This window comes from Mytilus californianus, unplaced genomic scaffold (genome assembly GCF_021869535.1).
Source record: "Mytilus californianus isolate M0D057914Y unplaced genomic scaffold, xbMytCali1.0.p SCAF_3, whole genome shotgun sequence".
In the NCBI taxonomy this organism is placed as follows: domain Eukaryota; kingdom Metazoa; phylum Mollusca; class Bivalvia; order Mytilida; family Mytilidae; genus Mytilus; species Mytilus californianus.
The window spans coordinates 20,966,456-21,110,634 of record NW_026262679.1 but is presented as its reverse complement, the minus strand read 5'-3'; the positions used below and the strand labels follow the sequence as shown (position 1 = coordinate 21,110,634).

The 144,179-nt window shown below is 32.3% G+C and overlaps 7 protein-coding genes and 1 pseudogene across 15 annotated transcripts in view; 6 read left to right on the top strand and 2 right to left on the bottom strand.

Annotated features, from left to right (window-relative positions):
* The window catches only part of LOC127734111 (uncharacterized), an 18,531-nt gene extending 1,675 nt beyond the window's left edge, over positions 1–16,856 (top strand). For 2 of the 5 annotated variants that reach the window (XM_052243764.1, XM_052243760.1), the window contains exons 2-5: positions 683–897; positions 4,172–4,189; positions 6,438–6,647; positions 7,896–9,942. In XM_052243764.1, the coding sequence (XP_052099724.1) occupies positions 825–897; positions 4,172–4,189; positions 6,438–6,647; positions 7,896–8,656 (1,062 nt within the window). In that variant the 5' untranslated portion in view covers positions 683–824 and the 3' untranslated portion in view covers positions 8,657–9,942. Of the gene's footprint in view, positions 1–682; positions 898–4,171; positions 4,190–6,437; positions 6,648–7,895; positions 9,943–13,349; positions 13,560–14,809 lie in introns of those variants that run through there. The other 3 variants (XM_052243765.1, XM_052243761.1, XM_052243763.1) reach the window with 3 other exon arrangements.
* Positions 16,857–24,963: 8,107 nt separating this feature from the next.
* Positions 24,964–47,670, bottom strand: LOC127734109 (mucosa-associated lymphoid tissue lymphoma translocation protein 1 homolog). 3 transcript variants are annotated; one of them, XM_052243757.1, is made up of 13 exons: positions 47,365–47,667; positions 41,921–42,349; positions 40,436–40,587; positions 36,788–36,971; positions 35,622–35,728; positions 33,785–33,898; positions 32,748–33,144; positions 32,277–32,378; positions 29,342–29,457; positions 28,804–28,947; positions 28,013–28,185; positions 27,111–27,185; positions 24,964–25,606 (listed from the first exon to the last, which is right to left on the bottom strand). In XM_052243757.1, the coding sequence occupies exons 2-13, from the start codon at positions 42,094–42,096 to the stop codon at positions 25,487–25,489; spliced, it is 1,860 nt and encodes a 619-aa protein (XP_052099717.1). In that variant the 5' UTR covers positions 42,097–42,349; positions 47,365–47,667; the 3' UTR covers positions 24,964–25,486. The 3 variants fall into 3 exon arrangements, with proteins under 3 accessions (XP_052099717.1, XP_052099718.1, XP_052099719.1); XM_052243758.1 differs by having other exon boundaries at positions 41,921–42,218; XM_052243759.1 differs by lacking the exon at positions 24,964–25,606 and adding an exon at positions 25,613–25,892 and having other exon boundaries at positions 47,365–47,670.
* Positions 47,671–51,229: 3,559 nt separating this feature from the next.
* Positions 51,230–85,117, bottom strand: LOC127734108 (mucosa-associated lymphoid tissue lymphoma translocation protein 1-like). Its single transcript, XM_052243756.1, has 18 exons — positions 84,944–85,117; positions 81,019–81,204; positions 79,392–79,555; positions 78,650–78,833; positions 77,338–77,453; positions 76,580–76,615; positions 75,907–76,064; positions 74,618–74,726; positions 74,141–74,185; positions 73,219–73,347; positions 72,539–72,694; positions 71,229–71,619; positions 70,751–70,846; positions 67,100–67,215; positions 65,266–65,418; positions 64,375–64,541; positions 58,699–58,785; positions 51,230–57,630 (listed from the first exon to the last, which is right to left on the bottom strand). Exons 2-18 carry the CDS (start codon positions 81,186–81,188, stop codon positions 57,481–57,483), a joined length of 2,427 nt encoding a protein of 808 aa, XP_052099716.1. The 5' UTR covers positions 81,189–81,204; positions 84,944–85,117; the 3' UTR covers positions 51,230–57,480.
* A 6,444-nt stretch (positions 85,118–91,561) lies between these two features.
* Positions 91,562–111,046, top strand: LOC127734106 (uncharacterized). Of its 3 annotated transcripts, none has more exons than XM_052243753.1 (6): positions 91,562–92,706; positions 101,049–101,078; positions 101,787–101,816; positions 105,239–105,472; positions 106,835–107,020; positions 108,741–111,046. In XM_052243753.1, exons 1-6 carry the CDS (start codon positions 91,734–91,736, stop codon positions 108,965–108,967), a joined length of 1,680 nt encoding a protein of 559 aa, XP_052099713.1. In that variant the 5' UTR covers positions 91,562–91,733; the 3' UTR covers positions 108,968–111,046. The 3 variants fall into 3 exon arrangements, with proteins under 3 accessions (XP_052099713.1, XP_052099712.1, XP_052099714.1); XM_052243752.1 differs by having other exon boundaries at positions 105,236–105,472; XM_052243754.1 differs by lacking the exon at positions 108,741–111,046 and adding an exon at positions 107,709–108,255 and having other exon boundaries at positions 105,236–105,472.
* Positions 94,378–97,437, top strand: LOC127734107 (uncharacterized). The gene is made up of 2 exons (XM_052243755.1): positions 94,378–95,328; positions 97,305–97,437. The coding sequence occupies exon 1, from the start codon at positions 94,557–94,559 to the stop codon at positions 95,304–95,306; it is 750 nt and encodes a 249-aa protein (XP_052099715.1). The 5' UTR covers positions 94,378–94,556; the 3' UTR covers positions 95,307–95,328; positions 97,305–97,437.
* A 3,856-nt stretch (positions 111,047–114,902) lies between the features above and the next one.
* On the top strand, positions 114,903–116,545 carry LOC127733472 (uncharacterized). Its single transcript, XM_052242827.1, has one exon. The coding sequence runs from the start codon at positions 115,075–115,077 to the stop codon at positions 116,446–116,448; it is 1,374 nt and encodes a 457-aa protein (XP_052098787.1). The 5' UTR covers positions 114,903–115,074; the 3' UTR covers positions 116,449–116,545.
* Positions 116,546–118,509: 1,964 nt separating this feature from the next.
* On the top strand, positions 118,510–133,630 carry LOC127733416 (aquaporin-10-like; annotated as a pseudogene).
* A 1,884-nt stretch (positions 133,631–135,514) lies between these two features.
* Positions 135,515–143,882, top strand: LOC127734105 (aquaporin-10-like). Its single transcript, XM_052243751.1, has 7 exons — positions 135,515–135,629; positions 138,453–138,579; positions 139,190–139,327; positions 140,423–140,541; positions 140,834–141,051; positions 142,845–143,008; positions 143,669–143,882. Exons 1-7 carry the CDS (start codon positions 135,543–135,545, stop codon positions 143,716–143,718), a joined length of 903 nt encoding a protein of 300 aa, XP_052099711.1. The 5' UTR covers positions 135,515–135,542; the 3' UTR covers positions 143,719–143,882.
* The last annotated feature ends 297 nt before the right edge of the window (positions 143,883–144,179 follow it).

Genomic DNA, 144,179 nt, shown 5'->3' with positions numbered 1-144,179 from the left:
AGACCCGGGTGTTTATAACCCATATACCTTGGCGTTGCTACCCATTACCCCGTAGAACTTCATGCGTAGTTTCCTTAGTTCCGTGGTTGTTTCCAGTGAAAAATTGAATTCTGCAGATTAGCCATGATGTCTGTAATTAAATATGTAATCCACTAACAATTCCAACCTATTATACCGATCATTTTAGTAAATGCATCACTTTGCTACCATGTCGCCAATTAGACTACGTCGCCAATGAACGCGACTACTAACCTAGTTATGCACATGACCCACAGATTTATTCTAGTTTTTCTGTCTCTGGATTAAAAAGTCTTTCCTTTGACTACCTTTAGGGTTCAACCGAAGCTAACACCCTACATCCCGTAGAAAATATGTCAAATTTCCAAATTTCAATAACACTTTTTTAAATAATGAAAAAAGACTTGCTTTTACGTTACACTTTGTACCCGAATTTCCCATAAAATCGCCCGATTCGGACTAAGAGCGGGAATAAATTCGTTATCTACGTTAACATCCGTAGATATGAACGTAGATTACTTATAATGTGTAGCTGTTACAAATACATTTATAAAGACATATCAGGTAAGTTGGCACTCTGTACTGTTAGTGTATAATTTTAATACTATGGAAAACAAAACAAATTGGTATATTTAGTTTTTCATTGCTTATAAATCTATTTTAGAACATTTGAGAAACCAGTTGATGTAAAGAAAGATTAATAAAACATAAATAAGAATGTGGTGACGTTGATGTCAATAAAGCTTCTAAAGACGCTGAATGTTCTACAGCACAATAATGTAACACACTTGGGGCTGTCTTAGAAAATGAATTGGAGATGTATTGGTATTGTTTTAACGATTATTCTATCTTTAACGACACTTTTCGTTACCTTAATTGGTAAGTCATTGTTGTATTTAGTTTAATTTCGTTTGTGTTTTCAGTGTAGTACATAAATGTATTTTGACTGTGACTTTGAGAGGAAGAACAGCATTAAGAGTTTATAAATTATCAAGAGCGTGTAAGGATTGTTCATCCTAAATAAATCACCATAGTCCTACTTTTATTGTATCTCTTGTTTCAGGTTTTCAGATACCTGGTGAAATTGATTAAGAAAGGTAACTGAACAAAGTTGTAAGAATAATCCTTGACTAAATACGCTGAAAAAATCATGAAAGCATTTACTACAAACACATAGAGCAAAATATTCACAACAACCAATGTCTAGACATTTTGCCCCAAGGATTGGTTAGTATATAGAAGTATGTGGTAGACATGACTACTCTTGTTAATGGTTTGAGCCTTGATGACAGATGACCGTTGTGCTATATGGAATAAATCCGGGCAATATTTCTGATGAGTCAAAACGCAACTCTATTTCAAGGCCATACCGGACTATTGCTTGTTTATATAGATAAAGTCTAACTTTCCCCCTTGCCGTCCCAATCAATCAATCTAAACGATTGTAATTGTAAATAGTTGGTTAACATCGATTAAGGACATGAAACCCACGATTAATTCTTCCAAAGATTTATTTAAGGAAAGATATTCAGCAAACTGTATATTTAGGGCACTCAATACAGAAGAGATGAAACATTGATTTGCGTTGAAAGCTTGACTACTCTGCTTTCAATAATATTTTAGGTTTATTTTACTTTAGATACGTTATTATTCTTCGACTATTTCATACAATTTTTATGTCTTACCTATTAGGCATACACTGTCCACAAGTGTATGTAGGTTACAATCTAGCATGTAAACATTCCCGTTGTTGGCTTCAAGCTTTAAAAATGTACGTGATAAATTACAAATTCATTAAAAAAGCGATATTCTTCCTTTCTTATATCTCAAGCATTATTATTACAACGACATTATGTTCCAAAAACTTATTTCAACTAAACCAAAGGTCAATGTAGTTCATAGAAAGCGAGCACTTAGGCTGGGTTTTGAAGTTTCATTTTTAATTTTTTTATTAATTTTTTGGGGGACTTTGCTAGGTATCATAACTTATTATTACCCAACTCCTTTGACTTATGTACTATATTTAAATAGTTTACACATGTTCAGTAGTTATTGTCTTTAGAGGGTAGATCGTATAGTTGACTTATGGGTTTTTTTATTCCAGTTACTATAAAAACAGAAAGGAGATGTAGTATGATTGCTAATGAGACAAATATTTTCAACTACCTACAAAAACGTGTTGCAAAATCTCAATATTAACGACTTCAAGTCTTATCTTCCTGATGGACATGTACTAGTTCCCCATTCATATAATCTTCCTGGTCACGTCATTACTGGTTACCTGAAGACGTAGATACTCTTTCCAAGAAAAGGCCCAAACAACTTTGTTCTTGTTTGAAACTATCATTACATGATTTGCTTGATATAGGAATTTGGAATTGATTATTTACCAGGAAACTCAACATTTACTCCTAAGACACTGAACTAATTAGAAATACTGCTCAATTTTAGGTCTGTTCTATATAGATATGGAATTTCAAGAATATTAAAGAAGTTGGTATTCCTTGACTGCACTGAATACCAAAATTACCTAAGTGTCCTTACAATCAATGTAACATATTGCTGGGTTTGACAAACGTTCCATGAAAACCTCTTTCCAAATTATTAATATCTATCTTATGAGCAAGCAAAGTCGTACATCAGAGTTTTTTTCAAACTACCTGCATGCTAGGGACGCGTGAATCAGATGTGGCTACTTACGATCTTTAGGGTACATACAATCTAAGTTTCTTTTCTCTTGTAATAGTGTAAAAGCATTAGACAAAAAACATTCATAGCGATTTTCGAAAAATTCACACCATAAAAAGGGCCAAAAAACATCGCTGTCCACAAGATTAAAGTTAAAAAAAGGGATCAACAAATCGTCTCTTTGTCGTAAATTTTATTAACGAGAGTCTATGTGAATCTAAAATAGGGCTCATTCATAAGAACTCTTTTTTTTAACATGATGTTCACGAGCCAACAAGTCAGAGAATATAGAAGACCGGTTGTCGCGCATGATTACAGAAATCAAGAAAGATCGAGTAAAGTCAGATGTTGTAGCTACAACATCTGAGCTTGAAAAACTAAGGGATGACCATAATGAGTAAAGAATGAGTGAGCTAGAAATTATTGGCTAGAACATAAGAAGTTGAAGTTGTTCTAACAGTCTAGACAAAAGAATTGCATTTTGCATCATAACCAAACCTTACTGGCAAATACACGAAAGAAAATAAAATACTCATAGTTATGGAATATCTAAAAGAAATCATAAGAATATGCATGAGGTGCCAGTTAGTTTTATCAAAAACGACATCACAATTGAAAAGACAGTCACATATATAAACTAAAAGGCTCGTTCCATTAATATTCAGTTTGATTAACAACGCATACAAACAGTACGCTTTGTCTAAAGGTTAAAATCTGTTTGAAAAAATGCGTTTTGTTCCAATTTTACCGAAAAGTATGAAAGCATTCAGGCAAGAACTGGCAAGTATTCCTTATAACTTTCAACCTTTCCAATTGTCGACCTCTCATTTCTCAGCAGTACCATACCTCTGCTCCATTGTGTGGCGTTTGAACATCTCAATTTATACGTTACGCTCGTGCATTTTCACACTCCACGGACCTCATTAGCAGGGGTATGCTTCTTATAAAAAAACCCTGCTCCAACAGAGTTATTGGGGAGAATGAATAAAATCGACACTAAATTAGTTTTACAGTAACCATCACGTATTGGTTGACTGATATTATGTGTCTGTGTCTCAACGCACCACCGTTAGTTTTATATCATTAGATACTACAATATCAGTATAATCTGTAATTTGACCGATATTGTTCTATAACCGGTTCTAACATTCTGACTGAGTAGATTTGCATGGTGGGTGATGCATACATAGCAGGAAACGCTATCTATGTCGACGCACCTGGTCTCGCTTCTTTTGGTGTTCATTTTTTGTTAGCTACCTTGATTTGTCTTCTGAATCGATTTATGAGATTTAAATATCGGTAAACTACTTTTGGCTAATTTAATGAAGTAAGACAGGAGTAACATTTTCAAATGCAAATCAAAATTATCAGAACCCGTTATCTTTTAGCAACACCAACAATATCAAGAAACAAATTGATTCATTTGCATGTTTCTAACATAACATACTCATTCTATATATTTCAGGTTTCAAATATGTATATAGTAAGTACAAATGCGTTTGAGAATATGTTAATTTTATTTGTGTTTGCTGTTGCTGTGTAGTTTTAGATGTTTGCCTTTTAGTACAATGTATCAGCTTATTTTGATTAGTACATTTCTTGATTTTATTTATGCAGTGAAACCTGTTTTAAGAGACCAATTAAGGGCGAGCAAAAAATTGGTCTCACAAGACAGGTGGTCTTTTAATACAGGTTTAATCTATATGAAATGCACTACAGAGGGACCTAAAATTAATGGTCTTAAAACATAGGTTTTTGATTAAAACAGGTGGTCTCTTAAGCAGGTTTGACTGTATTTGACTCATTTCTATCAAATTTATATTTATCTACTTGTAGTTTCCATTTCAATTTTGTTTAACCGTTCTGCGTATGTACAAATGTTCTTCTTATATTCCATGGTAGTTACATCAATACAATTATTAGGGTTCGTGTTGCTTAATCTTTGGTTTGCTGTGTAATGTTTTTGGGACTTGTTCGTCTTTTTGTCGCTCTTAATTTTTTGCCATGGCGTTGGCAGTATTTCGTCTGCTTACAAATAAACTCATTACAGATACCAGGCTTATAATTGTTACGCCAGACTTGCGTTTCGTCAAGAAACCACAAAATACTCATTGTCACGCTGGAGTAAAAAAAGTTTTGAAAAAAGGCCACATAAAGTAGGAAATGGTACAGTGTTTCATATTATCATTTCCTTGATATTGGATTTCTGCTTTACATGAAAGCTATCAGACCAAGGGATACAGTTGAAGTCATCCCTTTAAAAGTTTAAAAGCCATCATGAGTTAGTTGACCGTTACGAAATATCTGCGTCACACAGTACCACGTTCCGTTTGTCTTCACTACAATCCCGTTCTCCGTTCCTAGATTGAGACATCACCTAGTGAAAATAATCACCGATTTATATTTGCAATGCCTATACGACGGGTACCATATGTTGAGCAGGAATTGCTGAGCACTTGAGTTTACCCTAGATTTTTTATGAGGTTTGTGTTCAATCCTTAGTTTTCTATGTAGTGTTTTGAATGTCCTCTTTGTTCCCTCCACCTCTTTTAATCGATGAAACTGTTGTACGTTTTGTCCCCGAGGGTAACACCATTCTAGTAGTAATCACTTTTAGGTTGACATGAAATATTATTGATAGGTTCATTTTCTGCAAATTTACTGTTTATTAAATTTCAATGTTTTCGAAATATTAAAGTTTTCTACGCCAAGCCGTAGATAGCCTAAGCAGTATTTGGCATAACTTTTCGATGAAATTTTGATGTACAATACTCTTTAACTTCGTTTTTGATTTTGCCTTTCAATTGTTTTGATGCAAGCGCTACTAATATACGATAGACGAAATGCGCATCTACCGTACCACATTATAAGCTTGGTTTCTTTAATGAGTTTTTAACAACTTGGTCGATGCTAAGCTGGTGGATGATTCGTACCCAAGGGTATCATCAACCCAGAATCATTGATACGTTCATTATCTTTAAATTTAGTGTTCATCAAATATTGAATTACTCGAAATTTTTTCTAACCAATGCACAGAAAACCGTATTCTGGCACTATCTTTTTGATTTCTTTGTTTAAATGCTCTCTAGTCTCGTTTTTAATTTTGACTTGAAACAGTTGTGTTTCGAGCGCCAGTGATGACACTCATGCTGATAAATCGAGAGTTTTTGTTATAAATCATAAGCATAAAATTGTTAACGGGATTGTTCTTACTCAGTTTCTTGATCAGTTATTTTCTTTTATTTTGGATGGTTTTCCTGACAAAATTAAAAGTCAAACAATGTCTCAAATATTTGAATCTGTTGAATTTTACAAGTTGAATACCGGTTAAAGGAATAAAATGAACATTGAGAAGAATGATTATTTTTGACAAAATGATAATAATTGTAAGTTACTGATTTTTCAGAAAAAAGAACATTGAATTAAATGATCTGATTTGTGTAGGTCTAATTGCTAAACACATGCTTCAGTAAACACATCTTTTTGAAAAAAAAATAACTTCTTGTTATGTGCTTTTTCAGATTTAATTTACTGTAAAAGGGAAAACAATTATTGCCAGAAATTCCTTTTCTATTTTAGATTATTATATACGAGTTAAAATTTATATTGATACCTTGAAATCAAATATGTCATCCCCAATGCTTACTTGTATTTTAGCTCAAGCCTTAGTTCTGATTGATGTGACCACTTCATTGAGTTATATTTTAATTTTCTATGGCATATGTTTTCAGAGGACCAAAAGAATGATTTTCAACTAACAGAAGATATGTTAAGAATATTTTTTCAGTTAGAAAGTTTATCAACGGAAATGAGAACTTATTGCTCACAAACAGATGGACCACAAAAAACAGAAAAGTGCAACAATGATTATCTTTACTATATTCTTCAATATGAAAATAGAAGACTTAAAACCGAACTTCAGCAAGTAACATTCGAACAAGGTAAACAGATATGCTGACTTATTCTATTTGTATAAAGAAATATTTGTTTAAACAAAGTAATAAAGATATAAACCTTAGATATAAGGTTGTTCAGTGTTGATTGTCGAAATTGTCCAAGATAGTGTTGATATATTTATATATTAAAATGAGATACGAAGTAAACGTGGGTGCTCTTACAAGTCATGATGGATAGACATACCCTCAGTATTTATGTGTATTCTGCTCTTCGTTGTGCGTCTATTCTGAAGACAATTCCATCAACAATATACATTTTCTGTAATATGATGAGAATAAAGGAAAACCTCAATATGCAATACAGCATTCGACAACGAGAGATATTTGAGTTAATATTTTAGAAAAGAAGAAACTCTTTGTATAATGGCATCCCCTGTCATCATGTTTATGTTTAGCTAGCTATAGAACCAGGTTTAACCCAACATTTTCTTCGGAAAATGCCTGTACCAAGTTGGGAATATGACGGTCGTATCTTCAAGAGAAAAAAAAATAACTAAGAGTTCTCCCGAGTTTCCGAAATTGGAAAGGTAGCATACTTAGTACTCATATAGAACATCATTGTCAAAACAAACATAGGTGCATATAAAAACAATTCATACTTCCACAACAGTCATTACAAAGTAAATACATCATATTAGTCATTACAATCAGATAATCAAATATTGCATATATTGATACACCTTGAACAAATCCCATTTTAAAGTATTCTGATTTAAACAGCTCTTAAAAGACTGAACAATACATTATTAAATTGTGTTAGGTCTTTCAGTTAAATTTCAGACTTGTCCACTGCAGCAAATTCTTGACCGACCGTGCGATGGCTGTATAGCCAGTAAAGGTCCTTAAAAACTCCCATCATCAGCAGTAAATTCAGTACTGCTCAGACAATTCGCTTGTAATCATTTAAAATATGTCCTATGTTACGTTTATCAGTAGCAGTCATTTTTCTGCACGAAACAACATCATACTGGTACTTAATTGTCTGAAAAGATACTGAAAAGTACTGGATTGACTACAAAAAAGTATCTGAAAAATAACTTAAACTCTCAAACCACATTTTATGTGTTCAGTTTTATACTTTTCCTATGATGTTAAGATCAAAATTACCGTTTCAAACTAATATTCATTTACTAGTGTATAACAGTTTAGCAAATAGGTCTTTAAATATTGACCGATACATGTGTGTCATTTCATTTCGTTTTATCGAAGGCTGTTATCTTACCTCTTTTACAGATACCATTACATGTACAAAGGCCAATAATAAAAGGAACAAGAAAGAAGACAACAACGAACTCCTGCGATTTCTTTGTCTCTCTGCTGCTAGTTCAAACACCCACATGTATGGATGGATTTTCGGAAATAGAAGTCTAACTTTTGGTAGTTCAGATCAGTTTGATATTATTATAAAGTTTCAACTATTATATCCGGAAATAGCTGATGATGGTGAAATACTATTTGAATTTGGTTTTACTACGTTAAAAGTTCTTTTACTTTCTGATTGTCCAATTATTGTTGTCAGAGGTCAAAGATGTGATGAGGGACTAGGAATATGTCTGTATGTACTAGAAAATGTATTTAAGAGACTGGAAAGCGATATATTTGAACATGATTCAGAATATGTACGAGGGCAGCTGACACTGGAACTTCATAAATCACATTTTGTTCTTATGTCAAACCATAAAATTATCCATATATCAGAGATGCTCAATATTTCTAATAATGTAAAACTTTGGCCAGTTTTTACATTCTACAATACACACCTTATTAATATATCACAAACAATTTTTTCTGAAGATAAGATGAGCTTCGACAGAACAACAGTTGATCCGCATTATTTTATTTCTGAGGACAATAACACTATTTCAAATTGTAAATTGCGACCCAACAAGATATGTCGTTCGTATTCTGATTTTGGCCTAATTTGTTTTCAATTTGCATTCTACCTTTCTTGTGCAGTTCTTACCTGTTTTTTCATTTTCACGAGAGTCGTTTAATCTGTTCATTAACCGATTGCACTATATTTCTTATCGAGACCATGTTACTAAGTTTGGATTATTAAGGCAAGTATTTCATGTCAGGCAGAACATGCCGCGCCTGCCGACGGACTCTGTCTCGTTTTGTTGGTTCTGACAATTTTCTCACTCTGTTAATCTTGGTTTGTTAATTGAAAATTAATTGAGGATATTCAATCATCGATCCTGATACAATAGTTCCCTTAAATGATACACGTTATGGTCTTCTATGAAGAAATCAGACTTCCTATTACCATTTATTTAAAGATCTAATCAAAATATACATTCCTCATGTATTAGTTACCTCAACATTTGCACAGTTACATTTTTTGGGAGCTGTACATTTATAGATGAAATGTATTTTTTGATTTAAGCTAGTTCGCAGATGACATCCTCCGTTACTAATAGTCTTCCAAGCAGAGGTACCGACCCAGGTATAATTTAGATAAAATGAAATTAATTCCTCACGCCTAAAGGCCGCTACTGGAATACTTCTTTTATAATCTTACATTATACACATGTTATTTTATTTTGAGAATTTAATATTGATGAATACCAGTTGCAAAAAAACTACATTTACATCATTGTACTTTGGTCAATGGATAGATGTATCATCGGTAATCATAACACAACTCCTTGTTTTCATACAAAAAGAAACAAACATGGGAAGTCTAAATAGTTTGGTAAGCATCCATTTTTGGGGTAATCTCTTTATTTTTACATAGATAATTTGGTAAGCATGTCCACTAACCTATATGTGTTGCGAATCTATAATCTTTAGCATAAATGATGATTTTATAGTGGATTTGTATGGTTTATCTTTTTTTTTTTAAATAAGAGGCGGCATATACCAATTGGAGGAATCAAAACTCGTCAATTAGAAAGACTGATAAAATCATGACAAAAAAGACAAACAACTCTGTACAAAACACTAAAACATACGAACCACATCTTAGTGCAAGTTATTTAAAATACTTATGATACCTAGCTTATAGTTTCGTTGTGTTTACATATACTTATAGAAGAAATTTCATATGAAACTGAAAAGGGTTTAATGCTTAATGCTTTAATTACCTAAGTAAGATAATGTATTTATGATAGATTCTTACCTTACATTTGTGTAGAAAATATTTTTTCTTTATTTACATTACTTGTATGATGAATACTATCAAAATAGAAAGAAAATATAGGAATTTTAGATTTGAATGTTGTTGTGTGTATCTATGTGTGATTTCTTTTACATTGATTAAAGGGATTTAATGTGTTTACTTTCAGTGCACATTTTGAAAACAAAGTTTGTGCTTTTTGTATAAAGATAGGAGATGTGGTATGATTACCAATGAGACGACTATCCACTAAAGTTCAAATGAAGTGAATGTAAGCAATAATAAGCAAACGTACGACCTTCAACAATGAGAAAAACCCATATCATACAGTCAGCTATAAAAGGCACCGACATGAAAAATAATTCAATTGAGAAATTCTAATGGCCCAATTTATTACAAAACAATTTGCGAAAAACAAATATGACAGACATGAACCAACGACAACCACTGAACAACAGGCTCGTGACTAGGGACAGACAAATACAGAATGTGGCGGGATCAAACTAGTTTGCTGACGCCACACCCTCCCCCTTACCATGTACAGTGTTGTAACAGTACAACATAAGAATAAACTATAAAAATCAGTTGAAAAGGGCTTAACTTATCAGATCGATACAAAGCAGAAACATCTAACGAAAGTACATACTAGACGTGGCAGCGTATCCATACATCCCACAACAAAAAAGACACTAAGTAAAAATCTGAGAGTACACTCAGATACTGACAGCTAGTTCAAAGCCAATAACAACTAATAAAAAGTCATGTACATATGTCTAAAATATCAACCAAGAAATATCCAATTTCCAAAAGTGTAGAGACGTCATTAACAGTCAGCGAAAAATATAACGTTGTGCAATGCCAAAATATAGGTATCAACAGATTGTTTAGTATCGTGAATGTGTATATGTATATAACAATAATATTTAGTATGGATTTGATTTACTGATAACAAAATCAATATCTATACCAATAAAAACAATATTCAAAGATATAATTACAGTGCTGAATAGGTACGCTTCTAGAATAATTTTGTTTAAAGGATTGATAAAACGAATTATTCAACGAAAACATATCATCAAGGTAACGGTAAGTGTTGTTGAATTTATGAATTAATTCGAATTTAGACGGGTCTTTACTGTGTTTGGCCATAAATTGTGATTCATAACAGTACAGGAACAAGTTTGCTATAAAAGGAGGTCAATTGGTGCCCATAGGAATACCTACAACCTGTCGATAAACTATATTGCCGAAACGTACATAAGGGTTATCAAGGAGAAAATTTACAGCTTTAATTACACCTCCAGTAGGTACATCTAGAATATTTACCTTTTACATTACAGAGAATTTTTCATATGAGTTGCAGAAAATACATCAACAATCAGATTAATCAAACGACTATTTACTTAAATAGGAAAACTGAGATTGTGTGGAAGTGTAGTATAAATTGTTGAAAAGTCAAAACTGTCAACCAAATCAAAAGGACCATCATGGACCCTCCCACGTTCGGTCTGTGTTTTGTTAGATATTTTTCTGCTATGTATCTATCTACAAAAGTTAATTATAAGCTCTTTGAAAGTAGTTAAGCACCTCATTAAAGAGAGGCGAAAGGTACCAAAAGGAAATTCAAACTCACAAGTCGAAAACAAACCGACAACGCCATGGCAAAATCAGAAAAAGGCACACAGACAAACAACATCACACAAAACACAACACACAAAGCAAAAGACTGATTAACACAAACTTTAAATACTGGGGGTGATCTCAGGTGCTCCAATAGGTAAGCAGATCCTGCTCCACATATGACACCCGTCGTGTTACTCTTATAAAATTCGTTGATGTAAAAGCACTGAGGGATTAGTAGTAGAATACTTACTAGGGGCCGAGATGAAACGATATTTTTGTGTAGTTTGGGTAACCAATACATGAACTGAGCTGTGGTACTGACATGCTAATTTAATATTTGACTCTCTTTGGTGCGAACGGCCTTGCATGTAGTTGAATCTATCATTTCATTCTTAAGGATTTCCGCGTAGTACCACCACATTGTTTGCTGCTTTGTCAGAAGGTCCGAATGCAAAACGCTTTTATTTGAATCCTAGAAATTGGCGTATTATTTACGCTTTTATTTATTTCTAAGTTATTTTCGAAATGTGATATGCAAATATCAAAAATATCGAGACCGTTCCTAGATTGAGACATCACCTAGTGAAAATAATCACCGATTTATATTTGCAATGCCTATACGACGGGTACCATATGTTGAGCAGGAATTGCTGACCCTTCAGGAGCACTTGAGTTTACCCCAGATTTTTTATGAGGTTTGTGTTCAATCCTTAGTTTTCTATGTAGTGTTTTGAATGTCCTCTTTGTTCACTCCACCTCTTTTAATCGATGAAACTGCTGTTGTACGTTTTGTACCCGAGGGTAACACCATTCTAGTAGTAATCACTTTTAGGTTGACATGAAATATTATTGATAGGTTCATTTTCTGCAAATTTACTGTTTATTAAATTTCAATGTTTTCGAAATATTAAAGTTTTCTACGCCAAGCCGTAGATAGCCTAAGCAGTATTTGGCATAACTTTTCGATGAAATTTTGATGTACAATACTCTTTAACTTCGTTTTTGATTTTGCCTTTCAATTGTTTTGATGCGAGCGCTACTAATATACGATAGACGAAATGCGTATCTACCGTACCACATTATAAGCTTGGTTTCTTTAATGAGTTTTTAACAACTTGGTCGATGCTAAGCTGGTGGATGATTCGTACCCAAGGGTATCATCAACCCAGAATCATTGATACGTTCATTATCTTTAAATTTAGTGTTCATCAAATATTGAATTACTCGAAATTTTTTCTACCCAATGCACAGAAAACCGTATTCTGGCACTATCTTTTTGATTTCTTTGTTTAAATGCTCTCTAGTCTCGTTTTTAATTTTGACTTGAAACAGTTGTGTTTCGAGCGCCAGTGATGACACTCATGCTGATAAATCGAGAGTTTTTGTTATAAATCATAAGCATAAAATTGTTAATGGGATTGTTCTTACTCAGTTTCTTGATCAGTTATTTTCTTTTATTTTGGATGGTTTTCCTGACAAAATTAAAAGTCGAACAATGTCTCAAATATTTGAATCTGTTGAATTTTACAAGTTGAATACCGGTTAAAGGAATAAAATGAACATTGAGAAGAATGATTATTTTTGACAAAATGATAATAATTGTAAGTTACTGATTTTTCAGAAAAAAGAACATTGAATTAAATGATCTGATTTGTGTAGGTCTAATTGCTAAACACATGCTTCAGTAAACACATCTTTTTGAAAAAAAAATAACTTCTTGTTATGTGCTTTTTCAGATTTAATTTACTGTAAAAGGGAAAACAATTATTGCCAGAAATTCCTTTTCTATTTTAGATTATTATATACGAATTAAAATTTATATTGATACCTTGAAATCAAATATGTCATCCCCAATGCTTACTTGTATTTTAGCTCAAGCCTTAGTTCTGATTGATGTGACCACTTCATTGAGTTATATTTTAATTTTCTATGGCATATGTTTTCAGAGGACCAAAAGAATGATTTTCAACTAACAGAAGATATGTTAAGAATATTTTTTCAGTTAGAAAGTTTATCAACGGAAATGAGAACTTATTGCTCACAAACAGATGGACCACAAAAAACAGAAAAGTGCAACAATGATTATCTTTACTATATTCTTCAATATGAAAATAGAAGACTTAAAACCGAACTTCAGCAAGTAACATTCGAACAAGGTAAACAGATATACTGACTTATTCTATTTGTATAAAGAAATATTTGTTTAAACAAAGTAATAAAGATATAAACCTTAGATATAAGGTTGTTCAGTGTTGATTGTCGAAATTGTCCAAGATAGTGTTGATATATTTATATATTAAAATGAGATACGAAGTAAACGTGGGTGCTCTTACAAGTCATGATGGATAGACATACCCTCAGTATTTATGTGTATTCTGCTCTTCGTTGTGCGTCTATTCTGAAGACAATTCCATCAACAATATACATTTTCTGTAATATGATGAAAATAAAGGAAAACCTCAATATGCAATACAGCATTCGACAACGAGAGATATTTGAGTTAATATTTTAGAAAAGAAGAAACTCTTTGTATAATGGCATCCACTGTCATCATGTTTATGTTTAGCTAGCTATAGAACCAGGTTTAACCCAACATTTTTTTTCGGAAAATGCCTGTACCAAGTTAGGAATATGACGGTCGTATCTTCAAGAGAAAAAAAAAATAACTAAGAGTTCTCCCGAGTTTCCGAAATTGGAAAGGTAGCATACTTAGTACTCATATAGAACATCATTGTCAAAACAAACATAGGTGCATATAAAAACAATTCATACTTCCACAACAGTCATTACAAAGTAAATACATCATATTAGTCAATATAATCAGATAATCAAATATTGCATATATTGATACACCTTGAACAAATCCCATTTTAAAGTATTCTGATTTAAACAGCTCTTAAAAGACTGAACAATACATTATTAAATTGTGTTAGGTCTTTCAGTTAAATTTCAGACTTATCCACTGCAGCAAATTCTTGACCGACCGTGCGATGGCTGTATAGCCAGTAAAGGTCCTTAAAAACTCCCATCATCAGCAGTAAATTCAGTACTGCACAGACAATTCGCTTGTAATCATTTAAAATATGTTCTATGTTACGTTTATCAGTAGCAGTCATTTTCCTGCACGAAACAACATCATACTGGTACTTAAATGTCTGAAAAGATACTGAAAAGTACTGGATTGACTACAAGAAAGTATCTGAAAAATAACTTAAACTCTCAAACCACATTTTATGTGTTCAGTTTTATACTTTTCCTATGATGTTAAGATCAAAATTACCGTTTCAAACTAATATTCATTTACTAGTGTATAACAGTTTAGCAAATAGGTCTTTAAATATTGACCGATACATGTATGTCATTTCATTTCGTTTTATCGAAGGCTGTTATCTTACCTCTTTTACAGATACCATTACATGTACAAAGGCCAATAATAAAAGGAACAAGAAAGAAGACAACAACGAACTCCTGCGATTTCTTTGTCTCACTGCTGCTAGTTCAAACACCCACATGTATGGATGGATTTTCGGAAATAGAAGTCTAACTTTTGGTAGTTCAGATCAGTTTGATATTATTATAAAGTTTCAACTATTATATCCGGAAATAGCTGATGATGGTGAAATACTATTTGAATTTGGTTTTACTACATTAAAAGTTCTTTTACTTTCTGATTGTCCAATTATTGTTGTCAGAGGTCAAAGATGTGATGAGGGACTAGGAATATGTCTGTATGTACTAGAAAATGTATTTAAAAGACTGGAAAGCGATATATTTGAACGAGATTCAGAATATGTACGAGGGCAGCTGACACTGGAACTTCATAAATCACATTTTGTTCTTATGTCAAACCGTAAAATTATCCATATATCAGAGATGCTCAATATTTCTAATAATGTAAAACTTTGGCCAGTTTTTACATTCTACAATACACACCTTATCAATATATCACAAACAATTTTTTCTGAAGATAAGATGAGCTTCGACAGAACAACAGTTGATCCGCATTATTTTATTTCTGAGGACAATAACACTATTTCAAATTGTAAATTGCGACCCAACAAGATATGTCGTTCGTATTCTGATTTTGGCCTAATTTGTTTTCAATTTGCATTCTACCTTTCTTGTGCAGTTCTTACCTGTTTTTTCATTTTCACGAGAGTCGTTTAATCTGTTCATTAACCGATTGCACTATATTTCTTATCGAGACCATGTTACTAAGTTTGGATTATTAAGGCAAGTATTTCATGTCAGGCAGAAGATGCCGCGCCTGCCGACGGACTCTGTCTCGTTTTGTTGGTTCTGACAATTTTCTCACTCTGTTAATCTTGGTTTGTTAATTGAAAATTAATTGAGGATATTCAATCATCGATCCTGGTACAATAGTTCCCTTAAATGATACACGTTATGGTCTTCTATGAAGAAATCAGACTTCCTATTACCATTTATTTAAAGATCTAATCAAAATATACATTCCTCATTTATTAGTTACCTCAACATTTGCACAGTTACATTTTTTGGGAGCTGTACATTTATAGATGAAATGTATTTTTTGATTTAAGCTAGTTCGCAGATGACATCCTCCGTTACTAATAGTCTTCCAAGCAGAGGTACCGACCCAGGTATAATTTAGATAAAATGAAATTAATTCCTCACGCCCAAAGGCCGCTACTGGAATACTTCTTTTATAATCTTACATTATACACATGTTATTTTATTTTGAGAATTTAATATTGATGAATACCAGTTGCAAAAAAACTACATTTACATCATTGTACTTTGGTCAATGGATAGATGTATCATCGGTAATCATAACACAACTCCTTGTTTTCATACAAAAAGAAACAAACATGGGAAGTCTAAATAGTTTGGTAAGCATCCATTTTTGGGATAATCTCTTTATTTTTACATAGATAATTTGGTAAGCATGTCCACTAACCTATATGTGTTGCGAATCTATAATCTTTAGCATAAATGATGATTTTATAGTGGATTTGTATGGGGTATCTTTTTTTTTTTAAATAAGAGGCGGCATATACCAATTGGAGGAATCAAAACTCGTCAATTAGAAAGACTGATAAAATCATGACAAAAAAGACAAACAACTCTGTACAAAACACTAAAACATACGAACCACATCTTAGTGCAAGTTATTTAAAATACTTATGATACCTAGCTTATAGTTTCGTTGTGTTTACATATACTTATAGAAGAAATTTCATATGAAACTGAAAAGGGTTTAATGCTTAATGCTTTAATTACCTTAGTAAGATAATGTATTTTTGATAGATTCTTACCTTACATTTGTGTAGAAAATATTTTTTCTTTATTTACATTACTTGTATGATGAATACTATCAAAATAGAAAGAAAATATAGGAATTTTAGATTTGAATGTTGTTGTGTGTATCTATGTGTGATTTCTTTTACATTGATTAAAGGGATTTAATGTGTTTACTTTCAGTGCACATTTTGAAAACAAAGTTTGTGCTTTTTGTATAAAGATAGGAGATGTGGTATGATTACCAATGAGACGACTATCCACTAAAGTTCAAATGAAGTGAATGTAAGCAATAATAAGCAAACGTACGACCTTCAACAATGAGAAAAACCCATATCATACAGTCAGCTATAAAAGGCACCGACATGAAAAATAATTCAATTGAGAAAATCTAATGGCCCAATTTATAACAAAACAATTTGCGAAAAACAAATATGACAGACATGAACCAACGACAACCACTGAACAACAGGCTCGTGACTAGGGACAGACAAATACAGAATGTTGCGGGATCAAACTAGTTTGCTGACGCCACACCCTCCCCCTTACCATGTACAGTGTTGTAACAGTACAACATAAGAATAAACTATAAAAATCAGTTGAAAAGGGCTTAACTTATCAGATCGATACAAAGCAGAAACATCTAACGAAAGTACATACTAGACGTGGCAGCGTATCCATACATCCCACAACAAAAAAGACACTAAGTAAAAATCTGAGAGTACACTCAGATACTGACAGCTAGTTCAAAGCCAATAACAACTAATAAAAAGTCATGTATATAAGTCTAAAATATCAACCAAGAAATATCCAATTTCCAAAAGTGTAGAGACGTCATTAACAGTCAGCGAAAAATATAACGTTGTGCAATGCCAAAATATAGGTATCGACAGATTGTATAGTATCGTGAATGTGTATATGTATATAACAATAATATTTAGTATGGATTTGATTTACTGATAACAAAATCAATATCTATACCAATAAAAACAATATTCAAAGATATAATTACAGTGCTGAATAGGTACGCTTTTAGAATAATTTTGTTTAAAGGATTGATAAAACGAATTATTCAACGAAAACATATCATCAAGGTAACGGTAAGTGTTGTTGAATTTATGAATTAATTCGAATTTAGACGGGTCTTTACTGTGTTTGGCCATAAATTGTGATTCATAACAGTACAGGAACAAGTTTGCTATAAAAGGAGGTCAATTGGTGCCCATAGGAATACCTACAACCTGTCGATAAACTATATTGCCGAAACGTACATAAGGGTTATCAAGGAGAAAATTTACAGCTTTAATTACACCTCCAGTAGGTACATCTAGAATATTTACCTTTTACATTACAGAGAATTTTTCATATGAGTTGCAGAAAATACATCAACAATCAGATTAATCAAACGACTATTTACTTAAATAGGAAAACTGAGATTGTGTGGAAGTGTAGTATAAATTGTTGAAAAGTCAAAACTGTCAACCAAATCAAAAGGACCATCATGGACCCTCCCACGTTCGGTCTGTGTTTTGTTAGATATTTTTCTGCTATGTATCTATCTACAAAAGTTAATTATAAGCTCTTTGAAAGTAGTTAAGCACCTCATTAAAGAGAGGCGAAAGGTACCAAAAGGAAATTCAAACTCACAAGTCGAAAACAAACCGACAACGCCATGGCAAAATCAGAAAAAGGCACACAGACAAACAACATCACACAAAACACAACACACAAAGCAAAAGACTGATTAACACAAACTTTAAATACTGGGGGTGATCTCAGGTGCTCCAATAGGTAAGCAGATCCTGCTCCACATATGACACCCGTCGTGTTACTCTTATATAATTCGTTGATGTAAAAGCACTGAGGGATTAGTAGTAGAACACTTACTAGGGGCCGAGATGAAACGATATTTTTGTGTAGTTTGGGTAACCAATACATGAACTGAGCTGTGGTACTGACATGCTAATTTAATATTTGACTCTCTTTGGTGCGAACGGCCTTGCATGTAGTTGAATCTATCATTTCATTCTTAAGGATTTCCGCGTAGTACCACCACATTGTTTGCTGCTTTGTCAGAAGGTCCGAATGCAAAACGCTTTTATTTGAATCCTAGAAATTGGCGTATTATTTACGCTTTTATTTATTTCTAAGTTATTTTCGAAATGTGATATGCAAATATCAAAAATATCGAGACATTTAATTAAATAGGAATCAAGTGACTTTTTGTCAGATTTCTAATTTTTACAATAGGATGAAAGAGCTCCTTTAAAGACCTGATTCTAATTGATTTGCGATAGTGGAAGACATTTTGGTCCTTTTTTCAGAACGTTGTTTACCTCTTGGTCTTGAAGGATATTGAGGTCCCTGTAATTACGTGGCCATATGGATCATATCTAAACTTCGATGTTTCACAGTCTTATATTGGATGAGCATTATTTTCTAAACTGACGTCTGATGTAACTCATGTATAATTAAAAAATTAAACTTCTGCATGGTTTCCTATACGAAATAGAAATCATAGGTGGCTCTATATTATCAAAATATGGAAGTATGAAGTTTTGGACGGTAGATTCATTAAAAATACTAGACAAATTGATAAAATCAATACCTCTATTATTGTATTTAATTTTTAGAAAATACCGAGTTTGTACATACAATTTAGCAACACGACGAGTGCAACATGTGGAGCAGGATCTGCGTACCATTCCGGAGCACATGATATTACTTCCAGTTTTTGGTGGGGTTCGTGTTAGTCAGTCGTTAGTTTTCTATGTTGTGTTTTTGTATATTGTTTGTCTGTTTGTCTTTTTGCTTTTTTAGCCATGGCGTTGTCAGATTGTTTTTGACTTATGAGTTTGAATGTCCTTTTGGTATCTTTCGCCACTCTTCTATTATCTTCAGGTTTGTCAATTCGAGGGAACAGTCTATGGTGACAAAAAGCTGCAATAATACGTAAACACCCATATTTTGGACTGAAAATCGATATTACATCACACCTTTATAAATATTATGTAATTAACTAATTGGCATTTAACCCAGTTTGCATAATAATTGATGTCTACCATTGTTTTTAAATGTAGACGAAAGATCACCATATGTAAAATTAGAACGATGAGTATTTCGTTGATTGCTGTTAATGCGATTGCCATGAAACCTATGATTTATTTGTCTGTTATCAGCATAAGACATGAAATCAATAGAGGAAGATTTAGATTTGTTCCCTTGGCCCATGATATTGTCATTTAGACCTAGGGGATACGTTGTCTGTTATCTTAAAACTGTTTATGTGATCGTCCTGGTTGTTTCTTGGTTGGAACTTCATAAATTTAATATTGTGTTAATGTTTTTCTAAATGTTGGTAGATTAAACGTTTCAATTTCTTAGGTCTGCGGAAGCGGTACTAGTATATTATGTTCTTTTGTTTGTTTGAAAAATGCAGGTCCAGTTTGCCCTACATATTGAATACAACATGTTGGTTTTGTCCAATTTACAAGATATATGAGGCTTTGGATTTTTCAAGTAATGTCATATGTGAAGAAGAGAGAAAAAGTTCTTCCGTATGCTGATGGCCGAAAAATTTTATCTGAAGATATTCTGGAACAAATTTGTTATTTTCTGGCATTGCACGGGACTATTTGTGAATATCCGTGTGCGTTTTTGTTGAACAGCATAGCTGCAAATGCATTGCTTCCATTAACACAATTGTGAAATGTACTAAATTTTGAATGGTGAATTTCGATTAGTGGCAGTTGAATGTATATTAGGACTGCGGTTTTTCAAGCACGAGGATATCCGAAGTGTGGAGAGTTTTTTGTAATTTTACCGTATTTTCAAATCATTATATTTCATTGTAAAAAATAGATAAGTAAATGAAGCCGAAAGTTAAAGCTTTGAATTGGGATCATAATTACGGAATGAGTAGGCAATAGGCAGTACAGTCGAAGAATTATAATAAAAACTGTAGTTAACTGGCCCGAGAACCCAGTTATTGTGTTGTGCATTTCTTTTAGGCAATAAATTCAAATAAAAAAATGTTTTCTGCTCTATCTCAAATAGATTTTTACAGTGTAGTACTACTTTTGGGACACATTATATCAAAGTTTTAGAAAAGTCTACCAGCTATAAATCAAACTACCGACAGTTCAATGCTAAAGCGGTCTATGATTTAGTATGACAGCTTCATACATACTAAACGTTGACCTTATTCAAACAAACCAAATTACTCCTTTGCCTAAACATACATCACCCAAATTGTTTTAGAAAGAACATTTAATTTCATTAGCATAGTTTATGTTTACTGCATAAAATATAATATGATTCAAAATTCATTACTATACGTGTACAATTATGAGTATTTATGATCCTACATCCTGTACTATTTACTTATATTTTGATTTTGCATAAGGTCATGCGTTTAACATATTGTTTATGACATCTTTACACTAAATCCTTTGTATGCACACTGATTAATACTTTAGTCATGGAGAACATTTTTCATTTATTAGTTGTAATTGACTTTGAATTAGCTTTCAGTAACTGCGAGTACCTATACTCTTGATGCTTTAAGACTATTATTTTTGTGTAAATTGTTTTTTCGTTGGTTTTATTTTGTGTTTCATACCGACCTATTGAGCTAAGCTTAACTCATAGTTACAGTTTGTTTTTATGTTGTGCGATTTAACCACTGTGCCAGTTTCTGGGGAGGGTTTAATTCTCACAAACATGTTATTTGAACTCTGATGGATAGTTGTCTTATTGGCAATCATACCACATCTCCTTATTTTTATATTCACCCCACTACATTCTTGATGTGCTTATCGAAATATCAAGGAGCCTGTAATTCAATGGTTGTTGTTGGTTCATGTCTGTCATATTTGTTTTTCTTAAATTGTTCTGGGATCTGTAATTGGTTACATCTATATCATTTGAACTCACCAAATATAAGAGAAAAACAACGGAACAACAGAAACACTGCACTACAACAAAAGCAAAAGCCAACATACATAAAAACAGATTGTCTGATAACTGACTTGGTACAGGACATTTTAAGAAAAAATGGTGGGTTGAACTTGGTTTTATGGTTATGAATAATATGTTTGTCTTGCTTTTGTTGTTTTACTAAGTAAGCCATTTTTGTTGTCCGAATAAACTCCCCGATAAAGAAAATATTAAGTAAAATATAAATTCGAGGGTACACAAAAAGAAAATAATCACAAATTGCATGCGTTCGAAGCCGCATACATTAAAAACAAAAACGATAGCCGGATGCACAAACACCGAGTAACGGCAGGTGTCATACGAAAAAACGGGACACAACAGTACAAAGAAAAATAAAAGAGAAACTGCAACAGCAATTTTTATGATATACAAGGTCAGCACATAGAATTTATAACTTAAGACCATCATGTATTATTTGTGAAGTTGACACTGAATATTTGTCTATTAAGTCTTCGTAGAAATTGACAGTTTTGTGAGAAATAAAGAATTTGAAACTGTAAAAGTCTCAAACGTTGAAATGAAAAAAACTATAATGATGCAATTATATAAATCATAATGATGAAAGTACCGTAGCATTTTCTATAGAGCATAGGAAACATCCTTGTTACTGATAGTAATCCAGAAGCTAAAACAGTATTAGTATATATATAATATGACAATCTTTAGGAACAAAAAATGTCACCAGTAGAAAGCATCATTTTAAAACATGCTTGAATCAAAGCACTATCTGCTGGGTAGAGACTTCAATCGGGAACTGATCGTAACAACACACCGGCATAACAGTGGTAATATAATATTGTAATGCGCGTGTGTATTTTCATCCAGTATGTTTCATACAAAAACTGTGGGAATCCAATTACAATTAACCAAAACACCAAATTACTTAATGGAATCTTTATTATCAATTGCTTGATTGATGGTCGGTATTCAACCACACTTCCAGCACTTTCGACTATTTCGTAGCGGTCAGTTTTAATGAATGAAGCTTGAGTTTAAGTAGAGAGCCACGGACCGTCGACAAGAAAACTGATAATCCTAGTCAATAAAGTTCGGAGTCGAATGACCACTCGGCCACCGAGGCCCTTTTATGATGAATATGCAGTATATTCCAATGAGACAAAGACAAAACAACTTAGAAACAATAGAGTGTAAAGTATTGTCTTTTAATAGCAAACGAAATTGAGCAAGCACTTCATTAAAAGTGTAGAAAAATAAACATATCAGCTAGATGACTGAGACACTAAACTAGAAAACTGACATATCAGCAAGAGTCGTATGTAACCAAAGTAGTTGATGTTCATGGGTTTCATTTTTTATTAATTTTGAAACCAGAAATACATGAACAATGTGTTTTGAATACCTGAAAGTTTTGTTACAATCTATGGCTTATGCATATGTGTTTTGGGTGGCAAACAATTATTTTTGACACATGAAAGTATTTTGGAATAGAAAAGTATAACTGCATGTCGATATTCAACGAAATCCTACATAAACATAGACGTTTCTCGAAAGTTATCTTATCTTTTTTGAAGTTAGTTTTTACCTCAATTTTGACATCAGAGAACAATTTAAAATGCATATTAGACCTTTAGCTATATAACAACATTTGTTGGAATCCTAATACAAAAAGATGTGTCTCAAAATTTGTATTTTGTGCCACTAACATTTTACCCCATATGTGAAAGGAAGAATCAATTCTGAATGATACACTATACCTATATATCAATTTTTGTTGACGACATAAAAAGATATTTCTCACAATTTGAGACTTTTTGACAAAAATAAGTTGATCCCAACTTTTGTTTTTGACACATGCAATTACTTCAATCACTTGAAATAGCTTATCATACTCATATATCACTGTTTGATGAAATCCTAAAATAAGTAGACATTTCTCAATATGTGTGATTAAAAAAAACTTTGCATCACCTTTTGTTTCACTATTTAACTGCAAATACTACAACAGGACCTTGGAAAAGCGTACCATACCTGCACCTTAATTACTGTTCATTTTTGTTTTGTTAATTCATTTTTCTAATCTTTAATGAACGTATGTTTATAATTATAGAGAAAACTAGAAGTTTTACAAAAGTTTTTTTTTTCGACACCTGGAATCAACTTGGCATAGCTTATCGTATCACTATATAATTTTTTTATTGAAAACCTATAAAAAAAAAAAGTTTATAAACATTTTGAAATCGACGCGTTTGCAATAACTTTTTCCACAAATTATCACAAAACTAATTTTTTTGTCATGGCGAATCAATTTCAAAAAGTATATCATATAAAATTGAGAATTGAAATGGGAAATGTGCCAAAGAGACAAAAACCCGACCAAAGAGCAAAAAACAGCCCAAAGCCACCAAATGGTCTTCAAGACAGCGAGAAATCCCGCACCCGCAGGCGGGCTTCAGCTGGCCCCTAAACAAAAATATGTCCTAGTTTAGTGAAAATGGACGTCACCCTAAACTCCGAAACATATAATAGAACTAAAATTAAAAACCATGCAAGACTAACAAAGGCCAGAGGCTCCTGACTTGGGACAGGCACAAAAATGCGGCTGGGTTAAACATGTTTTGTGAGATCTCAACCCTCCCCTATACCTCTAGCCAATGTAGAATAAACAAACACACAGCAATACGCACAGTAAAACTCAGTTTAAAAGAAGTCCGAGTCCGATGTCAGAATAGGTAACAGAAGAAACTAAGCAAAATGACAATTATACATAAATTAACAAAGGACTACTAGCAGTTACTGACATGCCAGCTCCAGAAATCAATTAAACTGATACATAATTGACTTGTCAATTTGTTTTATTTTGACATTTTAACACCAAAGATGTTTCTCAAAATTTCTTAATATTTTAAACAAAAACTGCTATCTAAAAAATATTTTGTCAAATTTCGAAATAACGAAATTTCCCTCCTTTTGTAGGTTTTAGCACTGTTCATAACAATTTGGAAAATTGCTCGAGACCATCTTGACTTACCGTACGACATTGAAGATCTGACTGACAGTCCGAATGATAAATATAGGACACTCGTCGACGGGAGAGGAGATGCTTACCCTATCGATTCATCCGGTCTCGATAGTTCTGGATTTTTTGCGATGTCCTAAATTTCGGTTTGTTACCTTGATTTGTCTTCTTAATCGATGGACGAGATTTGAACATTGGTAATCTACTGTTGCCTAAATCGGAGAGTAAAAATATTAATATATCTAACAAAAGAGAGGCAAAAGATACCAAAGAGATTTTCATAATCATAAGTAGAAAACAAACTGACATTACCATGGCCATGATAAAGTATTATCATATAATTTAATATATATAGTTCATATCTTATTTGATTTATCATAGTATGACATTACAGCTGATCACTGTAGAAGTAAATACAAAAGTTTAATACTGTCAATAATTAAGTATTCACCGATGCATAATCCGTACAAATGCAGCAACAAAAACGACTTTACCATATATAAATACAAATAAATTACAAATTACACTAATGCACAGAGATCTAGTAGTATAATGCTTTTGAAGGTAATCTGACTTCGACAGTTTGTCTGTTCATCTAAAATGTTTGTTCTTTCGACTTGGTGTATTTTCTTTTTACAGCACTTAAACCAGGAAACAACTAAGATTTTCGATGTCATAATTGAATTCAAAGTAGTAAGGAGTCGATGAAAAACGAGAATGAAATCTTGAATATCAAAATATAAACGATAGGTTAAGAGCAAAATAATAAATCATCTTGAAGCCACGAAATCAATTTCTTGATTTAGGTCGTTTTTGTACAATTAATCCTCCTTATTTATTTCTCCATAGGTCTAGTGTCGATATAAGTGGTTTCATCAGGTTGATATCAACATCCCCTATTAAATCGTTAGTTTTTTTATTCCTGACATTGATCTTCAACAACAAATCATCCTGAAATGTAAATTTAGTGATACAATTATGAACATCAATTTGTGCAATACGTTACCACGGAAGGAGTAAAATAACAAAAATACTGAACTCCACGGAAAATTCAAAACGGAAAGTCCCTTATTAAATGGCAAAATCAATAGTTCAAACACTTCAAACGAATAGAAAACAAGTATCATATTCCTGAATTGGTACAGGCATTTTCTTATGTAGAAAATGGTGGCAATCATCTACAGGTCAATACATTGTCTTCATTTATTTTCCAGTTACTATACCGTAGATCCGTTCTCTAAAAAAGAGAGACGAAAGATACCAAAGGGACATTCAAACGCATTAGTCGAAAAAAATGTGACAACGACATGGCTAAAAAAAAAAGAACAACAGATAAACAACATTTCACAAAACACAACATAGAAAGCTAAAGACTGAGCAACACGAACCCATCAAAAACTAACAATGTTCAAATGAATTCTATGATGCAAAGGTTTGCTATAAGCAAAAAATCATTCAATGGTAAAACAACAGAAAGTTATAAACAAGGAATGTCTGTCCATAACTTATTCTTAGACTAGTATAGGACTGACTGAAGATAACAGTGAGTTGTGCGATGACAGTTTTATTGTATTTTTGGTAGTCTTGTCAGTTTACATTTAAAAAAAACAAGTTGATAAAAGTATGTTGGGCTCTTGATAAATTCATTATTTTTAAGTAAAACCAACAAGAGAAACGCCTATCTTAGAAAAAGGCTATACATTTAGAAATAAGAAGATGTGGTATGATTGCCAATGAGACAACTCTCCACAAGAAATTGTACATCTTAAAAAAGTATTTTACATCGGATAATGTTACCAATGTTATATAGGTATGAATAAAAGGATTTAACTTCATGAACATGTAATTCAAAAAAATGTATTTTTCAAATTTTGCCAGGTAAAAGTCACCTTAATCCACTTCTAAAAATCAACGCTCACATCGTCTAGTGTATCGAATTTACATCAAACCTGTAAGTTACAAACGATACATTGGATTGCAAATAGTTTAAATGAATCAAACTTCAAACGATAAGAGAAAGTATAGCATGCAGGACATGAATCATCCGACATGCAATTAGAAGTTAAAACATGGTAATATTATTATGCTCCGGAATTTGTCATTTGTAACGATAATATACTGCAATTAAATGTGTGAAAAATGAGCATGAATATCAATGATAGAGCAAACTGATATAAATCTCTACCAATTAGTACTGGGCTTCAGTTGTAGATTTTTGAACTAGTATGTCTGTATTATGGAAAAAAAGTTACCCACTCTGGTGGATTGTTGTCTCGTTGGCAATCATATCACATATTCTTATTTTTATATGAGTCATTTATTTAGTAAATAATTGTTAAAAAGCTTTATTTAATTGTTTAAATAGTTGCTACTCCACTTAGTGTTTAAGCAATTTTAAACATTGATAATGACGAATGCGTTAACCATTAAAATATGTTCAACTGATCATACCTACCCTAAGTTTTTGAATATTTTTTATCTCAAACTTTCCTCTTCCACTGACCATATCTATGCTGTGTATTTTAAAATTCTGAAATAAGACTCAGAAATCAATGAAAAACAATAAAAAAAATGACTTATTCATTGAAAAGCTTTATATAAACGTTTGTATACAGCTAATGACTACCAAAATATTGATACAGGCTTTATTGCGAATAGAATAAAATAAAAGTTTATTCGTACAAGGTTTAGTAACGCTGCATAACATTAAACTTTTAAATAAGAACGAACTAATTAAACGCTGGGAACAGAGAGTAGGATAACTCAAAATACATACATATTTAAGTTTAAAAGACCAAAGGATCTGAAGCCTTTATTATGGATATTATCTCTGCCTGATATGCATGATTGTAAAAATGCACGATTCATAAAAGATTGATTTACAGTCGTAATGTTTCGCTTCACTTATGCAAGGATCAGAGCACTATATACTAGATGGATAGATGTAGACAGACATTCAACCAGAAATAGTACTTAGACAATTTCTAGTTGTATAATTATCCCCATTTGCAGTGCGCAAGACTCTCCTTTCAAGAATTAAGGGACCATGAACCTGAGATCACCAGCAGATGAAGCATTAATCTATCATAATTTTTCTTACTGTTCATTGTAATTTATGTTGAACTGATAAATTTATCTATCGATAGCTTGTACTTAACAAAAACTTTAATCCTTGTATCACTGGACTGTCGTAACATGCAAGCACATCATAAATTGTCAACAGAAATATAACATTAATAAACAATGACAAATGGAAACAAACAGGATATATGTGCACCTATTTATGTTCAGGAGCATGATACTGTAGCATTCAAAAATTCCCTTACTTCTGGACAAATAAATGTATTTAAAACTTACTGGTGAAAAGGTTTCCACAAAAATATCAATGTCATCTAATGCAATAGTGTCACACTCTTTTAATGTTCTAGTGTTGATATAAACTGTCATCATGTTAAGGGTGTCTGCCTGGCATTCTATATACAACTTGATATTAGCACCAGGTACAAATACTTCTCTTGAAGGAGGAGGTGCTACGTATAGAACATATCTTAATTATATTATAAATTAAAAAATGTGACGTGATGAAATTTTCAATTAAAGCATTGAAAAATTGATTTACCTTTTCTATTATTCAAACACAAATTTTGTGTCTTTAAACTCTGTAATGAATGGTTCAGGATTTACAAAAATGTATAACAAAACAAATCTTATTGTGTTAGGTGTTTATAGATAAAGCATGAAATCGTGTAGTTTAAAATATACTTAAATGAGTGTTCAAGAATTTTATATATTATATATATCCATGAGTTATTCCATCGTTTCATGTTTATCGCTGAAAGACAATGATATATTTACTTCGAATAAAATTTTTGGTTTGGTTAAGCATGTTTTTTTTCAAATTTGCTATTTTGTTGTTAAAACCTAATAGTGCACACACAAAGCCGTGATACTGTGATACTGTGAATTTACGGAGCGATTGAAAGACCTAATCTCTAATTACCAACGTTCGTCATTTCTAAGATAATTTTAGTGGTTACGAATTGGATTTGGCACACGTTGATAGCAAAACACAAGTTGAAAAAACAATTCGAAAATTGTATCCAGCGCGTGAAAAAGTTTTAGGGTGTCATGTCTTGTTTGTTACTTACAGAAAACAGCATTTATGTTGTCATATGCTTTTGTTATTTCACTACAAGGACGAATTATGTCATAAAAAGATCTTGGCTCGTTAAGTGATGACGTGAACTGTGGTGTCTGATTTTCTTTGTATTTTTTCATTTCCTTTCCCATATCTATAAATTATATAACATATATATGCATTGTTAAAGCGACATTTTTGAAACAACTGAAAAGTAAACCAATCTAGTTAAAAAGTGTATTGGAAAAAATACTTAATCTTTCACCAGTAGTAGTTTACAATTGCTGTAATATCCATCCAACTTTATATCTGAGTTTGTATTTCTTACTGTTTTTGATTGTGTGATCTGTTTTTGTAGTTTATTTGTTCGTGAGAACAAGTATACTGGTTTTTTTGGGGGGTTGGGTTGTATTGTATTTTGTTGTCTTTTAAATCTTTAACATTTTTATTTTCTTTGTAAAACGGTTGTCTTTGTAAAAAAAAATGTATCTTCGTTCAAGACTACATACGATGAGAACTAGAATATATGAATGAAATAACAATGTTACCTTCCAACACATTTTGCATTACACTAGTTACATCGGTTTTCTGTTTTATTCTCTGATTAAAGAATTTTGCCAAAAATCCATTCTGATTGTTCTGATATGCAGACATTCCTCTACTCCTAAAAAAATAAAAAATAACAAGCATTCTGAGAGTATTGCATGGCAATACATAGTCCCCTACCGCTTTAAAATTCATTGTATTGGAACAAAATGCTAACTTGATCTATAAATTGTCATGGTGTAAAAAAAAGTGTTGAATATTGATTATTTGAGTGAATTTTCCAAGTCTAAGGACCATAACTCTGCACAAAATCATCAGACCGGAACAATATTCAAACTTGATCTGTAATTTGTCATGAGAAAACTATATACCAATTATCAAATCAGTATCTTCAAGCATGACAAAAAAAGTGCGGAAAACTGATTATTTGAGTGAATTTTTTAAGTCCAAGGACCATAACTGTGGACAAAATCATCAGAATGGAACAAATTTGGAACTTGATCTGAAACTTGTCATGATAAAACTGTATACCAATAATCAATCAATATCTTCAAGCACGAAGAAAACAAGTGTGGAAAACTGATTTGCCGGACTGACCGATGGACAAACAGACAGAGTGCAAACCTAAAGTCCTCTTCGACTTCGTCGGTAGGGGACTAAAAAATAAAACAATTAGATTGAAAAAAAGGATACAATATGGTGAATCAGTTCATGAGACGAAGTCAAAATTGTACCCTTGCACTTCTACATTTATCTAAGTTCCAAATGGTGAAGTTGAAATCATCCCTTCGTAAATTTTACGGACGCCATCACGAGTTGGTTGACCGTTATGGAATAACCGTTTCACAGATGATATCGGATATGTTCCTTATGTCGTAACTACAATACCCTTCCCTTTTCACGAATGTGACCTACCGAATTAGACTATTTACCGGATTTGTAATAACATAAGCAGCACGACGGGTGCCACATGTGGAGCAGGATCTGCTTACCCTTCCGGAGCACCTGAGATCACCCCCAGTTTTTGGTGGGGTTCGTGTTGCTTAGTCTTTAATTTTCTATGTTGTGTCATCTGTACTATTTGTCTGTTTGTCTTTTTATTTTTGGCCATGCCGTTGTCAGTTTGTTTTCGATCTATGAGTTTGACTGTCCCTCTGGTATCTTTCGTCCCTCTTTTATCGGAAGTTCTGAAAAAATATACTGCAGAAATGCAGATCGACGTCTAGCGAGTAAGTCATTTGCCTAATATGAGTGAAACTTGGAAACTTGTACCAAGTCAGGAATATGACAGTTGTTTTCCATTCGTTTGAAGTGTTTGAGCTTGTGATTTTGCCAATTGTTAAGGGACTTTCCATTTTGAATTTTCCATGGAGTTCGGTATTTTTGTTGCTTTACATTTTTTGGGGCGACCAAATACATCTTTGTATGTAAAAATGATTTGTCCCATAAATGAAATCGAACATTTGATGTGAATATTATATGTCTTTAAAAATATATATTGTGCAAATTCAGGTCTAAAATAAATAAACAATAAATAAAAATTGGCGGTAATTTCAAATGACACTGGATATATTGGGTATATATTCAATAGGTGCTAACATTATGACTGCAATGGTTCCTTAACGTTCAGATAGCGTGAAACTCTCCCTACACGTCGAGGCATCCGATTTAATGTCTTCAGTCCGACATGACGTCGCTGCAATATTTATACATCCCGAACAGCTAAGCGTTCGCCGCTCACTAGCACGAAGTTTACTGCCGGATGTAAGAAGTTCAGCGCAGACAGTATTTTTAAACCCCAGTGTACCCTCTTGTTCATATAAATAAATAAACAGCACAATATGTCTTAACCACGTCTAAACCTTACGTAGAATATAGGACAACCGTGTTTCCATTTGTTGCTGGTTCATTTAGACTATCATAGGCCTGAGATTTAGCAAACTGTCTAATTGATTTTTTTGGCAAAACATAGTCCCCTACCGGTTAAACAATCATTGTACTGAAACAAATTGCTAACTTGGTCTATAACTTGTCATGGTGTAAACTATATAACAAATATCAAATCTATATCCTCGAGCATGACGAAAAAAAGTGTTGAAAACTGATTATTTGAGTGAATTTTCCAAGTCCAAGGACCATAACTCTAGACAAAATCATCAGACCGGAACAAAATTGGAACTTGATCTGAAACTTGTCATGATAAAACTATATACCAAATATCAAATAAATATCTTCAAGCAAGAAGAAAAAAATGGTATAAAAACTGATTTGCCGGACTGACGGATGGACAGACAGACAGATAGACAGAGTAGGTAGGGGACTAAAAATAAAACAATTAGATGAAAAAAAAGGATAGGATATGGTGTATCAGTTCATGAGGCGAAGTCAAAATGGTACGCTTACACTTCTACATTTATCTGCAGTTCTGAAAAAGTATACTGCAGAAATGAGGATCGACGTCTAGCGAGTAAGTGATTTGCCTAATATGAGTGAAACTTGGAGCGACCAAATACATCATTGTATGTAAAAATGATTTGGTCCGTAAATGAAAACGAATAATTGATGTGAATATTATATGTCTTTGAAAATATATATCATGCATATTCAGGTCTAATAAATAAAATGGGCGGCAATTTCAAATGCCACTGGATATATTGGGCGTATATTCAATAGGTGCTATCATTATGACTCCAATGTTCCCTTTACGTTCAGATAGCGTGACACTCTCCCTACACGTCGAGGCATCCGATTTAACGTCTTCAGTCGCTGCAATATTTATACATCCCGAACAGCTTAACGTTCGCCGCTCACTAGCACGAGGTTTACTGTCGGATGTAAAAAGTTCAGCGCAGACGGTATTTTTAAACCCCAGTGTACCCTCTAGTTCATACAAATAAACAGACAGCACAATATGTCTTAACCACGTCTAAACCTTACGTAGAATATAGGACAACTGTGTTTCCATTTGTTGCTGGTTCATTTAGACTATCAAAGGCCTGAGATTTAGCAAACTGCCTAATTGATTTTTCATTAGAATTTCTAAAAAATAAATTAATAGACAAAGAGCATTTCTATGCGACATCTGTAAAGATCAAGAAAATACAATAAAACTAAAATACGGTATTCAATGGTAGATTTCTGTTGTTTGGCTCTATATAAATACTTTGTCATAGTTCACGAAATGTATGTATTTTGAAATATATTTCTACAAATCTCAAAGGCATATCTAAAGAATTTTGAGTAAATGACTAATTCTACTAGCTTTTGCTAATTTCAGAGGTTCAATGTCAGACTGATATTTATCTTTAACAAAAATCAGCATCTCAATGTACGTTACTTGAATTTTCGAAACGAAGCAAGCTATGCCGAAAATGAAGAAACATTTGATACTTGAGCTTATTTCCATACCGTATTCTGCATGTGTCTAAAGCCATAACCAATAGAGCTGGATCAATATGTCGTTGAAATTTATACAAAACGTCATCAGCACAGATGCAGTCACTAGTTGTATATCCATGAGCAGCGTCTGTTGGCACCAGATAGCATTTCCTTGATTCTTCAAAACCATGACCAAAAAAGCAAAATACTACATACACATCTTTTCCCATTTTTTTTACAACATCAATGAACCAATCTATTGTTGATTTCATTTCCGTCTTGGTTAAATCTAAATAAGAAAATACCTGGAAGCCAAGATCTTCAAATGTTGACTTCATTAACCTTACGTCTGCCAGTGGTACATCAAACAATGGCTTGTCTGCTAGGTAGTCGGCATTACCAATGAGAAGTGCTACCTTTGTTCTTGCTGTAATTTGAAAACTAATATGACTACACAGTTTTTATATGACGATAAGATGAATTATTGTAGCTGAATAACTCTATTATTATAGAATAAGTATGGTAATTAAGTCAAAATCAAAATTCGTACATAAAATGTTACCGACAGAACATCAAGCGAACGCAAACAATTTTGGAGAAGTAAAAATCTCGAACATGACAGAGTTAACATATCTCTAGTAGAAGCTGTAAATAAAATCCTACCGATTCGTGATAGTGACATTAGAACTTGCGAATTGGTCATTTTAGTCTTTCCTGGGTTTTTTTTAAACACATGTCGTCCTTCTGATGTAGAAATCAATGCAAATTTCTTTGAACTTCTGAATACTAAAATTTGAATTTTACTGAAACTTATACTCAATGATGACTTTAATTTATGAGGAAAAGAGTATGAAAGAAAAATATGGTTCTTATAACTTGATAAGCATATCTATCTAAAACAAAACATAACAGGAACTGGATAAAGGGTTAAATTTGAACTTTATATGACTTATAAAGGGTTCGCGTTTTATCTATTTTTTAAATTTTGATTTTAATTTTACAAATTGAACAGATTCTCTTATTTGTTTGGATGTTGCTTTTTTGTGTCTTTCGACCTAAATACTCACCTTCAAATCTTGGACTTTCAGGCATAGCTTTCTTTGCAGATGTGTCTGTGCTTTCTGTGTTTTCCTCTCCGTCGCGAAATGAACGAACATCATACAAAATAACATCCCTTTCTTCTACAAATTTAGATAAGTGTTATAGTGAAAGAATTTAAGTCATCTTGAATCTAAAAATTGGTTCATTCATTGTCAAAAAGTTGAATGAAAAATCATTGTTAAACGCTTTCGAGATATCAAAACAACCAAAACCTTCCTTTTCTCTTTTGACATCGTAATATTTAATTACTTCATGTTCGATATTTTCACTTTGTGTTTTACTTGTCTGATAGATACACGTGTAGATAAGAATACATTTGCTAATCATTCCGACGAAGTTAGTCGTAGTGAACACACGGGCCAGCGTGGTACGTTTCTAGATTTCTGATAATAAAGAAAGGTACCTAATAGTTGCGACGTAGTTGCAAAACTACTGTATTGTAATCAAGCTTTGTTGTGAATCTTTTCGTTTTTTCGGGTAGTAAAAGCAATGAGTTTTCATGTGTAGCTTATCACTATTCGTTCTAATGGTACTCCTTTGCAAAAAATAAAATTATTAATGATTTTGTTTAGTGATTGATCAGTTTGAAAAACAACAGATTTGTTAATCATGTCTTTTAATTCAAAGTGTATCACTATCGATATATAGTATACAAGTCCTTGCTCAAGTATTAAAACTGTTGACCAGTAAGTCTCACACTAAAATATATTAAGAAAGACAATAGCAGGTAATGGAGTGAAAAAATTATATACAATTTAATTGAAAGGTCACAGGAATTCCTCTCGGTCAAGAGATTATCATTTTGTTTCGCGATGAGTACAGTAGTGTTAATGACAATTGAATAGCTGTTGTGATAATAAAAGAAGCATACGTTTGTTTTCGATGGATTGATAAGCAGTTAAAATGAGATTTACTATAGGGACAAATGTGTCATGTCATTCCCATATAGTGAGAAAGGGATGACATATACATCTAGCTGCAACATATAGATTTTTTTTTTTCTTAATTTGATTTTGAATTTATTATTTAATTCCAACGCACTATATACTCATGAACACTTCCTGCCTGTTGTTTAAATAATTATAAAAATAATTTCCTTTTGCTTGCATCACTTTTTTATGTTAGAGTATGAATAAGCCAACTGCTTGCATGGTCAAGTTGTTTGAATGGTTTTTTTTCAATTTACTATCTTCAAATCATGCATAGCATTCAATGCGTCTTTTGTCGTCATGTTACCGACATCCGTATAAACTCTTAAGGAAATGAAAAAAATATAAAAAATTCATAGTAAGAGGAAGTTCAGTTGTTTGTTCATTGAGATGTAGAAAAAGGAAAATTAGCTTTTTATATAAATGTTATAAAACAATGACAAAAAGGGGACGTTGTTAAAAGTCTGTACTACAGACCATTTAAAACGCAACACTAGACATGTAGAGGTCAAAATCCAGTCTTCGACAAAGGACACAGTCACCAGCTTTTAGTCAGTCTGCGTTTAGATAAGCAAATTTAAGAGCGATATCTTAAGATCTTAATAAACAAATCACAATTCTAATTAATGAAATTCATGAAAAGCCTTCATTCTTGGGACAAAAGAAATATTTAAGTCAGTTTATTATTGGCATTTTCTCTCGTCTTTGAAAATAGGTCATCACCTTAGAATTTGTAGATTATTGACTTAGTCTGCTTTTCTTACATAGAGGTGGTCTCGATTCTGTTCATTGAACATTAACATAACATCTTTATTGCGATTGTTCCTATCGCACTGAACACCAGCAGCTAAGTTTTCTTAATCGTTAAACATACCTTGCATAGGTGGTATCACCGATACCGAAGTTCGAGATGAGAAAATAACTTGATGCCGATGATTGCCATTATGAAGCCTACAACAGTATATGCCAGCATCTGGTTGTCTGAAATTGAAATGCAATGCATACACTAAATATTTGTTATTGTAAAATATTTGACAACTTAATCATAACACATATTTAACATAAATTTGTATTTAGTAAAGCGAGCCTAAGGGACCATATGGACAAGGTATATTGTTACAGAGTAGTTGCCAATGTCAGCTGCCTATATATACCTGAATGTTATAAATAACTTATATTTTAAAAGGGCATAGATCATACGAAACGATCAGTGCCCAGAGATTTTCATACATTTTATGCAATATAGCTGATGTAAACCTTTGACAAAATTTCATCAAACATAAATAAAAAATGTTAATCAAAATAACGCTTGGTGAACTTCATGCGTCCGAAGCGCTTTTCTAGATTTACCTTTTTCAGGGTCGCTTAAACCCAATAATTTAATAACCAATAGGTATAAATATTTGAATACATAAGTAGTTTATGACCAAAGAGAGCTAAATAGAAGAGCCAAATTCATCTAAGTTCAACTTTGCCTGAGGAAGTTCCTAACCTCACAAAAAAATATTTTCCTTACTTAGTACCTTTCAATGGTGCATACCTTCCCGTCAAACAACGATCAACTTTGATTTTCGAACTTGGCCAAAATATTGCTGATGTTAACTTTTGATCCAATTTTCATTTTCAGACTTGGTTGAAAATAAAGTGTCGTCCTCGATGGTATCGTCACCCCAGTTGTCGATATTTTTGTTTTGGTATGAAATATTATTGATATGTTCCTTTTCTGTAAATTTACTGTTGATAAAATAATGATTAATTCGAAACACTAAAATTCTTCTACCTCCATGCATAGATTGGTATAACCGTTTTTTTTCCGAAATTTTCGGTTTGTAATGCTCTTCGTTGTTTGATTTGGTCTTCCAACTGTTTTGATTCGAGATCCACTGATGAATCTTATGTAGACGTACGTCTGGCGTAGCAAACTATAAACCTGGTATCTTTGATGAGTTTGATTTTCAATAAGAGTGTAGAAATAGATAAAGATATGTGTAAGCGATATTTCACATATGAAAGTATAACATAAAAAAGGCAAAAATGTACCTTGCATTAACTATTTTGAAAATATGATTGGTTTCAGCTCGTAGTTTCTCCCATTTACCGCTGATAGATTTAAACCACTGATATCTTGGATAAGGAAATCCTTTCCCTTCTGTGTGTAGATGTAATGCTGTTCCTTCATTAATGCTTTTATGCGATGGTGGTTGCTTAATTATGACAATAGGTTCTGAAATTAATCATAATGAATATTACAACTTTGAAATTGGAATGAACTTTCCTGCATCCTTTCTGTGGGCATAGATAAGACTTTGATATATGTGGTAAACGTACATTGAAAGTCCATTATCCGAATCATATTAACCTTTTTTCCCGAAAGCGACATTACAAACTGCTCAGAGTCTGAAAAGACCATATTTTGTACTGGTCGAGCATAGACATAATCTCGACAGTACTTAACTGTACTTACCTGTTCTCGACTTTGGTCTCGACTTTACTTAATAAGTCCGATTCAGTACTTAATAATCTTGGTATAGTCTGAAATGGTCTCGACTCAGTTTCGACCTGTCTCGACTAGTCTTGACTCAGTCTCGACCAGTCTTGACCTTTAAATTTAGTCTAGACTGGTCTGAATCAGCCCATCTACCTCAATTATATATTGATCTTACAAAATTCCAGGTTATTTCGTAGTTTGGTTCATTGCTGTCACATTAAAGGATTTAATTAATAGGTAAACAAAAGCTAGAATTTTCAGTTTTGATTAAAATTAGATAATCACCTTTAATTATTTCTATAACTTTTTCAAATCAACTTGGATTTTCATAAAACTCTACAGCTATTGCAATTATACATTGAGCTTAGAGAATGCCAGGTTGTTTGGTAGTTTGATTTATTGCTGTCAAATTTAAGGATTAAATTAATAGGTAAAAAAGCTAGAATTTTCAGTTTGGACTAAATTCAGACAGTCACTTTTAAATTTATTTAACTATTCCAAATCAACTTGGAAAAGTTATAGAAATAATTAAAAGTGACTTATTGATCTGAATTTAATCAAAACTGAAAATTCTAGCTTCTTTTTACCTATTAATTAAATCCTATTAAGACAGCATTGAACCAAACTACCGAAAAACCTGGAATTTTGTAGGATCAATATATAATTGAGTTAGATGGGCTGATTCAGACCAGTCTAGACTAAATTTAAAGGTCAAGACTGGTCGAGACAGGTCGAAACTGAGTCAAGACTGGTCGAGACTGAGTCGAGACTGGTCGAGCATTTGTCGAGACCATTTCAGACTATACCAAGATTATCAAGTACTGAATCAGACTTATTAAGTAAAGTCGAGACCAAAGTCGAGAACAGGTAAGTACTATAACCAAGGCCAGTACTCTGCTCGTTCCTAACCTTGTTACTCATCTTGCTAGGTTGGGGGAACTAGCTGGTATCTTTCATATGAATACATGTTAACGTAACACAGATTCAAGTTCTATATATAAATGTTTATTAATTCAGCATACAGTATTCAGCAATCACAATAGCATATAAGTTCATGAGACATGATAATGATAATAAAACAGCATGTCTAATATCAATCCAATACAACTGTCTAAATCAAAGTCTAAAACACAAGTGTCAAACACAACTGTCCCAAACTACATGGTCAACTAAATATATATTGTTTTTCATTATTCAATTTACATAAAATTAATACTCAATACATTTACTTTACATAATAATGCTAGTTTATCTATTTTCCCAAATATCAAGTCTTTGTGACATAACCTAAATTATCTTAAAAAGTAAGAAATCCCTTTTGTATATATAACACTTCTCTAATCCTTAATTCTCTATTGTCATTTAACCCTCAGGGGATTACATAATAATTTGCTTTACACTTATCTAAAATTGTGAAGATTTATATTAATTATTTATCAAGTAAATTATTTCTTAAGCTAGTGCTAAATATCTTTAACTAATACTGAATTATAAGAATTATTTGAATTCCACATTTTAACATACTTGCATCTAAAATATACTGGTTATAGTACAGTTAAGTACTGTCGAGATAATGTCGAGTCTTATCAAGTAAAATCTGTGCTCGACCTTACTGGCCGAGCACAAAATATGGTCTTTTCAAACTCTGAGCAGTTTGTAGTGCGATACATAGCGATCCTAGATTCCGTCGTCGGCGTCGGCGGCGTCAACATTTAGGTTCAGTTTGTGGTTAAAGTTTTTCAGCCATCAATAACTTTGTCAAACCTTCATGGAAATTTATGAAATTTGGACAGAAGCTTGTTTATGACCAAAAGACAGTATCCAAAAAAAAGTTTTGAAAATATTTATTTTAATTTTTCCGTATTTTACTGATAAATGGACTTAGTTTTTTTTAAGTTAACAAGTAGATACAGTCTGGGGTTAAAGTTTGTTACACATCGATTATTTTGTCAAACCTTCATAGAGTTGTATGAAATTTTGAAGGTTTTTAATGATTAAGAGATAATCTCTGAAGCAAACCTTTCAAATATATTTTTTTCATTTTTAGTATTTTTCTGATAGATGGACTTAGTTTTTTTACAGTTAACATTCACAGACAGTTTAGACACATGTTAAATTTGATAGTTAGATAGTTATGAAACTTGGACAGAAGCAAATCTTCAAGACCAAGAATATTGTTTTTTAAATTCTGTATTTTACTGATAAATGGAATCACTTTTTAAGTCAACATTACACTTATACACTGACAGCAGCGAGACACAGGGTTCCGCGGAACCCCGTACGTATTTTTGTGACTAGTAGCCTATATGTAGATGTAAGTAACTGTAGTGGTATGTTATTTCAATACTTTCAGTAAATTTTTTACTTTTATTAATTTAGAAATATAACAAGAGGCTCCATGCATTTTCAGAGGAGAAAATTTTGCTTTTATCCCATCGGAACCAACGTTTATAACAGAGATATTATATTTCTACAAAGTAAAGTTATACTTTGCCAAGTAAATTCATTACAGAAGATGAAAATATATTTCCATAGGGTTTTAATGGAAAACAGGTACATGTGTCACCTATGCCACAAAATTTCAATTTTGAATAAGGATCAATCTTTTGTAGAGGGTGTTTCGATCAACAATCGCATATACAGTTTCAAAACAAATTGCATTGTACTTTGAGGAGAAGAATTTTTAAAATTGCCAATCATAATCAAAGATTAGCTCTGGTGGCCATGTTTTCATTCGAGCCGAACCAAATGAGGATTCATTTTTAAGGGATCTTTCATCCAATGTCCTTCCTATATTGCAAATGTGCAATGTAGTTAAAAAGAAGAAGAACAAAGTTATTTTCTATTGGGTTTTAAAGGGGAATTAAGTGAACTAATGCAACCATGTTTCAACCCTCAATCTATTACTTAAGTACATTGTATGTTTCAAAACAGTTTCGCGATGCAATTTCAGATAAGAATTTAGCAAATTGGTCATTAAAATCAAAGATCGCCTCTGGCGGCCATATTATATCCGATTAGAAGCAAATTAGGACAATTTGAAGTTAGCGTTCCATACACCATGCCTTCAAGTTTGATTGAAAACTGATAAACTGTTTCAGGAAGGTAAAAAAGTGAAAAGTTTATGTAAGACGGATAAAAAAAATTTACCAAATGATAGCAACAACTGATACTTTGGGTCAGAAGTAAAAACTGCATACCATATTCTTTGATGTCCATCAGTAAACTTTCTAGCCGTAACTGGTCAAGTAAATGAACTAGTTCAAAAGCAACCATTCCATAAGAGCCCAATCTCCATAGCATTGTTTCACTAGGACTATTGCTCCTTGCGAAATGATTAACATCTAAAGTACTGAAAAAAATATATATATAATTTCAGATATGGAGTCAAACGCATGTCAAATGCCATAATATTCACTCCATCCCCTCTGAAATAAACAACAACGACATTCTCTGCCAACGCATGATGTATATGTTGAATTTGCATTCTTTTAAAACTAAGATTAACTACTAGTAATCAAATCTGATTCTGAACAAATCGATCAAGACCTGTATATAAAATTTCATACTTTTCTACAAGTTTACTAGATTTATATAAAATATTTTCTCCTGAAGATAAGTCAAAGAAAAAAAGCACCCACTAATCTACAAATTACAGATAGCTATTGATGGTGAAATCAGTTACAGAGTGTAAAGTATTGAATAATTTATCAACAAAGGGGTCTCCACTCAGCAATCCAAGAATGTTAAGACTTGAATTTTCTAAATCGATTAAAAGATACGAAAATATGGTTTTATCTTCTTCTTCCAGTTATAACCCTATCCCTCTCAATTTTATGATTTCTTTTGCTCATGCAAAGCCATATTTTGCTTTCCGTATACTTAGATGTAGCGTCTTCGTTCTTATTGTGACAAAGATTTTCGATATAACTCTCGGTTATTTTTTAGGTACAAAAAGCAGCGACATCACCAAGTAAATTGCATTTTCTATATCATTTGAAATAATGATACTTGTATTCCGATAAAAACGTTTTTTGTAAGAATACAATTTTACTGTAAACTTTTTGTAAAGTGCCATCTTCCTATTGCTAGCTATGTCCCTCAATATTTATAAAAATAAAAATGTAAATAAAGATTTACCGGGACCAAGTTATGCTTGAAACTTTAACCACTATCTGTCGTTTCCTCGGAAAAATTAATAACTATATCTGACATGTACAAAATTTGCGAGCATTCGAAAATCTGGCTAGAAAAAACTTGATGGTATTGCATCAGGTTTGTCAGGTTGCTAGTTCAACAAACCATTTACAGAAAGCATGATATTATCAATCTTTTTAAATTGTTTTATAATGTGTATCTTGATATTCCATTGATTGAAAGGTATGAGATTTTTATATCCCTCTCCCAAAAAAAATATGAACCTCAAAACCTCAACACGTCTTAAAATATGTCTTTCCCTAATTCAAGAACATCGTCACCGTGCATGTTATTAGCAGTATCTTAATGTTCATATATATTTATGTTGTATTTGTTGTAGTGTGCTTCTAAACGTTTGGTCTAGAACGTACCCATTGTAGTCAATATCATTTCTCCCACACTGATATTATAATCATACCTTAGTGATGTACCAGTATTGTTATCATTTTGTTCAAAATGTAAAATTAATGTTTTACAAAGTATCTTACCTTATATTATAAATTGGTCTAAATTCTGAAGCTTTTACTAAAAACTCTTTCCAGTTGCATGTCTCTGGATTTCCATCAAGTGATCTGCAGACCTTTGATGTTATAGCAAATTTCAGTTCAATTATATTTGAATCTGGATGTACGTCTTTCAGACGTCGACATTGCTCCAAATCCATTTCTTTTCATCTTCATTTAACGGACGATCAAAAACATTTTGCCACAAATTGTATAATTTCAGTTTGTTCCTTCATACACCCATTATTATTGCTGACCTTATAGAAAAGTTCATTTAATGACTCTGAAATCGGATCATGAAAACATAGAATAGATATGAACTTCAACCTTGGACAAATTGAATGAATACTGTTTTTTAATGTTTTTAACTGCACGTGAAATTAACCAATTTTATCGACGGAAATGCTGAATTTTCTAAAACATAAAAAAAAAAAGAAAGTAGTGAAAATCAGTTAGTTATTTTACAGTACAATTTAGGAGTTATATGAGATTTCCATGGTAAATGTTTTTGTCATATTATACATATTCATGGCGCTTTTCCCGAAGTCCAAGCGCAAAAAGGTTTTGGATTTTTTCCTTTACCGAAAGATCTACACATACATGTAGTTAAAATAGTCTCTAAAGGTAAGAATATTTTATGGCATAGAACTCAAACACGTTACACTATTTTTCGCATGAATCAAGTTTGGTTGACGAAGTATTTGTCTCGAATATAATACATAATATTTCCAATAGGCGTTTATGCAAAATTCAATCGATCAATCCTTCCATGAAAATTTTACTACAACATGTACAATTTTAGATTATTTTTCGCAAAAAAAGTCTACCGCAGCAATTCTAATCATTGACATTTTAATGTGTTTCGTATATGAACATATAGTGGGGAAATTGTTGTTCATTTCACTAGGTTTCAACTACTTTCGGGATCTAATCCCGTACTTAGTGGAAGACATTATGCGGAAATAGTCACCACCTGTTTGATAATAAAGCTCCTTGTCAAAATCTTGAATCGCCATTTTGAAATGTCAGGTTTGATTTTGAGAATTTATCCGGGTTTGCTGTAGTTTGGCAGTCTCTTGTTTTAAAATAATCGATAAATGATGTAATTATGAAAAATTATCATTGCTTTTTTTTTCTCGTAAATTTCAAACATTTTGAGAAAATGTAAGTTTTCAAACGTATGTTTATATGATTATTAAGTTATGTTAAACTTTGATATTTGTTTTGCAGATTTAGGTTTAGAAGAGAGATTAAATCGAAAGAATGTGTACATGTGGAATATTTCTTCGTCATTTTCAATAGGACGCACTATCGGGGGAAATAGTACCTTCCTATACTGTAACTTGCTAAAAATGCAAGTTATTTTATGGTACGTCGTTCGATCCTGTGTGGAAGTTAAAGTACAAGCAAGCTCCTCCCTTTAAACATTTTTACGATTTGCAGAACAGATATTTTCATAGGCAAACAAATGATACAGTGATTCAATAAATATTTAGAGATGGTGTATCACTCCAATGCAGTGTCTAACTCCATTTTATTTAAGATAGATTGAATGCGTCAAGTCATTTATATCGCAGGTATAGATTACCTTAGCAATATTTGTTCTTGTTGGAATTTTGGGTCCTCAGTGCTCTTCATCTTCGTAATTATTTTGCTTTTTAAACTTTTTTGATTCGAGCGTTCCTGATGAGTCTTTTGTACACGAAACGCGCGTTTGGCATACAAAATTTTAATCCTATTATCTAAAACCCATTACTAAAACATTTGGGATTGGTAATACTTATTACAATTTAATTATACTAAACGTTCAATCAAACAAAAGCTGTTGAAACAGTTTTCTCATCTTCGTTATATAATAAGACCTAATCTATTTCATGGGAGACCACAATACTTGGGTATATAAATATGATTATCCTTATTATCCCATCCGTTTGTTAAACCCTATAAAGTAGGACATATGTTTGGAAGAGCGAGATGTATAAATACACATCCACGTCTGTTTAGAACGGGTACATTAGATCCGATTGCTCATGTAAGGAAAGTGCAATGTACCTTGTAGTTAAATAATCATTAGAACAACTCTCTGAGGGCTACTTAGGTGACTTGTTTCAAAGCAAAATTTTGGCTCTAACAAAAATGTCCTAAATTTTAAGAGGCAGTCAGAATTCCTACCCTTTATACTCATCCATTTTGCAGATCAACTTTTTTACAATCCTATAAAATTACAACATGAAGAATTCAAATCTTATAATTACATTTTTATGCTACAACCATAAAACGACAAGTTATATTAAATATTTCGTTTGTTTTTCTATGTATTGTTGTGACGTTGTCACGAGAATCATTTGTTATCATGAATGTTGTATTTTCCCGGGAAAACAATTAATTATTACGTCATTTTCAATTGTCTACTTCTGACAGAACTGAATTAACTGCAAGCGAATTGTCTAAACAGTACTGAAGTTACCACCGTCAATAAGTCTGAAAAAATACTTAAAGAATGAGCATGAATATAATTTATTGTTCAGACTTTTAAGGTGTTGTTAAGATCAGAATGGCCGTTTAAGACGAAATTTCATTTACTAGTGATAGGAATGTACACCGTTTATGTACACCTTGTAATCATTTCTCACATCACATATAGTTAACCTATCACTTACAGGTATATCTGGCATAGCCTCATTTTGAACTACTTTTTGGAATTTTCAGTTTTCCGTGCTCTTCAACTTTGTAATAGATTTGGCCCTCAAAATGCTTTTGATACGAGCGTCACTGATTAGTCTTTAGTAGACGAATTGCACGTCTGGTTTACAAAATTATAAGTCTAGTGTCTTTAATAAATTTTTATCATCTGAGATACGGGTTTATCTATAAAAACATAATATTGACCAATACGCAGTCAATTAGTCTGAAACCATGCCGAGTCCCCCTGTTTTTGTTTGTTACCATAATTTGTTTCTTTTTAATCGATTTACGAGATTTGAACATCGGTTAAGTACTGTCGTCTTAGTTTAATGCTGTTCATACATATATTTTGATTAGTTCTTGGTTGAAAAATATTGTATTTTTTAAATGAGGTTTCCATCCCCGCATTCTACAAAGCTAATGAATAAATTATTTAGAGGTCTTTCAAGATATCACTCCTTCACGTTTTTAAAAACAGAAATAACTTACTTGAACAGATGATATTTCGTCATTTGTTTGCAGCATTGTGTAATTACTTCCGAGAAACAAAACATTTTAGGAAGTCTAACTAACAAACACTTAGGCAAATCATCTTATATTCATGATCATTATTGCATCTTAACAATAGAATAAAATAAAGTGAGGAAATTAATTTAAAAAATCATGTCTTGATAAAACACGCATGATTTAGTAAATAAATATACACGCATAATTGACGGCTTTCCTTTATCAACTTCTAGCCTAGATGCATTTTGCTTTCACACAGTTGATCCGATGATATCGAATAACTATGTGTATGTGTTTAATCAAATAGATATAAAGCACACTCTATTCAGCTAAATCCTATCCTATTTTACGAGGTGATTTTGAAATGTTCAAATATTTTCTTCTCATGGGTATCTACTTTCTCTTATAATTTGAGAAGTATTAAACATAAAATTATTGTTTGAGTCGATATTATAGAAGATTTATTTCACGATCACTAGTACACCCTAAGTCTTTCCACAAACAAATTTAATTTAGAATTGCATCATGATTTATGAAATCGTTAAGTGCTTTAATTTGTTGATTACGGAAACATGGAACTTAGATACTAGTAATCAGTTATAAAACTTATGTTGTATATTATATAGATCATTTCTTTATCTAAACTACGTACGGTTAATGGTCAATAACTTTGCCAGTAGAATGTATAAATATGAAAAGACACTGAAAACAGAGAATTATAAAATACAGGTGTATACTACACTTATCAATTACATAAAATTATATACTTATATGGAGTTATTTCTTTTGAAAAAGACAGGTCATTCTTTTGAAGAAACAACCTGGACGATACCAAGTTTCAATAAAATAAGCTTCAAGGCATAAAATAATGACCTGCGTCGGGTTATTATTTACCTTGATTAAAATGCAAACTACAGAGTACTTAAACATATAATGCGTGTGTTGTTGTCAATTGGGGTTTTACTGTATAATTTTCTATCTTTAAAGTTTAGGAAGAAACAATCCTTTCCTTCGTTTATTAGGCTGAAATAAATACCATTTACTCTATTAAATGACAAAATATTCCTATTTTCTATAGGGAAACAGCCAAGTTCTTCAAAAGAGGTGGTATAATACTTGATCATGATTCTCATTTTTTGAAGAAGGAAAATATATTGCCAAGCATAAGAGAGAAAACAAATACTCTGAAAAATTCGTTAAAAATTGTTGAAAGAATATTTACTTTTCCGTGATAAAGATGTCGTGTGTAACAAGAGAAAAAAAAAGTAGCATTGCTTTATATAGCTCATATGATAAATTACTTACAAATTGACTTGTATTTTTCATAAAAATGAGCCGTAGGGCGTGTTTAATACCTAAACGCTTAGGAAAAGAATATCTCACTTTAATGTGATCGATAAAATAGGATAAAATTCCTGAAAATCTTTGCAGAAAATAATACTTTTGACGGTATATAAGTAAGATCATGCACATGCTAAGGTTTTTCTTGTCGTAAAACACATCTCGTGGTGTCAGGGTTGCCCAAAAAAGACCTCCCTACGGTCGGTCTTTCATTTGATCAATCCTGAGACCCATTGGTGTGCTATACGACAAGAAAAACTTTAAAATATGCATTGTCTAGAACATGTTTATTGTGTACCAAGGATCAAGTTTTCGACTAAACTAGCTAAAACAGTTAAAGGCTGTCCTGAATAAGACAATCTCATAGTGGTTTTTTTTTTTTAACAAAAAAACAAATGGTTTTACCTAGATACCAATACTATAACTGTTCCAAGGGTCTGTTTGCTAAGACCATTACTTTAGGGGAAGCATATTAAATCGGTTCTTGTACATACAGCGTTCGAGTTTTGGGTCGAATTTATCTAGTTTATGATGTTTGACTTACTATCATATGGAAAAAATAACACTCCTAAACTTAGGATATCTCCCACCCGTAAGCTCGGTCGTAGCGTTGGTTTTGTTACTTAAGAAGGATTATGGAGCATTAAGTCATTGGTGGATCAAGGATTTTCAAAAACAACGTGGGACGCACCGACATAATTTGAAAAAAGAAGGCGAAGTCAAAAAGTATATGCAATACAAATATTCAACAATTTGTTCGCTCCTAAGTTGGAACCGATCCCTTTCAATTTATGAAAAAAAAATCCTTGATGCACTTATTAACACCCTTTTCTACAATTGGTTTAATGTAACTCCCCATACCCATCATTTATGTCTTGAATAAAAAAAATACTTACTTGAACTGTTGAGTATGCAGCGTTGTGTAATTACTTCCAGGAAGCCTAAACAATTTGGGAATTCCCAGTTACGTACGCATAGTCATAATATATAAAAATATCGTATATTCATGACTGTTATTTCATTTTGACAAAACAAAATAGTGAGGAAATTAAACTATAAAACACGTTTGTCTATTTGCGATAACATCCACTTGTTCCCTTATTGAGGATTTCTTTTATTCAATTTTCAGTTCTCTGCTGCACACTGATGATTTTGTTTCAAAACAAACAATTTGATTTTAAACTGTTCTCCTTTTTGACCTTGTAATTTGAGTATATAGTTTGTTGTCCGAGGTATTTAAATATATAATAACAAACTTGAGAAGTATTTAACATAAACATATTGTAAATTATATCGGTATTGGTTCATTATTACAATATAATATAAAATTGCATCCCACAAATTATTTTAAAGAACATCAATATGAATTAATAAAACGTTTAGTGCATTTGAAGACTGAAAACAGGGAAATTAATCAATAAATTTTAATACTAAGATGTTGACGTATTTAACGATATCTTCTTGATACATAATAAAATACATGCTTTAAAGTTCCACTCTTTTTTATTCAAATGTAATGTATATAAGGCAGGATAGCTCTGCAACTTCGACTTAATCAATTCATTAATATCTGCACATTTAATATGTTCAGAGAAATATAAGTACTGGATCAAATGAACTATAATTTGAGTTTTTTTTAAAAAGCATCAGTTGTGACAACTAAACTCATTATACAATAAAGCTTGTCTTACAGATACTAATACTTAATGACAAAATAAGCGATAGAATGGAAATATGATAAACTGGACTTCTCTGAATACTTCAGTAGTTATTTGTCGCTGCTCTACGATGGCTATTTTGAAATAGCAAATGAAAGAACGAAGTTTTTCATTCGGATTTCCACGTAATCAAAGATTTAAATAGGTTATCAAACAATAAATTTGAATTTAGGCTCATTTACAACGCAAAGCCGAGTTGGCCAGGAACCGAGGCAACTCGAAGAATATATTAATAATGCGCTCAATATGTCGTCACCCGTCAGCAATAAAGACAGAAATTGCCTTTAAAAAATCAGATATGGAAGTCACAATTCATATCTTTAGATTGGGTTAAATTTTGCTTCAGTAAATTGTTAATTTTATATTTTAACAGTACCTACGACGACATTTCCTTGAAAGCTGCATCATCTGGCCTAAATGTCAACAGACCAAACGCATGTCTGGCGTAACAAATTATAATCCTGGTATCTTTAATGATTTTCTACATGTACAGTTGATTTAAGCTAAAAGTAATAAACTATGACATAAAAACAAAGGTTTCTTGTAAAGGACATAGGGGCGTATATATTTACCATCATCGCTCACAGAAACTTTTGATTCAGTTATTTTGTCAATTGTAAGCTCTGTATGAGAATAAAGTCGTTCTTACTGTTGTATTCTTGAAGAGCTGATAACTAACTGTGTCTTGACTGCCGGTCATATAATGCATTTGGGGAATTCCAGTAAACTTCAAAATCTCAGTGTAAACAGAGAGTGCAAACATTTACTTTTATTAAATCAGTGATCTCACAAAGAAATTCTAGTATATAAGATAATGTTATTAATCTTAAGTGTTTTGTGTGTTTCTTATACAGTTAACAATCACATAAATAAACACCAAGTCATATTTTACTTAGTAAAAGTGGGTTAAATTATACCAGCAAATCATCAGCGATTATTATTGGTTTTACCTGAAACTTTATGCATAGTAGACCAGTTTTAACTTTATTGTATATATTTTTGAATCTACTTTATATAACAAAAGAAAAAACAAAAACAAAACAAACGAGGATCATAATTATTCAACAACTATCTTTATTTAAGTCAAAACGGAATAATGTCAATGTCTAAACTTTGTTTATTTACTTAAATTTTTTGGAAAACTTCAGGACGCAAATAAAGTTTTCTCATAATTTTTCACAGGCGAATGAGGCAAATGGAATGCTTGATTCCTGGTGCCGGTGGATCCTGTGATGCAATTCAAACACAAAGGGTTTTTACAGTGTTGTTTCTATTTCATTTATTCTTGTATTTATATTACCTGGGACTATTACATATTATGTCCCAGTATTTACTTAATTTTTACTTTAATATCGAGAAAATGTATATAAATCTACTATATACGGTATGTTCTGCCAACGACAAAAACTTTTTTTGTTGACGTCATTGTTCAATTTAAAATTTACTATCTACTACACCTTCTTTGTTGCAGTCTTTTTTATATTAATTTGTATGTTTGTGAATTTTACAGTCAGTTGTGCTGTATGTCTGTGATATATGTTTATACAGTTTTGGCTGCTGAATCCCAATTATTGTCACATTTACCTGATATGTCCGATTGTGTTGCCACTGGCAATTTTGTCAAAATAACGGAACTACAATCAACTGTCATACAAGTGGGCGGTTAAGCTAGTTACAAGACCAGGTTTAACCCACCATTATCTTCGGAAAATTCCTGTACCAAGTCAGGAATATGGTAGTTGTTTTGCACTTGTTCCGTTGATTGATGGCGTTTGATTTTGTCAGTTTTTATGGACTTCTCCTTTTTAAATTTGCCTTTAAGTTCGGTATTTTTGTTATACTTTTTCAATATATCTCAACTTATATATTCGTCCACCCTTTTTTTCTTGACCCCATCAAATTGAAGAAAACCAACCATAAGATGACATCATCTATACGTTGATGTTTTTATGCAGACGACATTGAATTGTACCAAACACTGCATGGATTTCTGACGTTATCACATGGTTATCGTAATAAAATTAAATCGGACATGGAAAAACGGACTATATTGGAACTGATGGTATTGTTCTATTTACACAGATAACAGTGCAGAATCTAACAGTGAGATTTTTTTCTGGATGGAAGGCTGCAAGACGGAATTGCTCCTGTTTAGAAAAGGTTTATGGATCTGTAATATTATCCATCTGCACATCATTGTATATACACAAAAAAATGTTCAATTGCTTTTTTTTCAAAAAATCTTTCACCTATAAATTGATATTTGCCCTTTTGGTTCTTATGGATAGTTGTCTCATTGGTAATCATATCACATTTTATATATTTCTATAACACGCAAACACACTTGCAAGTCATGAAAATTTTCTTTATCATATCAATTTTGGTAGTACAATTTTTTGTGAAAAGATCCGCTCCTTTATGCTGACGACCGTTATGTTTTTTAAATAATATAATAATTGCCCATAGAAATAAGAAGATGTGGTATGAGTGCCAATGAGACAACTCTCTATCCAAGTCACAATGTGTAAAAAGTAAACAATTATAGTCAAAGTACAGCCTTCAACACGGAGCCTTGGCTCACACCGAACAGCAAGATATAAAGGGCCCCAAAATGACTAGTGTAAAACAATTCAAAGAGGAAAACCAACGATCTAATCTATGTAAAAAACGAGAAACGAGAAACACTTATGAACAACATTAACAAACGACAACCACTGAAACAGGTTCCTGACATAGGGCAGGTGCAAACAAATGCAGCGGGTTTAAACGTTTTAACAGGCGCCAACCTTCACCCTAACCTGAAATAGTAGTGTAACCTTACAACATAGAAAGACACACTATAAAATATCAATTGAAATGGATTAACTCAATCAAAAAGAAATATTAACAAAAACAAGTAAACATACACGAAACGAATAAATTTGATCTATGACACAATATAAATACAATATCAAATAAAAAAGGGGGAATGTAAAACAATGTCAAAAAGACAAGTATAACCTTGGACAATGTGGTGTTAAATAAAATAACGTACACAGGTAAATTTAAATATAATAATTTTGTTGTTAGTACGGAGATATTTTTTACAAAAATAAATAAATTTGTTGGTCATAGTTCGAGAACATGTATGTACAAATTTATTCTCATGACTGACTAGTTTTTATCAAAGGTTATTTGCAAAACAGTTTATGCAGTTCTTTAATAGTCTTCTACTGAATGAATTATTACACAATGAATTGATGTAAAAAGTTACATTCAATGTTCACCATAATTCAGAATGATTGAATTAAATAATATACATGGTTACCTTGAGACTCAGTATCCTGATATATATTTGAAGATTTGATCAAGTGTATGTTCATGTAAAGAGAAAAATAAAAAAGATCAAATATTAAAAAGATCAATAGCAGCCGTCTTGAACTTGCAGTGAGGCTAGAATGTTGGCTCTCTGTTAAAGGCCTCACTGTGACTTTGAATAAAAGCGCCTGTCTTTTGCTTTTTTGTGTGTGCAGGGAGCGATTAATTAAAGACACTCAATGTCTTCTAATCTCTAATCCAACCCCTCCGATTCTGGTTGTTCTTCGTCCCAATACAAAAATTCCTGCTGGCCATATTGTAACCAGGAACGTTAACATTGTAAACAATGATAATTGTTAGCCAAAGGCTCAAAATAGCGAATCGCATGAGCTATCAAGTAGAAAAAGAACTTCGGGTTATTAAAGGATCCAGTTCAGAACTGTTCCAGTATTTGGGTAAAAGGCAGGCCATTTGTATACCTACATCATTTTATAAAGAGAAGTTTTAAAAAAAATCGAATCAAGTATCATTATATCTTTGATATTGGCATAAAAAAGGATGAAAATATAGCTTGTTTATTTTGGTTACCAGAACTTCACAATATCATTATCAAGAATATATAGCAGACTCATTTAGAGGTTCAACTATACACCTTTCTTAAATTCTAATAACCATTCTTGGTATGGAAAAAGATGGCCTTCCAAAATATTGAAATGCGGTATACTCAACCAGCAGTGTTAATTAGACGTTGATTCTTAAAAATTCAATAATCTCAAAACACAATCATTATCATTTTGTAATAATGTCAACACTTGTTCTACACATAACACTGCTCTTTCTCATGCCCAAATGATAGAATCGACTACATCAACCCATTAAACAATGTTTTTTTTTTACTAAAATGGAAATGTTGATTTTTTAATTTGTTAATAACCACACTGATCCTTGAATTGACATATGTGGACGACTTCAACTATAATCTATGACAAATCTGAATATCAGTTGCCCCATTAACAACTTTCCATTTATGGCTAATAACATACTACCTGCTCCATCATGTGTTGTTCACATATCTCATTTGAAATTTTATGGCATGCATGATCATATTATAAATACTTCATTATCAGGAGTGATTTAATAAGGCAGAACTTGTTCACCAGGGTTATGAGGAAGAACGACACTGCAATAATTTTATGGTCATCATCACAAATAGAATGTGTGTGTTACTCAACTAACACTAGAGGTATGTGTTTGCTGTCTTAATAAACCTGATTTGTAAATGTTTTAATTCTGACCTCTTCCGTCATGACATTTTGACTGAGTCTAGATTCGCATGGTTAGAGATGCTATTGATGTTTACATAGAAGGAGATGCTTATCCTGTCAAAGCATCCAGTCTTGTTCCTGTAGGACCTCATAAAAGAGGGACGAAAGATTCCCTAATCCTTTTCACTTGATGAGTATAACCTGGTTCAACTCAATGGTTTCACTTCAAAGGCATGTAACAATTGAGACAGCCAATCAGATGTTCCAATAATGATTGGTTAAAGATTTTCCATATTATTGGTGGGTTGACACATTAAAAAAACAGTATATCTTTCATATACTAATAAGGTCCTTTCAACAAAACAGATAATCTATCAATTAACAATATACAAATTAATAACAATAAAAATATAGTTAAGCTTAAGACAGACATAATTAACATAAACATTCAAATACTGTAAATTCAGAAATTATTGAGTGCATTTGTTATTGTGATTTTTACAGAATAGACAGAAATGAGACTTTAATTATTGCGACTTCAGGCAAATCTGAATACAGATATATGTATCGTATATCAGAATGTGAGTTCTTAGTATTGTGATACTCACCCAGTCACATTATTCGCGTTAATAAAAATCCGCAATAGTTTCTGAATTTAAAGTACATTGAAGCAAAAACATTAAACATACAACTGACCACTGGATGATGATGAAAGACTTTGACATGACTTTAACAAGATATCTTTAAAATTTCAGTCTACTATAAAATAAATATGACTGAAATTGAGCAACCATACGAACATAGTATATCCATGCAGTGAAATAATGAGCTGATATATGACCATTAAAACGGTGAATTAAGGCATGGTGCTAAAAAAATATGCATCATCAAAAATAAAGGGATATATACATGAACTCAAGGGTTTGTTATCCATTGCAGAAAACAAAGCATTGTCCAAAAGGAGTTTTCTAACATGAGAAACTAGAGGCTCTCAAGAGCCTGTGTCGCTCACCTGTATTTACTGATGCTTTGGAAATCATGTAAAATAAGGTTAAAATTATAATTAATAGTATTAGATATCAGATATTATAATGATATCTAAGATAATAACAAATAAACAGCTGCGCCATGAGCGTATGATACGCCCGTCGTCTTGTGTGTGAATGTTTATGCAATAAGCATAAATAGTTTCTGACATACGGCGTGACATGCGAAAACCCCCTTTTTTTTTTTACAAAAAACTCCATATCTATAAAATAAAATTTTGAATCAAAACCAAAAAGTATACAGATCTTTAGATTAATATAACTAAGAAGTGTGTAAAATTTTAAGCAATAATCATAAATCGTTTTTGAGATACGGCGCGACATGTGAAAACACCCCTTTTAAACAAAAAACTCAATATCTATAAAATAAAATTTTGAATCAAAACCAAAAAGTATACAGATCTTTAGATTAATATAACTAAGAAGTGTGTAAAATTTTAAGCAATAACCATAAATCGTTTTTGAGATACGGCACGACATGTGAAAACACCCCTTTAAAAAAAAAAAAATCAATATCTCAAAAATAAAATTTTGAATCAAAACCAAAAAGTATACAGATCTTTAGATTAATATAACTAAGAAGTGTGTAAAATTTTAAGCAATAATCATAAATCATTTTTGAGATATGGCGCGACATGTGAAAAACCCCTCCCCCTTTTTTTTACAAAATACTCAATAACTCAAAAATAAAATTTTGAATCAAAACCAAAAAGTATACAGATCTTAGGGTTAATATAACTAAGAAGTGTGTAAAGTTTTAAGCAATAATCATAAACTGTATTTGAGATACGGCGTGACATGTGAAAAACCCCTCCCCCTTTTTAACAAAATACTCAATAACTCAAAAATAAAATTTTGAATCATCACCAAAAAGTATACAGATCTTAAGATTAATATAACTAAGAATTGTGTAAAGTTTTAAGCAATAATCATAAATTGTTTTTGAGATACGGCGCGACAGGTGAAAAAAAACACACACCTGTTTTAGTTACTAAGTCCCGTAACTCAAAAAGTTTTAATCTTATTTTCACCAAAAAGTATACAGATCGTTTGACCATCATAAGAAACAACTATGTTAAGTTTCATGAAATTTGGATAAGTCATTCTCAAGTTACGGTGCGACATGTTTACGCCGGACAGACAGATGGACAGACAGACGGACAGACAGACGGACAGACAGACGGACAGACAGACGGACGGACGCCGGACATTTGTATAACATAATACGTCCCGTCAAAAATTTGACGGGCGTATAAAAACAGCAAAATTTCTGTAAAATTACTAACTCAGGGGCAGCAACCAAACAACGGGTTGTTGGATTCGTCTGAAAATTTCAGGGCAGATAAATCTAAATCTGATGAACATTTTTGCTACCTGTCAGATTTGCTCTAAATGCTTTAGTTTCAGAGATATAAACCAAAAACTGCATTTTACCCCCCATGTTCTATTTTCAACCAAATCAGCCATGATGGTTGGAAGGCGGGGTCATCGGACAAAGTTTTAAACTAGATACCCTAATAATGATTATGGCCAAGTATGGTTAAATTTGTCTCAGTAGTTTCAGAGAAGAAGATTTTTGTAGCAGATTACAAAAATTTACGAAAAATTGTTAAAAATTGACTATGAAGGGCAATAACTCCTAAAGGGGTCGACTGACGATTTTGGTTGATTGGCGGGGTCATCGGAATCATTTTTTAAACTAAATACCCTAATGATGATTGTGGCCAAGTTTGGTTAAATTTGGCCCAGTGGTTTCAGAGGAGAAGATTTTTGTAAAAAGCTAACGACGACGGACATGGACGACAACGACGACGGACATCGGACGACGGACGCCAAGTGATGAGAAAAGCTCACTTGGCCCTTTGGGCAAGGTGAGCTAAAAATGTTTAAAGGGGCATTTCAAAAGTGATCGTCCAAATATCCTATGGTCAAATAAGACCACCAAAATAAAAATGTGTTGAAGTAAGGTCCAAGAATTCAGGCATTTATTGCAAATTCATGCAGCAGGGATATTAAAGAATTTAAAAAATACATTGTATGTCTTAACAGTGGGAAAATACAATGACCTGTAGCTGTTTATATCATTGACCTTTGGTCTCTAGTTGACAGTTGTTTCATTGGCAAACATTCTACATATCCTTATATTATATGGTATACCTAAGTACAACAAAAATCTGTAACTGCTGTATAAATGTATATTAAAGTGGCATAGTAGTTAATATGGACAGATCTCTATGTTTAGAACAGATATTGACTCGCTCTAACTTCTGAAAGATAAACATCTCAAACAGGCCTCTACAATAACTTTTTTTTCAACTTGTCCAGTAGGACAAGTACATACCAAAATTTACTTGTCCGAATGTAATTGTAACTTGTCCAAAAAAAATCTTAATAATAACCTTTTTTGGCATTTTAAGTTGATTCAAGGAACAAAATGAATTAAAACAACATAACAGAAGTTAGTTTTATATCTTTTGATATGCTTTTCAAAAATATGAGTTGAGAACAACTGAATCTAGTCATGTCACAGGACTTTAAGGTTCTAGTTTTCATCAATGCCATCAGACTCTGCACATGAGGCACCGTCTGATAGGCCTGTCAATGTACACTTATTGGATTTGTATCCTGTTTTTTAAGTTGAAAAAAGTTTATTCAAATGCAATCAATAAAAAAAGATGATGAGGTATGATTGCCAATGAGACAACTCTCTGCTAGAGACCAAATGACACAGAAATTAACAACTATAGGTCACTGTATTGCAAGTATTGTTTTTTTTTCTACATATGATCAAATATGATTTTGTGAATTTTATGGTAAATAATTTCTTCATTTTTATTTAAAAAATATTTTTGTTAAAAAATTACTGGTTTGATATTTATAATAAAGCAACAGAATCAAGGTAGGAAAGCGAGGTACTGATTTGTCTTGGTCCCGTACTGATTTGTCTTGGTCCCGAAATTTCTACTGCGTAGCCAAACTGTCTATTTATCATGTCTATTAAATATGTCTCCTACGGTGCCAAACTGTCTATTAAACTTGGAGCCGAATCGTTTCCAAGCTGGTGGCGAACTGTCTTGTAAAGTTATCTATCTAAAAAGCGCATCCCTTATTCGGATCAGTAAGACTGGTTTCCGATAATAGTATGTCTTTTACCTGTTAAAAAGTACCTGACAAAGAACCAATTTTAAATTATCGATTGCAAGTAAACATGTCAAATTAATACTTGTTTTTATTTTATTTTCTTGTTTTTTGTTTATAATTACTTTGTTCATCAAAGTTGGATTAAATTTATTTTATGCAGAATAATTTGACTTGTCCCATCGGACAAGCTTGATATAGCTTTTACTTGTCCGCCCTTTTTTTCTCTGGTACCGGACAATCGGACAAGCGTTATTGTCGAGCCCTGTCAAAAGAAAAAGAGGAATGTAGGAGTTTGAAAGTGATTGCTTTTCAGCATCATTTGATTAATACGTGCAATTCTAATGTCAGATATAAACCAGTATTTACCCTTCCTGTCAAACTATAATAAACATAACATCTAATACAAGTCGGTAATATATCTGACAGCATGTTACATAAACCATATTGATGAGGTTTTTCTGGTGGCAAGTCACAATAATAAATGCTGTAAGTCAAATTGATTCTTTCATTATATTGGTTGTGGTTGATGTTTACATATTAACTATTCACATCGATTCACTACATTCGATTGGTTGTCGTCTTGGTTTCCACAAATCTAAAATTCCAACTAAAGGTTTGCCTAAGTTGACTTTTGGCCCTTCATATCTCTGTTTTGTCTCTGTATTCACAACAAATACTTGAACTTCTAAATCTTTCTAAAATTGAAAAAAAAAACAAATAACTGCAAAAAAGATATATTTTGAGAGTAACCATCTATAAAATAAATAGTTGTTTTATCTTCCACTAGACAGTTCGCTGAAGGCTTTAATACTTTATTTTCACTGATAAAATCATCACAATGCACCCTCAATTAAGATTTTTTTTAACTATTCACATTAACTTGTACCATAAGACATTTCAAACTTAACATATTATTTATACTAACATTAAGCTTAAGGTAACAGTTACATAAATAGGCAATCTCAATGAATTTTATGATATTTTCTATGCAACCAGAGTATATATAATTGGATATGAATGCTAAAAACAAATATATCAGAAACCTTTATACTTTCTCGATAAGTAGAACATTTAACACCTTGCAGATTTTTAAGGTTTATTAGGACCAGCTTTGGTTAAAATTATCCAAGAATGTTGAAGGCAATTTATTCTTTTAAATTGCAAACTGCATCCTAGGTTCATGTTGTGACTTGTAATTGATAAAGAGTAATACAAATTCTGGTTGCATTTGAATGAGATAAAAAGTAATGAGAAGCTGTTAAAGTAGAACTTTTTCTGCATAACTTGTTTAGCATCCTTTTCCAATATAGACCCTAAATGCTAGCTCTGTTTGCAATGACAACTTATCATTTGTTATTGGTACCATTTTTCTTATTTTTGATATGTAATTCCTATGAATAATAATAATAAGTTGGTATATTTAATAGCTTACTACAAAGTAGGGGTTATGCTCATTGTTAAAGGCCATATGTTGGCCAATAGTTATTTACATCCTCGTTCTTTGGTCTCTGGTAGACAGCAATTCTATTGGCAAAATACAACATCTCCTATTTTAAATGTATCTACCATTTTTAAAATTAACAAATCAAATGCACTGTTGTAAGATAATGTCATTTCTCAGAACCTTTATATGGTTGTTTTGTATTTCTTTTTATGATAATATAGACAATAGTGGTATCATTTTAAAACAACAGCAGTATACAATATTTTCAGTAAACTTTTCTCACTTAATAAACAGAAAAATTAAATATTGTTATACATACTGTTAATTTCTGCAAGTCTTGTAAAACTATCTTTGTCTTAGGTGGGTCATCATGAACCTGACTAACACTTCCAAATATTGATATTGTCTGTAAATAAATATAACTTTTCTATATAAATATACTGCCTCCAAATTATTTTAGCTTGTAAATGTGTTTTTAAACAAGATATAATTCATTTCAAATTTAGTGCAGAGATATGTTAATTCCTCTGAGTTTTGGTTGACAGTCAGATCATCTGTTTATAATGAACCAAACATGTGTCGTTGGGTTGCTGTTACATCATTAAGGTATAGTCCACATATCCTTTTTATAACTACCAATCAACAATTCTGACTCATTTTCCTTAACAAAATATCTTTGACAAAAAACATTAAATTTATTAGATATTGTTAGCATTTAGCTCGTTTAGGAATTTGGATATCAATTAAAGCATTTAGCTCGTTTGTAGTGTGAAATATGATATTCATTTCCGCAAGGAAAAAAGCTATTTATCCGTTGCTTTAAAATAAGTACTGTGGTGATTAATATTTGTCTATACACCACTTACAATAGTCAGCCATACCTAAAAACAAATCCCCACCTAGAATGACAGATCAAGGTTTGATGTAAAAGATACCAAATCCACTAAGGTTAAGTGATGATTTACAAATACTGAGGACAAAAAGTGGACAAAAACAAATGCAAAATATCAGGACATACCCACAAAAACACATCTTTGCTAGCCAAGTGTTACGATCCAGTCCGAGAGGAGGGGAACAAAACAAATCAAAAATATTTTCAAAACACAGTACTTGTGATCATCTTGATTTGCAGTCATAATTATCAATCTTATCTTATAAATTAGACAATTTAGGGTAATTTTACCAATATTTGATGCAATATAGCTTCAATAATTGTGTTAACTACAATTTCAGCAAAACATGATAAATCTTGTAATAAGTTAACAACTGTCCCTGCTAATTAACTTTTTTGTTTTATTATCGAAGTTTATTGAATGTTACCTTAATAAACAATCAACACAGACTTGTGGAGCACGTGAAAATAAGTGAAATTAGACATTCAATAGCAATGTATAATTTGTTTAAAATATATTTTCCATGCGTTTCTATTTGTTAATTAAACTTTGTCTTAACAGTTAAATGATTCTGTGTATTAAATTGTTCTTTCAGAATCAATTAACACTTTTTATCTTTTAGTGCAGGTTTGTTTACATTCCTTTCATCATGGTTTCCCCTCCCATTTGCGCAGTGTAGTTGCAGAAGTTCTATCGAAAGGTATTGTGATTAAGGTCAATGCATACGGAAAAGCTATCAATGAATTAGCCTACAGGACAACAATATTTCAATAGCAGAGCATTTCTGAAGATTTTGAAAAGATAAAGGATTTTCTTTTAAAAGGAAGTTCATGTACATGTGTTTTATATTAAAACTTAACCATTCAAGTGTACAAAACATATAACTTTAAATTCAGCTTTTGACACCCAAGTCTGATATTATTTGTTTGTTTTGTACAGTTTTTAATTTGTGTATTTACATGATATTCTCTGTGGAGTATTCTATTGTTCACATATTTATTGTCCAATATTACAAATAAATAACCACCACAAGAGATAAGTTATGTATGACGGAGGTAAAAAGCTGGTCCATTATATCTGTAAAGTTGACACTGAATGTGATGATTAACTGAAGGTTTGAAAACACTTTAAGTTTTCCCTGTGTGAAAGATAAATAGAGGATAGCGTGCAAATTTATTCTTTTTTTCTAAATGAAATTCAATTGAACTTCCTAATATGGTGTTGACAGGTGTTGAAGAAAATATTTAGAGATGAAACAATCTAATATAGTCAATAATTTGTTAATCACACTATTATAAGCATTAGTTAAGCACTTTACACCTTACCAGAACAACCTGAAACAGCAATTGTTAGTCTCAATTTGTTCTTAAATCAATTATTCATGTAGACATCTTTTAATGCCTTCTCCCCTACTCTACACACATACAACTTTATATGAATTAAAGGAGATGTAGGGTGCACATCAATGAGACAACAACCCAACAACACAAAAGACATCTAATATAACAGTACCCAAATTGAGGGGGGGTCGGAGGGGTCCTGATCCCGAAATCCCGGGCTTAAAAACATGTAATCCCGAGGTCCCAAAATTTAAAGAAATTTAAATCCCGGCATCCCGAAATTCGAAAAAAGAATTCCCGAATCCCGAAAGGATCAATCCCGAAATCCCGAGCTTAAAAACACCCGATCCCGGAGTCCCGATAAAGGTCCGACCCCCCCTCCAAATTGCATCTTATTGGTTTTCTTCTGAGAGACTAAACAATTTGTATTTTTATGATTTTGTTATGCGTTGTCTACAAAAAGTTGACTTTTAAAGATGCGAAATTAAAATATGTCACAGACATCCATTTCATACAAAATGCATAACAAGTGCATGAACTATTGTCAAATTGTTAAGAAAAAATTGAGAAATAAAACAAAACATCAGTTATTCAATTTTTACGAAAGTGTAGAGTTCATCATGGGTGCAATTTAGGTGATCCTCATTACAGAATCTTGGGTCGTTTGGAGATTGGTTCAAACCAATTTTTCCATTTTTTAGTATGAATTCAAAATTAAATTTATGGAACTATCTAGTAAATAAGGATATATCTACAGAATGGAAAGTTTTGTCTGTTTCTTAAATAAATAAACTGTCAAAATCAGTGCAAACTGGGTTCTCTCACATTAGAATACAACATACAGTCTTCAGCAATAGACAGGGTTTTATATAATATGTAAAAAAAAAAGACAAAAATACCAAAGGGATATTCAAACTCATAAGTTGTAAACAAACTGACAATGCTATGGCAGAGAATTAAAAACAACGAAAAGACAAGGTTAACCAAAACACTTAAATTGCATAAAATTTTCTATCTCTAACCAATTCACTTATGTCAAAACCTGATCTCTGGGATTTAAATGGCTTGACGAGTTTATCTGCCAATACACTTGTTATCAAATTTTCGTTAACTGACCACTGTATTGATTTATGACATTCTTTTCCCATGAGTGTCTACCTAAGATGATCTTTCATCATCATAATAAATAATTAGCGACACATATTCATAGATTAGGAAAAATTATTTTAAATGTTTTATAATCATTTAACTGTAATCAAACATTAATAAGCTTGTTTGTGCATAAAGTGAGGATTGAGCGATCAAATCCTTTGCATTTTCTTTCAGAAGAAGATCGAAACCGAAGAAAATGAAATCCAAATTTTCTCAAATCACTTGTATATGAGAATGAACAATTTGTTAACTTAAAAATCAAAACCACAAGAAAAATATTGTTCCTGTACAAAGAAATTACGAAGACAAAAAACATATGATTTTATTATAATAATAAAAGACCATTACATACAGATTCAGCAATCTTAGACCATAATATTGATCCCCTACCCATATTCCTCTATAGATTTATTTTAGCCTTACCAAGCTAAGCAAGAGTTGTATCCCTTGGACTATCAAACTTCCAACTTATTCGTGAGAATCGAACTACGAGTATCTCAAAGTATATTTCTGGTCCGACTGACTTCGAGATAACGAGTGTCGACTGTATTTGAAATCTAATTTTTGCATATACTTTCCACTTACTCCACATAGACGTCTTTTAACATCTCTGGTTATAAAAATACGAACCTCTATTAAGATATACATAATTTGATGAGGATATTGCAAGGTTGTGTTTAGGTGCTTTTGTTTTTTAATAAATGGGGAATGTGTCCATCGGACACAGATGATGCCCCCGCTTGCATATCATTTAAAGTTATAAAGGGACATAACTGAAGAACGGTATAAGTGATGCTACCCAAATTTGTACTTGATCTGAGTGTTGTGGTAATAAGTATTGTGTATAAGTTTCATAACATTTGGTTGAGGCAACCTTAAGTTTACTAAGAGAACAGAAATGAAAAATTCAGCAATTTTTCCATTTGTAAAGGAGCATAACTCTAGAACAGTAAAAGTGACACCACCAAAATTCAAACTTGATCTGTATTTTGTGGTAATAAGCATTGTGTATAAGTTTCATTACATTTGGTTGAGGTAAACTTAAGTTGTAGAACTGAAACGAAAAATTCAGCAATTTTTCCATTTGTAAATGGGCATAACTCTTGAACGGTGAAAGTGACACCACCAAAATTCAAACTCGATCTGTGTTTTGCGGTAATTAGCATTGTGTATAAGTTTGAGAACATTTAATTGAGGCAAACTAAAGTTTGAGTACGGAAACCAACTTTGGGACGTACAGACGGACGGACATACAGACGGACAAGGGTAAAGCTTAATGCCACCTCCGCTACGGCGGGGGCATAAAAAGAGCTACCATGACTGGTATCCATGTCTTTTGTTAATAATAATTGGTACACACTAATCTGTTACAGCTATTTCAACCACCTTATGTTTTGTAATTCATAAAAATATTTAATTATTCTTTTTTTTTTTTTTTAATTTAAGGGATAACTGTATTGTATTTGAAGCTTGGCCTACGTTAAAAGAGGGTTTTACTGTTGCAAATTGAGTTTACACAGCAAAGCTGGAAAACGGCTATTTGCGACAGTAAAACCAAGTTTTACGTAGGCCAAGCTTCAAATACAATATGGTTATCTCTATTCTAATGCAAAATCAACTAATCAGTCAATATCAGTCTTTATTTCAGTGTAAAATTTCATAAAACGAACATTCCATGAAATGATGTTATTGTCTTTAGTAACTAAACAAAGTGACATTACATGTATGCTTCCATCTTCAAATGTAAAATCCGGGTGTTTTCAGTCTTTTTGTATGCCTCAGAATGTAATAAAATTCGACAAAAGGAACACTTTTAGGCGAAAAATGTGAGTTTTTTTATTTATTATTGAGGAAATAACAGGTCAATACATTCCAGAATTAAAAATGTAGGCTTCCCATTGTTCAGGACAGGTAGAGGATTTTACACTTGTTGTCATCCAATCAAAATCATTGATACAAAATGATTGCATTAGAATTAAAAATTGTCCAAGCAGAATAACTGCAACATCATCAGCATAAATATAACATTTTTGGTAAAGAACAAACTAATAATCATTCCTATTAAGTTTGGAAATATTAGGAGTTAAAGTTCCAGAGAAGAAATTTGAAAATTTCACAAATTAAAACCAAAAATTGTTTTAAAAATCAAAACTGCCTCATGTATGCTGACCTATAAACTCAAAATGAGGAATACTGGTATTTTTAAAGGGTAGCTCAATCAACATTCCTGTTGGAAACAATTTGGCCATATAGTTCAACAGGAGATCTTTAAAATTGACCTTTCAGAATTAAGAATTGTCTCTGAAGTGTATGATTTTGTTCATTTGGTAAAAAATAAAAGCTCTGGCACAAGTTCCAAGTGGCATTCCTATGCTGGCATATATAAGTCAGGAATGGAAACAAAAATTCTTAATTTCTGTCTCATTTGGCATAAATTTGGCTATTACATGGCATTTCAGTTATTTTCCAATGGAGATTGACGTAATTGCAAAACAAGTGTGTAGATAAGGTTAATCATTAGTGATTATATGATATATCACTACCAAGATTTCCAAAATGTGATCAGCAAGACGATACGACATTATTTATATAAGATAATGATTAATTTACCTTGGGTAAATGAGCAATACATCCTAAATGATACTTTAAGGATTTTCCCATTGTCATTGGCATAACTGTGCAGAATATTGTCAGCATGTTAGAGAATTCTGTCTGAAACTCTAACAAAACTTTTCCATTTATTGCAGGAATTTCTATCTCTTTTGATCGAGGCTTTTCTAAAAAAAAAGGTTTATAATCATGTAATTAATTCTATCAAATACAATTAAAAAAATAATATACTTGAATAGAATATTATTTTATTCTATACATGTATGTTAATGCTTGTTTCACTATGTGTCCGAAATACCGAAAATATAAATTTCTGGTGAGTTTAACCTTGTATTTTTACATAATCATTCTTTCAGGGAAGTTACTGAATTATGATTTAATAGTTGTCATCTCTTTGTAAGTTTTATGGTCACCATAATCATTGTGACTTGATGGACCATTACAGAATATCTATGTCATAGTCTACTATCATATGGTTTCAATTATCATAGTCATAATCCTGTACTCCTTACCGGTCACAATACCCATTACTCTTTAAAAATAAATATTCAACATTTTAAATGAGAAACAGAGTGGCACCAATAAATTAACAGGAAGTGCTTACTCTTCTCCATCACTTGGTTTAACTCCTGTCCTTTTTTAACTAATATTTTTAATTGCCCAGAGATTCCTCATATTTTTTTCACAGTACAGCATTTTAATTATAAGCTTTTTTACATGTTCTTTCATAGAAATCATTTTCTTTGGCCAGCAAAGATCTAGGCTGAAAACAGTTAGACAAACCATGAACATTGTTCCACAATAACGTTCGCTGGTTGTAAGCTCTTGTATGGCTTTTTGTATAGATCCTGTCTGCCAGCGATCGTCTAAGTTGTAATAAGTTAAACTTACCATGAGCATTGTTCCACAATAACGTTCTCTGGTTGTAAGCTTTTGTATGGCCTTTTGTAGAGATCCTGTCTGCCAGCGATCGTCTAGGTTGTAATAAGTTAGACTTAATCTCTGGTATCTGAATGTGGTAATATTGAGATTCCTTTCCTATATCTGAAAAAAATAAATAGAGTATATTATATGGCTGTTTCAATATCACACCAGTATCAACCAGAAACAACTTCAACAATGGCCACTTTTTAGTAAAAATCATCATTCAAGGGGAATAATTCTATTAAGAGTTAACTGACAATTTCAGTCATGCAAACATATTTGTAGATCTTATCCTGCTGATAATTTTTTCCTTTTTATAGTTTCTTTCTATCATTTAGATCTTCTGATCATTTGTGCTATTAAAAGTTTCTATCTATCTATTACAGTTTTCAAGATAATAGGCGATAAAAATGGGGAAATTCATCATTATAGGGCAATAATTTCAATAAGCAGTCCACTATGATTTCAGTTATGTTGACCTATTTGTAAATCTTGCCTTGTTGATCATTTTTGCTTTTCAAAGTTTCTATCTATCTATTACAGTTTTAAAGATGTTAGGCAAAAATGGAAAAAATTTGTAAAATTGTCATTAAAGGGCAATAACTCTAATAAGTAGTTGACAGCAGATTTTGTCTATGTTGACTTATTTTTAGATCCTGTTGTGCTGATCATTTTTGCCATTTGAAGATTCTATCTTTCTATAATAGTTTTTAAAATATAAGGCATTAAAGCAAAAAATTGGTACAAATTGTCAATAAAGGGCAATAACCCTAATAGTCAGGGGCGTTACTTAAACAAGTAATTTTTGTTTTTAAAAAATATATAATTACTCAATAGTTATTTTAAATATCAATAGAAACATGGACTAAATGTAGTTTTCATGAATTTTTACATCATTTTATTACATAAAATTAAGAATGTATTAGATTTGAGAGGAGCATAGACATAAAGGGTTACTTAAAAAATAATGACAAAAATATTACTTGAATAAGTTATTTTATACATCTTTAAAAGAATTAGTAATTACACTTATTTAAGGAACATAATTTTACGTAATTGTTTTTGGTTACAAATTATAAATAACTTCAAGTCTTAAGTAATTCACAAGTTTCTATCTATTCATATCCGTCTACCTTCAAGATTTTTCTCCTATATGACATCATCTGACAGTTTTTATGTAAATTTGGCCCAGTAGTTTCGAGGGGAAGATTTTTGTAAAAGTTAATGGATGAACAGGACGACAACCAAGGACTTCAACAATAGATGCCAAGTGATGATAAAAGCTCACTTGGTCCTTCGGCCATCCATGACTGATAGCAATAGATGGTTGATACAGAAAGATTGTCACTGGTTATTTTATGTACACAATTTACTTGTATTAACTACTAGGTATATAACAAATCTAAATGTTGACTTCATAAAAAAGGTGGAATAAAGATGGCATAACTCAGTGTGTTCAGTTTAAAACAAATTTTAATTCAGCATGCATAGTTATTTTTCATTAAAAAAGATTAATTTTTCTTTTTATCAATGAAGACAACATAGCATTACCATGTTCACTGGTTATCATTATAATCCAAAATATCTGTCTGGATGGACAGGAAAATACACTGAGGGATAGAGGCACCATATATGTCAAATTTGTTCTGGATATACAGGCGATTGCATGGATGGCAAAACATACAGACAACTACATATATGTCACACTAGAAAGCATTTTCCACACCTTCTTTTCCTGTTTACACCTTCCCTTTCTAAGGACATGTAGAAGTTTAAAGCTTAGAAAATCTTTGAATCATACCTTCTTGTACACTTGTGAAAACATCTAAAACACTCATCTGTTTTGGCAAATATTTCTTCAAATATTTAACTAATATTCCATTATGAATATCTTCATAGGCATACATTCCTTTGCTCCTATAAAGAAAATAAATATTAATATTCATCATATAAATGACTAAAACATGTAATGTTTAGTCCAGTGAATATAATTTATTCAGGTGTATATGCTATATTATTCAAAATCCATTTCATTTAGAGAACCCTACTAAAATTATACCAATATGGAATAATATCATTTATATCATTTTTTCTTAAAATGACATAAAAACAAATTAAGTTCCATATTTGACTATGATTTGAAACCTGAAAATTTCAAACCCTTTCCTAATGACATGTTTTGTTTCATATCTGTTGACTATTGGCCAATACAGAAACACCTAATTTAAAATACTGTAAAATTTGTTGCTGTAAATCAAATAGATTTCATACATATTTAAACAATATACAGAGAAAAAAACTGATCTTGTACCATGAACAAAGTAAATCTGTTTCAGAATTTCAATTTAGTAAAAATAAAATGCTTCGCTGCACGCAGCTTGATACGACAGCAGAGGTCGAACCCTGAACAGTTGGGGCAAGTATGGACACAACATTCAAGCTTGATACAGCTCTGAATTTGGATTGTGATTAAATATTTGACACAGCATAGGTTTCTGACACAGAAAGAATGTGGTCTAAGAACTTGAATTTTTTTAATTTACCTATTATGGTCCAATGTCCAAAATCAAAATACATGGTTAGATTCAGCATATCAAAGAACCCCATATATTCAATTTTTGTTGAAATCAAACAAAGTTTAATTTTGGACCCCAACTTGGACAAACTTGAAAACTGGGCCCATAATCAAAAATCTAAACACATGTTTAGATTCAGCAGATCAAAGAATCCCAAGAATTCAATTTTTGTTAAAATCAAACTAAGTTTAATTTTGGACCCTTTGGACCTTAATGTAGACCAATTTAAAAAACCGGACCCAAAATTAAAAATCTAAATACACGGTTAGATTTGGAATATCAAAGAACCCCAATAATTCAATTTTTGATGAAATCAAACGAAGTTTAATTTTGGACCCTTTTGACCTCAATATGAACCAATTTGATAGCGGGGCCCACGAATAAAAAATCTAAATACATGGTTAGATTCAGCATATCAAAGAACCCCATATATTCAATTTTTGTTGAAATCAAAAAAATTTTAATTTTGGACCCCAACTTAGACCAACTTGAAAACTGGGCCCATAATCAAAAATATAAACACATGTTTAGATTCAGCATATCAAAGAACCCCAAGAACTCAATTTTTGTTAAAATCAAACTAAGTTTAATTTTGGACCCTTTGGACCTTAATGTAGACCAATTTAAAAAACAAGACCCAAAATTAAAAATCTAAATACACGGTTAGATTTGGCATATCAAAGAACACCAATAATTCAATTTTTGATGAAATCAAACAAAGTTTAATTTTGGACCCTTTTGACATCAATAAGAACCAATTTGATAGCGGGCCTACAAATAAAAAATCTAAATACATGGTTAGATTCAGCATATCAAAGAACCCCACATATTCAATTTTTGTTGAAATCAAACAAAGTTTAATTTTGGACCCCAATTTGGACCAACTTGAAAACTGGGCCAAAAAACTAAAATCTAAATCCATGTTTAGATTCAGCATATCAAAGAACCCCACATATTCAATTTTTGTTGAAATCAAACAAAGTTTAATTTTGGACCCCAATTTGGACCAACTTGAAAACTGGGCCAAAAAACTAAAATCTAAATCCATGTTTAGATTCAGCATATCAAAGAACCCCATATATTCAATTTTTGTTGAAATCAAACAAAGTTTAATTTTGGACCCCAACTTGGACCAACTTGAAAACTGGGCCCATAATCAAAAATCTAAACACATGTTTAGATTCAGCATATCAAAGAACCCCAAGAATTTAATTTTTGTTAAAATCAAACTAAGTTTAATTTTGGACCCTTTGGACCTTAATGTAGACCAATTTAAAAAACAGGACCCAAAATTAAAAATCTAAATACACGGTTAGATTTGGCATATCAAAGAACACCAATAATTCAATTTTTGATGAAATCAAACGAAGTTTAATTTTGGACGCTTTTGACCTCAATATGAACCAATTTGATAGCGGGGTCCACAAATAAATAATCTAAATACATGGTTAGATTCAGCATATCAAAGAACCCCATATATTCAATTTTTGTTGAAATCAAATAAAGTTTAATTTTGGACCCTTTGGACCTTAATGTAGACCAATTTGAAAACTGGACCCAAAATTAAAAATCTAAATACACGGTTAGATTCGGCATAACAAATAAATAAATGTGGTCAAAGATTTTACAAATCTAATGCGCCATACTGTGCAATTAAAGATTACTTCTTGAAATTTTTCAATATTTGAAGAATAATTTTTTTTAATTTCTGAAATCTGAAATGAGAAAAAATTAACCCTCCACAATTTCTTTTCACCCCCCACCCCCCCCCCCCCCCTTTTTTCCCCAAAAAAATTCTTTCCCTCAAGATATGGTCATAATCTCAATTCAAATTTCCAATGGAGTTTGCAACCATAATTACCCATTTAAATTTACCATAGTGCTAACTTAATCTATTTTATAAAAGAATTTAAAATTTAGTGTCAAATCTTTCATATGGATTTTTTTGTAAAAAAAAAGATGCAACATTTGCAGATATTTTTACTGGTCTTCCTTTATATATATGCATTTCTTTAAACATAATTTAAAAGCAGTGTAAAGGAAGTAACCAAAACGTTGTATTTGGATTACCTCCCTTACACTGTTTTAAATTATCTTAATTGTTCATTAACCATTACTTTATACATAATTTAAAAGCAGTGTACGGGAGATAATTTCAATGATGTATTTGATTTATCTCCCTTACACTGCTTTAAATTATGTTTTGTACTAAAGTATTTGTCCATTAACCAGGACAACCTTGTTTTTCCCCCTTTTTTGCCCCTAATTCCTAAACGGTTTGAGCCATAACCCCCCAAAGCAAATCCTAACCATCCCTTTGTGGTATGGAAACTTGTTGTATAATTTCAGAGAGATCCATACACCGTTCCACAGTTATTGTCTGGAAACTAGAAAATACTTATTTTTGGCCCCTAATTCATTAACTGTTGGTACCATAACCCCCAAAATCAATCCCCACCTTCCTTTTGTGGTATTGAACCTTATGGTAAAATTTCAAAGAGATCCATTCACTTAAACTAAAGTTAGAGTGCGAAAACCAATGTGTCTTCGGACGGCGACGACATCGACGACGACGACGCCAACGTCATACCAATATACGACCGATAAAAATAGTTGAAATAAACTAGTTGTGTTTCAAACTGTAAAAAGGCCAATCAAGAACTCAATATGCACAGATTTCCAATTTTCAATTTATTTAAAAGCTTTTTCAAAGGTCTATTAAGCAAAAATGGAAGATTTCAAAGAAAGATAGATATCTAAGTTGCTTCATAAATTATATTACAGTAAAAAGAAAGTTAAAGATGTAGAAACTAGATCTTGCATATACTTGTCATTTCTACATGATATATACATTACACAATAACTAAAAATCTTACGTAGCATAACAGAACACTGTGTTGCCTTTCATTGGAATGTTGCTTAGATTAGAGGCCATTGCATCCTGTTCTCGATTTGTAGGTGGTTGCAAATTCCTGAAAATAAATTATTATCTGTATTAACCAGTATTATAAAATCAACAGATTATCATATATATACATATCAACACAGGGGTATAGATTTCTCAGGTATACAGTATGTCATTCCAAAAAAAGACATTTGTTTGTGAATAGCTTGAGTTAATATTGATGAATACAATTAAATCAAGGAAAATATTAAAATGTTACTATTTTGAACTTGAATAACAGAATGAGGAACAAATAATATCAAAATACTTAAATATCATTATAAGAGCTTGAAAAATTTCCCAAATATTCTTAATTTTACAGATGTGATAGAACAAACTATCAGAGCTGTAAAGTTTCCCATATATTCCACCTGCTACTGTAAGAATATTAGAACTTTAAGATAACATACCTGATTCTACAGATGTCCAATATGAGTACAATCAGAGCTGGTGAGGTTTCTGTGTAATTCTGCATCTGACTTAACACGTCCTCAGCACAAACACAGTCTTCTACTGTATATCCATGTCTAGCATCAGGAGGAACTAAGTAACATTTAGCTTCCTCCTCAAAACCATGTCCACAAAAATAAAATACAGCATATACCTCACTACCTATCAGTTTTACAAATTCCTCAACTGCAGACTGCATTTCCAATTTTGTTAAATTAAGCAATGAAACAACTTTGAAGTCCAAACTTCTGAAAATTTCTGCCATGGTGTAAACATCTGACTTTGGAGCACTTAATGGTGACTCACATCTATAGTCAAAGTTTCCTATAAGTAGAGCAACTTTGTCGCTAGCTGAAAATATTTCAAAAATCATGTTATAATGTTTTATCAATAGAGGGAAAAAAGTTGCTTTTCTATTATAGGATAATTTATTGACCTGAAATCTTTTAATATAAATAGAAAATCAAAGTCTATGTATTTTAGGAAACTGAATAAAAACAAGGATGTGTACATAGTACATGGATGCCCCACTCGCACTATCATTTTCTATGTTCAGTGGACCATGAAATTGGGTCAAAACTCTAATTTGGCCTTAAAATTAGAAAGATCATATCATAGGGAACATGTGTACTAAGTTTCAAGTTGATTGGACTTCAACTTCATCAAAAACTACCTTGACCAAAAAATTTAACCTGAAGAGGGACAGACAGACAGACGAACAGATGGACGGACGGACGAACGGACGGACGGACAAACGAACAGACGCACACCTGGTTTTATAGCTAGCTAAAAATAGAAAGGACATTTTATCTGATTATTCAAATTTGCACTTATCTTTTATTCATTTTTTTAATAAAGTTTTCTGTCATTCTAAATTTGATTTACTGTATTATCATTATTGTATACATGTATGTATATTCCATTTCTTTTATGAGTACCAAAACGGAGATAACTGATTTTTACTAAGGGATACAATTTAATTGAAATTGTAATATTAATTTCCACGAGATATCTACCTGCAAAAACATATATAAATTTTTCACACCCATTCACACAATATCTTACTGAAAAACTAACCTGCTAAATTTTTCAGTGTCAGTTTTCTTGCATAGTTTGAGTAGTTTGAAAATTGCTTAAAGTCTATATTTGGTTTATACAGTGATTGCATATTAAAGTCTTATTTTAGGCTAAAAATATCCAGCTAGCTCCTTATTTTTTCATTTCAATTAAATGTATGAAGTTTTTACTGTCTAGGGTATTAAGTACTCACGATTAAACTCTGGTTTGTCATTGGTCTTAATAGACAGACTGGCAGGGTATGATAATCTAATATTTTTTGTTCCAGGTATTGAAACCATACATGTGTACAACCCCTGATGTTCATAATTCTGTACTTTCTTCAATACTAAAGATGGTTTTATTTCACCTTAAAAGTAAATAAAAACATATAGATGATGCATATGTGTACATTTATTAGCTAACTTGTGAACTTTATGTATTTGTAGTGAAAGAAAGTTATTTGTGGCAGCATTTGTTCAAGCTTTTGATTTGGCGATGAAGACTGACAATTCAGCTGATACTATATGTCAAATGAAGAAAAACAAATCCTTTGCCCAAATTTCACTCTATATTGATTGTGACCATGACCTTTGACCTAATGATAAAAAAATCAATAGGTTTTTTTCTCAAATTGTTTTGATTGACAGGCTAATAATCACTGTGACCTTTGACCTACTGACCCCAAAACAATAAGGGTCTTTTGTTTGGTAAAGGTTGGATATATGGTTATACAAATATCAGTTGGAAACAAAAAGTTCAGTTCACCAATTGCTACTGTGACCTTGAGATATTCATCATTTGACTTTACATATAAATAATCTTACCTTCAATAGGGACACTATCCTTTAACCAATGATATACTAGAAGTATGCTGCATCTTAATAAACTCACCCTCAATAGGAACACCATCTTTTAACCACTGATATACTAGAGGTATGCTGCATCTTGCCTCACAACTAAATAAACAATCCCCACCAAACTCTATAATGACTGTTTTAGGATTAGATATGATCTCTATCTCTGTAACAAAGAAACAAGAACATGATACACACAATTTGTCATGTTGATTAAGTGATTAACATAAGTATGGTAAAATACTGGGTAAACAAATCAGTCATTACTGGTAAAATACTGGGTAAACAAATCAGTCATTACTGGTAAAATACTAGGTAAACAAATCAGTCATTACTGGTAAAATACTAGGTAAACAAATCAGTCATTACTGGTAAAATACTGGGTACACAAATCAGTCATTACTGGTAAAACAATGGGTAAACAAATCAGTCATTACTGGTAAAATACTGGGTAAACAAATCAGTCATTACTGGTAAAATACTGGGTAAACAAATCATTCATTACTGGTAAAACAATGGGTAAACAAATCAGTCATTACTGGTAAAATACTAGGTAAACAAATCAGTCATTACTGGTAAAATACTAGGTAAACAAATCAGTCATTACTGGTAAAATACTGGGTAAACAAATCATTCATTACTGGTAACATACTGGGAAACAAATCAGTCATTACTGGTAAAATACTGGGTAAACAAATCAGTCATTACTGGTAAAATACTGGGTAAACAAATCAGTCATTACTGGTAAAACAATGGGTCAACAAATCAGTCATTACTGGTAATACAATGGGTAAACAAATCAGTCAAACATCTTTCCCAGTTATTTCAGAAATAATGGCATGCATTTATCATTGTAATCATAAACGATATTTATCATCACAAAATCAAAAAAGTAAGTTTGCTACCCATCACTCTTCTTTCAAAAATTTCTGAATTTGTAGTTAAACTCATATACTGACCTGTTGGTCCAACAGGGTCAACTATTGGTTCTTCAGCTGAGGAATCTAGAGAAAAAATAGTATACAAATTAAATTTTCATCAGAAATATTACCATAAGGTAGTTATTTTCAAAGAACAAATAATTATTTTTACAATTTAAACTAGGTTCCTCAATTAATTTTCTTTTTTAGCTGTTTTGTCCTTTGCCTTTAGTATAGTCAATGGTTCCATACCTAAAGCAAACTACAAAGAGAAACATCCAGTGCTTAAAAAAATCTAAATCTAAAGCATTCTGGGTAATATTTTTTATAAAGTGAATGCAAGTTATATTTCAATCTATTATTTTAACATTGTTTTCTTTAGTGAGCTTTAGTCACACAAAAATGTTACAAAATAAACCATTTGTTTTTTCTAAATAGGACCATTCTACATTATTATGTTTCCCATTTATCGTCATTTTCATATATTGTATGCCTGAAAACTACAATAAAACTTACTTTTTCCCAACATAACTGTTACTTTAACAACATCACTCATTGTTTCACCTAACTGGTTCCTGGCTCTGCATTCATATGTACCCATGTCTGCTTTATATGCGGCTTTCACCTGGTGCAGAACATCAACATTCATTACTTTATCAATTTGTTGATATGTAACAGAAACTGTTATAATTCATGTACACTTTCTGGGTAATTGACACTTTCAGTTTTTGTCACAATATTTAAGCGCAATAAAACTATGCATAAAACATGTCAATATTTGTTTGAGTTTAACCAAGTTTTTAACACTTCCATTTAAAGACTTTATAGACAACAGGTTAACATTAGTTAACCTTCAAAAAATTTAATATTTGAAGGAAGACAACAAAGAGACAATTTATTTGTCCATATCATAGTGCCTGACAAGATTTTGAGAGGTAGTCGAATCTGGCCTTGTATTATCAAGTTGCATTTTTATGTACAAAATTAGGCAGATAGGTCATATTTGACTTCATTAACTCACTGGTTCTTTTGGGTCAAATTGGAATGATACAGCTTAATAAGACTGAAAAATATTATTTTTATTTTCTGCTAAGACACAGAAGTTTTTTTCATGGAGTGCACATAAGTGAAATATATATTTTAATGTTTCTCATCAAAATAACAATATTTTCAAAAAATGATAATATATTATCAACAAAGTTTTTTTCAAATCATGAAAATTTTTGTAAAAAAGTAAACCCTGGCAAATCAAACTTTCCATACCTTACATACACAGATACATAACAAAATCATTTCTTAATGTACTGCAAAAAATTCATGCTGATTTATAATTCAGTGGTGTTGTCCTAATGTGTGTTTAAGCAATTTATGGTACACACTTCAAATTCCCTCACCAAATCTTATCACACACTATAATAAGTGCTATTCTTTTTAACATCCAGTTCTTGTTTGTTTTTCTAAACTAATTTGTTTAAGTACGAAAGCTGTTTTCTAAATCTAGAACTAAAAGCATATTACACAGAGCTATTCTGTTAACATTATTTTGTATATTAGCTGTTTTTTCTTTATTTTCATCAGCACTGAAAGGATACTCTACATTTATTAGTGCACTTCATTATTTTCTGGAATTTAATTTTTGCAGTTAAAAGCTTAATAATATAAAAGACTGTTCAGAAAAACTGAAGTATGTAATGGTTTTTTGTTGTTGTTGTAATGAGCATCTATCCTGTATTCAAATTACTTTTTCGGTCTATTTTTTCTATTGAATTTCTATCTGAAATATCCCATGCTTAAAAATAAATTACCTCATAAAATGGCTGATCAGATCTTTTAATTATTTCATGGTTTTTATACCAATCATAAATGACAGGATATTTACTAAGAACTCGACATTCTAAAATAAAACCATCACAAATCTGTACAGTCACGTTCTTCGGTTGTACTTCAAATGATGGAATCAAATCTGTAAATAAAAATTTTTAATATATATATATATATATATATATACAAGTCTAAATTGAAAACAACGTTCAAACCTATGATTGCGTTGGATAAAAACCGCAATTTTTATACGTGTGCATGCAAAACAAATTTCTTGGTAGAGGGGTCTAAATACAACACAAACAACATATATATATTCATACTTGTTTTTTAGCATTCTTTTTCTCTTGGTCCTCAACTCCTATAAATTATGCTTAAACTTACTCTAATCTTAACACTTGTCCTAACCTTTAAAAACCTAATCCTAATATAAAAACAAACCTAATTGTAAACTGAACCTGAATCTTAAAAATAATTGAAAATTAAAAACTGTTGAAAGCAATGGTGATAGCTGCTTGGACCTGTTGTGAACATGTAATTTTTTGCTAGCTCAAAGATTTCTTGCAATTGATAAAATGTGCTGATATGCCGGCGGGTTATCTGTGGTAGTATTATATGTGATGTAGGAGTTATTATAAATGCTATTTATAGTCTTACCATATCTAGATGGTCTCTCATCAAAAGTATCTCTATCTGTGATACAAAAAAATGTAAGTTATCCAGTTTTCTTTGTTCAAGTTAAACATTTATATACATTCAGAAAATTTAATAACATTAGTTATACTTGATACAGTTTGTCTGATTCAAAATACACTCATACTTGTTGTATTTAAAAGTAGGATACCAATTAAAAAGGTCTGAAATCACTTTATCTGAAGGAGCTGCAACCTGTGTTTTAGTGCAGTTACATAAATTATTGGAAATTCACAGTTACAATATATCATTAGAGACACACCAGTAACCTAAAGAATGGTACCATTGAAGATTTAGAGTCCACCAGCTGCAGTATGGACCTAGTGGTAATTAAAATATCTGAAGTAGATAAGATTTAGAGTCCACCAGCTGCAGTATGGACCTAGTGGTAATTAAAATATCTGTGGTAGCTATTTTTTTCTGCACAACATGTGTATAGTATAAATATTTTTTTAGTCCTGACAATGTTATGATTTATGAGTTCGTATATATACATCTTCTCTTAACAATGTCATTAATGTTAACACTCAAAATTGAAGACTGATAGATTTTAATTTTTCAGCTTAAAATAATTTCATTAATTTCATAACTTTTTTTTTTAATTTAATTTTTATCTGGTGAATAGCTTTTAGTTTTAAACCCTCCAAAGTTTAAATATAGATCATATGTATGGAAGGAATCTGTTTTATTGTGTTAAAGAGAATTTATAAGATTATACGTACAAGCCCCTGGGTCCTTACTCATCTCTACAGACACTGTAGACTGATTGGTGAATTCTACTTGTGAATTAATATCTCCATTATGTAGCCGACAACAATACACACCTGCATCTGACTTACTGTAAAGGATCAACAATATAACTATACATCCCACATTTATATTCCTATATTTTGTACACATGTATAACTATATGTTGTGCACATATATAATTATTTGTTGTGAACCTGTATAACTACAACTGTTTTACACATATATAACTATACCATATGTTGTAACATTTAACTAATTATTGAACACATTTTTATCTGTATGTTGTACACATATTAAACTATATGTTGTACAGATTTTAACTATATGTTGTACAGATTTTTAACTATATGTTGTGCACATGTTAACTATATGGCGTACACACTTTAACTGTATACTATACACCTGCATTACTATATGTTGCACACATCTATAACTATATATTGTACATATGTATTACTATATGTTGTGCACATGTATAGCTATATGTTGTCCAGATTTTAACTATATGTTGTGCACATGTATAACTATATGTTGCTCACATGTATAACTATATGTTTAGCACATGTTTAACTGTATGGTGTACATATGTATTACTATATTTCATTCACATGTATATCTATATGTTGTACACATGTATATCTATATGTTGTACACATGTATAACTATGTAACAAATGTAAAAGCTACAGTAACGTCAAATTAAGAAAATTATGAATGCAAACTTTTGACTATAGAGATAAATCTAAGAAGCGTATGCCTAAACATGCAAAGATCAATTATAGAGTTGATCATTTTTGTAATTCCTCAATTTTTTCCCTCAATGTGGTTACATTTATTTTTAGATTGAAAAATCAAGTATTTTACAATTACAATGTATCAACATAAAGTGGGGAAAATATCTGTATAGCTTACATTAATGTGACCTACAATCTAAAACAGATTATAAAATAGGTTGCAATGAAATACTGTGATTTCCCAGTTAAATATAAACAGATAATTTCACTCCTCTGACTTCTTACAACAATGGTTGTTGTCAAGACATTGATGATGATGTTTCATTAAAATGAATTTGGAATGTGTAGAAAAAGATATAGTTCCTTGTATTTTCTTCTTTATTTCCAGTAAATAGGACATGGTCAATGAAATAAAAAGAAAAAACTCATGACCAAACAGCACTAATAACTAATTCATGTTCTATGAATTAATTAGTTGTTAGGTCACTTATTGAATATTTTTTTACATTTGAATTCTTCAATTAGATATTCTATAATTATACATATCCTACCTGACATTTCTAATTCTGAGTATGCTGCTTTTTTCTTTATCTAAGATATCCCAGTCTTTTTCATTCTCTTTGAACCACTGGTATCGAGGATAAGGGAATCCTATAGCTTTGACTTCTAATTCTAAAACTTCTCCTTTATTTACAGTTTTTCGTTCAGCAGGTTGATTAACTATTACAATTGGCTCTGAAATAAAACATTAAACAGAAGTACATACAATGCAAATATAATCCTTCATGTCTTGTATAAGAATAATTTAAATTATTTTAACGTACAGTGGATTCATTATTATTCGTGGAATACCATTTTCTGTTCATACTAGACAGATGAACCACAATTTTAAATGTTACATAAATCTTCAAATTTTCTAAAGGCTCGTATGATGACTCTTGCAAAACCACAAAATCAAATATCCAAGAAATTGAAGGTTTTTTTCAATCCATGAAAATTGGTAACCATGAAATGAATGAATCCACAGTATAACAGCATCTTTTTTTATTTATATAGATTGTCCTATCTTGATTTATAATGAAATATAAATGTATGATAATCATTTCAGAGAGCCAACAGATCTTTCTGGAATTATCGTCATCTGGTAATATTAAGCCAAAAGTTTAAGAAGTCAAATCTAAAAAACTGAGGTAAAAATCAACCAATAAGGGTCTAAAATGGCAAATAAAACTCAATCATAAATGATAGAGAATTAGGTACATGCAACAACATATATAATTAGTCTGGACTTACCATATTTCTTTATATCCATAAGAACACTTTCCAACTTTAACTTATCTAGACTGTAAACCAGTTCAGCAGCAGTCATTCCCATAGATCCAAGTTCCCATAACATCTTATTGCTAGGACTGCCATGGTAAACTTGGCTTCCAAACTTTCTCTCTACATCTGCACTACTGTTTGAACACATGATGGTAAAAGTCAAGTTAAAACATTTGTACAAACCTATCTGACTGTTAGAGACAGGAATCTGGTTAAATTGGTTGGCTTTGATGTTTTGTATATTTATTCTGATCATTTTAATATTCTAATTTTTGATAGATTTTTAGATTTGTAACTTTTTCTGGCCTTCATTTTGAAGATCAATATTTGTTTTCTGTTTATAAATGGTATTTTGTATCATGTTCATCTAGGGACAGAAATCTAGAGACAGAAATCTAGAGACAGAAATCTAGAGACAGAAATCTAGGGACAGAAATCTAGAGACAGAAATCTAGAGACAGAAATCTAGCGACAGAAATCTAGGGACAAAAATCTAGAGACAGAAATCTAGGGACAGAAATCTAGGGACAGAAATCTAGAGACAAAAATCTAGAGACAGAAATCTGTAACATGTTCATCTAGGGACAGAAATCTAGAGACAAAAATCTAGAGACAGAAATCTAGGGACAGAAATCTAGAGACAGAAATCTAGGGACAGAAATCTAGGGACAAAAATCTAGAGACAGAAATCTGTAACATGTTCATCTAGGGACAGAAATCTAGAGACAAAAATCTAGAGACAGAAATCTAGAGACAGAAATCTAGGGACAGAAATCTACAGACAGAAATCTAGGGACAGAAATCTAGGGACAAAAATCTAGAGACAGAAATCTGTAACATGTTCATCTAGGGACAGAAATCTAGAGACAGAAATCTAATGACACTAACAATTAAGACATATCTTTCCATTTATTTTACCAAAAAAAAGTCAGAAAACTTTGCATATGTCTTTGCACTTGAAATTTTTTAATATATTTTTGCTTTCTGTTGAAGATTTTGAAAATTCCTGTATCATCAATTAATCAGCTTTTTATAAGGTCAATCTTTTAGATGTAACAGTTGAAGCCAAGCTGAACATATATAAACATAGAAAGATTTTGTAATCATGCAAAAATGTTTCTTCATTATGATTGTAGTTAAGAAATAAAATAAAGGAACTATGTATGAATTTCAAGAGACAACTGCTTATCAAAGCCAAATGCAACATGTTCAAGATAAACTGTAAATCTAATAAAAGGTCATTTTATGAAAATTTCAACAATGAACAAAGACTCATACTGCTAGGTTATCTAAAGAAATAAAAAATATTCTCCCTTCCTTCTGAGAAAAAATGTGGAAAAAAAATCAAAGAGCCTAACGATAGTTATGTATATTTCAGGAACTTAACATGTTATAAAAGGTTACCCACAATTTTACTGAACAGAAGTTATGGTAAAAGCTACTAAAATTTGCACAAATTCATGTTGCAAATGAACCAAGTGTGTTAAATCTAAGAAGCTAGGAGACATTTACCTTTTTTCCCCCCTTTTACACACTTGTTAATGTTCTAATATCTATCACATTGAATATATATATATATATATTAGGCAATAGTTACCTAAATCTATAATTTGGATTATCAGCTGCCTTAGCTAAGAATGCTCTCCAGTTACATGTTTCTGGGTTAGAATCTAGGTCATCACGTAATTTGAGCATAAATCTACTCGATAAATCACCAATATTTGTATCTGGGTTGACATGTAGGCGTCTACAATGCTCTTGATTCATGATAAATCAAGGATATCTGAAAAAATTAAGCAATATTAAAGTACAATATTCCCTTTTTTCTTCATTGAAATTGAAAAATAGAGAAAAGTATACCTTTTCATGAAACAAAGTCTGTATATTATGTTTATATAAAAATAAGGAGATATGGTATGATTGCCAATGAGAAAATTATCCACCAAAGTTCAAATGAAGTGGATGTAAGCAATTATAGGCAATTGTACGGCCTACATTTGCATTTGACAAAAGTTCTTTCATTGCTGTCATCCAACTCAAACTTTCCTTGAGGACTTCAACACAAAGCAAAAGTTTTGATTCAGTAAGAGATCATTTCCCTACTGAGCTGGTCATAAAGCATGTACACTGTAGAGCAGTTTTTGTTATTTTATTTATTTATTTTCAATTATTCCTCAAAATGTAATTACTTTTACTCCATCAAGTCTTTCGATACTTGCACAGGATCAGGACTGCTAAAAGACTCATTTGGCCTCATTTTATGAAAGTTTTCAGACTATTTTTGCTTTCAAGACATTTTGGCCACAAAACCAGGTCAACCACAGCTCATTTAAAATGACCTGTGGTTGACTTGGTTTTGTGGCCAAAATGTTAAAACATATTTCCTCATGTGAATCTTAAAATGACGCATTTCCCATTTGGTAATAGTGGTAAAAATCTAACTTAAAGTTTAAAAGCTCAATATCATAAATATTTGACGGAGACATAATGTGTTATATAGGAATCAATTTTACGTACATGAAGAGTAACTCTTTGTTCTATCATTTTTTTGATAGACAAGCACTAAGATAAATAAAGCACCCCTTTTTTGGAGAAAGAACATTTCACTACAAACAATCTGGTTTTAAAAATTTATCCCTACAGTATACATTGTATTTCTATTGAAAATAGACCATGGATTTTTTAACTTTGTAATATCCCCAAATATGTACTGCTGGATTTGCACAGAATTGCTCATAGATTGAGTTTAAACCATGTTAACCATTTAATCATAGTACTACTAAAATAATTTTGATAATTATTTTACTGAAAAATACACGAGATATAGTGGAGATACAACACTATAAAAATAGTATTCTCTGAACTAACCAGATGAATAAGCCATTATTATCCAATGGGTGTGTGGAGATAGAACAGTTTAGTTCTGACACAAACTTGTAGAGTTTAGAAATGTTGTTTTATAGTTGTAAAGGGAGATATATATAAATAAGAAGATGTGGTATGAGTGTCAATGAGACAACTATCCATCCAAGTCACAATGTGTAATAAGATTACACTTGGATCTCAAATATATAGCTATCTTGTTTTTTTGTCAAAAGTGGACATATAACACTATAAGATTCACACAAAGATTTGCAGGTCAATTTATATAAGAAACATTATTTGCCTGTTGCCTATGTCTACTAGCATTAGAAAAACTCTTATAATTTACATGTAGTATTGTATTTTGAATTGAAAAAATATATCAAAATGTAATTTTGAGTCTCTATTATAAATATATGCACTGACCTTGTTATATAACCATCTTAAGTGGTTATTAAATTATGAGTCTCTATTATAAATGTATGCACTGACCTTGTTATATAACCATCTTAAGTGGTTATTAAATTATGCATTAATTTTGAAGAATGTATAAAATATTAGATTAACTAGCCCATTCTATTTTTAAATGGTCAGTTGTTTGATTGGAACAAGCATTCTGATTTTCATTTATGCTGCAATGTCGGTACTTCAAAGTTTGCTTTCTTACAATAATATATCTACTGCTACGTTTTTGTAGATCTACTTGAACTCAGCTTGGGTTCCATTTTTCTACAGTGATCTCGCCTTTGGTATTTTTCAACAATTATGTGAAAATAATTAATACTTCAGAGAAATTTTTTATTTACTAACAATAATGAAATGATCAGTGGGATAATTATGATGAGTACTTATTCCCCACTTAATCAATCTTTTATATTTGAAATAATCATCCCCCTTTTACTTATATTGTTAGACATTGATTAATTGAAACCATTAATATATGTCTCTGTTTGATTTCAATTTTCTTAATTAAAAAAATTCTTAATCAGGAAAATAAGTGCATCATTTATGAATTAATTTCCCCATTTGTTCATGAATGTCTGTCTGTAAACACAGATATACTGCATTTCCCTCACAGAATTAAACTATTTATAACATGATTACATGGCCAAATACTTAAATAATTATAAAGGCCAAAATGGTAACTTGGTTGAAATGATTAGGGCTTTAGTGGTATTGTGGCTGAAACTTCTTGCATCCCTATTTTTTCAGGGCCATGTACTAGTAATAAATGCGAAGAATAAAAAGGTCAATGTTACAGAAAAAATTGTTATACATTTTTACTCACCTAATAATATTTTGAAGGCTTTTTTTTTAAATTGTTGTGAAATTGTTGTGGAAAAAAACAGAAATCAGGGAGCTTTTACAAATTGTTCATTTTTTGCTTTCAAGTATACAGTGGGTACAAAAAAGAACTTTAAAAAAAAAAACTGGTTAAAAACCATAAAACTGATTGATACTAACTGAAAACTTTAATTTATATGGGATAATACAGATAACATTGATACATTTTTGTTATAAGGACTTTGAATTTTAGTTATATGTCACTTTTACTCAATTAAAGTACAATTCAACTTCAGGAATACAACATTTGTACAATGTGTTGTCTTATATGCAAATTCCTTGTATGCAAATATGGGGGATGTTGTAATTAATCAAAAGGTACTCGCTGAGGACCAGTTACTGTCAGCTGTCATTTTATGCAATAAAGGACAAGTTTCGAAAATATAGCCTCTTTGATATCTTTCGCCTCTCTTTACTGCTTTTATCTGCACACAGGTATCTTTTGCTTCTCTTTACTGCTATTATCTGCACACATTAACTTTTATTTAATTTCTAGAAACTTTTTTTTTTTTTATCAGATTACAAGAAGTAAATGTAGTTTTTTCACTTTTTTTAACACATGGGAAGATATGCCTGCAAGGCATGACATCATCACTTTATGGCATCCTTGATTTTAGAAAACTGAATTTTTTCAGACACAATGTAACTGGTTGATTTCAAGATTCATGATCTATTCAGATTTAGCATGAGGAAGAACAGCTCCTGGATTTTGAGTGGAAGGACTATATACACAAAAATCGCCACTCCAGTGTCACTGTATATTTCTTCTGCCTAACAGAAGTTCCCCTAGAAAATTTGTTTATAAACAATGTCATAATATCTGTTCCTGTTGGAACAAATGTTCTATACCCTTTGTTTTCCCGTAAGGAAAAAATCCTGTGGAAATAATATTACAGAATATTTCTTCCACTTGGAACTTATATTATGAAGATCTTCTTTTTCATGACACCCTTACCCTGCGTTACATTATTTAGAAGAAGAATCGAAGACTTCAAGTCAGAGTCTATGGTGCTAGAACTCACTTTTGGTAACCAATTATATGATACAAAAATATGTCCAAATGGAAAACCTATGAATTTCTGATGTAGTAACTGGTACTGGACCAGTAGACATGGTAGAGACTTGCATACAAATCACAAAAATCTTGAAGATAAATTGTTCTTTATCTAAATGTTTCTGTATAAAATCTTTATATCTTCCTGAATTGATATAGTGGGATTATAAAGGCAAAACAATCAAAATCATACACATGTAAAAAAAATATAAAATTCTAACAGAACCCCTATGAAATAATTTCCCGGGGCACTTTTTCTTACACTATAGAAGTTGACAGTCGTTGTTTTCTATATAAATGAACAGAACCATGAAGTTCATTTATATATCAAGAGGAAAATGTTGTGACTTCGGTGGTTTTACGCTCTTAACAGCTTGCTTTTGCTCATGCATTTCAGTTGGACAAAAAAACATGTTATTGTTTTCCCGGAAGTAGTGTAAATATCAAACGGGAAAACCCGGAAGTCCAAAATCAACCTAACGCCAATCAAATTCAAAGATAATCAAAGTACTCTATCGTGTGAGATTACTGTTTGCCGATAAATTTATTTTTCAAGGATTGAAGCCTATGGATAATTAATATCCACCGAACTTGAAATAAAATATACCACAGATACAGTTGAATATGCTAGTCAGGTAAAGAATTTCAGTCCGAGATGGTGTAAGGGAAAACTATTGTAAGGAATACTCATGTTAAAAACTCCTGATGTTCTGTCTTAGTATAACAGGCCTTTAACTTTAACTTTAGACGTCGATCCACTTGCCTTTAGTTTAAACAGTATTTATCAATGAAAAAATACAACAATAAAGTATGACAATGTTACATGAAATTCAAATATAGGATTCGGAAACAAGTTTGGAAAACAAATAATTTGGTAAGAAAAGTTTTAAATTTGCAGCTGCTACGTTGTGGAACAGCCTCCCTGACCATTTCAGGACTGAAAATAGTTTTTTCTCAATTTTAAGAGCCTTATACAGTCCTGGAATGGATCGGAATGCCGTTTGCATGTATTTCAATATGCCTGTGCTTTATCTATGCATTGAAATGATAACTGCTGCTTATATGTCTTATCTGTATGTTCTGTGTTTTAATGTTATGTATATGTTATTTATATTCGGTAAAAAGCTCTCAAGAGCTTATATGTTTGTATTGTTATATGTGAACCGAATCAAAATAACAGCCTTTTTATTTATATGCGGTTCCCAATCAATATCATGGGTCATAGTTACTCCTTTTAAATGTGGACTCCTGTTTGGCCGGTTCCAGTATATGATTTAGCAAAAAGATATAATTAAAATAAGAAGGATTTTAAAAAAATTCGATACTAGCAGGAACATATATATAGATATACTGTTCCCAGATACTAGTAAACATAACATATGTTTCTTTTGTTATTCTGCATTAGAATTATGTACAGTTTGTTCTGGGCATTACACACGATTGTGTCTTCCTATAAAGTATATCATATTACTGTATGAAATCCTCTATGAACTACAACCACGATATTTAAGTGTAGGACCGCACGATTTCAAATAAGCAGGTTAAGTTCTTTGGGCTTGCTTCCGTTAACTGCTAGTGTTCTTTAATAATGTATGATCCTGTTTAGTATTGCTTTGTTTGTATTTAAATTTGTTTGTTATCGATTATATAAAAAAAAATGTAGTTAATTAAGAGTTATGTGCTGTTACTGTACTGATTTTTTGTGCATGTCCTTTGATGTACCATTTAAAATATGATAGTATAAAGATCGAAATTGGAAGGCTGAGGGTTGTGATCTCAAAAACTTGAATAGTTTAACCCCGCCATATCATCATGTGCCTATCCCAAGTTGGAAACCTTGACGTTGGTTGTCTTTTAATATATTTTTATATTTATTATTATTTTGAGAATTTGTAGAAATTCGATAATCTCTATTCAATTTATGTACAAGGTCTTAGACTGTCGATGCGATTTGGAGTTTGACAGATTAGACGCATGTAGACATTTCTGGATTCTGTTGATTTCGATATGTCCTTTGCTTATTTGTGTCGTTGATTTCGAGACGTCCTTTGCTTGTTTGTGTCGTTGCTTTCGAGATGTCCTTTGCATATTTGTGTCGTTGCTTTCTCACTGATGTATACCTCTCATCGCCTTTCATTGATGTATACCTCTCATCGCCTTTCACTGATGTATACCTCTCATCGCCTTTCACCGATGTATACCTCTCATCGCTTTTCACTGATGTATACCTCTCATCGCCTTTCACTGATGTATACCTCTCATCGCCTTTCATTGATGTATACCTCTCATCGCCTTTCACTGATGTATACCTCTCATCGCCTTTCATTCATAAACCAGTGACAACAACAATATACCAATGCTTATAATTAAAAATCGTAAATCAATTATGAATACACAAACCAAAAGTAAAAACCTATTTCCCACGAACTCCAAACGGAGCAATACCAATTCATCGACAGGGTTAACGTCTAATTATGGAACGCCTCAGCTGTCTTATGTGGAACTCTGATATTACTTTATGTTGTTTTATTATTACTTGATGATATTTTGTCTTTACTTAATATGGTTTTGACATTACGTAATGATGTTTTGATATAACTCAATATGGAATAGTCATTACTTAATGATATTTCGATATTACACGATATGGTTTCGTATTGACTTGATATAGTTTTGTCATTACTCAATATGGTTTTGTCATTACTCGATGTGGTTTCACCATTATTTAATGTGGTTGTGTCATTAGTCAATGTGGTTTTAACATTACTTGATGTGAATGTGACTTAACGTTATGTAGTTGTTTCATTACATGATGTGGTTTTGTTATTTTGTAATGATGATTTGCCTATTCTTTATATGGTTTTAACATCACGTAATGATGTTTCAAAATTTGACGATTTTACACTACATGATATGTTTGTTTCATTATTTGATGTGGTTATCCCATTACTTGATGAGGTGAAATCACGTGACCAATTCGGAAAAAAACCTGTTCTATTTTTAGATAGATTTCCATGTTGTATGTGCCTTGGATGAGTGCGGCCATCCATCGAATTAGAGTTCAAATTAAAGTTAGGGTTACTGTTTGAGTAGAACTTTGAGTTAGTCTCCGGTACCGAATTTAAGTCATTATTAGAATTAAAGTTTTAGTTAGCATTGAGTTTCGAGTTGGACTTCAAGTTTGAATCACATATAAAGGTAGAGTTCTATAGTTACACCATTAAATTTGAGTCACTTTTTGAGTTTGAGTAAGATTCGAATTTAAGTCTCATTAAGATTAATTAAGATTTTGAGTTGAAATTTGTGCTATCTTATATGAGTTCGTAATTAAATTTTCTATCGCGGAACAAGGACTTTTGCTCGGGATTCCGAAAAGAGGGCTCCGGGGTATGCGTACAAAAGATAAACAATGTTACAGTATACAAAACGCAACATAGAAGTTGAAATAAAGTTAGATGTGGTGTGATTGACAATGAGACAACTCTCCACCAGAGTTTAAATGCAGTGGATGTAAGAAATCATATATAGGCAACCGTACAGCCTTCAACACACCATATAGTCAGCTATAAAAGGCCACCATGCACCATGTGAAAAAATTCAAACGAAAAAACAAACGGTCTTATTTATATTTAAACAATCTACAAAAATAAAATGACACACATTTATACAACGACAACAATTGAATTTCGTGCTCCTGACTTGGGGCAGGTACATAAAGAAAGTGCATGTGGCGGAGTTTAACATGTATGTGAGCGCTAAATCCTAACCTTACATCGGACTGTTACACTTGTGTAACAGCACAACACGAGAAAAAAATGTAAACTAGAATTCTTATTTTATAGTATTGATGCTTTGTCGCTAAGTCCGAGCCCCCTCCCCCTGTTTCCCTGTAACTTTAGTGTGAGTTGATTTGAAGCGCTTCATTTGTTAACATTAAAGTTCAAGTCGTTTGATTTGTGTCGAGCCTGCGACATCAATGTAGCGGCAGTGAGACCCAACAACACTATATTTCGTCGTTGATAGTGGCGCCGGCGTCTCCATCTCAATTCTTTTTTTATTTCTATTGAGTTTAACCTTTCATTATACATGTTACTAAACACGTATGCCATTATAATTTTGTACTTTTAGAATATCATACTGTATTTGTTTACTTCAACTATTGTATCTGTATTTATATTGTATGTTTCTCTGTAAACTTGTAATTAGTTTTTAGAGAATAAAGTATCTATCCATCTATCTATCTATCTATCTATAGATCGTTAGGTTTCTAGTTTTTTACATTTTTCATTTCGGGACCTTTTATAGCTTACTATATGGTATGGGTTTTGCTTATTGTTGAAAACCATACAGTTTTGTTTTAGTTAAATAAAACAGAATTAAACTGTTTTGACATGATATTTGTAAACCTCCATGAAGTGTTTTAAAACTTGTATAGGAGTATAGGAGTTATTCTTCAATTTCAAGAAAAAGCATCTACAGAAAACATTTTTTTTAATTTTGTTTTTACCGATAAATGTATAGATAAATGTACAGCCGATCAACATGACGCTTTTACACTTACAGCAGCAATATCAGGCGAGACATAGGGTTCCGTGGAATATTTTACAAATTTATTACAAAAATACTGCTTCCGTTTGAGAACTTAGGATAAAAACAACAAGACAAAGTGGTTTGGGGATATCCCAATTATGTAAGAAATACTGTAAACTTTTTAATACTTTTTTTCTTATTATTGTCTGCCGGTTACCTTTTTCATGCTAAATAACTCTGAACAACCACTCGAGCTTTAATTTGAACTTTAACTCAATGGATAGCGATACCCATCCAAAGCACATTAAACAAATGATATATTGAAATCTGTTTAAAAATAGAACATATTTTTTTCCGAATTGGTCACGTGGTTTTACCTCATCAAGTAATGGGATAACCACATCAAAGAATGACAGGACCACATCAAATAATGAAACAAACACATCATGTAGTGTAAAATCGTCAAATTTTTAGATATCATTACGTAATGTTAAAACCATATAAAGAATAGGCAAATCATCATTACAAAATAACAAAACCACATCATGTAATGAAACAACTACATAACGTTAAGTCACATTCACATCAAGTAATGTTAAAACCACATTGACTAACGACACAACCACATTAAATAATGGTGAAACCACATCGAGTAATGACAAAACCATATTGAGTAATGACAAAACTATATATCAAGTCAATACGAAACCATATCGTGTAATATCGAAATATCATTAAGTAATGACTATTCCATATTGAGTTATATCAAAACATCATTACGTAATGTCAAAACCACATATTAAGTAAAGACAAAATATCATCAAGTAATAATAAAACAACATAAAGTAATATCAGAGTTCCACATAAGACAGCTGAGGCGTTCCATATCTAATTCCTGCTGTGCATGTATCACTCGCCATGCAAAAACAAAATTACGTCATTTGGTATCTGGTTGAAATTGTCTCATTGGCAATCATACCACATCTTATTTTTATATCAGTAAAACATGTACATATCACGAATGGGGATCGGGAATTGGGATTGATTAATTTACAGATCATAAGGCTATTCTTGTGTCATAAGATCTTACACAATGAAACATGTCTCTTGTAATTTGAGTTACAAACGTGTCGTATCGGTAAACCAATTAGTGATGGTGACAGTAAAACCTATAAACTGTGTAGTGTTGATTTTGGTTTCACTCTCTGACAACCCTACTAGTAGAGTATTTGCGTTAGAAACACACATTCAATGAAGTCCGTAAAAAGTGATAAAGTGAACATGCACGCGATTAACATATTAATTGAGTAATTTGTTATGACAGAAGCATTAAAAATTAGACTGAATGAAAACTAAAATCGCGTTTGTTATACGTAAAAAAGATCCAAATATGAAGCAGACGTTTTTGTTTTGGTTGATTCCTTAATTTCTAGTTCAATTGGATTACATGTTGATTATCGGACAGCGTCGATATATCTGAACTTGGTGAGGTGCTTTATTTTTTTGTCTTTGAGAAGGTTTTATATATAAATTATGATCTTATCAGAAGAAAAACAGAAAGGTTGCACAATAAGCCCATTAAAATACCGACTGCTTGTTAAAATATCAATCCACCAATCTCGACAAATATGTTGTCGATCAAAATGTGAAAGCCTTTTACTGATGTCGTCTTCGGTGCATTTGTTGTTGGAATAAGGTAATAACTGACTAATATAAATGGAAATAAAACAGGTAATCACACATTGTGAAGTTTATTTTTTGGCATCTGATATTAAAATGATAATGATTTGAATAAACTACTGGAATAAAACTTCAAACACTCAAGACTAATAGATGGTATTGTTTCGGGAGAAAAACCAAAGCTACTTTCTACCACACAGATGGTGACTATAAACAGATTATTAATATAATAAAATACTATAAACAGATTATTAATGTAGTAAAATACATGGGGAAATTTACGGTCATATATTACAACCAACTATATATAAAAGTGGTCAGTAATACAGGTTTGACTTTATACAGCATTGAATTTGAATGTTTATCAAAATCGGGTCAAATCGTTTATTTATAAAAGTCTTATTTCACAAAATTTGAAAGATGGAACAGTAAACATTCTAGAAATAAATAAGTGACTTAAAGTTATCGAGACAAATGCAAATTTGTCTTTCATTGCAGCATCTTTATGATGCGTTAACAACATATATATCTATATAATCCTTTCTTCATTTGATGTGCCTCATATATGTACAATATGTATTGGCGACAGTTTCTGTAGGACCGACATTATTTATATACAACTACATCCGATTAAACTGTCTTTTTAAATGCTCATATCCCGCTGATTGTTCCTACGTATGTTTCCGTCCATCTGTAGAAGTTACAATGTATTGTTTCTACTTTAATTGACTGTCTCTGTCGTATTGTAAACAACAATGAAGTAAATCTGAAAATTGTTCAAAGTTCAAAATAGAGAACCAACAACGAATGCTGACGAAGATATAAGACATTCCACAGAACCAATGGACCGGAATACTGACGAAAACTTGGAACATTCTACGGAACAAATGGACCAGAATACTGACGAAGACTTGGAACATTCTACAAAACAAATGGACCAGAATACTGCCAATCGGATGACACAGTCCAAAGAAATGGGAAGTGAATATAATGATGAAGGGACACAAGATGTTTTTGGCTATACAGATCTGACGAGAATAAGGTCGTCTTTACATGACATTGCTGGATATGACACACTGGAAGATCAAAGTAATGGATATACAGAACTAAGGAAATCCATATCCTCAAAAGATCAAAATAATGGATATTCAGAACTAAGGAAATCCATATCCTCAAAAGATCCAAATAATGGATATACAGAACTAAAGAAATCCATATCCTCAAAAGATCAATATGATATACTTGGAGAACACAATATATATGACTACAGTACTGTTTTAGATTCAACAACAAAAACTGGACGTAATAGTGCTGAAAGGGAAGACAGCGTTGAATGCCCTAGAGATCATGAGAACAAATCAGGAACATCTGGGCAAAAATATAGAAATATCGCTCAACAAAATCTGAAATATCATAATGAACAACTGCACATTTATACTGGAAACAAACATAGCTTAGATTCTGCAAAATCTGGAATCAGAAAACAAATATCAGAAGAAAGCAGCGTTAATAACGAACCAGATTACTCTTATGTAAGGGGATTTACAGAGCGTCAGAATGTTCAAAATGTGGTACAAAATTTAAACAAAGATTTCGTTCCTACGAGTCAAGATAATGATACTCACCAGGATATGCCGAGGGAAGAATGTGTTAGTAAACCACACAATGAAAGAACAAATAAAAGCAACAACAGAAACACTGTAATTCCAAGGGCTCGGCTTATTGGTGTAATTATTGTCGTCCTTGCAATCTTTGTTGGTTGTTTATCCTTAGTTTTAAGTCTCAAAGGAAAACCAAAAAACTGTAACTCTCCAGGTAATGGTTCGTATAAATACTTATATGGCGTGTAAAAAATGAAAACAGCACTAATTTGAAATGCGTCTTAAGCGTTTTTCTGGAATAACCTTCATCAGAAACGCTCAAAGCAGAATATTTGCAAGCCAATGATGGATAATAATAGTAAAGCATTGAAAAATTATGTATTCCAACTCGGGGAAACTTCTTACATCCTTCAACGACAAGGGATACATGCGTGGTGTACTATCTAATTATAGTTATTTCTTCGAGCGGTCTGACGATTTTACTTACTTGGCCCTCGCAAATATTGCCGGCTTAATCAAATTTCATTATGAAACTTCATGAAACCAGTTAGGGGTTTATTTGTTTTTAATTAACATTTATTGCGTGGCAGTATTCAACCAAATGCTGTTGTTTTCTGTAGTAGCGATCGAGCCCATATTAACCCTGATTTCCAAATTATGTGCCTTATGTCTTTTATTTCCTTCTTCAAGTGACAGTTTATCCTGGTGGTAGCTTACCTGTACAGGTTTTTTTTATTGTATTCTACTTTTACGACTTGTGGTCATTTTATGCATATTCATGCTCCGCCTCTACCAAATAATGCTACCCCAACAATGTACAGTAACTGTTTGTCGTTGTCTGTATTTGTTAAATGGCTATTTTTCGGAAGAGTCGGATGTTGGTGATTGATACGGTCTGTTGTACTGTTCAATATATATTTTCGGAAGAATCGGATGTTGTTGATTGATGCGGTCTGCATGTTGTACTGTTCTATAAAAATTTTACGGAAGAGTATTATGTTGATAATTGATGCGGTCTGTTGTACTGTTCAAAATACATTTTTTTTGTACTCCCGTTATCCTTTATATGTATTATTGTTGTGAACTTTAAATGAAGATTTCAAACTTTAAATACTTAGACTTTACTATTTTTATTCACTTTTGGGAATTAGTATTCGCCCATTCCCTATATAATACAATACAAAAAATACAAATTATAAGGGCAACAAAAAGAACGTACCCTAACAAATTAGGCAAAATGTATGGTATGATATCTGATCACACAACACGTGTTTCTGGTATAACCTTCATCAGGTGCTACCAAGACCAAACGTTTGGAAAGTCAGATTTACTCGAAGAATTTGTAACGTTAAGTTTGTTCTCGTACAAAAAGTAACATATTCTTACTGATCATTGCTCAAAATGCATGTAAATAAATAAATGCTAAAGATATGACTATTGGCTGATGATACTGTCTGAAGTATCAGTCCACTAGCAGTAACGATCAGTGACAGTAGATGAAAACAAATGAAGCGTTTAGATATGAACGCAGTATACCAATTTCGCTTCAAACAACGAAAGTCCAGAAATAAACGGAAACCATGAGAGTAAAAATAACCTTAATTGAATAAAACTCAAAATGGAAGGAAATCATTATATGCCTCGACAATTTGAACATCTCCTGCTATACGAGTAGCACCCGTCGTGCGTTTAGAAAGTGATAACTAGTATAGCAAGTGTCACGAAACGTCCTTGAACGTTTGGTGCTAATTCTAATGTGCACAATACGTGTTTCTGGAATTACCAGGTATTAAAACAGTGGAACAGAGTACTCTTTTTTTTTATATATGTTGGACTCAAATCTATGGTGGGTTCCAGATCTACGGCAGATTGCTAATCTATATATTTATGTGCGGTTCGCGTATGATTTTTGAAGTATGTAATTTATTCTATTGTGTTTTCACAATAGTTGTAAACCGGTTTTGGCGGTCAGTATATAAAGAAAGTTTGCACGAGATTTAATTATCGAGGTTTGGGCAGTGACCATTGTCGCACGTTTCTTTTGTATTGAAGTCTAATTTCGTTATGTCTGATATCGAGCCTGATAAACTACCTGATATGGAAGGTGTAGAGCTGCCGTGTCAAGCTGATTCTGATGAAATTACAAATGCTGATTTGTTGTCGTTGATGAAAACCTATTTTACCAGAAAGTTGACGGGAATTGAGAGAAATTTTGCAGATACCACACATGATCTTGCACGAAAGGTACAGAAATCTGAGAGTTCCTTCAAGTTCAAGGGTAATAAAGTTCAGTTTGACTTAAATTCTGATATGTTAGATAATATTGATATTGCTGTAGACTGTATAGAGCACCGGAGATATGAGAAGGCCGTCAAAGTGCTGAAAGAATCTGGTAAATCTTTGAAGAAAAGGAATAAGCTGATTCGAATAGCAGATAAATCCGAAGGTGGTTGGAAAACTGTAGACGAGTATTTGTCTGATGACGTGGCTAGTGACTCAGAGGATGAGAAGCGCATTCGGGCGGCTGATGGCAGAGCAGTGAAGAAATTGAAAACCGTGAAGCAGGATAAGCGTCAAAACACAAAGAAAAGACCCGCGGAATCTGCTGGTGGTCAATCTAGTATTGCTCACAATGGAAATAATGGTGGTTTTTCACAGCAACAGCCCTTTCTTGTCGCGGGGGCCTCCGCCCCCATCACATCTCGTCGGAACAGAGCTAGGGACATCTGTTACAACTGTGGTCTGTATGGACATTGGGCTAAAGACTGTAAAAAAGGGGAAAATTCAGCAGCTTCCAGAGGAGCACCATACTGAGAGATCTCCAGATATTCTTAAGGTACAGAATGTAGACAATTTTGACTCTTTTTATGATTATGAATCTTGTATAAATGTTAAAAATAGACTGAAAAATTTATTAGATTTTTGGAAAAATATTAATGCTTCAAAGTTTATTTTAGATTTAATTGAGAATGGTTATAAAATACCTTTAATTGATGAACCAGCGAGCGTTTTGCTAAGAAATAATAAATCTGCTTTAGACCATAAAGATTTTGTAGAAAAGGCAGTTCAAGAATTAATTGATGCTAGCTTGATAAAAGAGGTATCGAACAGACCGCATGTTGTTAACCCGTTAACTGTATCGATTAATTCATCAGGTAAAGGTCGTTTAATTTTAGACTTGAGACACGTAAACAAGCAAGTTGTTTATAGTAAAATTAAGTTTGAGGACTGGAAAACTGCCAGTCAGTTTTTGAAAAGCGATTGTTTTGGTTTTGCCTTTGATTTAAAATCAGGCTATCATGACATAAACATTTTCCCTAATCATCAGAAGTATTTGGGGTTTTCTTGGAAGTTTGGTGAAACGGTAAAATATTTTGTTTTTACAGTTTTGCCGTTTGGCCTCTGTTCAGCGGGATACGTATTCACTAAAGTTGTAAGACCTTTAATTGCTCACTGGCGCAAAGATGGTATCAAAATTACAGTGTATTTAGATGATGGCTTATGTTTAGCGGAGACTGAAAAGCTATGTTGCGAACAATCAGTGAGGGTCAAAAACGATTTGATATTGTCAGGTTTTGTTCCAAACAAGGACAAGTGTATATGGACACCTGTTCAAACTTTAGTTTGGCTTGGTTTCACTTGGAATTTGAAAAGTTCTTTGATGGAGTTGCCGTTGATTAAAATAAATAATTTTATCCATTTGATTGATGTAATTCTGTCTAAAGCTTTTAAAGTTAAAATTAGGTTGTTAGCTAAATTATGTGGAAAAATTATTTCCTTTTCACCAGCTATTGGAAATGTTACTCAAATTATGACAAGGTGTACTTTTTCTGTTATAAATTTAAAACAAGACTGGGATCAGTACGTTGATTTGAGACACCATTCAGATAGTATTCAAGAAATTTTGTTTTGGAAACAAAATATTCACTGTTTGAAGCCATTACCTTTATTACGGAATAATTCTGAATTTAATGATTTCACTGATGCAAGTGATATAGGTGCAGGAGGTTATTTACAAGGTACTGATTATATTGCACACAGACAGTGGTCTATGACAGAGGCAACAAAAAGCTCCACTTGGAGAGAGGTGAAAGCCATTGAATTATCTTTAGATAGTTTTGCGAAAGTATTAGAACACAGTTCAGTTACTTTTTTCACAGATAATCAAAATGCTGTTAGTATTATTAAGAAAGGAAGCAAATTACCACACTTGCAAGGTTTAGCTTTATCAATTTTTAATACTTGTGTGTCGCGTAATATTTCATTATATGCACAGTGGATTCCTAGAGAGGAAAACGAAAAGGCTGATGCTTTGAGTAGAATTATTGACATTGATGATTGGGGCATATCTTTTGCATTTTTCGATTTTTTGAATAGCATCTGGGGACCATTCACTATTGACAGGTTTGCTAACATGCATAATACTAAGCTGGCTAGGTTTAATTCGAAATATTGGAATCCTACAACATCAGCGATAGATGCATTCACTTGCAACTGACATGGCGAGAACAACTGGTTAGTTCCGCCAATTAGTCTAGTTAGTAACTGTATTAACCATTTAGTCTCTTGTGGAGCAGACGGTACACTTGTTGTTCCTAAATGGCAGTCTGCTGCATTTTGGCCTTTGATTTTTAAACAGAACTTGGAATACGCTTGTTATGTTGTTGATGTTTTAGAATTTCATGAAGTGGAAAGAATTTTTGTTGCTGGTAACAATTTAAACTCTTTGTTTGCTAATGGTAAATTTCACGGGAAAATATTAGCTGTACATTTAAATGCTTCGGTTGTGTAATATGTATATTTATTTTACAGATTTATATTACCACTGGGTATTGCGTTTTGCTACGGTGTTACTGTGTACACACATTGGACTGCCTTTTTTGGTCACTGGACCCTCATCTTATTGGTCGCTGGAATATTATTATAGATTGTATTATTATTTGACCAAGTCACTGACTAGTATGGATATAGTTTCAAGGTACTGTATTTTATATTTATAACTTTATTCTACCGATTGTATATATATTTTGCAGACAATATTTTCTGTTGGATTTTGGTCACAGAACGAACAGATTAAACACCCTGAACTTAGATCATTGTTTAATAGTTTATCTTCAACCATTCTTGATGCTCGTGCAAAATCTACAGTAGAAAAATATGCTGGATATTTTAAAAGATTCGTTAAATGGACTGAAAAATACTCTGAAATTAAATGTGTTTTACCCTGTCAAGAATTATATGTAGGTCTATATTTACAAAATTTAATGCAATCAGCTAATCATTATAGCGTTATAGAATCCGCTTTTTATGGAATTAAATGGGCACATAATCTTGCTGGGGTAGCTAATCCATGTGATTCTGAAATGGTTAGATTGATCGTAGAAGCATCAAGAAGAAAATTGAACAAACCTATAGAGAAAAAGAGTCCAGTTACTTCTGATATTATGATCAAATTATTTTCAAAGTACAATTCAGTTGGTCGTTCTCTTAAAGATTTACGGCTATTAACAATGTGTGCACTATCTTATACCGGATTTTTAAGGTACCAAGAACTTTGTAGTATAAAAGCAAAGCACATTTCATTTTGTAATCAATATATAGACATTTTTATTGAGAAGAGTAAAACAGACTGTTACAGGAAAGGCAGACATGTATTGATATCAAAGCTTGACACTCCACAATGTCCATGTACAATATTAGACTGCTATTTAAGAGAAGCAAATATTGATTTTTCTTCAGATATGTATATATTTAGACCTTTGTCATTTTTGAAGAAAACACAGAATTTTGTTCTTAGGAAGAAAAACTATAGTTTGTCGTATACCAGAGCGAGAGAATTGATTAAATGTGCATTATCAGAGATTGGTTGTAACTCTAAAGATTTTGGTCTGCATAGTTTTAGATCGGGTGGTGCCACAGCTGCCGCTCAAAACAATATTTCAGATAGGTTATTTAAAATACACGATCGGTGGAAATCCGATCAAGCTAAAGACGGCTATGTATTAGAAAGTTTACAGAAGCGTTTGTCAGTATCTCAAAATCTTGGTATATGATATGTACTTAACGTCAAGTTTGCTTTCTTTGTGCGTCGAGATGGTCATTGCGCCTAACAGTACCTAAATATGTATTTAGTTTTCTATTATGCCTTTATCGTATAAAGGTACATATCTGAATGTGCTCAGATATGTATGCTATACAAAAATCTAGAGAGATTTAGCACATAAATACTTTATGTTCGTTTGAACACAGTGAATTTAGAACATAAATATATTTATGTGCGGTTCGCGTATGATTTTTGAAGTATGTAATTTATTCTATTGTGTTTTCACAATAGTTGTAAACCGGTTTTGGCGGTCAGTATATAAAGAAAGTTTGCACGAGATTTAATTATCGAGGTTTGGGCAGTGACCATTGTCGCACGTTTCTTTTGTATTGAAGTCTAATTTTCATTAAGAATTCTGTTTTTTTAATGTATTGAAGTTTTATGTAAAGAATTAATATGTTTTGTATATATTTTGTAGATGTTTGATTGCTGTCTTTTACCGGTATTGTTGATCAAATTGAGATTTTGTGATGTTTATAAAGGACTTTTTTCGTAGATGTGCATGGTTTCCGTATTCAAAACATAAACTGTTATTTATATTTGATAAAAAATTGTGATCTCTGGATCTTATTAAAATTGAGATGGTCATTGCGCCTAACAGTACCTAAATATGTATTTAGTTTTCTATTATGCCTTTATCGTATAAAGGTACATATCTGAATGTGCTCAGATATGTATGCTATACAAAAATCTAGAGAGATTTAGCACATAAATACTTTATGTTCGTTTTAACACAGTGAATTTAGAACATAAATGGTAAATATGACGTCATGCCATCCCAAATCTAAGGCAGATTTTTAAAAATCCTAATATATGGCAAGTTTTGTTATTTCCTAATCTATTGCGGAAATATCCTACGTTCAAATATTAAGTAATAGCGATAAGGTGTATGATGTGCCCTGGAAAAATTAGCATTTCCTAATCTGTGCATGGTACCTGTTAAATCCATTTATTAAACCAACTAGTAAAATTGGAAGTCCCTTAACAAACAAGAAAGTAGTTTTTTATAAAAAGAATTAAACAGTTCGACTTTTCACATAAATATTTATTTGAGCTTTAATCAATCTTTTTTAACTGATGACGATTTAAGTCAAAGTGGTATCATGTAATTTCATCTCTCACTTTATGTACTTTGCTAGCCGTAGACGCTAAGATATTTACTAAAACTCCTTTCCTAAAATATCCACTACTAAAAACAGCGGTGCCTTTCTTCATCGCGGTATTCGGACAATACAGCACATATTGTCCCTCATCTGGATGAAAGGTCAAATTGTTCTAGAGGGGAAGCGGAAAGTGTTTCCCTGTGTATTTGTTTGTAAAAATCTGTGAGCCCCGTGTAAAATATCTGTTATTGATTTACATTCTACAGAAAAAATAATCTATAAATGTTGTTCAAATCGTTAGCGGCGGCGACGACGTAATGGCGTTATTTAATTTTAAAAAGGCATACGATACAGTTACAGGGGAGGTAATGACGTTGCCAACGTAAAATGTTATTTTTCGCGACGTCAAACTGCGACATATCGGGAACAGATGCATTTTTCGACTTATTTTTATCGTTCAGACTGATATAACTTGAAAACGAGTTCATGGACCCCTCTTTCTTAAAATGAGATTAGGATTGATTACGTATGAAGATTATTTGTACCAATTTTTATGAAAAAGTCACCGATGAGATTTTTTAAAATTAGATAAGTATACAGCAAAAAATTACGTTTTTTTCCTAAAATCCTGAAACTTTGATAAAAAATAATTATTTCCAAAGAATTTTTATAAAAATTTAGAGCATACTTATGTAAAAGAGATTTTCCAAATGTTTTTACAAAAATCCTATTGTGTTTATCTTTTGAAACAAAAAAGTACAGTATGTCTATTTAAAGGATAGAAATGGTCCAATAAAACCAAATTTTGAGTAAATGTCTAAAATTTCGACCCCATTTATTTCTTAAAGTAGCACATGAAGGTATATTTTTTATTACATATTTGCATTGACTAGGTGAAAAATAGCTTGTATGCAAATTTTCGTAAAAAATCACCGTGGGATCAAAACTGTTACGTATGCCCTTCATTGTGACGTTATATGTTACTTTTTTTCCCGAAACATTACGCAATTTCAAGTTCTGCCATAGATTTGGAGAAAACAAAAAACTGCCATATATTTGATTTGTTTGGCGTTTGTAACGTCATATTTGCCATAGATCTGGAATCTGCCATAGATTTGAAACCCGCCATAGATTTGAGTCCTACATATATATGTTTATACCAAATGGCAGAAGCTAGACCAGATTTATGATTTCCAAATAATTTCCCTTTAATACAGAATAAGTTATATAAAAAGAAATACTCAATATATATTCAATATGGCATTAAAAATAGTAATAATATAAAACAGAGCTTGTTGTATCTTAAATAAATTTGTTTTTAAATGCTATACTTTTTTATCGTTTATTTAGGCTTAAGAACCCAGTCGTTAGGATTAGCAGGTGAGCTGTTGTTTGTATATGTAAAAAGAATATCAAACCAAACTGGCTTCGGACGCACGAAATTACAAAAAAAAAAATGTTGTTTCCATTTACTACATGTAGCACTTTGTCGATACCGCTGACTGTTAGTCCCCGAAGGTTTCATCAGCTCAGTAGTAAGTGCGATCGTCAGTAACACGATCAAGAACATACTTTCTAAATTCTCTGCTGACAAATTAAGAAGTAATTTAAAAACAAAAGTTTTAAGTAACTCAGGCTAAGTTGACATTAGATGCAATTTGGCTATTCTTGTTAGGTGCCTTTTGGTCATGTCGCTCCGTACGTTTTCAATTATTTATACATACTTGGCTTTCAAATGTTTGGGTAAGAGCGTTCCTGATGAAGTCAAATCCAGAAATGCGCGTCGGACGCACAACATTTGAAAGTGTTATTTTCATTTGTTAAGGTTTTGATTCTACAATTGTCCAAATGTAAAAAAGCACCAATTCGGAAAAGGGTATCTGCCAACTTATCACACAGAATATCCCCAAATCTTATTCGATCCCCAAAATTCGTTTACCTGCAATTTTGTACCATGTGTAGTTTTAGTAATAGTCAAAGAAATTTTTTTTAAGTTTTTTTTTATTATTTTTTTTACCAGTATTACTAAACATCGTTAACTCTTATACATGTACTTTCATTGCTTTATATCAATATTAATCCATTTAGGCCTAGCAACACAGCCGTTAAAATTAGCAGGTGAGCAATAGTTTTCTAAAATATATTGTATGTAGATAAATACAGATTCAAAGCAATATACTATTGGATAGGTATTACGATAGATGATACAGATTTGATCTTGTCTCAATATGCAGATGGCACATCACTTATATTAGATGGATCGCCTTCATCTTTAGATGCATCCCTCTGTATTTTACAATTCTATGCCGAGATATCAGGACTGAAAATTAACTTAGATAAAACAAATCTCATATGGATAGGAAGTAAAAACAAAGTCAAGATGAAATATGTGTAAAGTTGGGACTGAAATGGGGTTCTAGAACCTTTACATTATTAAGTATTATGTTTTGTGTTGATTTAGATAGAATGTTAAACCTAAATTGGGATCTTCGAATCCAAGAAATAGACAGTATTATACAAAAATGGTCAAAACAGTCACTTACACCATTTGGTAAATTAACAATTATAAAGTCGTTAATAATATCGAAATTGAATCATCTGTTTCTATCCATCCCAAGTCCAGACGACAAATTATTACGTTAACTCATTAGTAAAATTTATTCATTCGTTTGGGATGGTAATCTTGACAAGGTAAATCGGGATCTTTTATGTAAAGAATACTATAGAGGAGTGGGGGGGGGGGGGGTAAAAATTGTTAATTTGAGAAATCTTGTACAAGGGCTAAAATGGACTTGAGTTAGAAGATTATTCACTTCAAATAATAAGTGGATAAAATTATTTACTTCTACACAAAATATAAATTTTACAGAGTTGGCTTATTTTGGAACAACTGAAAAATTAGAAAAGTAGAAATCAATTTCGGAAAGGAGTTTTTCATGCCTGGAAAAATATGTCAAGACTCCGACATCCTTGTTATTTTGAGGAGGTCATTTCGGCATCTATATGGAAAAACATTATAAAGATGTCTGTGTATATTGTAGAAGTTGGGCACAAAATGGGGTATGGACTGTAAATGACATGTTAGATGGGCAAGGAAATATATTGTCTTATCAAAATCAAAAATATAATTAAAAACCTACATTTTTACAGTTTTATGGGCTTTTAATAGCATTAAAAAACTGGTTACAATCCATAGGAATCAACACTAAAAGGGAGAAAAAATAACAAATTTGTTTGCCTTTTAATATCAAAATTTTCTTCAAGTCTGACAAGGTTCAAAAGACAGTTATAATATTTTAAACCAAGGTAAAATACCAGTTGTTCTTGCAGTTGAGCGAAAATGGGAGAATATATTTAATAAAGTTGTTCATGATGTTGGAGATTGGAAAAAATACATAATGGTGTTACTAAGTTTTAAAAAAAATACCAAGCTCTGTTGGTTTCAATACAGAATTATTCGCCGTATTTAAGGTACAAATACTTTACTTTTAAAGATGACCCTTGAACATTGTAATTTATCAACAGTTTGAAAAGAAAAACCAGAAACTGTAGAACTCGTGCTGTGGAGCTGTCATATTGTAGCAGACATCTTGCATCAACTGCATGTTTCGATTTTTGAAGCAACACATATTGAAATTCCGCTTAATAAGGATATTGTCATTTTTGGCCTCTATGAATATTATAAATTAAAATTGTTTTCAAAATAAAGTCATTTTACTAGCAGATTACCTCATCTACAGATCAAAGATGCAACAGGAAAAATCTCATATAGAGGGACTTAAAAATTGTATAAAAGAAAATTCAACTTTAAAAAGCATATTTCTTCCAAAAATTTGAGCTTGGAAGAATACAGCATGTACTGGAACCCCTGGTTTAGGGTCACTGATTAGATTTTATATCATATTATGCATGGGTTTTTCTTTCATTTGCTTGATTCATATGCTTATTTATCTCGCTTGCTTGATTATGTGTCACTATAGATAAATATATGTGAATGCATGCCACACCACAAAGAAAAAACAATAAAACATAAAAAATGTAATATGTAAAAAGGAATTATTTAACACAATGTAAGTTTGCTAGATGTTTTCAATAATTGTTTCAAATTATCGCGAACAAGCACTGGTGGTTACAGATCATAAGATACTAGGTATATTTAGAAAAAATAAATTATTTGAAGTCAGGCCCAACAAATACTGCACTGAAAATTAAGGTAGAACAACACGTACCCAAACCAAAAACCGGGTGAACTCATGAAAGGGTTAGAACTTCCTGCTCCACAAGTGACTTCTGTTCTTGGTTGATAAGCTAGCATAACATAATTGTTTGCAACTGAACATGAATTGGATCGAAATATATTTGGCCGGTTTTTTGTGTAATTTAGGAGGGTGCCTCGGTAGTCGAGTGGTCTAAGTAGCACAACTACTGTATCATTAATCGCGCACGTGGCGGGTGAGTTCGACTCCAATGATTCTTAATTGGCTAGAATTGCCAGTTTTCCTACCGAAGGTCGGTGGTTTTCTCCTGGCACTCCGGCTCCCTCCACCAATTAAAACTGACCGCGAGGAAATAGCCAATAGTGCTAAAAGCGGCGTAAAACACCAATCAATCAATCAATCAATCGTAATTTAGGATGACGATTATTTCAGAAACACGTGTTACGTTTATGGAAATCATAAAGTATGTGTTAACTACCACTTTATCGGTACCCAAGCGTACCAACTGCAAAGCTTATAGCACCCAATAAACATGAATTAAACGATATTGTAAGTTTGCAGTTCATAAAATTAAGTTACCGTGTAAAAGCTAAGGTTGCATCTCCCTTTGGGAAGGTGAACCTTATAGACAGTTTTGTTTTGGTCATTTGATTTTTTGTGCTCTCCAACATGAAGGTTAAAAATGTACAAAGATAAATAAAAAATACTAACACGTAAGTAAGATTATAAACAACGTCAGTACCTAGAATCTGTACTCTAAAACCATCATGTATTATATTTGTAAGTTGATACGGAATATTATCTTGTACAAAAGTATTGAGACAAAATTAATATATATACTAGGAATATTCATTAAATCAAGTCCACGAAAACTACATTTAAGTTTAAAGAAATGATTTTTATAATAAATTTTGTGATGCTATTATATATATAGTCTATAAATTCGTGTTAACATATATTGCAGTCATATATTCAAAGGTGAACATTTACCAGGCAATGTAAAATCACTGTAATAACACGATGGTTATATTCCAGGCAATGTAAAATCACTGTAATAACACGATGGTTATATACCAGGCAATGTAAAATCACTGTAATAACACGATGGTTATATACCAGGCAATGTAAAAATCACTGTAATAACACGATGGTTATATACCACGCAATGCAAAATCACTGTAATAACACGATGGTTGTATACCATCACAATATTAATTTACCAAGGACAATTGTGCATGCACTATATAACACAATTTTGTTAACCAGATAGAAAATGTTTGAATTTTTCTAATTGTTAACGAAACTGCCTATTATTTACAGCAGATTGCTACCAAACGAACAGCACCCAGTATTTTGGAACAATTAACTATACAGTGAGTGGTAGGGCTTGTCAGATTTGGAGTAGGAATTTTCCTCATATAGCATATTTCCTTCCTGATAATGACGAGGACATGAACACAAGCTATTGTAGGGACAACCATCATTACACGCATGGTACACCATGGTGTTATACAGAGGACCCTAATTTCCGCTGGGAATTTTGTCCAGTATTTAAATGTTCGTATTTCAATGAGACGCGTTTATTTTTTACAATTATAAGTACGTTGTTGCTTTTGAAAACTCTTCAAAGAAACCCGGTTTATAGTTTGTGACGGTAGATGCGTTTTTCGTCTACATGAGACTCACCTGTGGCGCACGAATAAAAAAAGTTGGGAGGCAAAATAAAACACGAAGTTTAGGAGCATATTGCAGCTAACAATTCAGACAAATTTTACCAATTACGGCTAAGGCCATCTGTATTTGCCTGGTTAGAAAAACCTTAATGTTTCGAATAATTATATTTTATAAACAAGAAATTTACAATAAATGACCACATCAATGATAGTTTATGTCAACAGAAAGTGTCGACTACTGGACTGGTGATACCCTCGGGATATAACTTCCACCGGCAGTGACGTTTACCCAGTGGTTGTAAAAACTCATCAGAAGATACCAGCGACTCTTTTCACCAAAAATCTTAAGAGTAAAAAAAAATATCGATTTGAAAATGTCTAGGTAGACGTAAACCTGATGCAAAAAGGGGGAAGGACTGTAAAACGTAATAATCAGTTTTAAACAGTTTTTGATTTCTAATGGTCGTAGAAAACGAAGAATATGTTGTATCAAACGTTTAGTGACCTTCCCAATCTAGAAATAAACAGGGAATCGTACTTTTAGACAAAACTATTCCTTGGTTAAAATTTTAACAGAGGTCCGAATCAAGGTTAAATCTGAATCATTTAACCAAGGATTTAACAAAGGGTTAAATTTAACCACAGGATGAACAACACAAAATAACCTAGGGTTAAATTTTAACCAAGGGTTATGATATTTAACCTTTGGTTAAAATTTAACAAAGAGATGAACAACCGGGTCCTGTTTCCAATCAGACAATGCATGTATTTATACATAACAATAACTAGCTTCAATCTTACTTAAGAAAATGAACAAAACAATATAAAACCTTAAAACTTAACAAGAAATAAGATATAAAAAGGCATTTTAAGTGTTAGCATATAGCACCCATATTATATCGCTTCAAGTGAAGGTTCTGGAATCAACACAATATTTTCTAAATGAAAAAAAACCTGCATAAATGAAGTCATGATTACAACCTTTGATGATATTATCTGACATATTATGCACAAACTTAATGCACGATTACACTGGTATTTAATAACATTCAGTAAGTAAAAGAACCATAGACATAAGATAGCGAACCCAAAAATCTTCCAAGAATACCTGTATTTTAGACGACATCAATATATATCATACATATTTGAAGATACGCGCAGGTTTTTTTTTAACTCATTTAAGAATATTTCTTCACAAAAAACTTATGTATTCTTATTTTCAAATCTTTAGCCTTGTAATTTTCAGGTAATGACTGTACTATGCCGCCAGTAGCAAAACCAGGAACAATAGTAAGTTATAATATAACATATGGAGTTGTAGCTGCCATATACACATGCCAGTCTTTTAAGCCAGGAGTGTCTGTTCCACATTGTCCAATATCTACATGTACCAATGGTAACCATTGGTCGGAGTTCAACACATCTTGTTCTGGTACGTACACATTGTATAACAAAATGTAATAACAAAAAATACCGAACTCCAATGTAAATTAAGAAAAGGGTAGTCCTTAAAAGCAAACAAATCCAAACGCTGAACTCTATCAATTAACAGAATGACTGAAAAAAAACATAAGGTATATTCAAGTATTGAACAAATTATATATACGGTATACGTTTTGAAAGGGTAAACTGTATTCACTGTATATTTGATTTTTTTAAAGAGGCATTAGCTATGATTTAGACCAAAAACATGAAATATTATGTGTTTTGGTATAACATTGATAAAAGCGGAATTGTGAAGTAAAATAAATATTTCGCTTTCAGAAGTCAATTTGGTTCAATTTTGTCAAAATAAGCTCAAAAACATCGCTGATGTATAATTGAATTTCAATAATTCAACCTCATTTGAATTTGTATTCACGCAACCTTCAATTTGACCCTTACCTGGAGATGGGTAAAGAATGTGCTAAACGTGTTCGTCTATAAAAAAGTAAAGAATGTCAACATTGAAAGTGAAACAAGGGAGTCATTTCGTTGATTTATTTGACCCTCAAAAAAGCATTCTTATAAGGTAAAAAACAATGATTTCCATATTTTAAATCTGTGACACGAAATCAAACAGATCTAGAATAAAAATCATTATAGTACGATTGCACGTGCTTGTGTATTTATATTTACAGACGCTCGACTATATCAACCAACCGAATGACTGGAAAACAACTGTCATACTCCCGACTTCGTTCTGGCATTTTCCGAATGAAAGAGAGGCCGAAGACACCAAAGCATCATAAGTCGAAAAAAAACTGACAACGGCATGGCAAAAAGGAAAAACAACATAAAGACAAGCTTTGATGGTTGTAAAAATTTAAGGAATAAACATATCACGCTCATGAAAGATAAGACGTAATTGCTCATATCATATCTCAGTAAAAAAAAAAGAATGTAAACTCTAGGCAGGAATCGAAAATTAACAATTTAGTCCCGATTGTCATAAATTTGATAAAAATTCAAACCATTAGAAGTACGTTGGTCATTTCATAATAGACTGTTGATAAGGTACGCGCATGCATATTTGCATTATACGGACCTCATTCAAAGGATGTACTCCTAACGCAAAAACGTCTCCATAGCAGGCCGGCTAGGGTTAGGAAGAAGAGCGACTGAAATCCCAACTTCGAAGTTTTATGTCCACAATAATGAATTGGTTAGATTTTGTGATGCATCCGTATCTCATATAAGTGGTCTGAGATCTTTTAATAGACATTAGAAAAGTCGTTAGATTTTTAAATGCAGACAGTGTCTTATTCCCTATCGTGATTTTTTACCAAGTTTGGATGGAAATTATGCGAGCATAACAGAAGACTTATTTTGTCAACGGTTGAACCCCTCTACCGTTTGCAGCGCAAATTAGATTTACGTGTTTTGAACATCGTTAAAATAAATGAAATAAGGAATAAGTCATTATACGTTTGTGCGGCTGAAGCGCTTTTCTGGATTTACCTTCACCAGGAACGCTCAAACTTGAACATTTGAAAGCCAGGGATGCGTAGATACGCCATTACCCAAACAGAACAGCCAAATCACGTACGGTCCACTTTGCCTAAACTACTGTTGCCCTTATTTATAGTTAAATCTTTGCATTTTACTAAGTCTTAGCGGAAGACAAAACTTTAAAATAAGAAGCCATTATCTACCTCTGTCGTTGATTTCAGTTGAAGATCGGTATCTTAATAGCACTACATACAACGGAAAAGTGTCCTGTACAGTTGATGGAACAACCTGTATGATTTGGAATCTACAAAAAAACTCTCGTTTACCTATCAACTCAGATGATCATGTGACAAATTACTGCCGGGATCCAGACGGAAAAGGACAGCCATGGTGTTATGTAGATCATCAATTGAAATCATGGGAATTTTGTTATGTTCCAAAGAGATGAAGTAGTATATCACCAGAAAAAAATATCCGTAAAAGCTCTGTCTTTCATACGCAAAAGAGGCGCGCTTTCCACCATAATCAGTTTTTGTTTTCAGTTATTAAAGTTTGTGGAATTTAATTTTTAAAATATATATATTGTGCTTAAAAGAATTTCAAACATTATATATTTATCCGTTAAAAAATATTAATGTTAGCGAGCTCAAAATATTGCTATGTTGATAGATTATTGCAAACTTCACATTGATATACAATTTTGCATGCATCAAATAGTATTTAAAACCACACAACTTCAATTTTATATTTAAAAAATGTGCATAGATATCCTTTCGTTATAATTTGTTAGTTTGAAATGTCCTTTGCTTTCAGTTTTGAGATAAAAATCAAAATTTTCCAAAAAATTTTAAAAGTACAGGTCTATATTTATCTTACTTTTCTTATATTCTCTATTAATTACTTTGGAAATTATTAAGAAACTAATGTTACTAAGACAAATGCGACCTGAGATGAATTTGGCTATACTTTTCAGGTTCCTTTTGGTCTTGACGTTCCCGACGTGTTCAGTTTTTAGTACATCTTTGGCTTTCAAATGTTTGGTTTTGAGCGTTCCTGGTGAAGATAAATCCAGAAAAGCGTTTTAAAGTGTTACTTATATATCGAAGAGCATTTATAAATTTATAAAACTGAAAAATCACACAAAAAGCTAAGATATTATATTTAGATGTAGATTTAAATCCCTTTTTTGAAAAAGACCCCGAGTCGCAGTTTGGGAGCAATTATTATATCCCCATGATAAATACCTTTTTAAAAGGTTATTTTTTCGTTACCCACTATTTCTTTTCGTTATGGATATTGCTGCTTTCCTGGTCTTTCGTTAACAGATATTTCATATTTTTATTTTTCTTATCAGTGTATAGTCACTCTTGATAAATAAAACTAAAACAAAGTGACTATTCTTCGTTTTAATACTTTTCTTTGATCACTAGTTTGGTATATTGAAATTGCCATACTGTGTGCTGTTGTATCTATTCATGTTGAATTTCTACTCGCCTGAAAATAAAATTGAAACCTATCCAATCCTCTTTAAGGCATCCTTTCAGAGCATGTGATTACTAAAAAATATAGCTCATGATTCAAGTATGAAATGCATACCTTATTTTCGAAGCGATGTGTATATACTTCTCTAATACTATCTTTTTAAGGTATACTAGAACACACACGCGTAATTTGGTTCGTATTGTCATCTGACAAAGTCGTGCTGATTATAAGGTGCACAGTTTTCTCTGCTTTCAAAATCTTTCCGTTTGAACCCGTTCTGGCTTTCTTACTACAACCGGAAACTACATGTGAATTGAATTTAGTAGTGTAAATCCCTGTATAATGACGAAGTTCATGTGTGATTCTGACCCGTGTATATAGCAAATCCCAATTACACCGTTTGGTGGTGCGCCTGACATAGGCGGAACGTACAGATTAAGTAACAGGTAACAGGTGACATATGCTATTGTTTTCTGCTCTTTGGTCGGGTTGTTGTCTCTTTGACACATTCCCCATTTCCATTATCAATTTTATTTGTTATTGGTATCGGAATGGGATTCGACCCGGAACTTGTTTATTATTGGTAATATTAATTATGTGGAAAACAAAAGGGCCTGGAGTGGTGTAATTTTTAATCAAAACCATAACCATTGTCCTATATTAGTTATATATAATGATTCGTCGTTTTTACGTCATGCCGGCTAACGAATTGGACCTCGTTATTTTAGTAGTATAAATACTATATTTTGTTGATGCTAAACAAATTTCATATATCATTATTGAATTTGAAAACTGTTCTTTTTGTCTACTTCCTTAATTTTGTTTTACTGTAACGCCAATGTTTAACATCTCTCTCTTTTGTCTTTGACATTTGCGTAACAGTGCCCGGACAGAAATTGAAAAGGAAACGGCGCCAGTGGATCCGGAAGGTCACTCGACAGTTTTTGTACTTTTTGTCTACGTTTTTGTGTGCTTTCTATTTTTTTTTTTTTTAATTCACAATTCACTTCTGCATAATATGTTTCCAATAAAATACATAAGTTGTTGTGTTATTTATTTATTATTATATAAAATATGTTACAGTATACATAACAATACACACTCATTTCTCACATCAGTAAAAACAAAAACTATGACATCTTAAGAGCACAGACAATTAACTCACTCATATATGCATAAACACAAAATAACATTTCACATTATAGCCTCACAGCATAGCACAACATAGGAACAATGGAAAAAAATCAAAAATCCAGAAAAATCAATGTATATTCAGCACTAGTAGTTGTCTAAAAACTTCTGAACTGTAGCTCTCAGACACTCATCCAGAAATAAATTTCATATAGTCCAACGAATCTTTCGTATTAGTACTGTTACACAATATAAACCAAATATCAGGGATTTTCACATCACTTTTGTATTGCCTCTCCCAGACATTCACCTTATAATTTCATCTCACAGATAATTTTTCCTAGACCTAAGAAAGCAACACAAAATACAACAAATTAAAAGAAATGCATACTGTTCGTCTGTTATTTTGGTTAATAAGGCTAGGCAAAACCTGAGAGAATATCCGTTTTACGTCAGCTGTGATAGAACTAAGTGTGGTGGAATCTGTCATTGCGACACTTAGTATGAAAATCCATGGGTAGATGTCGTTTAGCCTTGTTTCCTTGGAGTTGTTTAGAAGAATGTTGTTGAGGCAATGACGTGTACTGTAATATCATTGTGTCAATTAATTAATTGAATAATCTTGCCGTTGTGTCTGTTTTTCGTCTGGGTCCATGGGAAAGTCATCTTCTCATTGATTCCAAAAAGACCTATGAGGACATCGGTGCACACTAAAATGTATAACTGAAATTAGATCAATGGCGTCTATGTCAACGAATCTGTCTTTGATGTTGGTGATCAGTTTGGTCAGTACTGTATGAAGTTATTATACATCCGAGAGAACTAGTTCTGCATTAGTCTTTTTATCTGATTTTTTTTTTATTCCAGCACCCTGGTTGTCTTGTTTACTGTTGGGGTTTTTTTTCATGCCGAGCTTCACATCCCTGCGTTGAAACACAAGTGATAGAGCAGTAAACGTGCAATTGTGTCAGCAGGTAGCATTAAGGATATATGTTATTGAAGCCGGGACTGTAAGGCACTTAATGATATCATTGCAAACTGAGTTTTGAAGAATAAAAAGGAAAATTGTACACCTCATAAGGACTAAAATTTAGTTTGGAAGAATATCTTGGTTTCAGAAGATTTATGAATACCTGACCAAGCTCTAAAAAGAACCATTTTATATGAAAGGATATACCGGTATTGGGTAAAAGTCACATGACAATAACACAACAACAACAAAAGAAATAACTAGATGTCAATATATATCAATGACGAACATGTTTTAAAGTCACATGGGACGCTCCTACGTGTCCTAAATTCAATTAATCAATAGTGCGAAAATTCATATTCAATTTTCCGCGATGTGATTTGTACAGACGTTAACACAAAGGCACTGTCCTGATATCCCATATCTCCCAGGACTTACATTTACAAATAAATTAGGTATGGTTGTCACAGACTGCTTGCATAATGAGTATACGACCAACACTGAAGTTGCAATATATTGAAAGTGTCCAAGAAACAAAATTGAAGGTATGAACGATATAATAAATGCATCCAGAAAATAGAGCAACGTAAGTGCTAATATTCAGTTATAATAAGATTGGTCTTTGCAACTTGCATTTAAGTTTCTTTGGCCATCCTGTTTGCAATAGGATTAGGACTTGGTATACTAGGCGAAGGAAAAACGATGAAAATAATTAGTCAATGCATAAAAGGTAAAATCCAATGGTAGCTGTATTCAATTTTCTATTTACAACTGAAACCCAATAGTGCTTTTAATTGAATTGTGCAAGAATTTACACAAATTAACGACTCTAAACCAACAATGTACCCAATTGAATATTTTAAATAAAGGTGTCTTAATTCATTTATACCTTATTCACAGTTATCTATTTCATATAAAAAGTAAAACAAATCATGAACAGTTTTTGATGACCTGTCAGCGGTCTCGGGTTCACCTATAGAGAATTTTTTTTATCAAAGAAAGCAATTTGTTCTTCATGTGCAAAAGTAAAAAAAAAAATTAAGCGTTTTTCTCATTAATGGCATTATACATTCTGTAACATGTATTACTAAGTGTGATACCATGGATTTACTAATGCTTTTAGGGGTACGATAATCGAATGATCTTTATAATTGACTACTTTTACCGGAAACGTATCAATTATAGATTTTTAATTTATAATTACAATTTATGAAATCGTCCCATACCCCCACCTGCACTCACAACTCGATCCCCACGCCAGTGGTTTTTATACGACCGCAAAAATTTGCGACCGTATAATGGTATGGCGATGTCGTAGTAGTCGTCGTCGTTTTCGTCCGAAGACATTTGCTTTCCAGACAATAACTCGGATATAAGTAAATGGATCTCTATGAAATTGTACCACAAGGTTTCATACTACAAAAGGAAGGTTGGAATTGAATTTGGTTTTTTTTTGTCCCAATTCTTTATGAATAAGTGATAAAGGGGCCAAAACAAGCAATTTTCTTGTTTCCGGAAAATAACTTGACGCGTATAAGTGTATGGATCTCTATGAAATTGTACCACAAGGTTCCATACCTCAAAAGGAAGGTTGGGAATGATTTTGGGAGTTATAGCCAAAACAGTTTGAGAATAAGGGGCCGAAAACAAGGATATTCTGGTTTCAAGACAACAACTTGGGTATTAGTCAATGTACAACAAGGTTCTATTCCATAAACGAAAGGTTGAGATTGATTTTTGGGGTTATGGACCCAAAAAGGGGGCAAAACCAATAATACTTTGTATAAATTGCTTATTCCTTGACCAATCCTAATGGAGTTAAATTCAAGATTTAGGATTTTGGGCCCCGTTTTTTAATTGGTCCTTATTGAGGTCCAAAGGGTCCAAAATTAAACTTTGTTTGATTTCATCGAAAACTGAATTCTTTAGGTTCTTTGATATGCCAAAATCTAACCGTGTATTTAGATTTTTTTTTCTTTTGGGCCCCGTTTTCAAATTGGTCCACATTAAGGTCAAAAGGGTTCAAAATCAAATTTTGTTTGCCTTCAACAAATATTGAATTTTTGGGGTTCTTTGATGTGCTGAATCTAACCGTACATCTGATCATATCTAGATTTTTGATTTTGGGCCTGGATTTGAAATTGGTCCACATTAAGGTCCAAAGGGTCCAAAATTAAACTTAGTAACAATATTGAATTCTTGAGGATCTTTGATATGCTGAATCTAAACATGCATTTTTATTTTTGATTTTGGGCCCAGTTTTCAAGTTGGTCCAAATTAGGGTCCAAAATTACACTGTTTGATTTCAACAAAAATTGAAATTTGGGGTGCTTTGATAAGCTGAATCTAAACATGTATTTAGATTTTGGTTATTGCACCATAATAGGTAAATAACCAATTTCATGCTGTGTCAAATATTTAATCACAATCCAAATTCAGAGCTGTATCAAGCTTGAATGTTGTCACCATACTTGCCCCAACTGTTCAGTGTTCGACCTCTTCTTCTGTCGTCTCAAGCTGCAATCCGCGGAGCATTTTATTCTCATATTATGTAATATTTATTCATGTGTATATGTGTACATTAAGACGTTACTGAATTAAAAAAAACTTGTTGATTCATTTGACCTTTTGAAAAAATATGTTACTATAGTGTTTTTAATTTACTACCAGCTCTTAACATGGTTATAGCGTGTATCAAGAGTTCAGATCAAAAACTGAATGATAAGAAACTCGTAATGATGATTGATAGGGTTATCTTTGGACTATTTGTCATAAAAATAAACGAAACTGTTCTATTTTAAGTTGACGGGCAATTGTGAAAATACTTGATCTGTTTCCGGACGCAGTATTATCTGTGCATATATAGATTACATGTTAGCATATTTATCACGCCTAATGTGACCGCCGCACAGGTCTATTTGGTATGTTATTGGATTTGAAACAAGCTTTAATGTCATTTAGACAACCAAATAATGGATGAAACGGAACAGGATGTAATTAAGGAAATGTTACCTAGTATTGTTGAGGACTTTGATCCACTTTATGTTTTGCCGTGTTTATACAGTTTTTTGCCATTACAAGTGTGCTCTAAACTAAGAACGTTTCGTTACAGACACGATAGAGTATATTATTTTATAGAAAAGGCTCTTAACTCTTTGACTTTGGAAGATGTTTTTAAGATTTTCTCGTATCAAGGTGCGTACATATTTTTGATTGAAGAAATTCAAAGAAAAATTAAAAGGTGCCAAAATGAAGAGGTTTACTATGCCATTAAAATTAAACTTTTCACAAAAGATAGACGCGCACTAGTGGAATTTAGACATCACCTTAAAACATATTCTCTGACAGGGAACCAAATATCATTTGACAAAGAAGTAAACGATGTGGTACAAAAATGGACAGACATATCGTACCGCGGAACATTGACGAGAAAAGAGCAAGTAAAGCTTGCAGATAGATATTTCTTCGTTAGAGATGCACAGTGCGAAAATATGAGATTGAAATATGACAGTAATCTTCTTTGTACAAATGTTCTCTTCGAAATTGAAAAAGTAACTCCATTCACATCAAATCCAGTTCTGGTGTTAATGATGTACTTAGCACGAAAAGGTTCTGCCATAATTATGTCAAATCCAGCTCTTCGCGAAGAAGCATATAAGGACTATATAGAAACGGCAGAACATTACGTTGACCATTTACCGGCTTGTCGTGAAACCGGACTTGTATTTTATATTAAATATAACTTTTTATGCTTAGAGTATGAGCAAACACATGAAAGTAAGTTAAAGTTTATTTTGTTTGCTACTGCAGAAAAGGCTATTGATCATTTTTGTAGGGAGTATCAAACAGTTGCATCAGATTTCCATAATATATTTTTTATCAAACTAGCTCATCTTCATTTAGGAATAGGTGTTTTGGGGAATAATATAGACGGTGTTTCCATAACACGAAAAGACATTGAGAGTGCTGAAGAACTGTTATTCAGGCTTAATGTTGGAGAACTTTCTGACCGATGGAAATGGGGTCTCTATATTGCTAAATCAAAAATTTTCTTGATAAATAAAGACTTTCAAAATGCTCTTAAGTATGCTTACCAAGCATTCAAACATGCTTTAAAAGGGAACTTTAAACGAGAAATCATGGTGACAGAGGAAACAATACACACTTTAAGTTACAGAAAATATTGGAAAATGAATAATTTGGAAGAAGTAAATGGTAATCTTGAAATTGATCGTTGGCATTTGGATTTAGTTTATGAAATTAATTACATCATGGTATGTCTTGTCTTGTTTATGTTAATGATGGGTTTTTTTATTTATTTTATGCGTGTATTTGTTTCTTGCTGAGAAGCATATACAGACCTTTGGAGAAAATGAAAAACAAGAAGCTTTCTAGAGGTTTATTTGTGTAAAACTTAAAACAATAAACATGCATTTAAGAAGGTTTATTTGTGCTTATATTTTTCAGAGAAAATAAAATTCAACAGGTTGTCCGGATTTGGTTATGTTTCAAGTCCTGTTTGGTTTAATAAGCTCATTTGCATTAGGTTTGGATTTTCAAGTATTTCGGCCTCGAGAATCATTGAAGAGACATTTTAAAATAGTCGAAATATGCATCTTGTGTAAAAAAAAATTGATACCGTTAATGTTATTGTATTTATGAACAGTTTAGTGCCACAACTCTAAAACAACAATAATTCATAAAACCTATAATTTGACATTTATTTGTTATGATATGTACCCTGAAATTTGTATTAAGAATCGTAGTTTTGCTTATTTGTTCAGGAATTGTAAAATCATTGCCAAGGGTTTGACATCTTTTACTTTTTATGGCCCCGCCACAAAGGGGTCGGGACCGTATAGTTTTACCTTTATCTGTCATTCAGTCATTCCGTCATTCCGCCTAAACGCCTTCACATATTGAGCTGATTTTTAGTATGCGAGTCTACTCTGATGCGTTACAGATCGAGTTTAATATGTTTGGTTCCACTCCGCTGATTTTTGACGAAATTACGGGCTTTGGACTCTGAAAATATCGAGGAAATAACAGTTATACGGACTTTTTTCTAAACGACTTTACGTATTGAGCTGAATTTTAGTAAGTGAGTCTACTATGGTGAGTTTGGTATCCAGTTTACGTTTGGTTCCGCTCCACTGATTTTTCCGAAATTGCGGGCTTTGAACTTTGATATTTCGTATAAATCACAGTTATAAGGACTTTTTTCTAAACGTTTCATATCATATATTGAGCTGTTTTTAGTATATGAGTCTACTATGATGAGTTATAGATTGAGTTTATGTTTGGTTCTGCTCCGCTGATTTTTACCGAAATTATGGGCTTTGGACTTTGAAAATATCGTGAAAATAACAGATACATTGTATACAGACTTTTTTCTAAACGACTTCACCTATTGAGCTGAATTTTAGTATGCGAGATACAGATCGAGTTTACGTTTGGTTCCGCTCCGCTGGTGTGCCGAAATTACGAAATTAATGGACTTTGAAAATTTTGTGAAAATAACAGTTATACGGACTTTCTTTCACAAATTTCATCTCCTTTTGCGAGCGGGCCCATTCGTACATCAAGTTTTAAATAATAATTGCAACGATCCGGGATTCGTTAAATATATCACTTACAATTATCAAAACGTTCCAAACAACACCGCTCTCAACAGCCTGTCCAAATGAACATAGTAACCGATTTATGAAGTTCCCAAGAAGATCGAACAACACATACTCGAATTTGTCGGGTTATACACGATAAAGGTCCAATTGAAAATCATGAAGTAAAGAAGGATAGATGCACAGTTTAGTCTACCTAGTATCACATACAAAACAAGAAGCTATTGCACTTGATAAAAACCATATGCGATAACCATGAAACATTTGTCATAGTCTCGCACAAGTTTTCCTTTATTCGTTTGAGCAAAGAGCAAACTTCATGCAAGGGTTTCCGAAAATATGAAAATGAAGCTTACACTATGACTAAGAAAACATATATTCTAAAAATTTGCATCAGAAGAAAATAACTTAAACAAGTCTGATTGGTTTTTCTTTTTTTTTTTAATTATTATGTGTAAATTTGAGGCAATAGTAGTTTACCGATCTCCATATCTTTAAAACAAAACACAAAACTGTGTGAAGCGCATGAACTGAACAACGTCGACATGGTAAACGTCTCTTATACCGTGAAAGCATGTCGCTAGTGAGTAGAGACAGACACATCGCATCGGTCATCGGTTTGAGGTAGTGACAATAAAACATATGTAGTGTCGATTATAGTCATTCTTCCTCATAACTCTGTTGGAGCTGTTTTTTGTGTAAAGGGCACACCCCTATTGATTAATTCCGTAAAGTGTGAACATCCACGAGCGTAAAGTAATTACTTGAGATGAGTAAACGTTATCAATGGGACAGAGGGTATGTTATTCATGAGAAATGGGAAGTTGACAATTGAACAATTGAAATCATCATGTTTGTCAAAGAGTCTAGTTTGAAATTGTCATTCCGTGTCAATATCGATGAAAAGATCAACACATGTTGCAGACCTTCTAGTGTCGGAAGTATCCTAAATCTCAATTTAATAGGATATGAAATGTAAGCACTCACTGAAATGTAGGTTATTGAGTGACAGGACATCATCAATATATTTGAGAGTAAACTTAAAGAACTTTGCAAGATTTTTGTCTTTGAGAAGATTCTGTCTGAATTCTGCATCATATGAGGACAAAAACAAGTCGCCTAGTAGGGGGACACATTAAGTATCCATTGAAATACCAACTGTCTGTTAAAATACCAATCAACCAAACTCATCAAATATGTTGTCGATTAAAAAGTCCAGCATTTTGATGCTATCATCTTCGGTTTATTTATTGTTGGATTCAGTGCGGTGCTTTCCAAAATATAATTTTAATCCCCAGCGGGATTATATTTGTATGGAGACGATGAACAGGTGCTTAGAGCTATCAAGAGGTTTGAATTGTATATCATTGAGGGTAAATGTCTTTAATACTCTCTTGCGGTTGAACAACCCGGATGCAATAGGTGTGAAATGAAATATACAGTTTTATCTTTGAAGTAAAAAGGTATTGTTTTCTTTACAGATTCTTTGTGGAAAATATTGCTCACATTGTTATCATCTTATTCCTTATTAAAACTAATTCTACTTTAAATAAAGTTTTTCATCATCTTTGGAAGAAGTTGTCTTATCGGAGCCTTTACTATCTGTTATATCATGTAGGAGGAGTTGAGTACACAAATTTTTCGCCCGGCCGACATCATCATATCTTAGGCTGGTTTTTGACGTCCAACCCAGGCAAAAATTGATTAAAAAATGAAAACACCTATACCAATCTATCAAAGCCAAAGATAAATACGCAATCACCGGCACATGTATGTATTAGATGTAAGCTTCTCGTAAAGACCCTGAGTGATATCAGGTGTCCTGGAAGGTTAAGCTTATCCATTTACGCATTGGTTGATTGTCAGTTGTTCAATGTTCTAGGTTTATCTTCATTTTATTGCTGTTTCAATAACGAAAACATATTCCCATTCACTTGGCTATATTCATTAACTGTTTGTAAAGTACTTTCATTTTCATGATGTTGACAGGATTACGTAGATTCTTTCAACGTGTCAGATATTCTTTTTAGGATGAAAAACTCATCCAATTTTTATTTTCTGCAAATCTGTGTTAGAAGGGCACGCCCCACTTTGACATTTCTTTCAGATTGACATAATTATACCTTTTCTCGGCTAAATAAACACAATTGGACAATGACATCCTTCTTCCATATACTGCCCACATTCAACTTTCTGAATATACTGACATAATTATCAAATCAAGTTTCTCTCAATTTGCTCCAGGAACGACTTTATTTTCATTTAGAAAATTTAATGCACATATACTATATATTCTTTCGAAATGTCTTTGTCAGGATTGTAAGGTTTGTGAAAAAATAATGTAATATATGTCTAATTTCATATTAAGTAAATAGTATACTGTTAACGAAGGTGATAAGTTTCATCGTTGTAAGGTACTCAACAAATAATTTATATTTACAAAACAAAAATAAAATTAATTTAACTATTTAATAACACTGCGTATACTGAGTTAAACAACAGACGTGAAAATCGATTGTTCAATTGCAATACAACTCATTCATGATTATAATTACGAAATTGTATGTTGATATATTTATTTGCACTTGCATGACCAGAAATAAACTTTATAAAAAGGAATTCCAATGAGACAAATATCCTACAGAATATAAATAATATATCAAATAATTGTGGGTCACCGTCTGGCCTTTAAAATGATCAAAATCAATACCGTTTAGTCAGCTATCATGACAGGCACCTACATGATAAAAAAAAAATGAAACAATTCAAACGAAAAATTCCAAACACCTGATTTATTGTAAAACAATAAACGAAAAACGGATATAACAGACAGCAACCAATGATACGATGATGGTGTGGAAACGCTACACTAATTAAAAGAAGGTTGCTATCTTTAATAATGGATAATTAATTTCAAACTGACGTGGCCGACGCGTTAATATATGCCAGCGACTCTTTTCACAAAAGATCTTACGAGTAAAAACACTCGTAAGTCATGAACATTTCAGTATAACTTACGATATCCAATGCCTATATTGTTCACTTGCAGTACAAATTGGTTAGTTGCAGTTGATTTTTTCTTAAAGTAAAACATTTCCATACAATGATTTTTTTTTTCGAAGTGGAAGTATATAATACAAAGATCATTACATGATAGTTTTCGTATCAGTTGTATTAAGTATCAGGCCTGGCTCTTAGGCTGATATAGTGTAATAATCTATTATCATTATTATTATTATTATTATTCAAATTGCTATACTTTTTTTTACTTTGCACATTAGAAAAAAGAGATCCCATCTTGATTCGTGACCTATGCAGAATTAATCATATGTTACAAGGTGAAGAATGTAGATTTACAACATTTATTTGAATAAACGTTAAATCTACTCAACAGTGGCTAAGTGTATTCAGACATACAATATACAGTTGAAAACCTTTGGTCTGAATAGCTGGAATATAAACGTTTAATTTTTCTAGTGTATACATAACCTATCTCTTACAAATCTGATTGACTATGTTTGTTCGAACAGTGATGACTTTTTTTTTGTGATGCCTCACTATTAAGTATTAGTGACAAAATGAAGCATTTCAGCGGCAAAGTAAAATTAGAAACAATATTGCTCTTGAAACTTTAGCGTAATTCTTGGGGACTTTCACATTGATGGTAGGTGATATAAAAAATATGAAAATAACACTTGTAAATTTTATGCGTCCGTAGCGTTTTTCTGGATTTACCTTTATTGGGAACGCTGAAAGCCGAATATTTGAAAGCCATTGATGTGCAAGAACCTATAAAATAGCTACTAATTGCTAGAGAGGTAATAAAGTCGTCTGCACAGTTTCATGGTTTTAATACAACTGATAAACTAATACAAGTTACACACATGATAAGACGCGATTATAACGGTCTGCATCTGTTAAAGTAATTAAGTTCTGTAGTGACCTTAGATAAACAATTTCAATACATTACATCTCTCCCTTTCTAGATTTAATCTTTATCAGTCAGTAGAATAATAAAATGAAATAAAATTAATGAATTGTGAAATTAGCCATAAAATGAATTTTCTTTAATACATTAACGATGTCCATAAAACAGCGGTGTAATAATGTCTAAATGTTGTAAACATAGTTTTCTGTGCGGTAAACATAGCAATTAATATCATGAATGAATTAATGAATCACAACTGAATTAAAGTGTAAAATCCTTTGGTATTTCAGTCTAAATAGTACTAAAGACATCATACGATACGCAGAAAATTAAAACTTATTCACTTGATCATAAATACTAAGCGTGATGCCTAGTTAAATGTGAGCTCAGGATTATTATGCCTGTTCACTAGCTACATATTACTTTACATAACATTACTTTACATAATCATTTAAGTACGCCGGTGTTTTATTTATCCTTCCTGACTTCCTTAATTGTGTTGCTGGTTCTTCTATTTTTTTCTCATTATTTACAATTGTCGGTGGTATTTTAACTTGCTTATAAAACGAAGAATTTCGAGTGATCGTGTGTCCATCATCTCTTTTAGCTGTTAACATTGTACCATTCCTTTCAACTATTTTGTATGGATTAGAGTTATACGGAGTTGACAGTTTGTTTTGTTTGTCTTGCTTGACCAATACAGTGTCACCAATTTGTAAATTTGACGGTTCAGCATTTCTTCTTGTATCTGAATAGTCCTTCATTTTATCTTTTTTTCTCTGATCGGTTTCTCGAATCTCTTTGTCTTCATATTTTGGTGTTAAAGTTGGTAATTTGGTTTTGATATTTCTACCAAATAAAAGTTTTGCTGGTGAAACTTCCGTTGTTGCGTGTTTTGTCGCTCTATAATTACGGAGGAATGTAAACATTTCCTGTTTCCAATTTTGATGTTGCGTGTGTGCTGCTCTGATTGATTTCCCAATGCTACGCATAAATCGCTCGCACTCTGCATTGCTCTGAGGCCATAATGGAGTTATTTTTCTATGCGTAAATCCCATATATGTCGCAAAGTCTCTGAATTCTTTTCCTTGCCACGGGCTTCCATTATCGGTTTTTACTATATTCGGTATTCCAAATGTTGAAAATACTTTGTCAAGTAGTGGTATAACCGCTTTTGCAGAAATTGTTGTTAGTGTTTCTACAACTGGATATCGTGAATACTCATCCATTATCACCATGAGATAATGTCCACTTGGAAATGGTCCACAGAAATCCATGCTAAGATATGTCCATGGTGCATCTGGTAGTTCTGACATAGCTAACGGTTCAAAAGTTTTCTTTGGCGTGGCTGCTAAACATGGAATACAAGCTTTACATGTATCTTCTACACGTTTGTCTATACCAGGAAAATAAACTTTTTCCCTTAGTAACTGTTTTGTTCGCACAATTCCCTGATGACCTTCATGTGCCAATGTTATAACTCGGTCTGTAAGTTTGTGCGGAATGACAATCCTATTATCATGCATCAATATTTCTCCTTTGTCTGTGTTCACTGTCGTTAATTCGTTCTTTAAACGAGCAAAAGTATCAAGAGATTTATTGTCATATGAATTTTCCCAGTTTCCCGATTTCACGGCTTTGATAACATACTGAATATTCATATCGGCTTCGGACTCTAATGCAATTTCTTCAATTGTCATTGCTTTCGGTATTGCGTTCTCTGATATATAATTCACGAATTCTTCTACTACCTCGGAATGATCTGTTCGATTTGCTTCGTTAATATTCGGATGTCTTGACATGTAGTCTGCGGCATTTGATTTTCCTGATTTGTACTCAACATCGAAATTATACGTTTGCAGTCTTAATCTCCATCTTTGAATTCTCGCTGGCGGTTTCGATTTTGGATTGTTGAAAATGCATTCCAGTGGTTGATGATCGGTAACGAGTGTAAATTTGTGTTCGTACAGGTACAGATGAAAGTGTTCTATAGCCCAAACTATGGCTAGTCCTTCTCGCTCTGTCTGACTGTATCGTTTTTCTACATCACTAAGCGCACGGCTTGCGTATGCGTTCACTCTGCCATCCTGAGTAAGTAACGCGCCAACACCTACTGGACTTGCATCAACTATAAGAACAGTGGCCTTTCTTGGATCAAAATAAGCCATTATCCTTTTGTTCATTAATTCCTGTTTAAGTGAATCAAACGATTGTTGTTGTTCTGAAGTCCATGTCCATGTCACTCCTTGCTTAGTTAAACGTCTTAATGGTTCGGTTATTGTAGAATATTCTGGGATAAATCTTCCAACGTAGTTAGTCATCGCTAAAAAGCTACGTACTTCCGATATGTCACTCGGTATATTGGTGTTACGAATTGCTTCAACTTTTCTCGGATCTGCTGATATTCCTTTTGAACTGAATATATGTCCATAAAATTCCAAGCTGTCTTTATTAAATTCGCATTTCTTTTTGTTAAGTGTTAAACCTTTTTCGTTTATACGTTGAAATAAGGCTGTCAGTCGTGTATCATGTTCGTCTTGAGATGCTCCAAACACAATGATATCATCGGAGATATTTCTCACCCCGTTAAGACCTTCTAAAGCTGTACTTAGCGTATTTTGGAATATTTCAGCAGCAGACGTGACTCCAAAGCTTAGACGTTTGTATCTTCTTAGTCCAACATGTGTTGTGAAAGTAGTAATATTTCGTGATTCTTGTGTAAGTTCTAACTGATGGTACCCGTTTAAAAGGTCCATTTTGGAAAATACCTTTGCTCCATTAAGGTAAACTATTAGATCATCAATAGTTGGAGTTATGTGCCTCTCGCGTTGTATAGCCTGGTTTGGTAGTCTCATATCTACGCATATTCTTATTTCACCTGGACTTTTAGGTTTGGGTGCTACGAATAGGTGTAACCCAGGGAGTTGGTCCATGTACCCTTTCTATAATGTCTAACTTCTCTAACCTTTCAAGTTCGGTTTCTACCTGTTTCCTTATATGAAAAGGTATCCTTCTATGTGGCTGAACTATAGGTTTCACTGTTTTGTCAACATGAATTTTCACTTGTGTTTCTTTAAGTTTGCCCAGTCCATGAAATATATCTTTATATTGTTCACACAATTGTTCGTGTTTGTTCCCTGTTGAGAGCCTCGATATTTGCGGGATTATCTGTAGTTCTAATGACGTATCATAACACAGTAAATTACCGCTTGTCCCTTTAGAAACATAAATAGTTGCACGTGTTAGCTTATTTCTCGTTTCAATTACAGTGTCAAACTTTCCCACGAATTCTAAATTTTGATGAGATCCATATGCGAAAACTTTGGTCTTTGTAGCTATCAATTTTGGTTTTCTCTTCATCCTGTTGTAGGTATCCTCATCAATTACATTGATACTTGAGCCAGTGTCGATAAGAACGTTGATATCTGATTCATTGATTTTGACACAAATTCTTGGCTGATCACGTTTGATAGAGTTCACGGTTCCTTTTAGCGGTTCTGTCTGTAGTCCGAAAACATATTCATCATCTGAACTACTATCTATCTTTGATTGACATTCGAAATAGATTTCAAAATCTGAATTCTCTAGCGTATTAACAGATTGTTTAGTATCTCTTTTTGACCTACACATCTTCTCAAAGTGATTAGGCTTCTTACAAAAGTTGCAGGATTTTCCTTGAGCAGGACATTTCCCTCGGTGTGGAAATTCACCTCCACAATTCCTACATTTGTTGTTTCGATTCACACGTTGTTCATTCATACGTTGTTCCGGACGCTTATCTTGTTGTAAATATCTTGGTTGATTTTTCCGAAAATTTCTCTTCTTGTGTAAAGCGTTGGTCTCAAGTTTCTCTTCTTTGTTCTCGATTTCGTTTGCTTGTCTTTCAGAGAGTTCCAGAGCTCTTGCTGACGATAATAATTGTTCCAAAGTCATATCTTCTCTTAAAGCTTTTCTCCTCAGTCTTGAAGATGAACATCCTTGAACGATTTCAGATTTTACTTCCCGATTGTCATCATTAAATTCACAGTTGACGGATAATTGTCTTAACTTTGTATGAAACGCATCCATTGTTTCATTTGTTTCTTGCTTTGCCTGACGGAATTTATATATTTCGTATTCAACGTTTTTCTTCGGTGCAAAATATTCGGTAAGCTTCGTAAGTGCTGTATCGTAATCCTCTCCAGTTTCTTGTAAGGTATCGAAAATGTCATTTACTTCTTCCCCTGCGTAATGCAAAAGTAACGCTCTTTGTCTCACTAATACAAGTTACACACATGATAAGACGCGATTATAACGGTCTGCATCTGTTAAAGTAATTAAGTTCTGTAGTGACCTTAGATAAACAATTTCAATACATTACAGAACCGAAACAAGTAAAGACCTATATTAGCAAAAGGACTATAGCATGATTCATATTATTATTATTATTAAAGATCCATAAGCGAAAATTTGCCTTTTCTAAATTTCATAGATTACGATTGTTTCATAAATGCAAATGTGTCCTCGCATTGGCATTTTATTAACTGGTCGCTTATTTGAAACAACATAAACCCATATGCAGCCCATTTAAGCGTTTTTCTTTTTATATTGCTCTATCTAGTTTTAACGCATTAAAAATGATTCTTTGACCGGCTGTTTAAAATGGTAAATAATAGTACTTGAAAAATGATAATTGTCTCATTGATTGGCAATCATTCCATATCTCCTTATTTTTATATAGATATAAAATTTCATCCTGTTCTTGTGAAATCATAGCGGCTCGTATTTGTCTCGAATCGAAACGCTTATTTAGAGTTTGAAATACGACTAAAATGCTTCGTGTTGCATGCACTGTTCATGACTTTGCTGTATACAATCTACTCGAAGGTATGTGCGGTCGGTATAATAATACATATTAATGTAAGATTTCTATAACAGCAGGTCGTGTACTTCGAGCTTTTTTCAGTAACTACAAAAACAAGAATTCTTTGTAATGGTATAGTTTAGTTATTGTTGTTTACTATACCAATAATATATAGTTATGTGTTTTGATTTATTTGTTGGTTTGTTTGTTGTTTTTTTTAATTGATTTGTTTTTTTCTGCAGGCCTTCAAAAATAGAAAAGCGTAAAGGTGTCAATTGCCCGAGTCGTGAACTTAAAGGTTACATACACCTAGAATTTAACTACAGCAGTCATCTCAGTACCAGAATCTAAAAAGTTCATCGTATTACTAAAGTACCAAGGCCTAATAGATAACTATTCAGTGTCTATTTCACAAATAATACAAGATGGTCTCGATTTATAGATTCTAGGTGCTGAAGTTGTGCATCTTTTTATTTACTTTTCAGTTCCCCTTTTATTTGTCTTTGTATCATTATGTTCGTTTTTGTCGTATGACTCTTTGACGTGACTCGGTATTTATGCATCCAGCTATCGGGTGTTTGGCTTTGTGCGTTGCTTTATACTTTCAACTACAAAAACGTTTTTGTTGTCGTCTTTGTTAGATTTAAAGTTATTTTTTATTCAGTTGTGTTGTATGTCTGTGATGTATGTTTATCCAGTTTTGCCTGCTGGGTCCCAATAATTGTCACATTAATCTATTATGTCTGTTTGGGTTGCTCGCCAAATTTTGTCAATATAAGAGAACTATCAACAACTATCATACAAGTGAGAGATTTAGCCCACCATTCTTCGGAAAATGCCTGTGCCAATTTAGGGAAATGACAATTGTTTTCCATTCGTTCCGTTCGTTTAAACATATTTCATTGTTCAGAAACTAGACAAACGGACGAGACACAAGGTTTAGTCCTGTTGGTTGATAAAGGTATGGTTTGATTTTGTCAGTTTTTATGAACTTCTCTCTTTTTGAATATACCTTGGAGTTCTATTATTTTTGTTTTACTTTTTTTAGAGGTAGGACCAAGTTTCCTGAGTTTATTTCACACTAAAAATGTATTAAAATTCCGTTCAATATTTACTTAGACTCATAGTATCATTGTCTTATGTGTGTAGCTATAGCAATTTTATGGCTTATTTCTAAACAATATGAATGGAAATACAGATTCAGTGTCCATGATTCGCTTACAACGATCAGACATTTTTTTAATGCCTTTCGTGGTCCTCTGATTTTGTCCTTCTGATACACACCACAGCATAAAAATTGGAAGACTGAAATTTCATTGGCTGATGTAATAATTACCAGCACAGAAAAATTAAGTAAAAGAGAGTGTTATTGCAATCGAAGCGCTCTCACATGATCTTTACTTCAAATAGATTGATTTCGAAACGGATCATCAAATTGTAAACGCGCAAAGACAGATAAAAACCGCAATTATGACCGATTTTGGAAAACTTTGAATATTTATCCGAAAAATATAAAAATTCTGTATTGTTTTTTATGCATGTTAATTCATTCCGGTTAGCGAAGTCCTTCGATGCACAATTTGCCATAAACATCTCAGACGAACAATTGTGTATCAATGTTCCTTCAACAGCAGCACTACTGGACGATAAGCAATCAATATTCAATCAACAGCAACATATAACACTGATTGTTCTTATTCAATGGAAATATGGAAAATTGAGAAAAAATATATTTTTTATATGATAAAGACTCTTTAATATTCAATTTTCAGTAATATTTTACTCTAGGTTTTTACCCTGTAACTGAAACAAATACAGGAGAAATTGGCCCTACTCCTTTATCTGAGACTGTCGTGTGATACATAAGCAGTTTGATATTCATACATTAATCTACATTAACTTTTATAGATCTCTTTCTTTTTTTGTTCGTGTTTTATTGACAGTTCGTATTGTTAAGCTTAAATCAATGTTCGATTAAATTTCTTTGTTACCAACCTTATTTCTTGTATACTATCGGTCTTGTACTGCCCTTTGGATTACAGATTATTATTGAATAAAAGGGAAAACAACTGCTTTGTAGAAATAACTTAAGCTAAAAAATCTGAACCCATTGTTATTTATATGCGGTCATAATAATCAAGTAAAGGAGAAAAAAAACACATTGAAAAAAATGAATATTTTGAAATTGACAAATGAGCTTACCCCTGTAAGAAACTAAAATATATAAGTCCGTAATTCTTTGATATTAACTCTTCAGTGCGCAAATGTAACGTGACATCCATTCTGCTCACACCGATGCAAGGGATCGTCCTGAAAATGCAAGGGAGGTGTAAGCTTTCCACAATCGCTGAATTTCTCACAGTGAGATGAAAAAACAGCAATACAAGCGTTGTCCCTTTGCTTGTGGTTTTATGACATGATTTGATACAATAAATTCCTATTCTTCAATACAAAGCCACTTTTCTGTCTTATTTACTAAATCATAATAATTATACTGTATTTATTGACTTTTAGGTATTTGGGGATGCCTCGGTAGCCCAAGCAGTTCTTAGCCGGGATGGCGTTGGCAATCATTCCTCTATACACTGGGCATGGGGAATAGCAGTGACAATGGGAGTTTACATATCTGGTGGTATCTCTGGTAAAAACTATTTGAACCAAATTGTGACAGGTTTTGAGTATTTGGCTGTGTGCACTTCATCATTTAGTCTGTCCATTTGCCACACGTACATTAATATCAATCAGTAATATCAACACTGATTTTTCTGTGAAATACAACCATGCAGTACTGAGATGTTCATTTGCACATTCATATGATCTCCAACGAGGGAACAGACAGAAAAACAGGTGCAAGAAAACAGTCGGACGCTTAAGTGTATGAACTCCAATTGTATGCAAACTAGACGTTAACACTTCTTCTATGCACGCATCACCCTTCAATATATTCTAAACGTGTCGACAACAGCAAGAACTAATAAATATGTAATTACATGTCATAGCCTAAGTTCTGCGATATTGGACGATAAAGTAAACATATCATTGTACGGGGCGACATCGAAGTGGAATAAAAGCTTTGTGTTTTAAGGTGGTCATCTCAATCCAGCCGTTACCGTGGCCCTGGCCTGCATCAAAAAAGTCCCTTGGAAGAAAGTACCATTTTATATGTTTGGCCAATATCTGGGATCTTTTGTTGCATCAGCTGTGATTTATTTTGTATATTATGGTAGGTATCAACTAGCGTATTAAATGTAGATTTGGTAGTATTAGTAAGTGAACGACCATTTCATATTACTTGGGAAATAGAAAGAGAGAGGTTTGTTCTGGGGTTTCATGAAGATTTTGGAAATAAATTATCTGGCCCGAAAAACAAATAAAAAATAATCTTGACCAAAACAGGATGAAAATAAAAATTTTGTCTAACAAAATGCAGAAAATAAATGTATATACATATATATACGATAGTTTAAAAAAATATATGCGAGACTCGCAAAAGGGTGCAAATGAATACTCCGTATAAAAAAATCCTCCTGCAGCCTCATCCCCCTAGAATATCAAATGGTCGGCCCCTAACGTGTGAAGTTTTGTTTCAATGTTCTCTGTCGATAACAAATTAGTAATACGTAGCAACATCGATGGTTAGATTTAGTTATCCCACTTCAACGCTGTGTCCATTGTCCTTGCATGTAATCATTTTTCTTTGAGAAATCAAAAATGTAACACTAAATTACAAGACTTTGCGTTGCTTTTAACCGAAAGATTTATATGTCCTTCACTGGCAACTTCAAATAAAAATCACTGTTTACATATTATATGAATGTTTTTGGAATATTTAGAAAATCAGCATCTTGTCTTTTAAGTCAACTTCAGTTGCTGTCAATTTAACCTTGTTCAACAACAAAATAGAATAGACTTTTAGAATATGCACTCATCGACAGTTCTAATGCTTTCGGCTATTTGATTACCTAGCTGCTACTATCATTACTTTGTACTTTCAGGATTTGTTTTAATGAACTGTCTGTTTTATTATTTATATCTTGGTGTAATTACTTGCAGACGCGTTAAACGAATATGACGGGGGAATCAGAATGGTATCTGGACCAAACGCAACCGCTGGTATCTGGTCAACGTATCCACAGAATTTTGCCTCCGTAGCTACTTGTTTTGGAGACCAGGTAAATAATATATTTGATCAAATCGATAGTTATACTGAAAAAAAAACACAATATATAGGTACAGCGGTGTGCATATTCACAAAAAAATCAGTAAAATCAAATTACATCGCGATAGGTCTAATACATGAACTTATATTGTTGCATTGGTCCCAGCTCTCAGCGACTAATGGAAACGAGAATATACTGTTTCAGTAACCAGATAGTAGCATACAAGGACGTTTAATAGTTTTATACCAAAAATTGTTTTCTCCATCATTGGATTCTTAAATATAATAAAAGTTCTGTAATTGAATTAAGGATAACCACCGTGCCATAAAAGAAGAATTAGAAACGGGATGAATACCATCAGTCTTCCCAAAATATATTTCTAACGATTATCATTACATTTTTTTGTAAATAAATTACTATTAAAAAAAATAAGTTTTTTTTTTTCTTCTGATGAGCTTCAGAACGTTTGGTGTGAGAAACAACTGATGTACAGAAACATTTCATATTAAACAGATAAAACTAACAACCGGATAGTCATAAACCTTATGTAAAACCATAGAATAAATGCGTCACGATTCACTTGATGCAAATGTTGTTAACTTCGAGGATTATCTACGACTGTACACCAAATATAAAATATAAAATGAACTATTTCGATATAATTATAAATTTTTAAAGACTTTCAGATTCACACATTCCTTTACGTTTCAAATACGTAGTACTTTTACGACAGATCCTGTATAGACTATATCATATCACATCTCCTTATTTTTATAAGAAAATGATTTACACATATATACTGACAAACAAAATAGGAAAAGTCTTCAAATAAGAAAGATTGAAACATTTTGTGTCGAAACATTGACAAAAACAAGAAAACACACAAACTGTTTATTATAAAGTTTTCCACGTCAAAGATACAAAAATAAATGGTACAACTTGATTTTGTATATAGATTCTTGCAACAGGCATGCTACTAATCTGTATACTGGCAATAATAGATGAAAGAAATATGGAAACACCCAAAGGATTGATGCCAATCTCCATTGGTGTGATAGTGACTATGATTGGAATGACCTATCATTTCAACTGTGGATTCGCCATCAATCCAGCACGTGATTTGGCTCCACGAATATTCAGATCTATTGCTGGATGGGGAGTTGGAGTATTCAGGTAGTGCCATTAGCAACGAACGTGTCAAATATTTCGGTTCATTAAATATGAATAAAAAAACATTTTGGATAAACGGCAATGAGAAAGCAACCCTATAATACAATCAAATCAGAGGCCATGTTTTATACCGTATGTCTAAATCGTACTGATGCTCGACAAGTTGTGGATAAAAACAAAACACCATTATTTGTCATCAACATAAAAACAATTTATAGGACACAAAGAATGGGAGCCACTGACCCCACGGTCAAATTGAAATTATATCACATAAGCTTGTTATATCAAAGAAAAGTGTAAGGACAATATTCATGATTCTTATCTACCTGATATGTCCACCTTTAAGAAAATGCTTTTGATTGATTTACTCAGGTCATAAGAATCAAAAGTAAGGGTAGTATAAAGATTGTCATGTGAACGGTAGAACGTTATGTAAAATAACGTAATTCCATAAAGAATGGACAATATGCTTGAACGTTGCAATTCTCTCGATTTGCTAGGTAAATGCATGAAAAATAATAGTATGTAAGCATGATAAAAGCAGACAAAAAAACAGAAAATATAACAAAAAGGAGTTGTTGTTGGATTGCCATGGAGACAATTATCCACCACACCATACGACCTTGAACAATGAGCAAACCTCATACATGTACTGTAAAGTCAGCTTTAAAAGTCCCTACATGACAAAATATGAAACAATTTAAACGAGAAAATATACAAGATATGATATAACTGAGAACCCGTTTCAGAAAAGTATAACTCTTTACCAGTCTCCGACACAGGCACTTGTCTCAGAAAAAAATTTCCTATATACCTTAATGTATATAAAAAAAAAAATTTCTGAGACAAGTGCCTGTGGTCTCAAAACTGATTTTAAAGCCAACGTAAAACTAAACATTTGTAGTATAACAAATAATCACTGCGAAAATACTTGCATTTATATTGTCTCTATTAAATTTTTCCATATTTTTCAGTTACAATGATTACAAATATTTTTGGATACCTGTTTTGGGTCCGCACATAGGCGCCATACTTGGGGCCTTTTTGTACCAGGTTTTGATTGGATTTCACTGGCCGGAAGTTGTTGAAATAAGTAGCGAGATACCGTTTCAAGATATGAATGATAAATCCACAGGTATGATAGATCTCTCTCATCAGACTCATGTTGTATCTTTTAAAACAATCAACTGAACCTTAACGATTTTTATTTTTCTATATTAAGATTTGTATATTGCAGTGATAAAAACAAAATATATGACATGTATGAATAGTGCAGTTAAGAAACCATGTTGATGCCAACAAAAAACCCATAAAACAATATTTCTTTATTGTTTAGATACTTGTATATAATACGATTAATACCTATAAATGTAAGAAAATGAAATATGAATGCCTATGAGACAACTATTCAGCAAAATAAATTTTATTCATTCATTTGCAGGTATAAGGAATTTTTGTGTACACGATATTCACAAATACTTAAACCATTATAGTTTTTTCATCGTTGTGTAGATGTTTTGTGCTGCATACATTTGTACCTGCATGCAACTTTTATCAAAGAAAATGTCTTTCTTTGTTTTAGGAAAAAAGAAAGAAGTATACGACAACAGATCGAGGCATTTCACCTGATTGATAAAGTACGAAAATGCACAATATATTATAACTGTTATTACATAATTTATATCCTTGAGAACCACACAATAAATCATGTACATAAATATATGTACTTTATGGATTTTAAGTGGTTGAATCTATATATGTGTATATGTGTGTGTGTGTGTGAAATATCACTTTTATATCACAAAATAAAAGAATCGGTTTCACTTGTTAACATTATTGTTTTGTATTGTTTTGCGAGTTTCGATAATTTTCTGTTCATGTTTCCTTTGTTTTTTCTTACATTTTTTATATTTGTTCAGAATCCTCTTGATTTGTGCTATTTCAGACGATTTCTTTTGAAATACGGTGTATATTATAAATTGTAACGTATTGCATTCTCGAATGACATTCAAAATTCACAATTTGTCTTCACTAGATGAAAAGTAAGCAATTTGACCAGAAACCGATTTTATGGTTTGGAACAAAAAACAACATATTGTCCGTAAGATCTAATGGTATTCTTAAGGTCATCTAATTATCCGACAGATATGAGGGTATTCTTAAGGTGCTCTAATAATCCGCCAGATATGAGGGTATTCTTAAGGTGTTCTAATATTCCGCCAGATATGAGGGTATTCTTAAGGTGTTCTAATAATCCACCAGATGTAAGGTATTTAAAGGTATTCTAATAATGCAACAGATCCCCAGGTATTCATAGGTGTTCTAATAATCCGCCAGATATGAGGATATTTAAAGGTATTCTAATAATGCACCAGATCCCCAGGTATTCTTGAGGTGTTCTAATAATCCGCCAGATATGAGGGTATTTAAAGGTATTCTAATAATGCACCAGATCCCCAGGTATTCTTGAGGTGTTCTAATAATCCGCCAGATATTAGGGTATTTAAAGGTATTCTAATAATGCACCAGATCCCCAGGTATTCTTGAGGTGTTCTAATAATCCGCCAGATATGAGGGTATTTAAAGGTATTCTAATAATGCACCAGATCCCCAGGTATTCTTGAGGTGTTCTAATAATCCGCCAGATCTAATGTATTTAAGGTATTCTAATAATGCACCAGATCCCCAGGTATTCTTGAGGTGTTCTAATAATCCGCCAGATATGAGGGTATTTAAAGGTATTTTAATAATGCACCAGATCTCCAGGTATTCTTGAGGTGTTCTAATAATCCGCCAGATCTAATGTATTTAAGGTATTCTAATAATGCACCAGATCCCCAGGTATTCTTGAGGTGTTCTAATAATCCGCCAGATATGAGGGTATTTAAAGGTATTCTAATAATGCACCAGATCCCCAGGTATTCTTGAGGTGTTCAAATAATCCGCCAGATATGAGGGTATTTAAAGGTATTCTAATAATGCACCAGATCCCCAGGTATTCTTGAGGTGTTTTAATAATCCGCCAGATCTAATGTATTTAAGGTATTCTAATAATGCACCAGATCCCCAGGTGTTCTTTTGAATGTTCTAATAATCCGACAGATATGAGCTAGGGTATTTAAACATGTTAAAGGTATTCTAATAATGCACCAGATCTGAGGATGTTCTTGAGGTGTTCTTATAACGTATAATGCACCAGGCCTTAGGTATTCTTAAGGTGTTAAATAATATTGCTATAAATTTTTAAATATGTGTTGTCCGTTAGGAACTCTGCAATCGTAATAAAATAATAACATCCATGTTTTTAAACTGATATTAGCTACATTGAAATGATAGCGGTCTTTTCCAATTGATTCTGTCTTGAACATGTTGCCCAAATGAACTGAAGGTTTAAGACATTTTCCGTCCGAGACATTAACTTGTTTAGACAAAATATACCTGTTTCAAAATTTATGTGAACAGTAGTAATCTTATGAATGAAAACCACGACGAGGTTAAGAACTTCACCTGGCATGAAGATAACATAGGTCAACGTGATAAGTCTTCTACTCGAAAGTGTGATTTTAGATTGGCTACCAGCTAAAGATATGATTGAGAGCTTGTACATGTGTGTGAATAAAATGGTTTATTTAATCTCGTTTATATATTTACATGACCCAGTTCTGTCGATATAATATATCCAGTGTAGTGCATATGTAAACTTCGAAACTGCAACAAAATGGAGGCATTTGCCAGTAAAGTTAGAATAAGAAATAATATTATTCGTGAAACGTTTGCTGAATTTTTAGGAACCTTCACTCTAATAGTAGGTAAAGCCAATTAATCATTTTATGTATAAAAAAATGTATTACACGTATAGCCAGTTTCCGATTAGTGTTTCTCCACGTAATGTTGTATATAAAATTGAAAAGTGTATTGAGGTAAATAAACGTTCTTGTTTCCTGTGATCTTGTCAGTTTCGCAATGAATTTTCTTAATTTATTTCGACGGATAATACGACAAATAATCGATACAACGACTGTTTGTCGACACTTCAATTATCTATGTATTGTTTTGTGCCCTCAGAGTTTAAGAAACAACTACAAAACCGTTCTTCAATATTTTTCGATTGACCATTGATATAAAAATGAGATGTGGTATGATTGCGAATGAGGCATGCAACTATCAATATTCCAGTGGATTTAATTATTTATTCAAGCAATTATAAGTCACCGTATGGCCTTAAACGATGAGAAAACCTATATTACAATGTAAATAGTCAGTTAGAAAAGGACACGACATGAAAAATTTCAAACGAGAACACTAACCGTCTAAGAAGTAGGCCCGGTTAGACCCCTTTTTGGCAAAAAAAATATAGCATTTTTACTTTGTTAAAAATGTAAACTTTTAGATATTTAGTTCGAAAGTAGAATACTTTTGTTACATAAACATAGATATAGGAAGATGGACTGTTTTCTGACAATACAATGCACATGCATCAGGTACTAGCATCATTAACACGGTTTTTGTCAATGACAATGCAACTTATAACTAAAGATTAGTTCTAAAATTCACCTGATATGTTGCTATTCACCATTTAAATCTTAAAACTATTAAAGAACTAATTGTGTCTTTCACTTATAGTGTCTGGATTTAACGCATCCTGACTTCTGTGAAATTGCATTTTTATCAACTAGTAGTCAACAACAACAAAAAGATACAAAGCAACAAAATATTTTTTTATAAAGAAATGCAAAAATACACAATACATTCAGAGTTCATGCGATTACCCAATGCGGATGAAGCCTTTTTTCTTGTGATTTATAATTTTAAAAAATGGATTTACAAGTATTGAACATCGATCGATAGGTGACTGTGGTTTTAGCGACAATGCCTTAATGCATATTATATCTCGTTCGTTTCAGTCCTTCCTCGTTGGTCATGTTCGTCTAGATCTGTTGATGTGACAATTTTCAGTACAGAATTGACATGAGTCATTAATGAATACATTTCAATTGATCATCATAAATTTCTGACAGACTGCACGAATATGAAAAGAGAATGCACTATTTACCACAACAAGACTTTACAAGAAGAGTAACAGTTCTGATGAAAAAATATTACAAGCATACACCGTCGTCAGTTGTGCAACAAAAATCATCACCGAAATCATAAAACGTCACTCTGATAATCAAAATCCTTACAAATCTTCTGATCAAATGTCATCAAAGCCTGACCCTAAACTGCCAATTTGACAATTTTGACAACATTCTGCACAGTATCGCATTTCTGTCCATATGTTGTCTTTATCTGTTCACTTTTGTTTTTTAAAACCATTCATAATCTTTTACACACAGTATGAATGTAAAAGAAAGTGACTCCTTGCTTGTGGTTTTGTCCTTATTATTAACAGTAAAAAAAACAGTGACTTGTAAATGCTCATGTCGTTTGGTTTTTGGTGAATAGTTGTTCATTGGCAGTCATACCACATCTCCTTATTTATAAATCGTAAATCTGATTAACACAGACTTTAGATTATCACAAACGTTAAGAGGCAACCTAATGATACTGACATGGCGAACATAAAGATATTGCATTATGTTGCCACAGAATTGCAGATGATGACACAATATTGTTGTATGATTTCATGAAAGTAGTAACAGTGCTGTTTTGTAATTTCCATCAAAACAATGACAAAGTAAAGTCATTAATATGTGTCTAGCACTGTAAATTTTCATTTACCACTTAATTTCTTGAGAATTTAGGTCCTGTTTAAAATATGATTATAATTATTGTATATTGATAGAAAATCGTGATACTATGATTAAGTTGGGTCTTCAAGTACATGTAGTATGACCAAATGCCCTATCGACATTACGCTAATGATTTGTCAACAAAACAATGTTCAATGGTTGTCGTTTGTTGATGTGGTTCATAGTGAAGTGTTTCTCGTTTCTCGTTTTTTATATAGATTAGACTGTTGGTTTTCCTGTTTGAATGGTTTTACACTAGTCATTTTTGGGGCCCTTTATAGCTTGCTGTTTGGTGTGAGCTAAGGCTCCGTGTTGAAGGCCGTACTTTGACTTATAACGGTTTACTTTTACAAATTGTGACTTGGATGGAGAGTTGTCTCATTGGCACTCATACCACATCTTCTTATGTAAGTTCTATATAAACAAAGAAAACAAACGAACACTTCTAACTATATGTTTCCTTATAGTATATATAGAAATATTTGCTCACCACGATTACATATTCCAAAATTGTTGATAGTAAAATAAGGAGATGTGGTTGTATTGCCAGTTAAAATGACGAAGTTGGTAAGCAAATACAGTTGACCGTACGGTCTTCAATAATGAGCAAAACCCGTACCGCATAGTTAGATATAAAAGGCCCCGAAGTGGCAAATGTCAAACAATTCAAACGAGAAAACTAACGGCATTTGTGTACAAAACAATAAAAAAAATATGATATATAACAAAAAACTACAACCACAGAAGTACAGGCTCCTGGTTTGGGACAGGCGGGGTTAAACATGATTGCGGGCGCGGAAACCCTCCTATCCTCGGACTGTGGTGTAACAGAACAACATAAGAACAAACTATAAAAATCAGTTGTTTACTGATACATCATTCTTTTGTAATTTTAGATATTTGGAGATGGATCTGTTGCACAAGCTGTTTTGAGTCGGAATACGGTTGGAAATCACATGTCTATACATTGGTCATGGGGTATAGGTGTAACAATGGGAGTTTACATAGCTGGTGGCATTTCAGGTAAAACAAGATCAACTTAACATTACGTGGGTATAAACAGATGCAAAGATATGGTACCGTGTCCTGCACATTCAATTATCCTTTTTGGTTTATTAAGTTTTTTTCTTTTGAATTCATTTAAAGTTCCGTTAAAGAAAAGGGGATGTGGATTTTTAAAACAATAAAACGGCAAGCCCTCGACAAAAAAAAAACACCAAAAGACATTAGGTTTAAGATACTGTTTCACCACTAAACTGGTACGTTATTAAAGAATGAGTGGGATTTCAAACTTTTATTGATAATTGATATAATAAAATTTACATATAAAAAAGAAGATGTGGTGTGATTGCCAATGAAACAACTCTTCACAAGAGACCAAATGACACAGAAATTAACAACTATAGGTTATAGGTCACATGGTTGTTTCCAGTAAACGATGATCTATGGTTGAATATTTAACGATAATCGTGGATCATTCTTTAGGGCAAAAAGCGATTTTTTTGTCGGGGAGGGTAGGTTAAATCAAATTCTTCGGGCCACATATCCTACATCTCCTCTAATTGTAGGTGTTCTGAGTCGTCCATCGTTATATTCAGGAATAAGATCATGCTGTCAATATCATACATTTCAGGGGGACATTTGAATCCAGCTGTTACCGTGGCCCTGGCCTGCATCAAGAAAGTCCCATGGAAGAAAGTACCATTCTATATGATAGGCCAGTACTTGGGAGCTTTCGTTGCCTCAGTTACGATCTATTTTGTGTATTACGGTAAGTAACAAGTTAAATACAGTTTTTGAAATGAATAAGTGTTGGCATTTCTGAAGTAACGTCATTTAGTTGAGGAACGAAATGAAAATTTAGGAAAGTTAGCAAGGTGCCAGAAAACAATAAGAGCTTTAACTTGAAAAATTTTTGAATTTTTTTTAAATAGTATAAACATAAAAATACATCTTAAAAATCTTCTAAAAACCTTCTAAAAACCTTCTAAAAACCTTGTACAAAAGTTGTCGGAAAGAGTATAATTACATTGAGATTTTTACACCAAATGATAACCATTCGGTTTAGAAGTCCATATTATTTGCATGATACTTTTGGTAATCAGATATGAAAATAAGAAGATGTGGTTTGATTTCCAATGAGACAACTCTCCATCCAAGTCACAATTCATAAAAGTAAACCATTATAGGTCAAACATGTTTGCTGGCGCTAAACCCTCTCCTTAACCTGAAACAGTGGTGTAACAGTACAACATAAGAACAAACTATAAAAATCCGTTGAAAGCGCTTAACCCATCAGATCGATACAAAGCTCATAAACACTCTAACAAAAACACAAAAAGTACAAAACGCAGATCTGGGAGTACTAGCAGGTACTGAAAGCTAGTTAAATGCCAATAACAACAGTCAGTCAAAAATATGACCTTGTGCAATGCCCAAAAGGATGTACCGACAGATTGTAGAACCGTGAATGTACGTACATGTGTATACCAACAATAAAATTTAGTTTGGTTTTAATTTACTGAAAAAAAATTATATGTATACCGGTAAAACTTTAAGGGAAATTGGGGAATCGTTTAATTCTTTATAATCTAAAAATTGATTACAAATTGATTCTTTGTTCATGTTAATGAACCTTTACAGTAACTTTAATAGTTTCGATAGTAGACATGTTTGAAGGCAAAATATTCATGTTCCAGATAAACGCGTTTTCAAGCGGCACTTAATATTGTCATAACATTTATCCAGGACGACCTACTTTGAGAAGCTACTTATTAATTTGATTGTGTTCGACCTGAAAATTCATGAAATCAGTTAAGCAACCATCAATCAGTGTATACATGAATATACTTCACTATAATCTTAGATGCTCTGAATAATTTTGATGGAGGAAACAGGATGGTATCGGGACCGAATGGCACAGCTGGTATCTGGGCAACATATCCACAGGATTTTGCCTCAGTAGCTACATGTATAGGTGACCAGGTATACATACTCTTTACATAGTCTTTTGATATTAGTTGATAGTTAAATGTGTATATAATTGAGAATCGTTTGTATCACATCTTACATTTGTCTTAGCTTTATAAGTGTCCATACCTTTCGTAAAATACTAAAGTTAGCGTATAAATCAAACAATAAATATTCAAAATTTGGAACTAAAATGCAAAAACAGCAGATGTACAACCTGAATCTATAGTTTGCTTCTTCACAACAACTAAAAAAACAGACGAATCATAAAATTGGAATTGACTAATGCACAACACTTTTTTAACAGCTTCTAGGAACAGCGATGCTTCTGTGTTGTGTACTTGCAGTAACAGATGACAGAAATATGGAAACACATAAAGGATTAATACCATTCTCCATTGGTTTAATAGTTGTTGCCATAGGAATGACCTATCATTTTAACTGTGGATATGCCATTAATCCTGCACGTGACTTAGGTCCTAGAATATTCACTGCTATTGCAGGGTGGGGTGTGGAAGTATTCAGGTAAATATTATTATTTCTTTTTTTTCGTTTAACATTCTCGTCGATTGTGTAAAACAGATAATCAACAAAAAAGAAGTTTTTATGACTCACCATCTAAAGAAAAGTACCTAAACTCTCCGTAAGTTCAACAGGCAGCCATTAAAAAATATATCAATGATGTATTTGCAAGCATTTTTAAACAGAGACGAGCTAACAAAATCACATACTTTACATGATTGCAACACTAACTAGAGGCTCTAAAGAGCCTGTGTCGCTTACCTTGGTCTATGTGCATATCAAACAAAGGACACTCTCCAACATTGTAGACGAGAATAGACTTCATGACAAAAATCTTGTATTACTGATCTTTTAGTCTGTTTAGTTTCTCTCTATCTGCTTTATTTTTTGCTCAAAACACAAAAGAGGGTAAAAAAAATCCTCATTTAAGGGCAATCACTCCTATGAAGAGTGACAGTCTACTAACTATATCGGCAAAATTTGACTTTTTAACAAATCTTGCCTTGTTGATCATTTTTGTGATTTAAAGTGTTTATTTTCCTATTATAATTTAAATCAAATAAGGCATAACGGAAAAAAAATGTTTCTCTCTAAATATCATAGTTTTTATGATAATAGGCAAAAATTAAAAAAAATAGTAAAATTTGTCATTTATGGGCAATAACTCCTATAAGAATTTGTCAAACTGTTTTGACGTATATGGACAATTGGTAGAACTCATTATTCTGAACATTTTTGCTCCTTTCAGATTTTCTCTATTTATAACGGTTCAAAAAATAATAGACAAAACTTGCATTTTACCCCTATGTTCTATTTTTAGCCATGTCGGCCATGTTGGTTGGTAGCAGGGTCATCGGTCATGATTGTGGCCAAGTTTGGTTAAATTTGTCACAGTAGTTTCAGAGGAGAAGATTTTTGTAAAAGATTACAAAAAAATTGTTCAAAATTGACTTTGGGGTCAATTGACCATTTTGGTCATGTTTGACTTATTTGTAGATCTTACTTTGCTGAACATTATTGGTGTTTACAGTTTATCTCTATCTATAATAATATTCAAGATAATAACCAAAAACTGCAAAATTTCCTTAAAATTACCAATTTAGGGACAGCAACCCAACAACAGGTTGTCTGACTTGTCTGAAAATTTCAGGGCAGATAGATCTAAACCTGATGAACTTTTTACCCCTGTCAGATTTGCTCTAAATGCTTTAGTTTCAGAGATATAAGCCAAAATCTGCATTTTAACCCTATGTTCTATTTTTAGCCATGTCGGCCATGTTTGTTGATAGGCCGGGTCATCAAACACATTTTTTAAACTAGATACCCTAATGATGATGAGAAAAGCTCACTTGGCCCTTTGGACCAGGTGAGCTGAAAAGGTATATTCTTACTTTCTAATATTTCGGGTGAAACAACAGTGGGTGAAACAACAGTTCGAATACACAATATGGTACGCTATTGAATGAGATATATAGAATAGTGACATTTTTGTTTTTGATACTGACTTTATCAGCAAGAATATAAAGCGAGCCTTTTTGGGCGAGCTGATATTCGAGTTGATGAAGTCAGTATCAAAAAATAAAATGCAATTAATCTTTTTATCGGCAATTTGTCTTGACTGTATGTTTTATTGGTTGAGAATATGAAGTAAAATGAAATAGTTAGTGAAACTACTTTTACGCGTACAGTACTTTGGAATAGTTGTTCGGCTTTATGAATGAAGTCGCGTGCATTCATTGATAAATTGACGCGGATAGACATGAACGCGTATTTATATATTTTTATACTTATTGCAGTTATAATGACTACAAATATTTCTGGATACCTGTTTTGGGTCCACACGTAGGAGCCATATTGGGGGCCTTTTTATATCAGTTTCTGATAGGATTCCATTGGTCAGAAGTGGTTGAGATTACTAGTGATATACCGATCAAAGAGATTAAAAACACAGTTGTTAAAGGTAAGGTAATTTCTATAGAAAACTTTTTCATGAATAATCTTAATTAAATAAAATATCTTAACTCAATATTCAATATTGTTTATTTGGTTGAATATGCTCTATATGTATGCCGGCTATATGGTATGAGGTCTTCTCATTGTTGAAGGCCGTACGATTGCCTGTAATTGCTTACATCCACTTTCTTTGAACTTTGGTGGATAGTTGTCTCATTTGCAATTATACAGCATCTCATATGTGTATAAGTATAAGTATATAAGTATGCAACAATGATTTCATCAATTTCGGATGGAACTTATCGCTGAAATGCACTTGATCAAAATAGTATTCTTGTTTATTAGATTACACAAGTGTCCTGGTGTCGTAAGTGTGTGTAACTATAGGTCAACGTATGACCTTCAACAGTCCGCCACCAGTCTTACCAATCATATAGTAGTAGGAATCAGTTGATATTTCCCTGAATGATTTATAAGAAACACTAATAATCTTATTAAAATCGGAGGAATAAACAATGAAGGTTCTGTAATGTACAAGCTGCCGGTTGATGACAGAATATTGCTGAGAAAACATAACATAGACGTCTGTAATAAGATTCCAATTTGTAAAATTTTGTTTATAACTTATCACTAAGCAGCATTAAATTTAAACACAATTTTGTTGTAGAAAAAACAGGACATACCTACGACAACAGAAGCCTGTCTCCAGATTCCTAGCACAGCATGTGATATCAACTGAAATGTGCTGTTTTCATAGTTTTAATACTGAACGAACATTGTTCAAACTTTTTAAAACATTTATCATGCCACACGTTTTTTCTACATTACATTAGTTTTAATGCATTTCTAGAATTTATTTAATTTAAAAAAAAATGAGATTGTGACATATTTTGATAACTGCTATATCTGTACTTTAAAATTTAAAATTATCGTATTCTTTAACCCTTAAAAAGTCTTTTCAATGCATTTATTTAATAATCGGTATGAGTGACATAATAGTTTGTAGGTGGAGGGAACATAAATTTTGAGAGACGAAAGCAGAAAAATATGTAAGGTCAACAAATGCTTTTTGAGAGAGAAGTTCCTATATTCTGCGAGAAATTTTGGTAGATTAAGTGTTTTATTATATTTGTCACAGAATGTGAAAAATGGGGATTACATAGGCGGCGGTGGTGGTT

What these genes read in the sequence shown, in the direction of transcription:
- LOC127734108 (XM_052243756.1), bottom strand. Translation starts at nt 81,188, where the DNA reads ATGAATCAAGAGCATTGTAGACGCCTACATGTCAACCCAGATACAAAT. An exon ending in AATCCAAATTATAGATTTAG is followed by an intron (nt 79,556 to 81,018) that starts GTAACTATTGCC and finishes GTGTTCAAACAG; the next exon opens with TAGTGCAGATGTAGAGAGAA. An exon ending in GTATTGCTCATTTACCCAAG is followed by an intron (nt 58,786 to 64,374) that starts GTAAATTAATCA and finishes ATTTATTTACAG; the next exon opens with ACAATATCAATATTTGGAAG.
- LOC127734109 (XM_052243757.1), bottom strand. Translation starts at nt 42,096, where the DNA reads ATGGATTTGGAGCAATGTCGACGTCTGAAAGACGTACATCCAGATTCA. An exon ending in TGAAAGTCCAAGATTTGAAG is followed by an intron (nt 33,145 to 33,784) that starts GTGAGTATTTAG and finishes TTCAAATTACAG; the next exon opens with CAAGAACAAAGGTAGCACTT. An exon ending in TTGTGGAAACCTTTTCACCA is followed by an intron (nt 27,186 to 28,012) that starts GTAAGTTTTAAA and finishes GTCTTATTTCAG; the next exon opens with AATTTTAAAATACACAGCAT.
- LOC127733472 (XM_052242827.1), top strand. Translation starts at nt 115,075, where the DNA reads ATGGATGAAACGGAACAGGATGTAATTAAGGAAATGTTACCTAGTATT.
- LOC127734107 (XM_052243755.1), top strand. Translation starts at nt 94,557, where the DNA reads ATGTCTGATATCGAGCCTGATAAACTACCTGATATGGAAGGTGTAGAG.
- LOC127734106 (XM_052243752.1), top strand. Translation starts at nt 91,734, where the DNA reads ATGGACCGGAATACTGACGAAAACTTGGAACATTCTACGGAACAAATG. An exon ending in AAAAAACTGTAACTCTCCAG is followed by an intron (nt 92,707 to 101,048) that starts GTAATGGTTCGT and finishes TCGTTTATTTAG; the next exon opens with GCTTAAGAACCCAGTCGTTA. An exon ending in ATTTTGTCCAGTATTTAAAT is followed by an intron (nt 105,473 to 106,834) that starts GTTCGTATTTCA and finishes TGTAATTTTCAG; the next exon opens with GTAATGACTGTACTATGCCG.
- LOC127734105 (XM_052243751.1), top strand. Translation starts at nt 135,543, where the DNA reads ATGGAGGCATTTGCCAGTAAAGTTAGAATAAGAAATAATATTATTCGT. An exon ending in GATCTATTTTGTGTATTACG is followed by an intron (nt 139,328 to 140,422) that starts GTAAGTAACAAG and finishes CTATAATCTTAG; the next exon opens with ATGCTCTGAATAATTTTGAT. An exon ending in TAAAAACACAGTTGTTAAAG is followed by an intron (nt 143,009 to 143,668) that starts GTAAGGTAATTT and finishes ATTTTGTTGTAG; the next exon opens with AAAAAACAGGACATACCTAC.